This window comes from Euleptes europaea, chromosome 2 (assembly GCF_029931775.1).
Source record: "Euleptes europaea isolate rEulEur1 chromosome 2, rEulEur1.hap1, whole genome shotgun sequence".
In the NCBI taxonomy this organism is placed as follows: domain Eukaryota; kingdom Metazoa; phylum Chordata; class Lepidosauria; order Squamata; family Sphaerodactylidae; genus Euleptes; species Euleptes europaea.
In genome coordinates, this window is record NC_079313.1 from 8,468,471 (window position 1) to 8,610,499 (window position 142,029).

General features: G+C 49.2%; 3 protein-coding genes across 4 annotated transcripts; 2 read left to right on the forward strand and 1 right to left on the reverse strand.

Moving 5' to 3' along the window:
- Nucleotides 1–10,400: 10,400 nt before the first annotated feature.
- On the forward strand, nucleotides 10,401–72,300 carry CSNK1G2 (casein kinase 1 gamma 2). 2 transcript variants are annotated; one of them, XM_056844260.1, is made up of 12 exons: nucleotides 10,401–10,689; nucleotides 41,907–42,464; nucleotides 51,037–51,077; nucleotides 53,164–53,233; nucleotides 55,459–55,607; nucleotides 56,883–57,117; nucleotides 59,143–59,228; nucleotides 60,645–60,729; nucleotides 62,729–62,877; nucleotides 65,160–65,243; nucleotides 70,786–70,892; nucleotides 72,218–72,300. In XM_056844260.1, the coding sequence occupies exons 2-12, from the start codon at nucleotides 42,278–42,280 to the stop codon at nucleotides 72,270–72,272; spliced, it is 1,248 nt and encodes a 415-aa protein (XP_056700238.1). In that variant the 5' UTR covers nucleotides 10,401–10,689; nucleotides 41,907–42,277; the 3' UTR covers nucleotides 72,273–72,300. The 2 variants fall into 2 exon arrangements, with proteins under 2 accessions (XP_056700238.1, XP_056700239.1); XM_056844261.1 differs by having other exon boundaries at nucleotides 41,912–42,464.
- Nucleotides 72,301–80,745: 8,445 nt separating this feature from the next.
- Nucleotides 80,746–103,319, reverse strand: BTBD2 (BTB domain containing 2). Its single transcript, XM_056844142.1, has 9 exons — nucleotides 103,153–103,319; nucleotides 97,047–97,166; nucleotides 95,210–95,366; nucleotides 91,457–91,562; nucleotides 90,002–90,199; nucleotides 85,700–85,892; nucleotides 84,665–84,752; nucleotides 83,350–83,496; nucleotides 80,746–80,980 (listed from the first exon to the last, which is right to left on the reverse strand). Exons 2-9 carry the CDS (start codon nucleotides 97,127–97,129, stop codon nucleotides 80,819–80,821), a joined length of 1,134 nt encoding a protein of 377 aa, XP_056700120.1. The 5' UTR covers nucleotides 97,130–97,166; nucleotides 103,153–103,319; the 3' UTR covers nucleotides 80,746–80,818.
- A 17,871-nt stretch (nucleotides 103,320–121,190) lies between these two features.
- DOHH (deoxyhypusine hydroxylase) lies at nucleotides 121,191–129,791 on the forward strand. Its single transcript, XM_056845052.1, has 4 exons — nucleotides 121,191–121,466; nucleotides 124,419–124,495; nucleotides 126,841–127,078; nucleotides 129,475–129,791. The coding sequence occupies exons 1-4, from the start codon at nucleotides 121,193–121,195 to the stop codon at nucleotides 129,789–129,791; spliced, it is 906 nt and encodes a 301-aa protein (XP_056701030.1). The 5' UTR covers nucleotides 121,191–121,192.
- The last annotated feature ends 12,238 nt before the right edge of the window (nucleotides 129,792–142,029 follow it).

Sequence of the window (142,029 nt, forward strand, 5' to 3'; positions counted from 1 at the left end):
GTGGGGTTGGGGGGTTTAGTTTCTGGAAGGGGGGGTCTTTTCTGTCGGGTGCCGTGAGCACATGTAGCCAAAGCGAGCAGGCAGGGTGAGAAACGGTTGGCCAAAGAGTTGTGGTACGATTCCTCGGAGGTGTCTCTTCAACCCAGCTTCAAACCGGTTTGGACTCTTGTGACTTTGCGCTCTTCGCCCCCTTCCCCCCTGTGGAATTCTTGTTCACGGCCATAACGCCCCCCTCGTACCCCGTCACGCTCCGCTACTCCCAAGGTTGGGCCGATGGCTTCCCTTTTCAAGACGTTACCTCCTCAATCACTGCCTCAACCGTTGTCTTAACTGAGCGATGATTCTTCAAACCATGTCTCTGTTTACATTAGGACGTGAAGGCGCCAATACAATTTTTGGGAGGAATTAACGCGACTTGAGCTGTGTGTGCATGTGTGGGGTTTTTTTTTTTAATCTGCATCATGTTCTGGGTTTTTTTGCATTGTGGTGAGATCTCTTAATGCTCTCTCTCTTCTCTCCCCCCCCCCCTTGAAAATAAATCCAAGTTTGCCTACGGAAGGATGGCCGCCACCCTTGTTTATGTGTTTTTCTGTTAATAGCTCTGCCAAGAGTCCAGAGTCTTGCAACCCTACTGCTGGATCAGGCTCGGGGAGAGGGGTTCGCCAGCATCCTGGCCCACACCAGAAGTTCACAAGCAGAGCACGTAACCCACGGCCCCTGCTGTGTGGCCGGAGATACACTGCCTCTAGCCCTGGAAGCTCCACTGTGGTTAATGAGGTCCATGGAGGCCTTCCTAGTTGCGGCCTCCAGCGGCAGCCCGTTCCACAGGCTCAGTCATGACACAAAGCCGCGCAAAACCACACTTCATCCTTTTATGACAAACGCATTCAGATGAACACATGAAGCTGCCTTATACTGAATCAGACCCTTAGTCCATCCAAGTCGGTATTGTGTACTCAGACCGGCAGCGGTTCTCCAGGGTCTCAGGCAGGGGTCTTTCACATCACCTACCTGCCTGGTCCCTTTAACTGGAGATGTTGGGGGTTGAACCTGGGACCTTCTGCATGTCAAGCAGATGCTCTACCACTGAGCCACAGCCCCTCCCATGTTTTTTTTCTGGAGAACATTATGTTGCTTCACCCAAAAAGCAACTCAAGTTTGCTTTGGTGATTAAACAGTTTATGGAGCTGTGGACGTGGATTGGATGGCAGTATGTGGACTATGGGAAATGCTTTTTGGTTCTTGCCCGTTCTATTTTCCAGGGTTGCCTCCTACGTGTTACAGGTGGACCCAGGTCTCTTAAAAGCTGGGAAAGGTAGTCCCCTGTGCTAACATAGGGCCATTACTGACCCATGGAGTGATGTCGTATGACCACGTTTACTTTGCAGGCTATGTTTAACGGGGTGGTTTGCCATTGCCTTCCCCAGTCGTCGACACTTTACCCCCAGCAAGCTGGGTACTCATTTTACCGACCTTGGAAGGATGGGAGGCTGAGTTGACCTTGAGCCGGCTGCCTAAAACTGACTTCCATCGGGATCGAACTCAGGTTGTGAGCAGAGCTTGGACTGCAGTACTGCAGCTGACCACTCTGCACCAACTACATTAGAGACGAAGAAGAGTTGGGTTTTATATGCTGACTTTCTCTACCACTTAAGGAAGAATCAAACCAGTTTACAATCACCTTCCCTTTCCCTCCACACAACAGACACCCAGTTAGGTGTAGGGTTGCCAACCTCCAGGTAGTAGCTGGAGATCTGCTATTACAACTGATTTCCAGCCGATAGAGATCAGTTAACCTGGAGCAAATGGATGTTTTGGCAATTGGACTCTATGGCATTAAAGTCCTTCCCTCCCCAAACCCCACCCTCCATAGGCTCCGCCCCAAAAACCTCCTGCCAATGGCAAAGAGGGACCTGCTCTTTTCTGCACCTTTTCAAGCTCTGTAATATTCTTTTTTAGGGGTGGTTGACCAGAACTGTACACCATATTCCAAGTGTGGTCTCACCATAGATTTGTACAAGGGCAGTATGATATCAGCAGTTTTATTCTCTATTCCTTGTCTAATTATGGCCAGCGTGGAATTTGCCTTTTTCACAGCATGCGGCACACTGGGTTAACATTGTCATCAAGCAATCCACTACCACCCCAAGATCCCTTTCTTGGTCTGTCACTGCCAGCACAGATCCCATAATATATTATTTGGGTGTTTTTTTTTTTAAAATCAAAGTATTTAGGTCTGGGGGGGACATTCTATGGTTGCTTTAACATTTTTCCGAGTGTTTATGTTATTTGCAACATTTGGTTTTTAGGTAGAATTTTCTTTGGAAGCTGCCTCGCAGTGTCCAAAACCAGGGTATAAAAGGTTGCAAACATGAGATATATACTGCTGGACAGCTGTATGCTCACTTAGGGAGATGTTATAAGTTCTGATATTCCGTTCTTCCTGGATCCAGGCGAGCAGCTGTCTGATCTAGTGAAGGGGAGCTGGGGGGGGGGGTGAAGGATAGCACACTTTGTGTGTTATTTTTCCATTTTGCCCACTGACAGCTGTGTTTGGCACTTGGGTTGGTGCCAGGAAAGTGATGTCAGCGTTTGGCCCCTCTAAGACTGTCAGGAATACTGTGCTGAATGACCCCCCCCCCCTCTCCCCTTCTGCTGGCAAAGAAACCTGAATCCAGGGTCCAGAGTTTTACAAGTGAAGAACTTTTGCCCCCTTTCGTAATACTGGGTTTTAAAGGTGCCCTGCTAAAGTGGAATTGGCAAAATAGGGTGCAAACTTTTTCTTTTCTTTTTTTAAAATTATAATTTATATTTTGAAGTTTAAGCTGCTTTGAGAGTAAGATTGCTAGGTCCCTCTTCACCACTGGTGGGAGGTTTTGGGGACAGAACCTGAGGAGGACAGGGTTTGGGGAGGGACTTCAGTAGAGTATAATACCATAGAGTCCACCTTCCAAAGTGGTCATTTCCTCCAGGGGAACTGATCTCTATCGGCTTGAGATCAGTTGTAATAGCAGGAGATCTCCAGCTGCTACCTGGAGGTTGGCAACCCTACTTGAGAGCCAATAGTGTTTAGTGGTCAGAGTGTTGGACTAGGATCTGGGAGAACCGGGTTCGAATCCCCACTCTGCAAAGGAAGCTTGCTGAGTAATCTTGAGTCGCCCAGTCTCAACCGAACCTATATAATCTGTGGATATAACAGAGGAAAACGATGTAAGCTCCTTTCAGTCCCTGTTGGATAGAGAAACAGGACATAGTTTAAGTAAATACAGTGAATAATAAATTCTGGACCAAATTCTGGTAGAAAAAGTGTGTGGGGGGGAAGGGGTTAATTTGGTAAAGGAAAGTACTTGGTATGGCATATCTATGTGGAACTCACAGCTAGGTAGGGTTGCCAACCTCCAGGTACTGATATATAAATGAAAAACACCTCTGTACCTAAGGTAGTTGTACAAAAACAGTATAGGTTACGCAAAAAAATCTTTAAATATGAGTATCTATATTAGTCACAACAAAATAAATTCCTTCGAACAAAGCTCAGTAATAGAACTGAGCTTTGTTTGAAGGAATTTATTTTTGTTGTGACTATAATATATTCATATTTAAAGATATTTTGTGAAACCTATACTGTTTTGTACAACCTCCAGGTACTAACTGGAGATCTCCTGCTATTACAACCGATCTCCAGCCGACAGAGATCAGTTCCCCTGGAGAAAATGGCTGCTTTGGCCATTGGACTCTATGGCATGGAAGTCCCTCCCCTCCCCAAACCCCGCCTTCCTCAGGCTCCGCCCCAAAAACCTCCTGCCTGTGGCGAAGAGGGACCTGGCAACCCTATGGCTAGGAGAGGACTGGCCACATTTGTTTGCCTAGGAAGGGGGGGAGTTCATGGAGAACAGGGTATAGCAGTTGGCTATTGGAGCCTCCCTTTGTAGGTGCAGTCTACCTCTGAGTAGCACAGGCAGGGGGCTTTCCTTCCCCTCCCCCCCCCTTCTTTTGTGATTCCCTTGTCTGTTGTCCTCTCGGTCTCCATCCCATGTCAATTTGGGGTTTACGAATAATTTCTCCCAAAGATGAAATTGATGAATTACGTGCCATCTGTAGTACTATGTATCAGGACAGTTTTATGTTTATAACTACCAGTTCCAGTCACCTTTATTGGCATGATAACAGTAATAATAGGAACAGGAATACATAGAACTCCATGCTTGCTGAAAAGAGTCACACGAACAACAATATAGCCAAAACTTAACCATCAATTTAGAACTTTTTTTTTTTAATCATATTGATATATATTATGATGTTAGCTGCTCTGAGCCTGGGAGGGTAGGATAAAAATTAAATTTTAAATGCCTATCTGCCTGGCAAAGGAAATGCTGGAGTAAGATTTCCCTTCTCAATCCCAGCCATGAAAGAAAACTTTTAAAAGGGAGCAGGGGGGAAAATGACCGGGCACGAAAGGGTTAAGGGACCGCTGTGTCGCAAAACTCCCCCTTGCCTCCGCCCAGCCCGCTTCCCCGCCTCGCTCCGCCCACTCCAGGCCGCCGGATTCGCTGGCGCGCTTTACGTCACCTCTTCCGCCTTTCTCCCAAAGAGGCGAGCAGGAAAACCCCGAGTGGAAAGCCATGTGACTGTTACTTCCGGTCCCCATGCGGTTCCTACGTCCTTCCAACCACTCTTTTGTACCACGCAGAGAGGAGGGATAGTAGAACCTCCGTGAACAGATGCCGTCTACCTCTGAGTCTAGTAAAACAGTTTGTTTTTAAATGAGAGAGGCTGGATTATTTCAAAGCATTGCACATAAACGGAAATACTTTCCCCTGGCCTGTTTTGTTGTTTTAGGGTTAGTTTTAACCACTTTTGCGCCACACATAGCAGAAAGTCTTATGTTGGCGTAGTAATAAAAGGGGCAGAAGCTTTCTTTGGCTGCAGTACTTTGAAATAATCCAGCTTCTCACTAAAAAAGTGATAGCAATGAATGCAGGGGTAGACTGCTTCTGTACAAAAAGTCCTTATTGATCATAGCCATGAAGGTGAGCCAGCTTGTCTCTAGTGATGAGCAGGTGTGTGGAGTGGGGGCAGGCTGCTGTTAAACAAGACAAGAATATATTTAGGAAGCTGCCAAGTAGGAGGGTAGAATGTAAGGTAAGTGAAATTTTGGCATTTGCTGTAGGGAGTTAGTTGAATTTTTCATTTTTAACATACAACAATTAACCATTTTGCAGCCCCATTCCTCTGCATGTTTAGTCAAAACCATCAAGAATAACAAAAGTTGATTTTTATAACCCGCTTCTCTCTACCTTTAAGGTGTCTCAAAGCTGTTTACAATCACAATCCCTTCCTCGCACCACAACAGACACCTTGGGGGGTAGGTGGGCTGAGGAAGTTCGGAGAGAACTGTGACTTGCCCAAGGTCACCCAGCAGGCTGTATGTGGAGGAGCGGGGAATTGAACCCAGTTCTCCAGATTGGAGTGCACTGCTCTTAACCACTAAACCAAGGCCTTACACAAAGGGTTGCCAATGCTGATTTGGGAGATTCCTGGAGGTTTTGAAGTGCCTGTGTTATTGTATTAATTCCCAGTAACAATAACACAGTAGGAGGTTGAAAGATTAAACAATCTGTTTATTATATATTGTCGAAGGCTTTCACGGTCAGAGTTCATTGGTTCTCGTAGGTCAGTGATGGCGAACCTTTTAGAGACCGAGTGCCCAAACTGCAACCAAAAACCCACTTATTTATCGCCGAGTGCCAATTTGGCAATTTAACCTGAATACCACCCCCAGAGGGGGCCCAGAGGGAGAGGCTAGGGTTGCCAAGTTCCTCTTCGCCATGAGTGGGAGGTTTTTGGGGTGGCGCCTGAGGAGGGCGGGGTTTGGGGAAGGACTTCAGTGCCATAGAGTCCAATTGCCAAAGTGGCAATTTTTTCCAGGGGAACTGATCTCTATTGGTTGGAGATCACCTGTAATAGCAGATCTCCAACTAGTACCTGGAGATTGGCAACTAGTTCCTTAGTGTTTTCTCTCTACATATCAAGACAAATGGAAAGGTGTTTGGAGGATAGCTTGTGGGCACTTCAAAGGTGGAATAGGACTACACGCCCCTCCGCCCGCACAGACCCAGAGGGTGCCGGAGAAGCCGCTGGAGGGAAAGAAGGAAGGAAGGAAGGAAAGAAGGGAAGGGAGGGGGAAAGGGAAGGAAGGGAGGGAGAGAAAGAAAGAAAAAGAGAGAGAAAGGGAGAAAGAAATAGAGCAAGGGAGAGAAAGAAAAGGACAGAGGGAGACAGAAAAAGAAAGAGGCCATTTATGCATGGGAGGTTTTGCCTTGGATTTGCCACTCGGTGGGGCTCGGCGGCAGGCTTGTGAGAGGCGAGCAGGGTGGGGCAGAGGGCTCCTCCTTCGCACCCACCGACCAGCCATGTCCCTCCGCCCGCACAGGCCCAGAGGGCGCCGGAGAAGCCGCCGGCCATGCCGAGTGTGAGCGCTCGGCTTCTGTTCCCCGCTCTCCCACCCGCCTGGCTGGCCGCGCACGCTCCAGCGGTGGCAATGGCGGCAGCTTCTGTGGGAGAGTCCGGGGCCACCGCCAATGATGTCGGAGGTTCCCCACCCCTGGGCTACAGCCTCCCCCATCCGGGGTGGGGCAGAGCCGGAAAGGCCAGCGGCTTGGAGGAACAGTGCGTGCCGGCAGAAAGGGCTACGCGTGCCGGAAGTGGCACCCGTGCCATAGGTTCGCCAACACGGTCGTAGGTTATCCGGGCTGTGTAACCGTGGTCTTGGTATTTTCTTTCCTGACGTTTCGCCAGCAGCTGTGGCAGGCATCTTTAGAGGAGTAACACTGAATGACAGTGTCTCTCAGTTTCAAGTGTGTAGGAAGAGTAATATATAGTAAAAAAAAAAAAAACCTCCAGACTAACAAAGACTACAGTCAACAATAGCCATGCAGATTAGCTTTGGATTTCACACATTAACAGATCACTTCAGGATACAATGGTTCCATAATAACATACCACACCCTCATTAGCACATTATCTTGATACTTACAGGACAATGATTAGCACATTACCTTTGATACTTTTTGCAGGACAATGATTCAGCTCAAACCCAACCCCTTTCTGACTATATATTACTCTTCCTACACACTTGACACTGAGAGACACTGTCCTGCAGTGTTACTCCTCTGAAGATGCCGGCCACAGCTGCTGGCGAAACGTCAGGAAAGAAAATACCAAGACCACGGTTACACAGCCCGGATAACCTACGAGAACCAATCTGTTTATTGTGGCCAAAATAAGCAGTCGGGTGTAATTGCCCCAAAGTGCAGGACAATCCACACACCAGAACAAAGGATTGCAACAACATTTATAACCTCTGGTCAGGGGTGTTACAATATACGCAATATAGTGCATAGATGCACAAAGACCCAATGATGGACACCTTTGGATTAGCATAGGCCTATCAGTGTGGTTTGAGGCGGGGATTTAGGTGGCTACATGAAGAAACGAAACTTAACATTCCTTTCTGACACTTCTGGTGTCTAAAATAACTTGGTCTTAGGCCTTGTTAAGGAGCTTGGTTGTACCAGGCCTGCAGGATGAGATCACTGGCACCTGATAGCAATGGCTGCCAGCTTATGCTAATTCATATTCACACACTAGTGAATATGAACCAAAGATTAGTTCTCTTGCCCCTTATACATGGGGCATTGCCTTTACATATGTGTGCAGAATATATATGTGCCTGATGCTATGCTCTTATACTTGAGCATAGCACCTCATAAAGCTATGAGGGTACATACATGTGAAAGAATCTATGTTTTCCCATAAATGAAGTTTATAGGCACTTCAGTTTGGGGTTGGTGTTTGGGGAGGGTGAAGTTTGAGGGGCCTCGGCAGGGATGTGATGGTATAGAGTCTGCCATTGGAACTTGCCATTTTCTTCAGGGGAACTAATAGCTGCAGCCGGAAGATCAATTAAAATTCCAGGAGAAATTTGGGTTGCCAAACTCCAGGTGTGGCCTGGCATTCTCCCGGAATAACAACTGATCTCTTAACTACTGAAGTCCCTCCCTTTCGCAACCCCCCCTTCTCAGGCTCCACCCCCCCCAAATGTCCAGGTATTTCCCAGTCCGGAGCTGGGCGACCTATCTATTGGAGACCAACATGGCTACCCTCTGTTGTTTAAAGAGATTCTGGGAGATCTCCAGCCACCACCAGGAAGGTGGCAACAAGGGGGGGACCTGGGCACTGGCTGGAACCATCCCAGACATGAGCAGCTGTCCTTGCTACTATGCTGCCATAATGGGACAGAAGCAGAGAACTATATATGTTGGCGCACAGAGTAGGGGGCCCTGGAAAGATTAAAAAAAAAAAAAAGCTTGGTTCCCACCCCCAAAAACACGTTTTCCCCAAAGCGATCCATCAGAAGTGATCAGCTCGCTTAGCCTATATTGAACACACGAAGCTGCCTTCTACTGAATCAGACCCTTGGTCCATCAAAGTCAGTATTGTCTACTCAGACTGGCAGCAGCTCTCCAGGGTCTCAGGCAGAGGTCTTTCACATCACCTACCTGCCTAGTCCCTTTAACTGCATGCCAAGCAGATGCTCTACCACTGAGCTGCGTCTCCTCCCCTAGATATTAAAAAATCCCCTTAAAAATATTTAAAATAACAGTAAAGAAGCCATTCCATTGCTTGGATTGCAGAAAGCTCTTCAGGTGGAACAGAGCCGTTACTTCGCATCAGAAAATCCATATGATACGCTGAGAGCGATGTGATAGAAGCATACTCAATGGAAATCTAAAAGAAACTTTAATGAAAAGATTGAGACACAAGATGGCTTTACAGGGATCAAGTGACTGATGAAGCCACTGGCGCAAACAGCTTTCAATTGACTATCCAGAACGTCCGTCTCCCTTGATCTTCCTTGTTCATTGCCAGTTATCTACTGAAGAAAACAATCACTTGTCCACCTTTGGCGATTATTTCCTGCAGAAAATACTTTACCGCGGATTCTATAACGTACCTCTTGGACTTTTCTATTTACTTTACCTCTCTTGTGGGGTGGGGTTGACGCATCTGCGTTTATTCTGTATATTTATTATTGGTACGTTTGACCCTTATATTGTTACAATGAGATTTTTGTGAATATTGTTTAGTTTTCATAGCCTGGTGTTGTTTTGATTAGTTATGGAATGTGGAAAGAGCTTCAGGTTGAGTGCTCACTTTACTGCCCATCGGAAAATGCACACAGCGAAGACGCCAGAAAATGTGTAACGCTGTCGTAAGAGCTGGTACATCAGCAGTTGCTGAACAGCGAAGGACTCACTACATAAATGATTCGTTACGGAAGAGATGTTTCTACCTCTATTTTCTACCATTCAAGTGGAAGGGCCTGGCTGCCCTTTCCGAGTCAGCCAGCTCCTGCGTGCCAAATTTTGGGCGCCATCTGTTTTGAATATAACTGATTTTAACAGAATTGCCGGTTTTAAGCAAATAGTTTGAAATTGGATGTTTTTACTGTATATTATTATACTGGTGATGTGACCCGCCCTGAGCCTGACTTTGGATTGGATACAGGGTGGGATATAAATGCAATAAATAAAAGGAAAATAAAGCAGCGCTGCATTCATCTTAAATGGAAAGCACCTCTTTTATCTGGCTTTGACATTAATTTGTACACACATTAATTTAAATTTAATTTAAATTAAATCCATTAATTTGTACACACATAATTTGGGGCGGAGCTTGAGGAGGGCGGGGTTTGGGGAGGGGAGGGACTTCCATGCCATAGAGTCCAGTTGCCAAAGCGGCCGTTTTCTCCAGGGGAACTGATCACCATCAGCTGGAGATCAGTTGTAATAGCAGGAGATCTTCAGCTAGTACCTGGAGGTTGGCAACCCTACATATACAGCATGGATTAAGATATATATACACACACACATATATACATACATACATATATACATATATATACACATACACACACCTGGGGGAGGAGAAGGAGGGGGTGGGAGGTTCAATTGAGGAGGGGGTCTCGTTTTGGCTTGCTTTTCTTTTCTTGCGTCTTCCTTTAAATGTTGCATCCTAAATGTTGCATCCTATATGCAACATTTAGGATATATAGGATGCAACATATAAATAAATGAATAAATAAATATAAATAATGGATTAAAATATGCATATAATTGAGAGACACAGATTGATGTAAGGTGTTTTTAAGATGTTTGGAGCACGCATACATAAGAACACATCTTTGCCCCTCACATGGCTGTTCCCACAGCCGGCGATGGGAAACCGGAAGTGTTTCCCAACTCACCATCGCGCCCGCAACCCTCCGCGTGCCTCCCAGCCCGCCCTGCCTACCCCCTCCCTCGCTCCCACCCGCTGCGCGCATGCGCCAAAACCCCTTACGGGAGGGCCCCTCCGGAGGGCCAGACCGAGTCGCTTTAAAGCTTCGGAGTTCGCTATTCACCAACGCCGTCTGCGCTGCCGGCGTGACTCGCGCGCCATAGGGTGCTGCGGCGCCTTACGCCGGCGGAGTAGAGACGGTCCTCTTTTTTTTTTTTTTTGCCTGTGCGGGGAGAGAAAGAGGTTTAAAGAGACGAGAGGAGCCTGCTGCCCATGGACGGCCTGCTGGGGGGCAGGCCCCGGGGGGGCCCCCACCTCTGAAGCACCCGGGGGTGGGAGGGAAGGCAGGTGAGTCACCTGGGGGAGCAGGGGGTTCAATTGGGGAGGGGGGCCTCGTTTGGGCTTGCTTTTCTTTCCTTGCCTCTTCCTTTGAATGTTGCATCCTGTTTGGGGGGGAGGGGGCAGTTTTGGGGGGGGCGCAGGAAGAGATGGGGAGGGGGGGTTGCTCCAAATCTAGGAGGGGCTGGGGGGGCTTGCATGGAAGCCCCTTCCATATTGCACCCCCCAAAAAAAAATTCTATGGGGAATCCCCAGAACAAAATTTGGAAGGGGGAACAGGAGAAGGAAGTGATTTTTTGGGGAGGGTGGGGGCAAAGTTGTTAGGCTGGGAGCCTGGCCCTGTTGCTTCCACCCAATGTGCCCCTTTGGCGGTCTGGCCCCATTGAAATTAGCCTCCCTCTCCCCCTGATCACTCCCAATTCTGCCCCCCCCCAGCCTTCCCCATTTATCTCCTATTTTTTAATAACGTGGAGCCCTCTTTTTATTTTTTTTTGCATTGCCTCTTGGAGACAATGCGATCCTTCCCCTGCACATTATGCATCAGAGAGGTGCATTATGCATCGCGTAGGCCTCTCCCTTTGGAGAGATGGATTATCTATGCAACCGGTTTCTCTCGGGAGAAACGCAAGACATTAAAAGGCCTTTAATAATAATAATAATAAAAAGAAGCCCTCTTATGTTAAAAAAAAAGTACATTTCCAGTGTGGGAGGCGAAGCGGGTTGTTTTTCCTGTACGTTTCAGATCTGTTTGCTTCTTCCTGGTTTTGCAACAAAAAAAAAAAGAGGAGGAAGCTACTGTACCTTGTTACCTTGATGTATATTTAGAATTGGGGGGGTGTTTCCTTTGCACGAAAAGCATTTTATACTGCATTTGGGGGGAGGGAAAGATGCTGTGGGGTGGATGGAGTTGCTGGATGAGAGTTTCTTTTTTAAATGATGATACTGGTGGGGGGGATTGAAGCAAACTGGCCTCAGTGCTCGAAGCTTTATTAGAATGTTGCTTCTGTTTTTCCAGTGGATGCTGTCTCTCTCCCCCCACCCCCCAGGTTAGCAACTTCCATAATCTGGGTGTCTTTATGAAAAGGGGGGCCTGAGAGAGGAAGGAAAACCAGGAGACACAAAGCCTTGAAATAAGCCTTCCCTCCTTCCAATCCTTGCAGGCATTTTTTTTGGGGGGGGTGTTGCAATTGAGCATCCAGATGGGAAGCAAAGGAGCTAGAAACGTTGACCTGTTCAGCTTTTCCTTCTCTTTTTGCTTGAGCTGGATAGACATTCTGGGCCAGGCTGGAGGAGGCCTGTCTTTCCTAATTCTACCCTCTCCTGGTTGACCAGGAAAAAAAGAAAGTGAGAAAGAACCTTTTTAGCATTTGCCATGTGCTCTGATTTCTTCCTCCTCCCCCCAAACCCATTTTTAACCAACTGTTGCAACGTCGGTTTGTTTGTAATGTGTGTGTTTTTAATGTGTGTTTTTCTCCCTTCCCATTTTTTGTAGCTCTTTGTGTTGCTTTTTAAATAAGCCAGATTTTTTTTTTTAAAAAAAAGATCCATTCAGTTTCCAGGCCTCTTTCTCTCCCCTTCCCCCCCCCCCATTTGTTTTGTTTGGCCAGCTTTGCAAACTAGGGACTGTGTTTTCTGAGTAGCATCTGGGGGGAAGTAGACGGTTCCCTGAATCTGTTCAGGAAGGTGGGATGCCTAGTTGAATACCATTCCTCCCCCCTCCCTCCCATTAAAGCTAAATTTCCTTTTGTTTGAGGGAAAGGTCCTGCAAACCAAAAATGTCCTTTTGAGACTAGGCTGGGGTGGGTGGGTGGGACTGAAGGAGCAAAGACCACTGACTGATGGCGCAGGAGGCCACATATTGTAATACTGTGTGTTTTTGTACATATATTTCCCCCCAGAATTAACCTGTGGCCTATTTTCCAGCTTGCTGTGAAGCAGATCTTTTGGCAAGCTTCATGGAGCCCCTCCGGCGTGGCCCTGTCTGCTCGCTAAGCTGACTTGGGGGGGGGGGTCATCTCATTTGAAATCGAGCCATGGGGCTTTTCTGGAGCGGACGGCTGGCTTCAGCGTGTGAACATGAGCAACCAGGAAGTACATCTGATTCCCTCCCCTCTCCGCTCCTCCTTTCTTGCTGAGGATGCCAAAAATAGCCCTCAAAGAAAATTGTACTGGGGAGTTTGCAAAGCTGGTATTGTGGAGCGATAATCTTCCATAGGAGGGGATCTTAGGGGGAAAATACCTCGTGAGAATTCAAATTTGGACCCAAATAGATATTTAAGATGAGTGGGACCACCATCGTTCCGCCCTCTTTTAAAACCCCTCCTCGAAATTCATTTTGTATTCTGGCTGCGTTATATGTTGACTCTCGTTCTTTCTCCCTTTTGTTATCTGCTCCCTCCCCCCAGGGTGTGTGTCAAAATTTAGGTAGTGTGTTCTGTGAGGCAGAGAGCAACTTTTGCTTCGTTCCTCACAAGACCCCTGTGAGGTAGGTTGTGGTGAGAGAGGGAGACCACCCCCTCCCCAGGCTGTTGGGCGGGTGGGGTTTTGAACCTGCCCCTTCTTGGCACGAGCCCAGCGCCATTGTGATAGGTAGTAGACTGTATGCACAGTGTTGCGAACTGATCTTGGAATTTGAACTCGGGTCACACCCAGTTTGGTAATGACCTCCCTGGATCCTTGTGAGTTCCGTGTTTGGAACTGAGGTTAACCACATTGTCCGGCAGTCGCCCTGGGTCAGAGACGGTCCTGTGAAAAAATTCTCTTCCCCCTCCCGTTTACGCATGCATTTTTAATTTTTTTTGCCATCGAGTCACATCCGCCATAACGTTCAGAGGTGGTTTGCCATTGCCTGCTTCTGCTTCGCATCCCTGGACTTCCTTGGTGGTCGCCCATCCAAGTACTGACCAGGGCTGACCCTGCTTAGCTTCCGAGATCTGATAAGATCAAGCTAGCTGGGGCCATCCAGATCAGAACGCCTATCCGGAAAAAATTCACTGTATCCGGAAAAAAACTAGCGTACCCTTTTCACATGCATGTTATTCTTCATCCAACGTAAGTGGCGGTTTCCAAGCCAGAGAACCTTCAGGGGTCCCTCCAACAAGAGGATCAAGTGGATTTATTTTGTTATTTACCGATCAAGAGGGTTTTTTATCCCACCCTTCCTCTGAAGAACTCAAGGCGGAGTATGTGGCTGGTCGCTCCAAGGTGACGGGAGGAGGGGAGAGGGCTGAACCTGGGATTCCCCAGATGTACACAAGAACATAAGAAAGGCCATGCTGGATCAGACCGAGGTCCATCAAGTCCAGCAGTCTGTTCACACAGTGGCCAACCAGGTGCCTCCAGGAAGCCCACAAACAAGACAACTGCAGCAGCATTTATCCTGCCTGTGTTCCACAGCACCTCATATATTAGGCATGCGCCTCTGATCCTGGAGAGAAGAGGTATGCATCATGACTAGTATCCATTTTGTAGCCATGGATAGCCGTCTCCTCCATGAACATGTCCACTCCCCTTTTAAAGCCTTCCAAGTTAGCAGCCATCGCCACATCCTGGGACAGGGAGTTCCACAGTTTAACAGTTTGCAGTCCAGTGATTCAGCGCTGGCTCTTCCCACAAACTTGCTCTACCGCAACTCATCTTTCCTTGCAGAGGAAAGTGTGGGTTTGTCTTTTAGGGCATGCAAACTTGGTTCAAGTTGGGGGCCAATATTCTTAATCACTGGTTGATGATATACACATATGTACAACATTAGAAGCACATTACAAGACTTCTGTGTGAGCCAAATCAAATGGTGAAATGTCCATGATATACAGCCATAAATGACAATGGGCCACACAATATATAAGGTTATTGCTTCATAACACACCTTTTACATGTATTTCTTGCTGTGTCTCTATAATAGTTGTAATTGTATATATGACCACTGAAGAAGGCCATACAGGCCAAAAGGTGTCTGGTTTATTATTGGTCATTTATATTGGTTTTTATCATTAACAGTGTTAGAAAGTTAGTGGTGGTGTAGTGGTTAAGAGCGGTGGTTTGGAGCTGTCTGGAGAACCGGGTTTCATTCCCCATGCCTCCACATGAGCGGTGGAAGCTAATCTGGTGAACTGGGTTGGTTTCCCCACTCCTACGCATGAAGCCGGCTGGGTGACCTTGGGCTAGTCACAGCTCTCTCAGCCCCAACTACCTCACAGGGTGAGGGGAAGGGAAGGTGATTGTCAGCTGGTTTGATTCTTCCTTAAGTGGTAGAGAAAGTCAACATATAAAAACCAACTCTTTTTCTTATAGTCTTTTAGTTGATTAGCCTGTCTATAAGGCCCAGTGCTTTTTGGTTCTGTATATACTGTATAATAAAGATTATTATTTTGTTATAACCATCAGCTCAACTTTCAAGTTGGGGCAGCAGCAATCCACCCCCCAGAAACCTCTCCCCCAAGTGCTCTGTTGACGTTGAATCTGTTCTAAGACCCCATCGTTCCGGAGCAGACAAAAGGGATCCTTTCACAGTGGGCCACCGTTGAAAGAGCTCATACAAAACCTGAAAGTGATTATGGTCTCTAGCGCCTGGGTTGTGCCCATTTGGCTGTTTGCCTCCCTTTGCTCCTCGGGAGGGGTCAGATTCACAGCAAGTCCCCGTCACCTTGCTCCAGTTTCAGAGAGCAGTGGTTGCCTTCCCCCTTCATTTCTCTCTTCTACCTGCTTGCTTGAGGAAGTTGGCAGAGGGAAAGAATGGGTAACGTTGGCAGAGTGGGTAACGTGAGGGACCTAGAATCATACAATCATAGAGTTGGAGGGGGCATAAAGGCCATCTAGTCCAACCCCCTGCTCAATGCATGATCAGCCTAGAGCACCCCTAACAAGTGATTGTCCAGCCTCTGCTTAAAGACCACCAGTGAGGGGGAGCTCACCACCTCCCTTAGGTACCCGATCCCACTGTTGAACAACTCTTACTGTAAAAATGTTTTTCCTAATATCCAGCCAGTACCTTTCCTCCCGCAATTTAAACCCATTACTGCGAGTCCTCTCCTCTGCTGCCAACAGGAACAGCTCCCTGCCCTTCTCTAAGTGACGGCCCTTCAAATACTTAAAGAGAGTGATCCTGTCCCCCCTCAACCTCCTCTTCTCCAGACTGAACATTCCCAACTCCCTCAGCCTTTCCTCACAGGGCTTGGTCTCCAGGCCCCTCATCATCCTGGTTGCTCTCCTCTGCACCCGCTCCATTCTGTCCACATCCTTTTTGAAGAGGCTGGCATGTTGTTTTCTGTTGCTCCAGAAGATCGGACCGGAACCAACTGGTTGAAATTAAATCAAAACAGTTTCCGTCTAGACATCAGGAAGAACTTTTTAACAGTTCGAGCGGTTCCTCAGTGGAACAGGCTTCCTTGTGAGGTTGTGGTGAGGTCTCCTTCCCTGGAGGTTTTTAAGCAGAGGCTAGATGGCCATCTGTCAGTACTGCTGATTCTATGACCTTCGGCAGATCATGAGAGGGGAGCATCTTCTGGGCATGGAGTAGGGGTCACTGGGGGTGTGGGGGGGAGGTAGTTGTGAATTTCCTGCATTGTGCAGGGGGTTGGACTAGATGACCCTAGCGGTACCTTCCAACTCTATGATTCTGTGTTTCTCTGGTTTCCAAAACCGGCTGGAAATGAAGCGCTCAGAGCGAGAGGGGATGGCCAACGGACAGCGGTTTCTCCCCCAGTCCGTACATTGTTGTCGGTTTGCATTAATCTGTAAAATAATCATTGAGACCCGGGGGTTAGAAGCTGTGCTGCGGAGAGCCCGGGGGCTTCCTCAGAAGAAGGTTGTCTGAGGTTCCAGGGTCCTGGACTTTTTGTCCGATGCACATCTTTCGTTCACGTGGAGTAACCCTGGCCACGGCAGCTGGTTATCGTGGGGGAGAAAACCCACTTTTTGGACAGGGTTGAGTAATTTTGTTTCTCTAGTTTTGCTCTTGTTGTAAAAGAAAAAAATGCTCCCACCCTGGTTCTCATGCAACAGACAACTCTCCCTGTAACCCCACAACACCCCAAGTTTTCAAGCTGTTCTCCCCATATTTTATGAGTGACCCAGCTGTTCAGTGGAAGCCATAGGAGTTCTACGTTCTCTGCTCGGTTTGTAACCCTTTCGGTCTCTACAGAGCTAAATTGGTGGAGCGGCCGCGGGGGCCACTGCATGAGAATGTAGACTGCCTCTGAATCTGTGGAGGCTCTGCCTGAATACCCCCATCCATAGCCCTTGATGTGGGTGTCTTTTGTGTGAGCTTGTCGGCATCTTAACCTAAGGGATGTTGTTGTGGCTGCCTTCGGCAGGTTATCTGGAGAGGCGACATCTTAACATTTGCTGAGTAAATAATGTAGCGGTGAGCTTTGTGATGTGAAATTGAGGGGTGTGTTTTTTTCCTAGGGTCGGATCTGTGACCCAAGGTGTTGTGTGCTCGTGGGCCGCGAGAGAGCCTGGAGAACATGTTCTAGAAACGTCTGAAGGAGCTTACGCTAAGTGGGACTTTTTGCCTTTGCCTGGGTCCTTCAGGTCTTCCCCCTTACTGGTATGATCAGTCTAGTTAAATTTTGGAACTCTCTGCCCCAGGATGTGGTGATGGCTGCCAACTTGAAGGGCTTTAAGAGGGGAGCGGACATGTTCCTGGAGGAGAGGGTGATCCATGGCTTCTAGACAAAATGAATACTAGTCATGATGCATCCCTATTCTCTCCAGGATCAGAGGAGCATGTTTATTATATTAGGTGCTGTGGAACGCAGGCAGGATGGTGCTGCTGCAGTCTTCTTCTTTGTGGGCTTCCTAGAGGCACCTGGTTGGGCCACTGTGTGAACAGACTGTTGGACTTGATGGACCTTGGTCTGATTCAGCAGGGCCTTTCTTATGTACTTATGACCACACAGTGTGGCAGTTCCTGTCTGAAAATTCCTGACTGGGGAGGGGGGCTTCTTTCTTTTTCTCACCTCCACCCCTCGCCTTGGTTTCTGGATGTTGTGTCACTAGGTGGGGTGTTCAGAAGAGAGGCTGGGGAGCCTGTTGTGAGGTTAGACCTTTCAGGCATTATGTTCATGGCGTGGGGAATCCAGCTGCACGTACCAGGAATGCGTGGTGCCGTGATTGCTCCCAGTACTTGCATTTTGTCTAGAATATGCACCTTTCCCAGCTTTGGTATGTGCAGACACTTACCCTGAAAAATGCCAAGCCTTCTCTTGGCATGAAGCAAAGCCCGAAATTGCGTGCATTTCCCTGCTGAAAACAAAATGGCGACTGCACGAATCGGGAGCATCGCAGTAGTGGGCGGTCCCTCAACTGGTAGTAAAAAAAAAAAATCCTTGCTAGAGAAGAGTTGGTTTTTATCTGCCGATTTTCTCTGCCGCTTAAGGAAGAATCAAACCAGCTTACAATCACCTTCCCTTCCCCACAACAGACACCCTGTGAGGTAGGTGGGGCAGAGAGAGTTCTAAGAGAGCTGTGACTAGCCCAAGGTCACCCAGCTGGCTTCATGTGAAGGAGTGGGGAAACCAACCCTGTTCACCAGATTAGCCTCCGCCGCTCATGAGGAGTGGGGAATCAAACTCGGTTCTCCAGATCAGACTCCACTGCTCCAAACCACCGCTCTTAACCATTACACCACGCTGGCCATACCAGTCACACTTGTGACTTTTACAACAGCCCTCTAAGGTATGTTGCAGGTGGAAAAGAGGGGTCTGCGGGAGCGTAAGCCAGCTACTGGGTGTTGAGGGCCGATGTGATTTGATCTCCGAACCTTCTGGATCCTAGCTGAGGAAAACCCATCCAGGCCAGCTATACTGCAAGGGCAAGACTTGTTGATAAAATGACTCTGGGGTACAGTGTGTGATGCTCAGAGGAGAGCAGTGGGAAACCCCTGCGTGGATGTGACCTAATAACGCACATTGCATAGTCTAACTCTTTTCCTTTCTCTCCTTTTCTCCCCCACACACTCTTTAAAAATATATATCTTTTCAGGTTAGGCTGGCTTGCCTGATACGTTCTCTGCTGAATCACTGTGTGGGCTATCTCTGTCTTTCTTTTTTAAAGCAGGGAAGAGGAGAGGGTTTTTTGGGGGGGGCGGACAGAGAAATTTCATTCATGCAGAAATCGAAAGGAGGACATGCACAAGCCCCGTGGGCCGGCGCCGGGAGCTGCCTTCCAAGTGGAAGCCAGTGGCTAGATTCGGTGGAATCAAAAGGGGGCTGTTCCCAGAAGGCAGGATCAAGCTGAAACTGGGACCCAAATCCAGACTTAGATGCATTATTCATTGCTCGTCTGCTCATGCTTTTTCAAAAATCCCTGCACATAGAAAGTTAGCATGCCAGCGTTCTAGCCTTGCCACCTTGCTGTCCTAACCTCTACATGCGGGGATCTTTCAGTTTTCTCTGCAGGGTGGTGTAGTGGTTATAAGAGCTGCGGACTCTGATCTGGAAAACCGGGTTCGATCCCCCACTCCTCCACATGAGCGGCGGAGGCTAATCTGATGGACTGTTTGTTTCCCCGCTCCTACACAAGAAGCCAGCTGGGTGACCTTGGGCTAGTCACAGTTCTCCTAGAGCTCTCTCAGCCCCACCTACCTTACAGGGTGTCTGTTGTGGGGAGGGGAAGGGAAGGTGATTGTAAGCCGGTTTGATTCTTCCTTAAGTGGTAGAGAAAGTCGACATATAAAAACCAACTTCCTTCCTTCCTTCTCTGGTTCTTTCATTTGTTCTTTCTTCTATGATATATCTTTTCATCTGCCATCTGAAGTGACTCAGACATAATTAAAAAAAACAGACCAGGGGAGGGAACGTGGTCTTGGATCAGGGCTGCATAAGCTAATCCTATTGTCTTCCCCCCCAATTCCTACCACTAGCCACGCAAGAAAGATTTGCAGCTCATGATGGGGGGTAACCTTACCAGGAAATGATGTTGGGGCCGTATGTAGTTCACACCACACCCATCTGCCCCCCCTCCCCGGTGTCATGGCCCCAGTCCATTAATGATGAGCTGCAATACAATTTGAGATTCTGAGTTCAGGCTCCAGGTCCAGTTAGGGTTGTCAACCACCTGGAGGTTGGCAACCATCAAACAAGATATACATGTAAGCACATACAATTAACATGGAACACGAAGCGTTTAACATGTCAAAAAAGCAACGGCGCATTTAAAATGCAATGGGCTTCCAGTACATTTCCCATTTCATGAACAGCTTTGTCAAGCTTCAAATTCTTCCATGTGCTTGAGAAGTCATTTAGACAAAGATGTACTTTCCTAGTAACAGTGGAGGGCTGGCTGGAGGTTGGCAACCCTACTGGCATCCCTGTTGATTCCTATCTAGGCTTTTCGCACCATGTGTTTTTTCTTTCTTAGGGAGGCCTGGTCAGGTTTGGCTTTGCCGGCTTTTACATCCAGACTTATAACTGTGAAGTACCCAAAACGCTTGACCGCTTACAAGCAATTTCGTAGGTGTGCAAACTGGGTGGGGGCGGGTGTTGGAGAAGAACAGCAGAGATGTGAAATCGGCCACAGAGTCCAGCTTCCTGCAAACCTTGTTTTAAAAAAACAAAATGGAAATCATCCATTGCAGGCAAAAAGGAATTCAGTATTTCTCAGGTGGACCCCTGAATTCGACCACAAAATCCAGCTTCCTTAAAACCTTGTTTGTTTTTTTTAAAAAATGGAAATACTCCATTGCAGGCAAGAAGGAATTCAGTATTTCTCAGGTGGACCCCTCCCGTCTGGCTGGGAGACGGAACCAGCCGTAAATGACTTGCTTTCTTTAAAGGGTGGGGGTGCTCAAACATCTGCCTTCCCAGCAGTTGGAAATCTGAGCTCCTTTCTCCTTTGCTTTTGCTTTTTTTTTTTTTTTTTTTTTATAAAACCTCTCTCTCCCACCCCTTCCTGCCACATCCTGGCATGGTGCTTCTGGCCCCGTCTAGGCACGCAGCAGAGACGATAAAGTTGGCTGCTCGGCATTTCAGGTGAGCGTTTCAAGCTACTCCCTGCGAGTAGGAAATTTCTGTCTGATAAGCTGTGCTTGCTCCACCACCCCCTAGTCGCAGAGAACTATTTATATGGGACGTGGTACCATTTGGGATCTCTGTCTCTGTCTCTCTCTCTGTCTCTCTCTCTCTCTTGTTTTTTGCCTTCTGCCATCTGAAGTTGTACCCTAGAGCAGGGGTGTCAAACTCATTTATTACGGGGGCCGGATATGACACAAATGTCACTTGGCCGGGCCACATATACCATAAAATTTAATGCCAGGTAATGGAGATAACACCTTTTCGGAAGGCACAGGCAAAGCCAATTAATGATATTATTTTTTTACTTTATTTTTTTAACTTAAAATGCAGACATGCTTATCACAATAACGCTCGTACAGTATTTTCTTTTACTTAACAGTCTTCGCTCATTAACATAGGGTTGCCAACCTCCAGGTAAGCCACGGCTTACCTTCAGTCACACAGTGGAGATGTGGTGGCAGCTACTTAGGGTTGCCAGCCTCCAGGTACTAGCTGGAGATCTCCGGCTGTGATGACTGATCTCCAGCCGATAGAGATCAGTTCCCGTGGAGAAAATGGTCGCTTTGGCAATTGGACTCTATGGCAATTGGACCCTAACCCTCCCCAAACCCCACCCTCCGCAGGCTCTGCCCCAAAAACCTCCCTCTGGTGGTGAAGAGGGACCTGGCAACCCTACATTAACATCTGGGAACTGGGGTGGGGGGTGGTTGCCTCGGCTGGCTCCCGGGCCAGAGAAGAGCTCTCAAGGGGCCAGATCCGACCCCCGGGCCTTATGTTAGATACCCCTGCCCTAGAGTTTTCCAGGTGGCCCAGAGACAGGCTGGTAGCGTCTCCAAAGTCCAGGAAAGCTGCAACGTTTGGCCTTGTCCTGCAGCAGGGGTCCCCAACCTTTTTGAGCCTGCGGGCCCCTTTGGAATTATGACACGGCGTGGTGGGCGCAGACAAAACACGGCTGCCACGGAATGGTTGCAGCAGAAGGTGGAGCCAGCCCCAAAGTGGCAGCCACGGCTTACCTTCAGTCATGCAGTGGAGATGTGGTGGCAGCTACTTAGGGTTGCCAACCTCCAGGTACTAAGCAATCAAAAATCAACACCTCTGCACCATTACCTAAGGTTAGAAAATTAGTACAGAAACAGGCTGATAACAATATGTAATGACAAAAGTATATTGAATGTAACAATGTGCTACCAAGCCAATTGCATATATATAACAAAGTATTTCCCAGTTCTGGGTGTATAACAATGTGCTAACAAGCCAATTGTATATGTACAACAAAGTATTTCTCAGCCCTGGTACAGTAACAATCAATCCGAGGTCGATGTCTTCAAGTGAAGAAGGGTAGAAAGGGATACAAATTTACAGTTTCCACTTCCCAAATGGGATACAAGTTGTCTATGCAACCTTGTTTCAGTGGATATCCTGATGTTGGAATAGATACGTAAGCTAAAAAATACACATGGTTGCTATTTTGTCCCTAAAAGGGTGATGCTTAAAAGTCTATGAGAATTTTGAAGCTACAGATGCTTATATTGAAATTAGTACATTTTGAAAACAATATATAAACAGGACTGAGGAAGAACTGAAACGATCGTATCCCTTTCTTACCCTTCTTCATTTGAAGACATCGACCTCGGATTGATTGTTACTGTACCAGGACTGAGAAATACGTTGTTGTACATATACAATTGGCTTGTTAGCACATTGTTACATTCAATATACTTTTGTCATTACATATTGTTATCAGCCTGTTTCTGTACTAATTTTCTAACCTCCAGATACTAGCTGGAGATCTCCCACTATTACAACTGATCTCCAGCAGATAAAGATCAGTTCCCCTGGAGAAAATGATCGCTTTGGGCATTGGACTCTATGGCATTGATATCCCTCCCCATACCCTGCCCTCCTCCCCAGAAACCTCTTGCCTGTGGTGAAGAGGGTCCTGGCAGCCCTACTTACAACCTTCTTGCCTAGTCCCTTTAACTGGAGATGTCGGGGACCTTCTGCATGCCAACCAGAGGCTCTACCACTGAGCCACAGCCCCTCCCTATGAATCTACCCTATACTGAATCAGACCCTTGGTCCATCAAAGTCAGTATTGTCTACTCGGACCAGCGGTGGCTCTCCAGGGTCTCAGGCAGAGGTCTTTCACATCACCTACTTGCCTAGTCCCTTTAACCTGGAAATGCCGGGGATTGAACCTGCGACCTTCAGCATGCCAAACAGATGCTCTACCACTGAGCCACGGCCTTTCAGGTGCTCATCTTTTTTTCTTTTTAAATTCCACCCTCCTCCTCCTAGATACCGAATAAGAGGAGCTTTGCAAAGGCGTTTCATTGTGCGGAAGTGTTTGTAGGTCACGAAAATGTGGCCGTTCTCAGCACATAATGTTAAGATGTGTATAAATTAGTATGCCTTTGTGTTAGTAAGGAAAACACAGGCCTGCCTCTAAGCAGGCCTCTCTCTGAGTGACAGGTCAGGGTGTGCGAGAAACACCTTAATTCTCTTCGACTTTCCTTCTTGCCAAATTGTGGGCGTTGCATTCTCTGCGGCATGCTGGCTTTCATGTCCCATGACACGGGGCCTTTCATGGTAGCCGGCGCTGGCAGGCGGCAGACCAAAGCTTGAGTTCACTTTGTTTGAGATGTGGAGTTGTTTGCCAAAAAAAGCCCCCTCACCTTTTGCCTTTGGAGATAGGAGGGTGGGGGATCCCTGTGGTCAGAGCAAGCTGGTGAAGGTTAAGCAGGTTCAGAGGAGCATGCCCATTATATTAGGTACTGTGGAACACGGGCAGGATAATGCTACTGCCGTCGTCTTGTTTGTGGGGCTTCCTAGAGGCACCTGGTTGGCCCCTGTGTGAACAGGCTGCTGGACTTGATGCGCCTTGGTCTGATCCAGCAGGGCTTTTCGTATGTTCTTACGGAGGCAGAACTATCAATGGCTACTAGTCAAGATGGATACTAGCCATGGTGCATGCCTATTCTCTCCAGGATCAGAGGAGCAGGCCTATTGTATTAGGTGCACTAGCGGGATAATGCTGCTGCGGTCGTCTTGTTTGTGGGCTTCCTAGAGGTACCTGGTTGGCCACTGTGTGAACAGGATGCTGGACTTGATGGGCCTTGGTCTGATCCAGCAGGGCTTTTCTCCCTGCCCCAGGATGCCGTGATGGCCGCCAACTTGGAAGGGTTTAAGAGGGGAGTGGACATGTTCACGGAGGAGAGGGCTAACCATGGCTCCTAGTCAAAATGGATACCAGTCATGATGCGTACCTATTCTCTCCAGGATCAGAGGGGCATGCCTATTATATTAGGTGCTGTGGAACACAGGCAGGACAATTCTGCTGCAGCCATCTTGCTTGTGGGCTTCCCAAAGGCACCTGGTTGGCCATTGTGTGAACAGACTGCTCGATTTGGTGGGCCTTGGTCTGATCCAGCAGGGCCTTTCATGTGTTATTATGTTTCTTATGTAAGCATACTTAAGGGTTTTAGACCAATGACTTTTGCAGTTGTGACATCCTGTTGTTTCGATTTTGTGACGCATGCTCCAGAATGAATAAAGCTTGAAATTATGTGCTGCGCAAAGCATTTTTAACAGCCCTTCGTTCCAATCTGTGGTACTGCACTCGATTTACATACGCCGACTTAACATTTGCATAGGATAACATTCCAAGTACCCTTTCCCAGTTGCAGCCTGTTGTGATCCCCGAAATGTAGTTCCTGGGTGGAAATTCCTAGAGAGCTGCCCAGGAGTGACATCACTTCCTCCTGAAAATCCACCCTCCCCACAACCCCCCCCCCAAAAAAAATCTCCAAACATTTGCTGGCACAGGGCTAGGGGATCCTAGGCAGAGGAGACACCATAGTGATAGATGGAGGGGCCATGGCTCAGTGGTAGAGTATCTGCTTGGAATGCCGAAGGTTCCAGGTTCAATCCCCAACATCTCCAGTTAAAGGGACCAGGCAAGCAGGTGATGCGAAAGACCTCCGTCTGAGACCCTGGAAAGCCGCTGCCGGTCGGTGTAGACAGTACTGACTTTGATGGAACCAGGGTCTGATTCAGTATAAGGCAGCTTCATGTGCTACTCTGTTTTAGGCAGCTGGGTTTGTGTGTACAAATGTTCTAGGATTAAATTGGCCACTGGGGGAGAGGGCTCAGTGGTATATTGTGCAGTTTGCATGCTCTATGTGAAAAGGCTGAGGATTTGGGGGCTTTTTAGGTTAGAAAAAAGGCGAATGGGGTTGGGGGAACACGATAAAGGTTTTTTACAATTTCTGCATGGGATGAGGGAAGTGGGGGAGAGAACATTTTCTCCCTCTCTTACAGTACTAGACTTTGGGGACACCCAGTAAAATCGAGGGGAAGGAGTAGTAGTAGTTGGTTTTTATATGCCGACTTTCTCTACCACTTAAACTAACTTACAATCACCTTCCCTTCCCCTCCCCACTTACAATCACCTTCCCTTCCCCTCCCCACAACAGGACACCCTGTGAGGTAGGTGGGGCTGAGAGAGCTCTAAGAGAGCTGTGACTAGCCCAAGGTCACCCAGCTGGCTTTGTGTGGAGGAGTGGGGAAACCAACCCGGTTCAACTGATTAGCCCCCACCGCTCATGTGGAGGAGTGGGGAATCAAACCTGGTTCTCCAGTTCACAGTCCACTGCTCCTAACCAACGCACTTAACCACTACAACACGCTGAGGAGAGTGGAAATGCTTTGTCTGAAGGTCTTCCTAACTAGTAGAACTCGTTGCCTAGTGTAGTGATGGCCACCAATCGTAGTTGGCTTTCCAGGGGAATTAGACAAATTTCTAGAGAGTAGGCCAATCAATGGCTAGTAACCACGCTTTAGTAAGGTTCAAGGGGCAGAAGCCCTCCATGGACCAGAGCTGGCCCTTCCTGTACGCCTTCTGGGGCACTATGCGTGAGGTGGAGAAAGGTGACAAAGAGACCTTTTTCTCCCTCTCCCAAAATACTAGAACTTGAGGGCATCCGCTGAAGGTGATGGGCAGTCGATTCAGAACAGACAGACGTCTGGACGAGTGATTGAAATGTGGAGGTCGCTGCCAGAGGACGTAGTGATGGCCAGAGGCACAGACAGCTTAAAAAGGGGATTATACAAATTCATGGAGGATAGATCTATCAGTGACTAGTTGCCTAAGGGGATGACTAAGGGGAACATCCAGAGGCAGTAAACCTCTGAATAACAGGGCCAGAGGCAACCCCAGGGGAAGGCCTCGGCCTCTAAGCCATGTTGTTGGCCTCTGGAGGAACTGTTTGGACACTGTGTGAGACCGGATGCTGGACTAGATGGACCCCTGGTCTGATCCAGCAGGGATTTTTTTTATGTTCTTATGAAGGCCTTGGCCTCTAGGCCAGGGGTGGGGAGCCTTTTTTTCTGCCAAGGGCCATTTGGATATTTATAACATCATTCACGGGCCGTGCATTCTGGCCCTGCCCCCTTTAACCCCTCCATTGTCGCCACTTCTGCCCTTTTGTAGCACAGAGGAAATACATTTCACCACAGCCCGGGTGGGAAAGGGTTAACACAGTTTCTTGGACGGTCCTAGCAGCTCCCTAGCTAATGACTCTTCTCCAAGGGGCAAAGAAGGTTCTTTTCTCAGCAAAACAAACTCACATCCGCCTTGAATAGAGGCTATTCCTGTCTGTGGGAGGAGGTGGATCACCAGTCTTAGATCCTTCTGAGCTAGAGATCTGCCAGGACCCATGGCCAGACCAAATAATTCCGCGGGCCTTAAATGGCCCCCGGGCCTGACGTTCCCCACCCCTGCTCTAGGCCCTGTTCTTGGCCCTCCAGAGGAACTGGTTGGCCACTGTTTGAGACCAGATGCTGGACTAGATGGACCACTGGTATGATCCAGCAGCGCTCTTCTATGTTCAGTTTGTTTGGCCATTTGGTGAGACTGGCTAGGTCAGCCACAGGCCTGATCCAGTGTAGCTGCTCTTGTCTGCACCATCTGCAGATCAAGGCTCACAGGTGCTAGAAAAGGCCTGTCTTGGCCCGAGACCCTGGAGAACTCCTGCCGGGCAGAGTGGACGATACTGATCTAGCTGGACCCATGGTCTGACTCTGTATTAATCCAGCTTCACGTGTTAATGTATAAATGGTATCACATCTCTGTCTCTTTTCAAGCCACCAGGCCTTGTTTTTAAAGGCTGCGGTTTGCTGTTGGGAGGGGGAAACTTAAACCATTCCTTGAGATTTGGGGTGAGCGCATTGTGTGCCTGGCGGCAACCACATTCCCAATCCGCCAGCGCCGTTGGGTCTCCCGCACACCCCAAGCCTCTCCCCGCTGCTTGGCATCGCGATCCTTCTTGCTCTCCCCTTCTCAAATCCGTCTTATTTTTAGCAGGCACATATTTTATTTATTTTGAGGGCTGGCTTTTGTACATTTTGTGCGTTTTGTTTCTCTCCTTAAGGAAGTATTTTTAGCATTTCCCTGCATTTCGGTCCCCATGCCATTGCGTGATTAAAAACAAAAAACCAGTATTATTTTTTCCACTGTGACATGGCTAGTCCCTCTAGTATTGCTTGGGTGTAGTGTAGTATTTTCCATCCCAGGTACAACATGGCTTGAAAGGAGGAATTATGGAAGGCGGCATACCTCTTCTGCTTCTGTTTTAGTGCTGAGAGCACAAAAAACCCTTTCTTTCATGCTCTAACCCCCCCTCTCCTTGGGGCCGGAGAATTTTTAGATGTTGCTGTACAAACCTTTTTAGCATGCTTTTTTTTCTGGGGTGGGCATGTATATATTGGGGGGGGGGAGAACTGTGCAGACTGCGCGTTCTTTCTGGGGGGGTTTTACAAGCACAATTTATTTCTCTCCGTGTTCCTGCCCATTCGACGCAACATCTTAACTTTCCAAGTCGAGCCGTTCGGAGAGTTCCCTGTAAAATGTTCTCTTTTGGGGGCCAGAGAGAGTCGACTGCCGATTTATTTCTCTCCCCCCCCTTTCCCAAATTATGGCTTTCAGTAAAACGGGATGTAAAGACATTTGCTGGTTTGGTGGGTGGGGGGACAGAGGAAGGTATTCCTGCTTTAGACACAACAGCTGCAGAAGCAGGAAATTGGGCAGTGTCAACACACAGGCATTTGGAGCAGCGCTGAGGAAAAGATCAAGTACGCTGAAGACAACCCAGGCTTTGGACAATTTCGGGATTATTTTCCTGCGTGGCAGAGGACGGCGCGGATTTTATTTAATTTTTTTTCAAGCGACCCCTGGTATGATGCAGAGCCGGGCCGTTTGGGTGAGGGAAGGACTTTTGGAAAAAGATGGAGATGTTAGAAACACTGTCCCCTGTGACAAACAGGAGTGGCCTTTTGTGGTGGCGTTGACGTCAGGTCACGGCTGATTTATGGTCACCCCCATAGGGTTTTCAAAGCAAGAGACGTTCAGAGGTGGTTTGCCATTTGCCTGTCTCTGTGTCACTGTCCTGGTATTTTTTGGAAGCCCTTTAGGTGTATTTTATTCCAGCATAAGAACAAAATCCGGTTGGTTCTTAAGGTCCCAGTGGCCTCCTGTCCCATTTTCGTGGCAACAAACGTATACAGCTGTGGTTGTGGAAAGTGCCTTCAAGTCTCAGCTGACTTATGGCAACCCTGTAGGGTTTTCAAGGCAAGAGACAGAGGCGGTTTTCACTTGCCTGCCTCTGCGTTAGCCACCCTGGACTTCCTTGGCGTCTCCCATCCAAGTACTAACCATGCAGAGGGGCCGGGTTGGTTAGTAGGAGCACAGAAAATCCCCTAAGTATATGGGGGTGCCAAAGTGAAGAGGATTAGGGTGGAGCAGGTGAGGAGGGGGAGTCTGACAGGGAAGCTCGTGTGTACCTTGGCATACAGTGAAGAGATGTATTGTTTACTTTTTAAAGAAATCCCCCCTGTCTTCCTTGGTGGAACTCAAGGTGGCATATTAGTGGGGGGGTGGTCTCCCATTGGGGCAGAAGACCCAATCCTGCCAATTTCCACCAGGTAACCAAATCCTTAGCCCCTCTGCTTTGCTGCAGAACCTAAGAGATGCTATGGTCTTTAGTCTTTGATGGGTGAGTGGTAGCCAATCTTTAGTCTTTGATGGGTGAGGGATGAAAAAGCACGCCGTTTTCATTTTTTTTAAAATTCTGCATGTGGTTTTGGATTGGATTGTTTTCCATCGCTGAACATTCTTTTGGGTTTCTCTTCCTTTACCTGTTCGATGCCAAAATCACCTTCAGTGGGTTAATGTTCATGGGGGGAAACGGAGCGATGGATGCAGAGGAGAGCGACGAGAACAATCAGGGGCCTGGAGACCAAGCCCTGCGAGGAAAGGCCGAGGGAGTTGGGAATGTTCAGTCTGGAGAAGAGGAGGTTGAGGGGGAACAGGATTGCTCTGTTTAAGTATTTGAAGGGCTGTCATTTAGAGGAGGGCAAGGAGCTGTTCCTGTCGGCAGCAGAGGATAGGACTCGCAATAATGTGTTTAAATTGCAGGTGGAAAGGTACCAGCTGGATATTAGGGGAAATTTTTTTACAGTAAGAGTTGTTCGACAGTGGAATCTGCTGCCTAGGGAGGTGGTGAGCTCCCCCTCACTGGTGGTCTTTAAGCAGAGGCTGGACAAACACTTGTCAGGGATGCTCTAGACTGATCCTGCATTCAGCAGGGGGTCAGACTAGATGGCCTCTATGGACCCTTCCAACTCTATGATTCTATGATTCTGTGAAGAGCAGTGCAAAGAAAGGGAAGCAGATTTGGAAATAGACTCCGGGGTTTGCCTCCCACAAAACTAGACACGTAATCGAAAGACAGCATGTTCAGAGGGAATGTTCCCAGGCTTTCGAAATTCGGCTTTGTCCCGATTGGTGACCAGCTGATGCTGCACGGCTTGGCTGCGGGCCACCACTAGGGACGAGGCCGAACTTTGAAAGCTCGAAGACTTCCATCTGAACTTCCCCCATTCGGCAAACCTCCTCATTCTGGGGCTGTGGCATTTGCAGCTGTTGGAGTCATCTTCTAAGAGAAGGGGAAACGAGGAAGGGAATAGAGGAAAAGAGATGGTTGGTCCAACCTGTGAGGAGGAGGAACGGGGATGTGGGGACTGTGTTGGTGTTTGAAGGGGAGATCCTGAGCCTGAAGAAAATGTTACAGTCTTCTAAATGTTGGTGGAGGACCGGATTGGAGAGACACTTGAGATCATGAGCCAGCAGGGCAGAGGGGGCTTCGATTTGTATATGTAGGTGGCCATAAGAACATAAGAAAAGCCCTGCTGGGTCAGACCAAGGCCCATTAAGTCCAGCAGTGTTCACACAGTGGCCAACCAGGTGCCTCCAGGAAGCCCACAAGCAAGATGACTTCAGCAGCATTCTCCTGCCTGTGTTCCAAAGCACCTAATATAAAAGGCCTGCTCCTCTGATACTGGAGAGAATAGGTATGCATCATGACTAGTATCCATTTTGACTTAATAGCCATGGATATCTCTCTCCTCCATGAACATGTCCACTCCCCTCTTGAAGCCTTCCAATTTCGCAGCCATCACCACATCCTGGGGCAGGGAGTTCCACATATGAACTATGTGTTGTGTGAAGAAATACTTCCTTTTATCTGTTTTGAATCTCTCAGCCTCCAGCTTCAGCAGATGACCCCCTGCGTTCTGGCATCATGAGAATGTGGTGATCGACGTTTCTCTGCCAGAATCCCCTTCTCCTTCCCCTTGATGCGCCACTGCATGCTTTTCTGAGCACCTTTCCAGGGTTTGCAGGCCCTGCCCGGTGCTTTGTGTGTTCCTGCATTTATGATCTGGCTTCTTCTTCTTCTTCTTTTAAGCTGTCAACCCTCTTTCTCTTCTCTCCTCCCTCCCTCCCTTCCTCCTCCTCCTCCTTCGAACCGCGTCAGTTTCTGCCTGACGTATGCTCAGCCGATGGCTTGTCGGCAGCCCTGGTCTTCTATCAAAGTACTTAAGGGCGCTTCCTGTCGGGGCTGTCTCCGGCGGAGAAACAAGGAAATAGAGAAGCAGGAGGGGGGGAAGCGGACTCCGTTTCTCCAGGCTGTTCCGCAGATGTCAGCCGGCTGCTCCCCCCGGGAACTTGCCTGTGACCAAACAAGGTTTTCCTCCGACGAGTATATTTCAGTTTTCTCCGAGCAAGTCTCAAGGCAGGTATCCGAGAAGGGTAAGAAATCCTTAAAACATTAGCGGATTAAGCCCCAAGAAGTATTCTTCTTCTTTTTTCTGTTTTAAAAACTTCTTGGACCAGTCCTGATCTCCAGAGTAGATGAATCGGGTTTCCAGGTCCTTCTTTGCCACCGGCAGAAGGTTTTTAGGGCGGAGCCTGAGGAGGGCGGGGTTTGGGGAGGGGAGGGACTTCAATGCCATAGAGTCCAATTGCCAAAACAGCCCTTTTCTCCAGGTGAACTGATCTCTTATAGGCTGGAGATCAGTTGTAATAGCAAAAGATCTCCAGCTAGAACCTGGCGATTGGCAACCCTATAGATGAACCTAAAAATGTATTTAGTGGGATCGGGGGCCAGAGGTCCACCTCACCCCTCCCCAGGTTTTGGTGTGTCCCCCCCACACACACCCAGTGTCCAGAGGCAGCAGGACAAGGCCCCCTCTGCTGTTCATCCTGAAAGCACAAAGGAGCAGAGAACCTGGAGTTTTTGCCAAACAAGAGTTTCTTAATATTATCAGGATGCCCAGTTATGTTTCAACAAGCTTTTTTTTTGGGGGGGGGGCGCGCGTGTAAATATCAGGAGGCCAAAAAGCCAATCAGTTTGGCCCCAGATAAAAGAAATTTATCGGAGGTAGACTGCATAAGAATGTCGAGGTTTCTCGTTTTTGCGCTCTCTCCTCTGTGAACTTGTCTAATTTTAAAAAAATAAATCCTAATTTTGGTTTTAATTGAATCCAGTTCCGCCAGCTGCTGACCCCTGAGACCTTGTGAGATCAGTTCCCGTTTTACTTCGGCGTGGTGTTCTCGTCTCCTTCCTTTTGAAGTCCTGATATCTAAGTTAGCCAGAGAGGCTGGCCGGCTCTGGGTCGAGCAGGGTGCTTTGTGGCGGAGTGGGATTTGAACCTGGGTCTCCTTCATGCTGGCTGGCTCATAAACTGGATTGAGTGATACTTGTGTATGGTCTGGATTAGTGTGTGGCCGCCCCCACCCTAACTTGACCCTAAGATCCCCTTTTCTCCTCCTCCCCCTTTTCCTGGTTGTGTATATTTTTCCAGCCAAAGTACAACAAAAAGCCTTTATTACTCCCAGTAAGCCCTTCTCCTCCTCCTCCTCCTCCTCCTCCTCCTCCTCTTCTTTTTTCTTCTCCTCCTCTCCTTTTTTCTCCTCCTCCTCTTCCTCTCCTCCTTCTCTTCTTCTCCTTCTCCTCTTCTCCTTTTTTCTTCTCCTCCTCTTCTATTTTCTCCTCTTCCTCTCCTTCTCTTCTCCTCTTCCTCTCCTTCTCTTCTTCTCCTCCTCTTCTCCTTTTTTCTTCTCCTCCTCTTCTATTTTCTCCTCTCCTCCTCTTCTCCTCCTCTTCTCCTCCTCCCCATCTTCTCTTCTTCTTTTCTTCTTATGATTGTTATCATTGTCATTATGTTCATATCGTTCCCCACACCTTTTTATTGACCTTTTCCCTAATAATTTTTAAAAAGTTGTTCATCTAATTGCTGTCAAGCCTCTGCATGCGATGGGTGTGAACCAATTTGTAAAATACTCTTTTTAAACGTTTCACGCTGCCCTGTTCTTTTTTTTTTTAATGTGGAGTAGCTACTCTTTTAGAACACCAGCGTTAAAAATACAATTTTAATCCTTTCTTATCCCACCTTTTGTGCTGTAAGCAGTGACTCGCTCACACAAGATACTCCACTAAAATTATTTTAGCTGTGTTTAGGTTTCTAGGCAGGGCGGAATTCAAGAGGTCCTTAAAAAAAGGATGCCTATAAATTTTTGTGGTACACAAATATGTCTGTTTTAATTTTTTAATTTTTAGCATAATGTTTGCTCTGGTGCCCATTTTTGTTGGCCGTCTTTTTTATTTTTGTGCAAGGGTGTGTGTGTGTGTGTTGTTGTTTTGCAGTTAATACACAATTTCCCTCCCCCCACCAGTTAATACACAATTGCCACATGAATAGCATCAAAAGTTGTGGACATTTAACGGGGGGGGGGGATTACAAGTCGATTCTAGGTCAATTTTTACAACAGATAAGTATATTGAGGGGCAGTGGGGAGTCCGAGCGACTGGGGTTAGGGTTGCCAACCTCCCGGTGGCACTTGGAGATCTCCAGATGACCAAGATAAGTTCCCCTGGAGAAAATGGCTGATATGGAGGGTGGGATCAACGGCATTATACCCTGCAGAGATCCCTCCCTCCCCCAAACCCCACCATCTCTAGGCCTCACCCCCCAAACATCCAGATGTTTCCCCACGCAGAGCTGGCTTCCGTATTGGGTTTGCAAAATAAGGTAGCATCCCTAACAGAGAGGAGAAGGAACACCCTCATCGGGGCTGTGGGACTTGCGCTGCACACTGTTGGTTCTTTTCCTGAGGCTGCATCTCCCTTGCAAAGTTTGAACTGGTTTCACTGGGGGTGTGGGGGTGATGCTGGGTTGACTCTTGGGAAGAGCTTTGGGAATAGGCCAAGCAAAGTGTCAAGGAGAAGAAGAGTTGCGTTTTTATATGCCAACTTTCTCTACCACTTGAGGAAGAATCGCATTCCGCTGTAGGACATTCCTCTATGGAAACCATATAGTTTTTTTTTTTTTTTTAAGGAATGTGCTAGAGGGTAAACCTGGATGTGACGTTAATCCCCTCCCTTCAGCTGGCCTGCTTCCTCCCGTCGGCTGGCTGAGGGGCGACGGGCAGGCCCTTAATTGGCAGGCAATTACCCACCATTACCTGGTATCTGATGGCCCTAGTTAAATTGTGGATAGTTAAACTGTGGAACTCCCTGCCCCAGGATGTGGTGATGGCTGCCAACTTGGAAGGCTTTAAGAGGGGAGGACAGAACTATCAGTGGCTATTCGTCAAGGTGGATACTAGCCATGATGCACACCTATTCTTTCCAGGATCAGAGGAGCAGGCCTATTGTATTAGGTGCTGTGGAACACAGGCAGGATAAATGCTGCTGCAGTCGTCTTGCTTGTGGGCTTCCTAGAGGCACCTAGTTGGCCGCTGTGTGAACAGACTGCTGGACTTGATGGGCCTTGGTCTGATCCAGCAGGGCTTTTCTCTCTGCCCCAGGATGAGATGATGGCTCCCAACTTGGAAGGCTTTAAGAGGGGAGGACAGAACTATCAATGGCTACTAGCCATGATGCATACCTATTCTCTCCAAAACAGTGTTCTGGACCACCGATGATGCCCCTGACTCTTCCCCCGCATCTGTGTGTGTGGCTTTAAAAAAATGCTGCTGAAAGAAGCAATTTCAGGTTAAGGGGGTGGTCTCCCCCCCTTTTTTAAATCCACACATAGCAAGGCAGCCCCCACTGGTGTCTGGGGTCTTGACTGGAGCAGTTCTGCAGCAGCAGGCAGAGAAGGGAACGGCAGGCGGAGAAGAGATTTCTCTAGATTTCCTTACTTTGCTTCACTCCTCTCATGGGAGGCCCTCTCAATTCCTTATTGCTCACACTTATTGTTCTGCATCCCATGAGAAATTCTCGCACCCTGTTTCTGACAGCAGCCGGCAGGGAAGCCCACAAAGGCAGGGCCGGAAGGCAGCAGCCCTGCCTTGTGGATTTCCTGCATCAGCTTGTGCCTGCTGGTAGACTGCCTGTGAACGTGGAGGTTCTATCTTATTTGTATGGACTATGAAAACTGTCTTGGAGCTTGTGGTTTGTGTGTGTACTGGGAGAGGCCATGTAGAAGCTTTAAAATAAACACCAGCCTTTGATAGACCTACCTACCCTTTATGTGAGTAACTTATTAAAAAAACAAAAACGTCCGGCGCAGTTTTCCAGTTTTTTTTCTGTTCACTTGCTTTTATTTTTGCCCAGATATTTTAAAAGTATATTTTTATACCTATCTGAAGCTATAATGTAAACATCGGGGGTTTTATTTTATTTAAATACTTTTAACCTAGGGAATTGTCACTTGTATTCAAACTTGGCTGTCTCTACAGCATCTTGTGGCACTGAGTTCCATAAGTTAAGGAGGAATCAATTCATTAAAGGTCGGACCAGAACCAACAGGTTGAAATTAAATCAAAAGAGTTTTCGGCTAAACATTAGGAGGAACTTTCTGACAGTCAGAGCGGTTCCTCAGTGGAACAGGCTTCCTCTGGAGGTGGTGAGCTCTCCTTCCCTGGAGGTTTTTGAGCCGACGCTAGATGGCCATCTGTCAGCAATGCTGTTTCTATGACCTTAGGCAGATCACGAGAGGGAGGGCAGGAAGGGTTGTGCCAGTGTTTGACTTTCATGGCTCAGGGTAATGCCAATTGCCACTTTGGGGTCTGGAAGCAATTTCCCTCTAGGCCAGGGATCTTGGAGGGTCCCCCCCCCCCCACCACATTTTCTGGGCATGGAGTTGGGGTCACTGGGGGTGTGGAGGGGAGAGGTAGTTGTGAATTTCCTGCACTGTGCAGGGGGTTGGACAAGATGACCCAGGTGGTCCCTTCCAACTCTATGATTCTATTCTATGATTAGCTGCCCTGGACTAACTGCTAATCAATTGAATGAATCACACACAGACACACACAATGTTTTCTGGCATAGGTGAAGCAGGGCAAAACAAAAATCCTTCATACTTACAACAGCTATAACTTCATAAAACTATTTCCTTGTCCTCTTTCCCCTCACCCTACTCCAAAAAAAAAGGGGGGGAAGCCTCAAATGTTGTTATCTTTTCCTCATTGGGAAAGTGCTCCTATTAGCTTTTCCAGGTCCCTCTTCGCCACTGGCGGGAGGTTTTTGGGGTGGAGCCTGGGGAGGGCAGGGTGGGACTTCAATGCCATAGAGTCCAATGGCCAAAGCGGCCATTTTCTCCAGGGGAACCGATCTCTATCGGCTGGAGATCAGTTGTAATAGAAGGAGAACTCCAGCTAGTACCCAGAGGTTTTATGAATATACTGTAAATAAGAGTTATAGTATATTTGAACATCAGTTATATGAACTTTGGTTTATGGACACTTATATGTTATGGTCCATCTTATGCATTCAGTATTGTATGTCTTACTTTAATAATTCATCATACCTTGATATGTATAAAGTGTAATACAGCTTGAAAAAGAATATTTAGAGTGATTAGTGGTTGTGTACTGAAAAATAATTTTCCTGTATATGGATTTCCAGTACCCGGAGGTTGGCAACTCTAGCTCTTATTCATTGACTTTATTTGTGGCAGGCTGTATTTTCTTTTGTGAACTAAGCCCAGAGTGGGGAAGGGAGAGAAAATGTACTTGATTTACCCTAATGCATTGGTCCTTAATCCCCGTCCCCCCCCCATTGCACAGTAAGGTGGTGTACCTTCTCCTCTTCGCAGCGTAAGCAAACCTTGGACATGGCTGTGCTTAGATCTGAGAGTTTGTGTTGGGCAGAAATGTTTGTGTGTGTGTTTGTGCACATGCCTCTAACAGACAGCGGAGTGCTGTTTGCTTGCTGGAAAAAGTGTTATTTGCTTATACAATCATAGAGTTGGAAGGGACCACCAGGGTAATCTAATCCAACCCCCTGCACAATGGAGGGAATTCACCACTACCTCCCCCACACACACCCAGTGACCCCTACTCCATGCCCAGAAGATGCCCAAGATGCCCTCCCGCTCATCATCAGCTTAAAGTTACAGAATCAGCATGGCTGACAGACGGCCATCTAGCCTCTGCTTAAAAACCTCCAGGGAAGGAGACTTCACCACCTCCCGAGGAAGCCTGTTCCACTGAGGAACCGCTTGAACTGTTAGAAAATTCTTCCTAAGGTCTGGACAGAAACTGTTTTGATTTCATTTCAACCCATTGGTTCTGGTCCGACCTTCTGGGGCAACAGAAAACAACTCGGCACCATCCTCCATATGACAGCCCTTCAAGTACTTGAAGATGGTTATCATATCCCCTCTCAGTCTTCTCCTCTTCAGGCTAAACATACCCAGGTCCTTTAAGCAGAGGCGAGATGGCCATCTGTCGGGAGTGCTTTGATTGTGGGGTCCTGCATGGCGGGGGGAGGGTTGGGGTCACGGGATGTGGGGGGAGGTAGTTGTTAATTTCCTGCATTGTGCAGGGGGTTGGACTAGATGACCCTGGTGGTCCCTTCCAACTCTGTGATTCTATAATTCTAACCTTTCCTCACAGGACTTGGTCTCCAGACCCCTCAACGTCTTCGTTGCCCTCCTCTGGACATGTTCCAGCTTGTCTACATCTTTCTTAAACTGCAGTGCCCAAAACTGAACACAGTACTCTAGGTGAGGTCTAACCTGAGCGGAGCAAAGCGATACCATCACTTCGCGTGATCTGGACACTAAACTTCTGTTGATTTGGAAGTGGTAGGTTTTCAGATCTGCAAGGGGCAGAACGCCTCATGCGTGTGGAAAGCAGCCCCCCCCCCCGCAGCAAATCTCCACGCATGTTCTCCCTTTTGAAAGTTTGCAAACGTGTGCGTTTTAACCCACGTTTTAATCTTGCTGGTTGGGCTGGTATGCTTTTGTGTCGGTGCAACAGCCAGGTTGCCCTATTAGCTGCCTTGCATCCGAGGAGGTAAGGCAGGGTAGAAATGTTCTTTTATTGTATTTTTTATTTAAAAAATAAAATCTTGGCAAAAGAGGGAGAAAGTACAATCCTCTACTTTGCCGTGAAAAGGAGATTTTATTGTATGTACGTACAGGCAGTATTCAAGCTAGGGTTGCCAGCTCCAGGTCAGGAAATACCTGGAGATTTGAGGGATGGAACCTGAGGAGGGCGGGCTTTGGGGTTGGAGGGACTTCAATGGGGTATAATGCCTTAGAAATTTTATTTTATTGTATTTTTATTTAAAACATAAAATCTTGGCAAAGGAGTGGGGGAAGCGACAATCCTCCGTGAAAAGCTCATAATAAGGGGATTTTAGTGTATGTACGTACAGTAGGGTTGCCAGGTTCTTCTTGGCAACCAGAGGGAGGGGTTTGGGGAGGGGAGGGATTTTAATGCCATAGAGTCTTATCTGCTGGAGATCAGTTATAATAGCAGGAGATCTCCAGCTAGAAGCTGGAAGTTGGCAACCCTAATGTACGGGCAGTATTCAAGCTAGGGTTGCCACCTCCAGGCCAGGAAATACCTGGAGATTTTGGGGGTGGAACCTGAGGAGGGCGGAGTTTGGGGAGGGGAGGGACTTCAATGGGGCGTACTGGCATAGACTCCACCTTCCAGTTCAGCCATTTTTCTCCAAGGGAGCTGATCTCTGTCACCTGGGGGATCAGTTGTAATCCCAGGAGATCTCCAGCCACCACCTGGATCACCACCACCACCTGGCAACCTCAATTCAAGCACGTGTTTCCGTCCCAAGCATTTGAAGTGGTTCAGCCTTTGTCTGGGATTTGGGGCTGTTTTTCCAAACAGCTCCTTCTTAATCTTTCCCCTCTGCCCTCCCATTGTGCCATGTACACTTTTAATTCTTCCTCCCTACTCTTTAATTCAGAGAGATGAACCGGGATGTTCCTCCCACGCCTCGCCCGTAATCCCTTAGGAATGGACTGCCTTTCCCCCCTCGCTCTTCGAGGGAAGCAGCCTCTAATCCAGATTAATGGAAATGTGCGCCTTTTATTTAAACTGTTTTCTTTTGGAGAGGGGGGTCCTCTCTTGTAAATTATTCTCTCCCTTTTTTTAAAAAAAAGGCCCTGGTGCAGACGCTTAGATTACCGTAAATCCTGGAATTTGGGGATCTGCTTCTGTTCGGAAACAGATTAAGATGCTTGAAAACAAGACCTGATCTCTGAAGCTCGGCCTTGATCCGCTGCAGAGTGGAACCGTTTTTCTCTTCATGCGCACTAAAAATGGACTCCGTGTGGGCTCTGGGGTGGTGCCGGTGAAGGGGCAGAGCCGTGCGAAGGAGTTAAGCAGGCCGTTAGATGCCCGGGTTAGCCTCCCTAGGGTTGCCAACCTCCAGGTACTAGCCGGAGATCTCCTGGTATTACAACTGATCTCCAGCTGATAGAGATCAGTTCCCCTGGAGAAAATGGCCACTTTGGCAATTGGACTCTATGGCATCGAAGTCCTTCCCCTCCCCAAACCCCGCCCTCCTCAGGCTCCGCCCACAAAACCTCCCATTGGTGGCGAAGAGGGACCTGGCAGCCCTAGGTCTCCCCTCATAACCTGCATGCCCTTAATGCGACAGAGTCATTTGATCACATGCACCCCTCTCATATCCATAAAGCAGGAATGACTCCCCCCACCTCTGTTGTCCATGCAGGTTGGTGCCACTTGAAAACCTGTTTTGCACCCAGTACCCTCAACAAACCCGGTTTAGCCTTTGACACAACGCTGTTAAATGTCCAACTTCCTCTTTTTACACCGAACATCTGGCCCGATGTAGCATTCTGGGGAGTTTGGGAAGCCTGCACACTGTTTTGCGATAAGCTTGTGTTGGAATGGATATACGGTTGCCAAGTCTGGGTTGAGAAATTCCTGGAGATTTGGGAGATGGAGCCTGTTGGAGGGGAGGACTTGAGGAGAGGAGGGACCTCAGTGGGGTCTAATGCCGTAGAGCCCTCCCTCCAAAGCAGCCATTTTCTCCAGGGGAACTGATCTCTGTTGTCTGGAGATGACTTGTAATTCTGGGAGGTCTCCAGGCCCCACCTGGAGGTTGGCAAGCCTATCCAAATAAGGGGTGTTCCGCAACCTCTGTTTTGAGGGTCTGCCTGTAGACCAAAGCGGCTGCTCCTCCCAAAAACTCAACGGACAGGAACAGAGATGATGGGCACATTCTTTGTGGAGGGGCTTTAACTGAATCATAGTGCTTCCGCTTTGCATGCAGAAGGTCGCAGGTTCAGTCCCCGCCATGTGCAGTTTAAAAAGGGGATCTGGCAGTCGGTGATCTGAAAGATCTCTGGAGAGCCACTGCTGGTCAGAGGAGAGAAAGCTGACCTTGACAGACACAGCGGTTTTGGTGTTGAGGCCTCTTCATGTGCCTCGTTCCACGCTAGAAGACAGACCAGGAATGATCCTGACCTGTTATCTTTGTCCCAGTCTAGCACTCCCGTCTCCCCTCCAGCGTTGTCAGTGCGACGGTATTTCATCTGCTACAGTAAATTGTTTTTATCCCCCTTTTCTTCTCCCGAGGGGAGCCGTTTCTTTCGTCTGCTTTGTTGTGGCAGCCTGGAAGCATATTACTAGAAATAAGCTTCTAGTCTGCAATCTTTTTTAAAAAAATATATATTCTTTTCAATTTAAATCTCTCGCTTTTCCTCTCCCCCATCGTTTATGAAGGAAATGGCCAGATTTTGAAACAATGCTGTGTAAATTATTTTTTACCGTGTGCGGTGTACATCGTGCATGTAACCTTGTGTGCGTGTAGGGTTGCCAGGTCCCTCTTCGCCACCAGCGGGAGGTTTCTGGGGCGGAGCATGAGGAGGGCGGGGTTTGGGGAGGGGAGGGACTTGATGCCATAGAGTCCAATGGCCAAAGCGGCCATTTTCTACAGGGGAACTGATCTCTGTCGGCTGGAGATCGGTTGTAATAGCAGATCTCCAGCTAGTACCGGGAGGTTGTACAAAAACAGTATAGGTTGCACAAAAAAATCTTTAAATAGGAATATATTATAGTCACAACAAAAATAAATTCCTTCAAACAAAGCTCAGTTCTATTATAGAGGTTTCTGGGGCGGAGCCTGAGGAGGGCGGGGTTTGAGGAGGGGAGGGACTTCAATGCCATAAAGTCCAGTTGCCAAAGTGGCCATTTCCTCCAGGTGAACTGATCTCTATCGGCTGGCGATCAGTTGTAATAGCAGGAGACCTCCCGCTAGTACCTGGAGGTTGGCACCCCTATGTGCATGCGTCTCGAAAATTTTTGTAGAGTTTCATCAGGAAGGTGGCTGGAACTGCCTGGGACGTGTGGAAGGACCTGTGTTGTAAATCCTGCCCTGCCTTCTGACGTTACCCAGTTTGTGATAGTTACTCCCTACAAAATCATATTTTTTATCCCATTCTTCCGTCAAGGGCCTTGGGATGCAATACCCTAAAGCAGGGGTCCCCAGCCTTTGTGAGCCTGTGGGCACGTTTGGAAATGTGACATTTATCTGGCCCTTGTAACAAATGAGTTGGACACCCCTGGATTACAGTTTTTGTGAAAAGAATCAGTTTGATTCATCAGCAAGCCCTTTCTTGGCTGGCTTGCTTCTTGCGCTGGCTGGTATCTGACAAACGGGAAGCATACGCAACGGGGCCATCAAGTCGCTTCTGACTCATGGCGACCCTATGAATCAGTATCCTGCAAAACATCCCATCCTTAACAGCCTTTCAGGTCTTGCAAACTGAGGGCCGTGGCTTTCTTTATAGAGTCCATCCATCTCTTGTTGGGTCTTCCTCTTTTCCTGCTGCTTTCCACTTTTCCGAGCATGGCTGTGTTTTCCAGTGACTCTTGTCTTCTCAGGATGTGACCAAAGTACCACAGCCTCAATTGAGTCATTTTAGCTTCTAGGGTCAGTTCAGATGACATTACCTCCCCACTTTATAGCCAGTGTGGTGTAGTGGTTAAGAGCAGTGGTTTGGGGCGGTGGACTCTAGTCTAGAGAACCGGGTTTGATTCCCCCACGAGGCTAATCTGGGGAACCGGGTTGGTTTCCCCTCTCCTACATACGAAGCCAGCTGGGTGACCTTGGGAAAGTTACAGCTCTCTTAGAGCTCTCTCAGCCCCACGTACCTCACAGGGTGACTGTTGTGGGGAAGGGAAGGGAAGGTGGTTGTAAGCCAGTTTGAGTCTCCCTTAAGTGGTAGAGAAAGCCGGCATTTAAAAAACAACTCTTCTTCCTCTTCCTCTTAATCCATTACTACTACTTTTAATTTAACTTTAATTTCATTGCTTTTAATTTATATATGGAGCTGATTCTGTATTGAAATAAATATCGACCGACTGACTACATGCTGCTTTTCAGCTATCAGCAATTTTTGGTTGGCACCAAAAGGTTTTCCCGATCGACGTCAGTACTGCAGGGCTTCCCGCGCCTGTCATCCCATTGGGTTTTTTTGTGTCGTTTCGCTGTTTCCATTGTTTTGTTTCGCCCTTTAAGAAAATAAAATAAACCTTTTGTGTTTTTTGCTTTAACCTGAGCTCATTTCTGCTTTCTGCCCTGCCAGCTCAGAAGTGAAGGATCGCTGCTGGACAGTTCCGCCCCTCTTCCACCATGTCGTTGTCTTCTCCAAAGAGTGCCCCGTCGGAGGTGCCGGCCGGAGTCCCGGCAGGACCGGCGAGAGGACTGACGTCCCACTAGCACGGCGCATGCGGGTGGAGCGTCGCCCCCTGCCGCCCTCCCCTCCTCTTCCTCCTCCTCCTTTGCCACCCGTGATGGTGTATTAACCCAGAAGACGCCCGCTTCTGATCGGCTCCTCTCCTTCCCCCTCCATCTCCCTCCCCTCCCCCCGACCCGCAACCCCACCTCAAGTTTCGGCCGTGCTGGGATTTGTATGGGATCGACGTAATCGTGGAGAGGCCGGGGTATCACAAACTTATGGATTTTGATAAGAGAGGAGGGAAAGGGGAGAGCGAGGAAAGCAAAAGGATGTCTAAAACAGGCGGAGGCCGGGGCACTCACGGGAGCCGAACGGCAGGGACCAACTCCGGAGTCTTAATGGTGGGCCCCAACTTCCGGGTCGGAAAGAAGATCGGCTGCGGCAATTTTGGGGAGCTTCGGCTAGGTGAGTTAACTACATTTCGTGCGTGCATGGTGTAGAGATACTAGAACGCAAGGTCATCTGTTGACGCTGGAGGGTGACAGATTCAAAACAGATAAAAGGAAGTATTTTTTCACACAACGCATAGTTAAATTGTGGAACTCCCTGCCCCAGGATGTGATGGCTGCCAACTTGGAAGGCTTTAAGAGGGGAGTGGACATGTTCATGGAGAAGAGGGCTACTCATGGCTACTAGTTAAAATGGATACTAGTCATGCTGCATACCTATTCTCTCTAGTATCAGAGGAGCAGGCCTATTATATTAGGTGCTGTGGAACAAAGGCAGGATAAATGCTACTGCAGTCGTCATCTTTGTGGGCTTCCTGGAGGCACCTGGTTGGCCACTGTGTGAACAGACTGCTGGATGTGATGGGCCTTGGTCTGATCCAGCAAGGCCTTTCTTATGGTTTGGAGCGGTGGAGTCTGATCTGGAGAACTGGGTTTGATTCCCCACTCCTCCACATGATGAGCGGCGGAGGCTAATCTGGCGAACTGGATTTGTTTCCCCACTCCTGCAAACGAAGCCAGCTGGGTGACCTTGGGCTAGTCACAGTTCTCTCAGAGCTCTCTCAGCCCCACCTACCTCACAGGGTGTCTGTTGTGGGGAAGGGAAGGCGATTGTAAGCCAGTTTGATTCTACCTTAAGCGGTAGAGAAAGTCGGCATATAAAAACCAACTCTTCTTCTTCTTTTGGCTTTTAATAACACTGGGGCGTTACGGTTTTTCGTTCCTTGCTAGGATCTTGCGGAAATTAAAGGTAAAGGTAGCCAGCCATCCCCTTCAATCCTAGCATTAAAATCACCTTTTATGATAACATAAGCTGTTGGATTCGTCCTTATCAGATGCTGTATATAAGTTTCCAGTCCGGCCCAGACTGCCTCAATTTGAGTTTTAGTTTTAAGCGGAGGGCAATAGATATTAATGATTAGGCATGATGTCTGATTTTGACCCTGGTGGTCCCTTCCAACTCTATGATTCTATAATAGAAAACCATCGCCAGAGCCGATTGCATATAGGATGCTAATTCAACTATCTTAACATTCGGAGCTGTGGAGACTTAAAATTTCCAGGCCCCCTTTTGCTCTGATGTGAGGGAGATCTGGCTGTGACATCTGTCACCCCATTGATCACCAGGGTTGATTCGGCTGATCTGGCTGGCGAGGTGGGCTTCCCCTACCTCCCTCACCGTTCCACGTGCGTCCCTCCCGAAGCTGCGCGCTCGGTGGAAGAGGACGACCATCCCAGATAGAAGGAGTGTACCGTTCTTCAGTCAAGGGTAAAGGTAATCCCCCGTGCAAGCACCGGGTCATTCCTGACCCACGGGGTGACGTCACATCCCGACATTTACTAGGCAGACTACGTTTATGGGATGGTTTGCCCTTGCCTTCCCCAGTCGTCTATACTTTAACCCTCAGCAAGCTGGGTAACCATTTTACCAACCTTGGAAGAATGGAAGGCTGAGTCAACCTGAAACTGACTTTCGTCGGGATCAAACTCAGGTCGTGAGCAGAGCTTTTGACTGTGGTACTGCAGCTTGTCATTCTGCACCACGGGGCAGCCTTTTTTCTTCTTCTTCTGAAAAGCAAGTTTCTAGTCCTCCTTGTTGTGATGTGGTGCCACTTAGAAGCTGACATTCTAAGGAAGGACACGGTTCCTTGCCTCACCTTTTAACAAGAAGTGCATAAATTATGCCAGCAGGAGCACCTACCCAATGAGACTGTGCGGTGGGGTTGCCAGGTTCCCTCTGCCCACCGGCAAGGGGGGGGTAGGGTTGCCCTTTCCAGGTTGGGAAACTCCTGGAGATTTGGGGGTGGAGCCTGGGGAGGACAGGGACCTCTGTGTGTGTGTGTGTGTGTGTGCAGTGCTCCAGAATCCACCCTCCACAGCATGCATTTTCTACAGGGAAACTGATATCTGTCACCAAGAGATGAGCTGTAATTCCGGGGGATTCCCTGGTCCCACCTGGAGGCTGGCATCCCTACTGTGCAGGTTGCTGAATTCATGTTTGCTTGAGTTTACAAATGGGGTACACAGCCGTTGCATTCCTAAATGCGTTTACAGGAAAACGAGGTCTGTTTATTTCTGTATAAACGTCCTTCCAAGAAAGCTTTGCCCGTTTGGGGTGGCAGTCCCAGAGTCAACCTCCTCATTGCTCTTTTCAGGCAGCTGGGGGGACTTGACAGAGCTGGAAGACCTGTGATTTTGGAGGGGGGGGCGTGAATTCTAAATCCTGGCATGTGCCACCTCGGTGTTTTGCTGTGAGATGTAGACAAGCTGGAACGGGTCCAGAAGAGGGCAACGAAGATGGTGAGGGGTCTGGAGACCAAGTCCTATGAGAAAAGGTAGAAGGAGCTGGTTATGTTTAGCTTAAAGAGGAGAAGACTCAGAGGGGATACGATAACCATCTTCAAGTACGTGAAGGGCTATCATCTAGAGGAGGGTGCCGAGTAGTTTTCTGTCCCCCAGAAGGTCAGACCAGAACCAATGGGTTGAAATTAAATCAAAAGAGTTTCCATGTAGACTTTAGGAAGAATTTTCTAACAGTTCGAGCGGTTCCTCAGTGGAACAGGCTTCCTCGGGAGGTGGTGGCCTCTCCTTCCCTGGAGGTTTTTAAGCAGAGGCTAGATGGCCATCTGTCAGCAATGCTGATTCTATGACCTTAGGCAGATCATGAGATCTTGGCCATCTTCTGGGCATGGAGTAGGGGTCACTGTGTGTGTGTGTGGGGGGGAGGTAGTTGTGAATTTCCTGCATTGTGCAGGGGGCTGGACTAGATGATCCTGGTGGTCCCTTCCAACTCTATGATTCTATGATTCTAATTTGTTAATCCCTTTTGCATGCTTTTCCGCAGACTCCGTAATTGCTTCAGTGCTTAGGGGAGGAAGGCTGTCCCGTGAACGCTGCGTGGAGCTTATTGTATTTCATTGCTGACTGTAGTTTTGAGCGTAGAATTTTGTCATTGGGGGCCTGTTCGGGTGGAGACTCTCCTGTCCCAGAATTTTGCATTTGTGTTAATGTTTGGAGGTTGCAATTTGGGGAGGGGCCGTGGTTCAGTGGTAGAGCATCTGCTTGGCACGCAGAAGGTCCCAGGTTCAATCCCCGGCATCTCCAGTTAAAGGGACTAGGCAAGTAGGTGATGTGAATAGACCTCTGCTTGAGACCCTGGAGAGCCGCTGCCGGTCTGAGTAGACAAGACTGACTTTGATGGACCTTGATGGTCTGATTCAGTATCAGGCAGCTTCACATGTTCAGGTGGGAGGGGCCTTTGCCGCTGCTAATTCGATGCCAGAGGATTCCCCAAAGACAGGAAGTGTTCAAAACCCGGTGTGCATCTGGGGCCGCTGACGCAAGATGCTCAGAAAGGCCCGCGTCTCCTGGGAGAGAGGAGTGTTTTCCGCGGCCTTTGAACATACGCTGCGGAGTTCCCAGCCCCCGGTAGCATCTGGCCATTTCCTGGGAGCGAGCGTGGGCTTTGTGCTTCCGCAGCCGGCAGCAGCTGGAAACTTGGCTTGCTCAGTCGCTCCCTGTTAAGAGTCTCTCCGCTTTGTCCCTGGATCCTTGGCAAACAGGAAGGGTTATCTCTTCCCTCCGGCTGGACCCTCCCGCCCCGCCGGTCTCTAGCTTTCAGGCACAGATGCATGCGAGAACGGAGAGACCCCACTGGCTGAGGACTGGTAGCTTGTTCGGATGTATGTTTGGTGTTCTTTTGCGTTCCGTCTATTTAACTGTGCGTTTCGTCACACTACGCATAGTTAAATTGTGGAACTCCCTGCCCCAGGATGTGTTGATGGCTGCCAACTTAGAAGGCTTTAAGAGGGACATGTTCATGGAGGAGAGGGCTATCCATGGCTACTAGTCAAAATGGATGCTAGTCATGATGTATACCTCTTCTCTCCAGGATCAAAGGAGCAGGCCTATTATATTAGGTGCTGTGGAACGCAGGCAGGACAATGCTGCTGCAGTCGTCTTGTTTGGAGGCTTCCTGGAGGCACCTGGTTGGCCACTGTGTGAACAGACTGCTGGACTTGATGGACCTTGGTCTGATCCAGCAGGGCCTTTCTTATGTACTTACGTTCTGTCATCCCCGAATAAGACAAACCTCTCTGAGGCATGTTGTCAAGGAGGCATACAACACAAGCCCTGGGAATCGTTATTGGATGCGTAATTCAGCATCTTGAGAAGTTTCTAGCCCTCCTTGATAGCAAGTGATATCTGGCGGAATTTGGTATGATCGCAGAGAAGGCTAATTTCTAGGTGTTGAGGCGTCACCCTTCCACGTGACCAGCAGAAGCAAAATTAAACCCAGGAGCAAAATTAAACCCCGGGGGTTTAAATAATGCCAAACGGGCTTTGACTGGTACCCAGCAGGCATTTGTGCCTGAGGAGTCATCCAGATGTCACAATAGGCAGGGGTTAGCTTCAACGGTGGTTTGTTCTATAAGACATAAGGAACAAATCTCAGTTTGTCTGCCATAGTTGTAGAAGTAGAAGAGTTGGTTTTTATATGCCGACTTTCTCTACCACTTAAGGGAGAATCAAACCGGCTTACAATCACCTTCCCTCCCCCTCCCCACAACAGATACCCTGTGAGGTAGGCAGGGCTGAGAGAGCTGTGACTTGCCCAAGGTCACCCAGCTGGCTTCATGTGTAGGAGTGGGGAAGCAAATCCAGGTCACCAGATTAGCTTTCGCTGCTCATGTGGAGGAGTGGGGAATCGAACCCCCTGTGGCTGTGGTTTTGTGGGTTCGTATAGCTCTGTAAGCCATGAGCGGCTTAAACTGTGACTCTCAAATCAGCAAGAAGCCTTACTTTCGGCATCCCTTTGTGGTATCCGATAGACCCTGGTTTGCTAAACCATCCAAATTCAGACGTCGCGACTTAAAATGGGGTTTGATCAAACCCCTGGTATCATGATGTCTGACTGCGGGCCTTTTTGTCTGGGTGGAAACACACGTATTCTCTCAGATCTTCTTGATCTTTGTTCCAGAGGGGTGACTGTGGTGTAGTGGTTAAGAGCGGTGGACTCTAATCTGGAGAATCGGATTTGATTCCCTACTCCTCCACATGAAGTCTGCTGAGTGACCTTGGGCTAGTCACAGTTCTCTCCGAACTCTCTCAGCCCCACCTACCTCACAAGCCGTCTCTTTTGGGAGAGGAAGGGAAGGAGATTGTAAGTGCTTCCCTTGGCAAACCTTCTTCTGGAAAGGGACACTGGAAGTCGTTCGCTAGGAGGCGGAAGGGCGGGAAGGGTCTCCTCTCAAGGGCGGCCGAACCAAGTGCGTGTCAGAGCTGGAAATAGACTCTTTGCCGGCCCGTTGTGCTCACCAGCTCCAATCGCTTTTCCTTTTTGGAAAAATTAAATACTTGACGGGGTTGGCGATAAAAGGTCAGGGGGAAGGCAGCGTGATGGGCTGAGGCAGGTGTCCCGTGCCGCTTTAAGACCTTCCAAGCCAGCCGCAAGGGCAAATTTTTTAAGGGTTAAAGCTGGAGGGGTTGGCAGGTGAAGAACGGTGCCCCCCCCAGTGACCTTCTATATTTGTTTTGCATTTGGGACAGTATTTTGCAATCTGCATGCTGCGGAAAAGAGAAGCTCAGGGCGAGAGACTTTGGCGACCCTAAAGTAACCGGCCTCAGAGGAGGCTGACCGTTGCATCTGTGAATGAGTTGCTGCTCTGATCTTTCCAGTTGAGCTCTGGCGGGGTGTGTTTTGTGTGCATGGTGACAGGTGGGGCGTGGGAGGTGGGTGGGGGGCTCACCAGCAGCATACTGAGGCCTCGGCCTCTGTCGCTGGCCACGTCACTTCCAGCGTGTGCCGGAAGTGATGTCATCACGTCGCCGGCGACCGAGGTATTTGGTCTGGTGTTTGGGCAAAAACTCTAAGGTAGAAGCCATTTTTACCATAGAGTTTTTCCTCATAGAATCACAGAGTTGGAAGGGACCACCAGGGTCATCTAGCCCAACCCCCTTCACAATGCAGGAAATTCACAACTACCTCCCCCACACACACCCAGTGACCCCTACTCCACGCTCAGAAGATGGCCAAGGTACCGGCCCTCTCCTGATCTGCCCAAGGTCATAGAATCAGCACTGCTGACAGATGGACATCTAGCCTCTGCTTAAAAACCTCCAGGGAAGGAGAGCTCACCACCTCCCGAGGAAGCCAGTTCTACTGAGGAACTGCTCTAACTGTTGGAAAATTCTTCCTATCTAGACAGAAACTTTTGATTTAATTTCAACCTGGTTCTGGTCCGACCTTCTGGGCCAACAGAAAACAACTGTGCACCCTCCTCTATATGACAGCCCTTCAAGTACTTGAAGATGGTTATCATATCCCCTCTCAGTCTTCTCCTTTCCAGGCTGAACATACCCAGCTCCTTCAACCTTTCCTCATAGGACTTGGTCTCCAGACCCCTCGCCATCTTTGTTGCCCTCCTCTGGACATGTTCCAGCTGGTCTACGTCTTTCTTAAATTGAGGTGCCCAGAACTGAACTCAATATACTCAAATACCAGAATACATCCCCATGTCACCAGCAATGTAATGACGCCACTTCCGGTGCATGCTGGAAGTGATGTCACCGCGTCACCGGCAACAGAAGCCTAGTTCTCAGTTTGCTGCCAGTAAGTTCCCCCACTGGCCAAGTTATTGGAGACGGGGGGGTGGCCAGAGCAGGGGATCCCTTGTCCCCAGCGAGGATCTGGGAACCCTAGCATTTGATTATTTATAGCCTGCCTTTCTCACCGAGACACAAGTCACATTACAAAATACATATTTTTAAAAAAATTGGTCGGACAGTGGGAGACATTCTATAAACAAAGCCACAGGGCTAGGATTCTCACATTTGAAAACAGTGCAAACAACAATAACCAAATAACCTGTCTTAAGGTGTGAATCCAGTAGCACTTTAGAGACCAGCAAGTTTTCCGGGGTATGATCTTTCAAGAGGCAGCGCTCTCCTTTCGTCAGGTACAAGGAGGAATGGAGATCCCCAACTCCTTATATCCCAGTCTGAAGGTGGAAAGGGTGTTGCAAAGAAAGGCATCGGGATGCAGAGGTACAATGCAAAATGCAATCAACTTGATTAGGGCAGAGGAGAAATGTATTGGAAAACTAAGCCAGGCGTATTGAGAACCAGCGTGGTGTAGTGGTTAAGAGAGGTGGTTTGGAGCGGTGGACTCAGATCTGGAGAACCGGGTTAGATTATCCCCTCCTCCACATGAGTGGTGGACTCTAATCTGGTGACCCAGGTTGGTTTCCCCACTCCTATACATGAAGCCTGCTGGGTGACCTTGGGCTAGTCACAGCTCTCTTAGAGCTCTCTCAGCCCCACCTACCTCACAGGGTGTCTGTTGTGTGGAGGGGAAGGGAAGGTTATTGTAAGCCGGTTTGATTCTCCCTTAAGTGGTAGAGAAAGTTGGCATATAAAAACCAACTCTTCTTCTTAAGGGGAGGGGCCTTGGCTCAGTGGTAGAGCATCTGCTTGGAGTGCAGAAGGTCCCAGGTTCAATCCCCGGCATCTCCAGTTAAAGGGACTAGGCAAGTAGGTGATGTGAAAGACCCCTGCCTGAGACCCTGGAGAGCAGCTGCCGGTCTGAGTAGACAATACTGACTTTGATGGACCTTGATGGTCTGATTCAGTATAAGGCAGCTTCATGTGTTCTTCTTCTTCGTGGGAAAGTAACATGGGCTGGGTGGAAAGGGCTGTACCGGCAAAGATAAGCTCAAAACTGGAATAGACTGGTCAGAAGCAACCTGGAATGATCTGATTGCTCCTGATGCTGAGACTCGAGCAAAAATTACCCAGTCGCAACAGAGGCGGTCTGTTGCATCCCTACCCGAGTCTGGCCTTGTTCTGGCCTTGTTTCCTTCCTACCAGAATCTACAAGGGTCGGGAAATTCCTCCTCCTCTTTGCCTTGAGTACGCTTTGATCATCCCTGGCATAGAGACGGAGCGAGGGTTACTGAGGCCGCATCGTGGGTTGTGAGTCCTCCGCTCTTGCCTTCCTTCCGATCAGCTCGGAACAGGTATTCATACAGAACGCCTGTCTCCGCCTCTTCTTAAAAACCTCCAGGGAAGGAGCGCTTAACACCTCCCGAGGAAGCCTGTTCCACTGAGGAACCGCTCTAAATGTTAGAAAGTTCTTCCTGATGTCTAGACGGAAACTCTTTTGATTTAATTTCAACCTGTTGGTTGTGGTCCGACCTTCCGGGGCAACAGAAAACATTTCGGTGCCATCCTCTATATGACAGCCCTTCAAGTACTTGAAGACGGCAATCATATTACCTCTCAGTCTTCTCCTCTCCAGGCTAAACTTCCCCAGCTCCTTTAACCTTTCCTCATAGGACTTGGTCTTCAGACCCCTCACCATCTTTGTTGCCCTCGTCTGGACACATTCCAGCTTATCTACATCTTTCTTGTCTGTTAACTGGAGTTTGCTGCCCAAACTGAGGCTTGCTGAAGTGCTGCGATTCTGAAATGGGGAAGCAATTCTGATATTTCATCTTCTAAACATGCCTTTATTTTTTTTCCTCCTGCAGGAAAGAACCTCTACACGAACGAATACGTAGCGATCAAGCTGGTAAGTCTCTTCTATCGGTTTAAACACCTCCCTCCTCCCATTGGCTACCACTGGGCCGCACTGTTTTTAAAAGAGGGGATTATGGTTTTTAACATGTTCCCAGGTTTTTATTATCATACTATGCGCGTCCATCGCGGGAATATCCCCAAACCTGACAAAAACATCAAGCGTCAGATGTCAGCCTAGCCAGCGTGGTATAGTGGTTAAGAGCGGCGGATTCCAATCTGGAGAACCAGGCTTGATTCCCCACTCCTCCGCATGAAACCTGCTGGGTGACCTTGGGCTGATCACAGTTCTCCAAGAACTCTCTCAGCCCCATCTTCCTCACCAGGTGTCTGTTGTGGGAAGGAGATTGTAAACCGCTTTGAGACACCTTAAAGGTAGAGAAAAGCGGGGTATAAAAAACAACTCTCCTTCTAATAAACAATAAGCAGGGTTGTGGACAGCTCTAAGGACTTTTAAAATATTTTTAAGCTAAATACTTCCTATTGGGTATTATTCCACCTCAAATCTCATCTAATCAAAGAGAGTTGTATCAATATGCTACAACAGCGGCGAGATTGTTATTGACGCAACAATGGAAAGATAAAGAGATACCAGATTTAAACAAGTGGATTACAAAAATGCATCAATATGCGATGATGTCAAAACTCTCTACCTTGCTACATTAGGAAATGTATGAGGAGCACAAACAGAAATGGCAACCCTTCTATGACCAATATGACAGTTCATAAAGTATATGTTTCAGATGATATTGTTATGACATTAGTGATTGTTTTTCATAATAGATTGAAAGGTAATACCAGAGACATTAAACATAATATTAGAGAATTGCTACATGAATATTATAATAGTAATAGAAGAGAAAGGAGCCTCGTGGCACAGAATGTTAAGCTGCAGTACTACTGTCAAAAGCTCTGCTCACGACCTGAGTTTGATCCCGACGGAAATTGGTTTCAGGTAGCCGGCTCAAGGTTGACTCAGCCTTCCATCCTTCCGAGGTCGGTGAAATGAGTACCCAGCTTGCTGGGGGTAAAGGGAAGATGACTGGGGAAGTCACTGGCAAACCACCCCGCAAACAAAGTCTGACTTGGAAACGTCAGGATGTGACGTCACCCCATGGGTCAGGAATGACCCGGTGCTTGCACAGGGGACCTTTACCTTTAATAGAAGAGAAAGGAAGATTATGATAGAGATAGTGACCTAGAATGTCCGTACACCGGTGCATTCGAAATGTAACATGAACAAGATTGGTTCTCATAGGTTATCCGGGCTGTGTAACCGTGGTCTTGGTATTTTCTTTCCTGACGTTTCGCCAGCAGCTGTGGCCGGCATCTTCAGAGGAGTAACACTGAAGGACACTGTCCTTCAGTGTTACTCCTCTGAAGATGCCGGCCACAGCTGCTGGCGAAACGTCAGGAAAGAAAATACCAAGACCACGGTTACACAGCCCGGATAACCTACGAGAACCAATGAACTCTGACGGTGAAAGCCTTCGACAATATTATGAACAAGATTGATTATCCCTTTCCCTGTTTCCCTTTTCCCATATCTTGTAATAAAAACAATAAAAAAATCAAAAAATATTTTTTAAAATTTAGATCCAGTGTGAGAGCCAGCGTGGTGTAGTGGTTAAGTGCGGCGGACTCTAATCTGGAGAACGGGGTTCAATTCTCCACTCCTCCACAGGAAGCCTGCTGGGTGACCTTGGGCCAGTCCCGGTTCTCTCCGAACTCTCTGAGCCCACGCGGAGGCAGGCAGTGGCAAACCACCTCCCGACATCTCTTGCCTTGAAAACCCTACAGGGTCGCCATAAGTCAGCACACACACTCACAGTGCACAGAAAGCAAAGTCATAAAAACTGTGCAGTGGGTCTAGTCAAAGCCGTGCTGTCAGCGGAAGCCTCGCGATTGAGCAAAGTGTCTTTCTAAAAATGTAAACGCAAAGGACAGAATGGCGTGCGTGAATGGCAGCAGCAGTTGTGGTCGCAGAAGCCGCCGGCTTAACCGCAGCTTTACGGATCTCGGTGTAACTTTGCAGAGAATGCAAACGGGGTTTTGCAATTGCTCTCCCTCTGTCTCCCAAGGAACCGATCAAGTCCAGAGCGCCTCAGCTGCACTTGGAGTACCGGTTCTACAAACAGCTTGGCAATGCAGGTGGGTGCGTGACCTGAGAATTGTTTCAAAGGCTGTTAAGTCCTCTAGAGAGCCAGCGTGGTGTTGTGGTTAAGAGCGGCGGACTGTAGTCTGGAGAACCGGGTTCGATTCCTCGCTCCTCCCCAGGAAGCCTGCTGGGTGACCTTGGGCCAGTCACAGTTCTCTCCGAACTCCCTCAGCCCCACCTACTTCACAAGGTGCCTGTTTCGGGGAGAGGGAGGGAAGGTGATTGTAAGCCGCTTTGAGACTCCTTAAAGGTAGAGAAAAGTAGGGTATAAAAACCTACTGTTCTTCATTTAGCATCTAGCATCACATTAAATATAAGAATGTAAGAAGACCCCTTGCTGGATTACACCAATGGTCCATCCGGCCCCTTGAGAGCTCTTATCCAGAGAGCCAGCGTGGTGTAGTGGTTAAGAGCGGTGGTTTGGAGCAGTGGAGTCTGCTCTGGAGAACTGGGTTTGATTCCCCACTCCTCCACATGAGCGGCAGAGGCTAAACTGGTGAACTGGATTTGATTCCCCACTCTTCCGCATGAAGCCTGCTGGGTGACCCTGGGCCGGTCACAGTTCTCTCAGAACTCTCTCAGCCCACTCAGAGGCAAGCAATGGCAAACCACCTCCCAGCGTCTCTGGCCTTGAAAACCCTACGGGGTTACCATAAATAAGCTGTGACTTGACAGCGCTTTTCACCACCACACCCACTCTCTCCTCCCTCACCCTTCCTGTGTCCCAGAAATACCTCCTGGCTTCCTGTTCAGACTGGTGTAGTGGTTAAGAGCGGTGGACTCTAATCTGGAGAACCGGGTCCGATTCCCCGCTCCTCCACACAAAGCCTGTTGGGCGACCTTGGGCCAGTCACAGTTCCCTCAGAACTCTCTTAGCCCAACGTTAACATTAGCCTTAGTTGGGTTCAGTTTAAGAACAGCGGTGGGAAGCTTGTTCAAAGCACTTCCTCTGCAGTATTACGATTACTAAATTACATAGAATCACGGAGTTGGAAGGGGCCATAGAGGCTATCTAGTCCAACCCCCTGCTCAATGCAGGATCAGCCTTGAGCATCCCCGACAAGTATGTCACTTTATTTATTTTATTTATTTTTATTAACAAAATTTTTACTCTGCCTTTCTGCCTTTACAAGGGCCATCATGATAATGATGCTAAGTATTTTCATTTCCCTGCCCTCTCCTGTCAACGGTCTTAGCTTGGTCCCACGCCCCATTCCAGTTGTGACTCGAATCTCTGAGTAATGGTCTCGGGGAATCCCTCGCAGGCCTACAGTTCCCAGAGTGCCTCTCTTTCTTGCCCCTCTCCCGTTGACGGTTTTGAGTGAGAGCAAACAAAAGAAAAGAGGGCCGCACCAAACCAACCAAAGATGAAAAACAGCAACAGCGAGGTATGGAGAGAGTGGACAGGGAGAAGCTCTTCTCCCCATCTCTCATAATACTAGGACATGGGGTCATCTGCTGGAGGGTGAGATATTCAAAAAAGATAAAAGGAAGCATTTTTTCACACAACGCATCGTTAAATTGTGGAACTCCCTGCCCCAGGATGTGGTGATGGCTGCCAACTTGGAAGGCTTTAAGAGGGGAGTGGACATGTTCATGGAGGAGAGGGCTATTCATGGCTACTAGTCAAAATAGATGCTAGTCATGATGCATCCCTATTCTCTCCAGGATCAGAGGAGCATGCCCATTATGTTAGGTGCCGAGGAACACAGGCAGGATGGTGCTGCTGCAGTTATCTTGTTTGCGGGCTTCCTGGAGGCATCTGGTTGGCCACTGTGTGAACAGACTGCTGGACTTGAGGGGCCTTGGTCTGATCCAGCATGGCCTTTCTTATGTTCTTATTAACAAGGGGAAAGTATTTAGTGTTTAAATTGCCCCTACGCATTTTGCATATGCTTCCTCAGGGGGATCTTTCTTAACTCAAACATCCCAAGCAAGCAAAGAAATCCATTAATTGTTTCTTTGCTTGCTTGGGACGTTTCAGTTAAGAACGATCCCCCTGAGGAAGCGTATGCAAAATGAGTAGGGGCAATTTAAACATTAAATATTTTCCCTTGCACCAATTGCTGTTTTTCGTCTTGGTTTTGAGCGAGAGCCAGGACGGGGTTAGGGTTTAGATCAACCCTTGGGAGGAGGGGGGGCTTTTGCAGGGGGGGGCCTCTCACGGCGGGCGTGACGCTCACCCCTTTTCTTTCCCTGCTTTCTCGACCCCTTCCAGAAGGAATCCCTCAGGTTTACTACTTTGGCCCGTGCGGGAAGTACAACGCCATGGTCTTGGAGCTGCTGGGACCTAGCCTGGAAGATCTCTTCGACCTCTGCGACAGGACGTTCACGCTCAAGACGGTCCTCATGATCGCCATCCAATTGGTGAGCAGCCTTCGACGGGCTCTGCCCACTGGATCACTCCCTTTCTTCAGGGTGTGTGTGTGAGGAGACAAGCTTCTTGCCTCCGTGTCTATGGTCAGGTCTATTTCTATATTGATTACTGCGTTTAAAAAAAGGATGAAAATCCCATGTCGTGGCAATCCAGATCCTGCAAGCTGAATTCTGAAACTATAGTTAAGCAATTTGGCAAGATTTTATCCTGGCTTTTGTGGCATTCGGTGTGGTTTTGTTCCGGCTTGGGCCGTTGAATTTGCTGCACCCACCTCCGTTGCAAAAGTTACTGGTTTAAGTATTTGTCGTACCAGTTCTTGTCTTTTTTTGGGACGCCAGCAGGGTTTGCTTATTCCCTGCAGGGGCTCGAAACATCTTTAAACTGTAAAAACAAAGACCAGTAAGTTGGACTCTGGATATAGCACCCAGTGGCACGTTTTTTGTTACGTGTAATCTCCTGCAGAATTATGTCCTATATTCATGCCCCCCTCTTGTGCGTGTTCCACAGTCATTGCCAGGAACCCCTTATATGTATATATATTTATACACACACCCAACAGAGCTTTCTGTGCTAAAAAATACAGCTCTCTTTAAGAGTTCTGGGGAGCCTGAAAAGCTCACACATTGCGATGCAATGATTTGGTAGTGTGTCTTTGTGTGCATTTTGCTGAACAACGCCACAGGCTGGACTTCTTGCTGTTCACACCGCAAGAAGTGTTCCACCGCTCATAATTCTCCAACACCCCCCCCCAAATGTCCCTAGTATAACTTCATGCACCTGATGCTACCACCACGATAAAACTTTTAAGGTGATCCTAGGTTGTGTTTTCTGTTGTTGTTTTGCTTCTGTTTTTGCAAGCGGCAGTTCCATGGGAATGCCCCCCCCCCACCATGATACTGGGGACATAAATCTGGCTTCTTGAGAATCTTGCTATATATTTGAAAAACAAGTTTCTAGACCTTATATTGGCAGAAGATAATTTTGGAAGGTGGCTAATCTGGTGAACTGGATTTGTTTCCCCACTCCTCCACATGAAGCCAGCTGGGTGATGGGCTAGTCACACTCTCTCAGCCCCACCTACCTCACAGGGTGTCTGTTGTGGGGAGGGGAAGGGAAGGTGATTGTAAGCTGGTTTGATTCTTCCTTAAGTGGTAGAGAAAGTCGGCAATTAAAAACAACTTTTCTCCTCCTTCTCTTTCTTATCCTCCTTCTTCTCCACCTCCTCCTTCCCCTCCCCCTCCCCCTAACCCCTCTCCCCGCCCCAGATCACCCGGATGGAGTACGTTCACACCAAAAGCCTGATCTACAGGGACGTCAAGCCGGAGAACTTCTTAGTGGGCCGCCCGGGCAGCAAACGACAACACACCATCCACATCATCGACTTCGGCCTGGCCAAAGAGTACATTGACCCTGAGACCAAAAAACACATCCCCTACCGAGAGCACAAGAGCCTGACGGGTACGGCCCGATACATGAGCATCAACACTCACCTCGGGAAAGGTAAGCCTGGCGGGCGCAACTTGGAGAGGACTCCTCGGGGAACCTCATGAACTGTGCTCTTTGCCGGGTCAGAAGACAGCAACAGAGGGCCGGAGTTAGGGTGGTCAGCTCTGGATTGGATCTGGGAGTCTCAAATCCCCACCCTGCTGTGGAAGCTCGCCGGGTGACCTTGGTCCAGCCTCATGCTCTCAGCCCGACCTACCTCACAGGGTTGTTGTGAGGATACAGTGGAGGCCAGGGGGACGATGTGCTCCACTTTTGGGTCCCCGTTGAGAAGAATAGCGGGATATGAGTGAAGCCAGATCAGATCAGGTTTTTTAATACTGCATACGCCAATAAAACAACAGCGCACAGATTTAAAATAAAAGCAATAGACACTTAACTATATCAGAATTAAAACAGTTGTATTTATATCGGCAGGCCCTGCTGTTTTTTGCACAAGCCTCTGTTTTGCTACTGTCTGGTATAACCTCCAGGGACTAGCTGGAGGTCTCCTGGTATTACAACTGATCTCCAGCCGATAGAGATCAGTTCACCTGGAGAAAATGGCCGCTTTGGCAATTGGACTCTATGGAACCGAACTCCCTCCCCCTCCCCAAACCCCGCCCTCCTCTGGCTCCGCCCCAAAAACCTCCCACTGGTGGCGAAGAGGGGACCTGGTTACCCTAGTAGAGCTGCTGCACCCTGGGTTGATTCATTATCATGGGGGTATAATGTAATTTTTGCTTTGGGGTGTGATTGTTTTATAACGATGATTGAAAAAAACTTTGCAAGAGCAATTTGGTATTTTTTTTAGCCTACCGTTAGACCCAGAGCAGCTCCGAGTGGTGAGATTAGGAACACAGTGTCTTGTAAAGCTGAATGGAAGCAAATAGTTTATAAAAACGGCAGCCCTTAAAAGCTTCAAGTGCTGCAGAGAGAGAAAACAATGAAAGGTAGCTAGATAGTTTCAAGGCGGTGTGGACTTTTTAAAAGTAGGGGGGGTTGATGAGGCTTGCTAACCTCCAGGTGGTAGCTGGAGATCTGCTATTACAACTGATCTCTAGCAGATGGTAATCAGGTACTACACTTAGCCAAAAGGCCGAGATTTGTGAGGTTCCTCCTGAGGTGCCACCTCCAAAATCTGCAGATATTTCCCAACCCAGAGCTGGCAACCCTACCAACAAAGCTCCCGTTTAGCCACCAAAAGGGTGCTGTTGGAAACTGTAGAGGAGATAGCGTTGCCAGGTCCCTCTTCGCCACTGGCAGGAGATTTTTTGGGATGGAGCCTGAGGAGGGTGGGGTTTGAAGAGGGGAGGAACTTCAGTGCCAAAGATTCCAATTGCCATTTTCTCCAGGTGAACTGGAGGTTGGCAACCCTACGCATCAGGCGCCTCAAAGAAGCAAGCCAATTGGAAAACGAGAGCTCCCAAAAGACGAGGGGGGAAAGAAATGTTTACAGACTGAAGTGGAAATAGGGTTGCCAACCTCCAAATACTAGCTGGAGATCTCCTGCTATTACAACTGATCTCCAGCCGACAGAGGTCAGTTCACCTGGAGAAAATGGCCGCTTTGGCCATTGGACTCTATGGCAATGAAGTCTCTCCCTTCCCCAAACCCCGCCCTCCTCAGGCTCTGCCCTAAAAACCTCTCACTGGTGGCGAAGAGGGACCTGGGAACCCTAGGGTTAACGGGCTTTTAAATGCTAAAAGAACAAATTGGGCAAGTTTTGTGTGTGTGTGAGGGGTTGTTCTTGATTTATGACTCTTTTCTGTGCCTGGTTTAATGCCAAGGAAAATCGGCACAGCTAGGAGCAAAATTGTGAAAGCCCCGTATTGTTTTCGGTTTTTTTTGCAGAAACAAAACTTCCGCGTGCAAAGCTATGATTTATATGAACTTCTCTCCTAATCGCTGGATGTGCAAGAATGTTTCAGGCACACACAACACACACCCAAAAAAGGGGTGCTTAACCAAAATTAAAGATGGTGGTTCAGAGAACCCAGAGGGTGGTCCTGTATCCGTAACTCTCCATTTCTTCCCATGCAGAACAAAGCCGCCGAGATGACCTGGAAGCACTAGGCCACATGTTCATGTATTTCCTGCGTGGGAGCCTACCCTGGCAAGGCCTCAAGGTGAGGGGCCGACCCCCTAGAATCCCTTCGGCCCGTTTGCTGCATGCAAATACGCTTATGTATTGTCTCTGTTTGCATAATTTTATCGTTTTCCGTGGTTGTAGGAAGGGGTGCTAGAGCCCCACTCTTGGAAATCCCACCCACACACACACAGAGGACGTTGGCCAAGTGCACTGTAATGACAACCTCTCTGGGGCTGGAAACTTGGATTGCTTTTTATTTTAACGAGACAGCCGTGATTTTTCTGGGTGCCGATTTTGGATATTTTGTAAGCATGATAGAAATAACTTGTAAGGAAAGAGAGAATTTTAAAGATTTCCAGCCTGCCTTTTGACCCCAATCATGTCTTGATAGCCGCCGCCCCCCCCGTCCCTCCTGACTGGGGTGTGGATAGGGTTGCCAACCTCCAGGTACTAGCTGGAGATCTCCCGCTATTACAACTGATCTCCAGCCGATAGAGGTCAGTTCACCTGGAGAAAGTGGCCGCTTTGGCAATTGGACTCTATGGCATTGAAGTCCCTCCCCTCCCCAAATCCCGCCATCCTCAGACTCCTCCCCAAAAACCTCCTGCCAGTGGCGAAGAGGGACCTAGCAACCCTAGCCTTGGGGGCAACAGCTAGGAAATCAAGAGTTGAGCCCATTTCTTTGCCGTCCCCAGATCAGCTTACTTCTATATAGACAAGGAAAGATCCATCGATGACTGTTAGCCGTGATGGGTAAATGGAGCCCCCATGTTCAGAGGCATGGCACCTGCAGCCAGGGGCCTACAGCAGGGGAGGGCTGCGGCCTCTGTGACCTGCTAGTAGACCCCCCAGGGGCATCTAGCTGGTGGCAACTGCGCTGGGCTAGATAGGATATTGGTCTAGGGTTGCCAACCTCCAGGCACTAGCTGAAGATCTTCTGCTATTACAACTGATCTCCAGCCGACAGAGCGCAGTTCCCCTGGAGAAAATGACCGATTTGGCAATTGGACTCTATGGCATTGAAGTCCCTCCCCAAATCTCACTGTCCTCAGACTCCGTCCCAAAAACCTCCCGCAGGTGGTGAAGAGGGACCTGGCAACCCTAAGTGTGGAAGGCGTTTTTGTACATGAGAACCAGTTGGCGTGCCAGGAGGCGAAATCGTTCATGCCTCTGTGCTGCCTAACCTCGGCATCCTAACCTCGGCATCCCGCAGGCCGACGCTGCCATGATGCCTGCAGAACTTCTGCGATGGCTCCTTCCCCTTCAGGTGTTGGGGAACATTCTGTGATGTCACAGCAGCTGGTCGAGTGGCTGCACAGGATCTTTCACACATTTCAGAACGTCAGACAGGAAAGCTATGCCCTTCTTAGTCGTTTGCTCCTTGCCATGTTCCGGGGCGGAAATGTCCCACACTCCTTCAGGCTGACCTGCTCTTGTCCCGTCCTCGTTCTAGGCGGACACACTGAAGGAACGGTATCAGAAGATCGGCGACACCAAAAGAGCCACGCCCGTCGAAGTGCTGTGCGAAAACTTCCCTGGTAAGGATGACTGGGGGGTGGGGAAGGGGGAGACAGCCAGCATTTGCGTCAGTCGGGCTTGCTTGGTGGCATGTTGGCCATGTTAGAGAGCCAGCGTGGTGTAGTGGTTAAGAGCGGTGGTTTGGAGCGGTGGACTCTGAGCTGGAGAACCGGGTTTGATTCCCCACTCCTCCACATGGGCGGCGGAGGCTAATCTGGTGAACTGGATTTGTTTCCCCACTCACACACACGAAGCCAGCTGGGTGATCTTGGGCTAGTCACAGCTCTCTTAGAGCTCTCTCACCGGGTGTCTTTTGTGGGGAGGGGGAGCGAAGGTGATTGTAAGCCGGTTTGATTGTCCCTTAAATGGTAGAGAAAGTCAGCATATAAAAACCAACTCTTCTCCTCCTCCTCCTCCTCCTCCTATAACACAGTCTATTCTGTCTATCTTGCCGTTCTTCCATGGAGCTCAGGGTAGCATTTATAGTTTCCCCTTTTTAATCCTCACAACAGCCCTGTGAAGCAGGTCAGGCTCAGAGCACATGGCTGGATGAAGGTCACCAGATTGAGCTTCATGGTGGAGTGGCCCATTTGAAGTTGGTTCCTTCCCAGTCCTTGCCCAGCATTCTAACCACTGCAGGCTACTGCCATTTATTCAGGAGCCTCTGCTTACGCAAACTCCTGCCCCGGCCCTAGGGAAGTAATTGAGGATTTAAGAGACTATGGGGGGCGGGGGTACAGAGGGGAGGGTGGGATTGAGTGAGCTGGTTGGTGTGGGGGGGCATGGAGACTGAGCTGTGATGTGGGAGGGTACCGGGTTCAAATCTCATCCACATCACAAACGCCCCATGTGGTCTTTGGGTAAGTCATTCTTTCTCACATTTTCCACTCCCTCTCATGGGAATAACACTGGCCTCCCTCTTACCAGAGTGGTGTAGTGGTTAAGGTTTGAAGTGGTGGACTCGGATCTGGAGATCCCCACTCCTCCACATGAGTGGCAAAGGCTAATCTGGTGAACAGAATTGGTTTCCCCGCCCCTATACACCAAGCCAGCTGGGTGACCTTGGGCTAGTCACAGTTCTCTCTGAACCCTCTCAGCCCCACCTACCTCACAGGGTGTCTGTTGTGGGGAGGGGAAGGGAAGGTGATTGTAAGCCGGTCTGAGTCTCCCCTAAGTGGTAGAGAAAATCAGTATATAAAAACCAAACAAAACAAAAGGAAGCCCTTCTTCACTCAATGAGTAATAAAACTGCGGAAATCACTGTCAGTGGACGTCATGAGGGGGTGAAAAAGAGCTAGCCTGATTCGCGGAGGAGTGGTCCATCAGTGGCTACTCGCCCTAGTGACTAAAGGGAACCTCCATGTTCAGATGCAGTCAACCTCTGAATCCCAGTGCCAAGAAGCAACATCGGGGGAAGGCCTCGTCTTCTGTGCCCTGTTATTGGCCCTCTAGAGCAACCGGTTAGCTATTGTGTGAGACAGGGTGCTGGCCTAGGTGGACCATTGGTCTGATTACATTCTTATATTTAATGTGATGCTAGATGCTAAACGAAGGAGAAAGTGTAGGTTTTTATACCCCGCTTTTCTCTACATTTAAGGAGTTTCAAGGTGGCTTACAATCACCTTCCCTTCCCCTCCCCACAACAGTCACCTTGTGAGGTAGGTGGGGTTGAGAGAGTTCGGAGAGAACTGTGACTAGCCCAAGGTCACCCAACTGGCTTCATGTGGAGGACTGGGGAAACCAACCCAGTTCTCCAGATTAGAGTCCACCGCTCTTAACCGCTACACAACGCTGGCTCTCAATGCTTAGGACCCCAAACTCTGTTAATACCAATAGTAATGGCAGCAGCCAGCATTTGCACTATTTATTAGGATGATATTGCCTAATAAAGAAAATAAAACATTTCTGCAGAATTTCTGTCCAGAGCCCTCTTTCTCTCTCTCCCTGCTTTTGTCTCATGCCAAGGCTGTTTTGATCACAGGGACTCTTCCCCCTCCCCCTTTTCCCCCCCTTTTGCAGAGGAAATGGCCACGTACCTCCGCTACGTTCGGCGTCTGGATTTCTTCGAGAAGCCAGACTACGACTACCTGCGGAAGCTCTTTACCGACCTGTTTGATCGGAATGGCTTCGTCTTCGATTACGAATATGACTGGGCGGGTAAAGCCTTAGTAAGTAGTGGCGGGGAAGGCTGGATCCCATGTCTGATTTTCTCTGTATTTTTTGCTCAGTGGTGAACATGACACATGAACACATGAAGCTGCCTTCTACTGAACCAGACCCTTGGTCCATCAAAGTCCGTCTTGTCTACTCAGACCGGCAGGGGCTCTCCAGGGTCTCAGGCACAGGTCTTGCACATTGCCTAGTCCCTTTAAAGGAGATTCTGGGGATTGAACCTGGGACCTTCTTCATGCCAATCAGATGTTCTACCACTGAGCCACGGCCCCTCCCCAATTGGGGATCCTGCGTGAAGCACCAGCATAGACACAAAATGCCACCCTGAATTTTAAGATGATTTATTGGGGGGGGGGAATCAGTTGTTTTTGTGGAGTATTTCCAAGAGAGATGAGCAGGGCTTTAGTGGGGTGGCGAGCCAGTGTGGTGTGGTGGTTAAGAGCGATGGACTCTAATCTGGAGAGCCGGGTTTGATTCCCCTCCACGTGAGCGGTGGATGCTAATCTGGCGAACTGGGTTGGTTTCCCAACTCCTCCACATGAAGCCTGCTGGGTGACCTTGGGCTAGTCACAGCTCTCTTAGAGCTCTCTCAGCCCCACCTGCCTCACAAGGTGTCTGTTGTGGGGAGGGGGAGGTGATTGTAAGCTGGCTCTACCCTCCATAAAGGGTAGAGAAAATCGGTATATAAAAACGAACTGTTCTTCTTCTAGTTGTAAGAGCAGCAGAAATGCTGGGGCTGAAGTCTGTATGGGAGTTCCCCTGTTGCCCCTCTGCGCCTTCATTTTAGGTGGCTGTGGACTGGAAAGTAGAAAGGCACTCTGGCTCTTTCGGGCGGGGGGATGGATATTGCTAAATGGCTTGTCACAAGGTGGACCGGGAGTCTATCATGAGCTTGTATAACTAGTAATCCTATTTTCTTCCTCCTGGGATGTAAAGAGAAGATTTTGGGGTGCAGCTTGAACACATGAAGGCGCCTTATACTGAATCAGACTCTTAGTTCATCAAGCTCAGGCTGGCAGCGGCTCTCCAGGGTCTCGAGCCGAGGTCTGTCATACCTCCTCAAGAGCCAACGTGGCGTAGTGGTTTAAGAGTGGTGGTTTGGAGCAGTGGACTCTGATCTGGAGAACCGGGTTTAATTCCCCACTCCTCCACATGAGCAGTGGAGGCTAATCTGGAGAACTGGATTTGTTTCCCACTCCTTCACATGAAGCCAGCTGGGTGAGCTTGGGCAATTCACTCTCTCAGCTCCACCTTACCTCACAGGGTGTCAGTTGTGGGGAGGGGAAGAGAAGGTGCTTGTAAGCCGGTTTGATTCTTCCTTAAGTGGCAGAGAAAGTCAGCATATAAAAACCAATTCTTTTTCTACTACATGACCCTTTTAACTGGAGATGCCTAACCTACCTTGCAGGGTTGTTGTGAGGATAAAATAGGAAGCATAGGGAAGAAGAAGAAAAAGAAGAGCTGATTTTTATATGCCAACTTTTTCTACCACTTAAGGAAGAATCAAATTGGCTTACAATCACCTTCCTTTCCCCTCCCCACAACAGACACCCGGTGAGGTAGGTGGGGCTGAGAGAGCTCTAAGAGAGCTGTGACTAGCCCAAGGTCATCCAGCTGGCTTCATGTATAGGAGTGGGGAAACCAACCCGGTTCTCCAGATCAGACTCCACCTCTCCAAACTACCGCTCTTAGCCACTACGCCATGCTGGTACCTTCCCTTCTGTAGCGGTAAGATATTTGTTATTACCGCTTATTTATATATAGACTTTTTTTTTAAAATCATATAATTAAAGAGGGGAGGTGAACACATACATGATGCTGCCTTCTACTGAATCAGACCCTTGCTCCTTCAAAGTCAGTATCGTCTACTCAGACCGGCAGCGGTTCTCCAGGGTCTCAGGCAGAGGTCTTTCACATCACCTACCTGCCTGGTCCCTTTAACTGAAGATGCCGGGGATTGAACCTGGGGCCTTCTGCACGCCAAGCAGATGCTCTGCCACTGAGCCATGGCCCTCACCATGGCTCTCAGGCAGATGTCTTTCCCATCACCTGCTTGCCCAGTCCCTTTAACTGGAGATGCCAGGGATTGAACCTGGGACCTTCTGCATGCTGAGCAGATACTCTACCTCTGTCCCCTAATGCGTTTCTTGGGACGTAGCGTTTGGAGTTTTAAAATATCTGCACACCTGAGCTACAGAGGCAGGGAATCTCTCTCTCTTCTCTTCCCGTGCCCAGTCCACGGCCTTCAAGCCCCCTTCTCTTGTTTGTTTTTTTGCAGCCAACCCCCATCGGCACAATCCAGAGTGACGTACAAGTCCAGCCTCCAAACAGAGAGAAAGCACAGCAGTTCATCAAGCAGCAGGTAGGGGACGCACCGAAACGTTCCGGCGGGGGGCGAGAGGGGGGGGGGCGAGAGGTTTGGAGCCAAACTGGGAATGAACCAAAGTGCCAAGAGATTCGAAATGGGGAGGGGTGCCACTAGATTGGGAATGACTAGCTGCTTCTTCCTGGCCAAAGGGACTAGCTCAGCAGCCCAAAAGTGGCTGGAGTCCGCATGGGCTGTGTGTGACCTGGGTGCGAATCGGGTTTGACAGTCCTCCGTCTAGCCTGGTTCTGCTTGTGTCGATTGGCTGCGGCTCTCCGCAGTCTCCGTCTCAGGTCCTTCCCAGGCCTGCTGGGGGTGGGGGGCCCGCTGGAGAACGAACCCGGGACCTCCTACGCGTGCTTATGTCTCACCACTGAGCTCTCCCCCCCACATGGGCTTTTCAGGGGGTTCTTGTGGCACTAGCCCCCTCCTTAAGGGGTGGGTGCTTAAGAAAGGAGGGTCACCCGTTCTTTGTGCCTTTGTTAAAAAAGCATTTAGGGGGCCGATAAGCACGTCCCTTCAGGCTGTTCAGGCTTGTGAATCTGAGGCTGGGGGCCCTCGTTTTCAGATCCTCTCTACAAGAAACAAAGTGTGTGTGAACATAAGAAAGGCCCTGCTGGATCAGACCAAGTCCAGCAGTCTGTTCACACAGTGGCCGACCAGGTGCCTCTAGGAAGCCCACAAACAAGACGGCTGCAGCAGCATTGTCCTGGCTGTTCTCCACAGCACCTAATATAATAGGCCTGCTCCTCTGATCCTGGAGAGAATAGGGATGCATCATGACTAGCATCCATTTTGACTAGTAGCCGTGGATAGCCCTCTCCTCCATGAACATGCCCACTCCCCTCTTCAAGCCTTCCAAGTTGGCAGCCATCACCGCATCCTGGGACAGGGAGTTCCACAATTTAACTGTGTGTGTGCTTGCAAACTTTGCATTGACCCGGGGGAACGGAACTGTTCTCCCAGCGTTGGTGCTTCTCCCCTGGGAACGGGGGTGGGGGTGGGGTGCCCAGATTACATTCTGGCCTCCTCATATTTTTTATTTTTTTTGCTTTTGCATGTCTCTGTCTCTCTCTCTCTCTGTCACTTCCTCTGCTCCTGCAACTTCCCTTCCCTTTCCATTTTCTCTCTCTCTCTCTCTCTCTCTTTTTCTTTCTCTTTCCCTCCCCCCGCCTGCCTCCGACATCAGCAGTCACCAGAGGGGACCGAGTTATGGGATCCCCCGGCTGAGCGGCCGCCTGCTGAGGAGGCCTTAGGAACTCTTCTGGCAGCCAGCAGGCTTGGGGGCTCCGTGCAGGTACATGACAGGGCTGGGGGGGGAAGAGGTGGGGCCGGGGTGACCGGGGCCGGGACCCGCAAACCGCTGTTCGACTCCCCCCACCTGTCACTGGAGCGTCAAACCCCGCATTTCCTGTGCACACAAACCCTCAAGCCGTTTGTTCGTTCCAGCCTGGTCTCTAGGGTTCCCAACTGTAGGTACTAGCTGGAGATCTCCCGCTATTACAACAGATCTCCGGCCAATAGAATCATAAGAGTTTGAAGGGACCACCTGGGTCATCTAGTCCAACCCCCTGCACAATGCAGGAAATTCACAAGATCAGATAGAGATCAGTTCCCCTGGAGAAAATGGCCGCTTTGGCCATTGGACTCTATGGTGTTTAAGTCCCTCCCCTCCCCAGACCCCACCCTCCTCAGGCTCCGCCCCAAAAACCTCCAGGTATTTCCCAACCGAGAGCTGACAACCATATCTACAAATCAGTGGGTATCTCTGAGAGGGGCCAAATCCTGGAGTCTTGTCTTCCTTGAGTCCTTTACCAAGATTTGGGGGAAGTACAGGGGTGATTAGGGTTGCCAACCTCCAGGTACTGGTAAAACAAGTAATCAGCCTGCTGTAATGTTGGTTATACTCTATAAAGACAGCAGTATTAGACCAAAGTAACGTTGCAAAAAGGTGCTATATAATATTTACAGTGAACACTCTAACATAAGCAATTCTTATATTCAGCTTTGGAATGTATGCACTCTTCAACACGAAATTGAACTCTTTACAACTGTGATTGGAACATATATGGAAAATGCTTCTAAAAGTTTGAAGTTTTTTTGTTTGTTTAAATAAGCAAAGCTGAATATAAGAATTGCTTATGTTAGAGTGTTCACTGTAAATATAATATAGCACCTGTTTGCAACGTTACTTTGGTCTAATACTGCTTTCTTTATAGAGTATAACCTCCAGGTACTAGCTGGAGATCTCCTGCTATTACAACTGATCACCAGCCGATAGAAGTCAGTTCCCCTGGAGAAAATGGCCGTTTTGGCAATTGGACTCGATGGCATTCAAGTCCCTCCCCAAACCCCGCCCTCCTCAGGATCTGCCCCCAAAACCTCCCGCCGGTGGCGAAGAGACACCTGGCAACACTACTGGTCTCTCCGGAATGGCCTGTGTGTTTCGGCCGGGTTGAATTTGGACCTTCCTTCCCAGCGTCAATGTGGGTTGAGGTCTCCGCCGGCGGAAACAGGCCCCGCTCGCCAATTCGCGCACTGAAAAGAGGCAGCCTAGGGGTGGTTCTCAAGCGGCCCCAAGAATGGGCCCAGAGAGGCTGGTTGGTGGGGCCCCAAATCTCCCTCACCTGGGAGCACTTCCTGCCGCCATTCCTGGAGTTCTGCCAATGGAACAATTTCTGGGTTATCACGAGCGGTCCAGTTTTTGCGTTCCATTATCCCGGAAACGGTCAAGACGTGGGAGGGGCGGTGGTCTAGCCCTGTGAACCGGCCCAGAGTTTGAAAAGAAGGTGCGCTTCCGTTCTCTTCCAGTATGGGTCCTCCAACATATGGGGACCTGGTTCCACTCTTGAATTCCAAGCCATTCCTGTCAAACGTCAGTAGAGAACCAGCGTGGTGTAGTGGTTAAGAGTGGCAGGCTCTCATCTGGAGCACCGGGTTCGATTCCCCCCTCCTCCCCATGAGCGGTGGACTCTAATCTGGAGAACCCAGGTTTGATTCCCCACTTCTCCACATGAGCGTTGGACTCTAATCTGGAGAACCGGGCTTGATTCCCCCCTCCTCCTCATGAGCGGTGGATTCTAATCTGGAGAACGAGGTTCGATTCCCCACTCCTCTACATGATCGATGAACTCTAATCTGGAAAACTGGGTTCGATTCTCCTCTACTTGAGCAGTGGACTCTCAATTGGTGAAACGGGTTTGATGCCCCACTCCTCCACATGATCTGCGGACTCTAAATTGGTGAACTGGGTTTGATTCCACACCCCTACACGTGCAGCCTACTTGGGCCAGTCCCAGTTCTCTCTGAGCTCTCTCAGCCCCACCTACCTCACAGGGTGTCTGTTGTGGGGAGAGGAAGGGAAGGCAGTTGTAAGCCGGTTTGATTCTCCTTAAAAGGTAGAGAAAATCGGCATATAAAAACCAACTTCTTCGTCTTCAGTGAGGGAGGTATTCCTTCCTGGCAACTGGAAGAGATTGGTCAATTGCTTATTCTTCCCCTGCCCCCACTCCCCCGGCCTGAACCCTCCGTGAGTACGCCGCCACCATGCTGCTTCTCCTAGCCTTGTGGTACCTGTGGGGAAGGGAGCATTTGGCTCAACTCCTGGTGGGCTTTGAGCCGTGTCTTGGGCTTAGGTGGTTCCAGTGTCCTTGTGTGTGTGTGTGTGTGTGTGTGTGTGTGTGTGTGAGTGTCTGTTCACACGCGCTTTTGTGATGTGGGTGCCTCTTAGGCTCTCCTGTAGTACCCGCTGTATCTGGCCCATTTCCCATCGAGACTTGGCATCTGTTCTGTCCTGCCCCTTGTCTGTGGTCCTCGTGCTTGAAGCCAGGCTGTGTTTTCTGGACCGAAAAGCGCCGCGTCTCGGCTTCCTCACCAGAGCAGGCCCAATTTCTGTGGCCTTTGTTGTCACTGTGAAATTAAAGCACATTTCCCTGGTTTGCATTTTAACACAAAGCTATATGCCAAGAAACATGCAGATTTGCTCTGGAAGAGCCAGGGAGCTCCTGATTTTTTTTTTTAAATTGCAGCTTGCGCAGTGTCAACAAATGTTTTTGTGTCAAGCTGGCGTATCCCAATTCCCCCTCCCCCCCCAAAAAAAGTGTTAGAGCGGGGGGGTCTAGCAAGAGACATTTTTAAAGCAAACCCACAACTTGTTCCATCTTTTTTTTTTTAACTTATCTTTCTGCTCTGGCTGTCTTGGGCAGGAGGGGCTGCGAGAGCTGACCATCAGCAACCCTTGGCTTAAGAATCTTCCGTTATTTCTTTTGGGGGTTTGCTCTGAAGACCCCTTTCCCTGGAACTTGGGTGTATCGCTTCTGAAAGCTTTTGCCGCCTTCTGGCGTCCTTATCTGCGAACGAAATCAAGACCAGTTCTGCTCCCTCTGGATGCAAGAAATTGATAAGAAATTATCATGCCCAGGCCTATCTAAGGATACCTTCTTAAGTATGGGAAAAAGAGAATATTAATCATCAAGAATTATATGTAAAAACTAGATTATCCCAGTTCTATAATGTGTGCTCGGAGAGTATGCTCTACCCAATTTTGGGGTATGCTCTACCCAATTTTCCATCTCTGTGAGCCCCAGCTTATTTTAGCAACCTAACAGTCCCTTGTTACCGCAGAGCTTTTGCGCTCGCTCGTTGGAACGCCGCTCCTTCGGCGGTGTTAAATGGAAGATATGATAACTTACCTTATTCAGATAGACTTTGTCCATGTGATCTGAAGAGAGTTGACACACGATTTCATATGATGCTGGAATGTCCCCAATACAATTCTTATCACGATCAATGGATTTACCCATTTTAATTAAATTACCTTCCACTGTAACAAAAGATAAAATAGTCCCCTTTTTGCTGGTGGATAGAGATCCAGGAACAACATTGGTGGTGGCCAAGTATTACTCCACCATATTTTCCTTAAAGAAATAAAGGCTCCCCATTTACTGCTCAAGACTTTTCATAGAATCATAGAATTGGAAGGGACCACCAGAGTCATCTAGTCCATCCCCCTGCACAATGCAGGAAATTCACAACTACCACACACACACACACACACACACAGTGACCCCTACTCTATGCCCAGAAGATGGCCAAGATGCCCTCCCTCTCATCATCTGCTTAAGGTCAAAGAATCAGCATTGCTGACAGATGGCCATCTAGCTTCTGCTTAAAAACCTCCAAGGAAGGACAGTTTACCACCTCCCAAGGAAGCCTGTTCCACTGAGGAACCACTCTACCAGGTAGGAAATTCTTCCTGATGTCTAGACGGAAACTCTTTTGATTTAATTTCAACCCTTTGGGAGCTTCAACCATGGGAGCTTGAAAAAGGAAAGGAAAGGACCGCTGTCTGATGCCCTTGTATCTCGTTGGACATGACCATCCTGTATCTGTCTTTGCAGTTGTTTTGGGGTTTTCAGACTCAGCATGAATTCTGTGACGCTAGCCTTTTCCCTCCGGCCAGGCGGCTCCCCACCTCCCTCTGCCCCCGTCCAGTTTTCCCCCGGGTTGCTGACCCCGCCCATCTCTCGTTTCCTCGTAGGTAATGAGCTCAACCAATGGGGAGTTGAACACGGACGATCCGACCGCTGGCCACTCCAACGCCCCCATCACCGCCCCCGCCGAGGTCGAGGTGGCCGACGACACAAAGTGAGTAGCTGCCTCCTCGGTTGCGCTGGCTCCCGGGGGCTTTGCTATTCGGTGGGACTCGGGCCAAGAGCTGAGAATCATAGGGTTGGAAGGGACCACCAGGGTCATCATCCAACCCCCTGCACAATGCAGGAAATTCACAGCTACCCCCTCCCACACTCCCAGTGACCCCTACTCCATGCCCAGAAGATGGCCAAGATGCCCTCCCTCTCGTCATCTGCCTAAGGTCATAGAATCAGCATTGCTGACAGATGGACATCTAGCCTCTGCTTAAAAACCTCCAGGGAAGGAAAGCTCACCACCTCCCGAGGAAGCCTATTCCACTGAGGAACCACTCTAACTGTTAGAAAATTCTTCCTAATGTCTAGACAGAAACTCTTTTGATTTAATTTCAACCCGTTGGTTCTGGTCCGACCTTCTGGGGCAACAGAAAACAACTCGGCACCATCCTCTATGTGACAGCCCTTCAGGTCCTTGAAGATGGTTATCATATCCCCTCTCAGTCTTTTCTTCAGGCTAAACATACCCAGCTCCTTCAACCTTTCCTCATAGGACTTGGTCTCCAGACCCCTCACCATCTTCGTTGCCCTCCTCTGGACACGTTCCAGCTGGTCTACATCTTTCTTAAATTGCGGTGCCAAAACTGAACACAGTACTCTAGGTGAGGTCTAACCAGGGCAGAGTAAAGCGGTACCATAACTTCGCGTGATCTGGACACTACTGGGCATGCCATCAAACTGTGGAACTAACGAAAAGGGAAGAAAAAAAAGAACAAACTTTAACAAGACAAAGAACCTAAAAGTTGAGTTGAAAATTATTACAAAATACTGATATTATTTATTATACAGTGTACACCAAATTAAAAACACTAAGCCTTAAATATACAGGCTGATCAATTAAAAGAATATATAAAAATAGTTGTGTTGGAACATTAGCAACTATTTTTATATATTTTAATTGATCAGCCAGTACATTTAAGGCCTAGTGTTTTTAATTTGGTGTACACTGTATAATAAGTAATATCAGTATTTTGTAATAATTTTCAGCTCAGCTTTTAGGTTCTATGCTTGGACTAGTCACAGCTCTGTTAGAAATCTCCCAGCTCCAGGTACCTCACAGGGGGAGGGGGAGGGAATGTGAATGTAAGACGGTTTGAGTCTTCCTTAAGTGGTAGAGAAAGTCGGCATATAAAAAAAACTCTTTTTCTTCCCTACCGCAAGGACGGGAAGTCTCAGGACGCCCGTCTGTGATTTTTGCAAACTGAATTGGAGTCGTTTTAAAAAACATTTAAATGGTGACACCAATTCCTTTTATTCCTCCTTCAGGTGCTGCTGTTTCTTCAAGAGAAGAAAGAGGAAAACCATCCAGCGCCACAAGTGACGCTTCTGCCGGAAGAGACCAGGATCCTTTTTGGGACTACGTTTCGTTTGACTTCCTGGACACCTCCCCCCCTTTGGCTAATGGATCGAGAATCCTTGGTTGGATGGGGAACAGGCTTCGTCTCTCCGCCCCCCTGCTCTGGTTTTGCTCGGGGTGCGGGCAGGAGCCACTGTGACTCTGTTGATGGGCTAGCCTGGGAATGGGGTGGGGGACAGCCTTCCCCAGTTCGTGACTTTTTCTTTTCTTCCCGAGAAACACAGAATTTGGGGGGGTTGGGAGGGGGCCGTTCACTGAAGAAAAGCAGGTCAGACTTTTGCTCTCAAGTGCCCAGGGTTTTTTTTCCTCCTCTGTCTGGTCTGCAGAAAAGCATTAACTATTTAAGCTTCAATCTGCACTTCTGTTGGTTCTTCTCTCCCCCTTCCCGTCTCGCCATTGGTTTCATTGAATCGTTTTTTGGAAAGAAAACAAAAGACGGATGGGTGGGGGGAAAACAATTCTACACGTTTCTTTAGAAGAAGCAAAGTGACAGCGAGCCAGCCGCAAAGAATCGTTCCCTCTCCCCTTCTGCATCAAGAGTTTAATTTAAAATGCATTTTTGGTCTCCGGTGCTTGAGAGGATTGGGGCCTGCGCTCCCCTCTCCTTTTTGTAGATCTTACCTGTCTGCTTGTGTTTTGTCAATACTTTTTTTTTTTAAGAGTTTCCTTTTGGTTTTCCTCTCCACTTGTTGCTTCGGCCTCTTCTGGTTCCCCCAGATTTATTCACCGTTGGGCCCCTCTCCAAAGCAGGGGTGCGGGAGTGTGGCTGGCTCGTTTACACATTTGGGGGAGGGATTTCATTTCATTTCTCAATGCACTTTTCTTTTTTGGGGGTAGCAATACAAGCGACATCTTGGTCACAAAGTTTAGCGATCTTTTTTTGTTTGAAGACAAACCGCCCCCCAGCCCAGGGTGGGAAATGAAAAAGGGGGCAGTGAGACCCAAGGCATGGCTGGGGGAAACCAGAAGTGCTGTGCTCCGGGTTTCCCTTGCTTCTGGTGAACAATTTGGGGGGGAAGGGGAGGGGCAGAGAAGGCAGCTGCAATGGCCTAAGGGAAATCCAGTTGGATAGCAGCGAGCCATGAGGTTGTTCCACATCTTGCGAGGAGAGATCCCTGCCCCGCCACCTCTGGTTTTCTTACTGCGAAGTTTGCAAAGTCTCCTTTCTGGGAAGTTGTTGACACACACATGCGCGTACCCCTTTGCAAAAGGTGGGGGCTTCTGTTGAATATGTCAATGTACGGAAAGTCTACCCCCATTGCTTTATGCAGTGTCTTTTTAAAAAAAAAAATACACTTTTTTTCCCTCTTCCCACCCTCCCCACCCCCAGCCTCGGTTGGGCGTGAAATCCGAAGCTGCTTTGGAGATGTGAGCAACTTGAAAACGCCTCTCTCGGAGTGGAGAGAAATGAAAGATTTTTTAATATGACGCTGGATTTCCGAAACAGTGTATAATTTTGCTGCGGGGGGAAGAGAAAGGTTGGGTCTTTGCTTCGGCGCCGCAGTTGAAAATTCGGGGACATCCAAGAAACTATGTCGGGCATAGGGGCTTGTTGAAGGGTGTCTGTGGGGGGGGGCCTGTGCGTTCATCCCATACACTTTGGCAGGCCCGTGCCCCAGACAACGGAGGGGGAGGCCATGGTGCATTGTCTACCCAATGCCCACCTTTGTGGGCATCCTCATTCCCCCTTGCCCCTCAAGGGCCAGGGCACCTCCCCATCCCATGGGTGTCGACTGCCCACAAATCACAACGACGAGGAAGCATCGTCGCTTCTTTATAGATAAATATATTTTTATACAAAGGAATTGGGGGTGGGGGGTGGCCCTGTGCACTTAGAGTGGCATGATTTTGTCCCCCCCCCCGTTCACATTATAATTGTGTCACATGCCTGGGGGGGGTGGGATGTTTGCAGGGGGAGCACTTTGGTTTTCTGCTGAACGAAACAGCACTGCCTTGCAGGGAGGGAGTGCGGCTGCCACAGACTTAAGGAATTTGCCACCCCCCAGTGCTAAACCTCTTGGGTCTCCGTGGAGCCTGTCATGTTCATGGGACAACCTCCCCACCTTCACTTAACTGTCCTCCATGTTCTAGTTAGATTCGCACCTGGGGCTTTTCCGCTGCCTGTTCGCGTTCCCGGTCTTGTATTCGTGTGGCGGCAGGGGCCCCCGTTTTATTTTTGCAGTACCAGTGAACGGAGCTTGTGTGGGGTGCGAGCCCCCCCCACATAGTAAAACCTCCGCCGATTGTTCCAGATCCTTGTGCTTGAAACGACTTTCCAGATGGCTGTGCCCTCTTCTACTCTCCCCAGCCCCCCGAATTTTCTGTGCCCATTTCAGGACTTAAGAGGTGTCAGCTCAGTAGGATGGTTTTTTAGTGGATACTTTTTCTTTTTTTTAACAACAGTGCCTCGGCTGTACTCAAAGAAACCGAGATTTGGGGGGTGGAGGTAGATAAGGGGAGGGTCCGCGGACAACCCTTGGTTCTTGGCAGCAGCTTTTGCTCAAATAGGATTGCTTTGGTATGTGCAGTGTTTTGTAGTCCGTCTGTCCCCCCAACGGTGCAAAACGAAGAAAAAAGAAGCCTTAAACGTTGTGCTGGGCAGAATGAAAAATTAATGTTCCGCGCCCGGAAAGGTGTGTAAAAAAAGAGAGAAATTTAAAATGTCTGTGAGGGTGCATGACTGTCTGGGGAACAAACCCTGCGGTGTTGGGGTGTTCTCTTTTTCAACTCCAGATGTAGTTGGAAAGCTTGAGAGAAATGCAAGCGAGGACGCATCAGGTGTGTGTGTGTGTGGGACACCTCTTAGCCAACTCCTGCCCCCCCCCCAATTCGGCTCCCCCTGAACTGCATTGAAATTTGAAGTGTCTCTGACACAAGATAAAAGTTGTGCGTCTTATTCTTTCTCGTCAAACAAAACAGGTAACTTGAGGCTGAACAAGAAAAACGAGGATTTGTACATTTTCCTAGCTTCAAAGCAGAAAGCGCCAGGGTTGTTGGCATTGCGAGTTTTTTTTTTAGTGACCGCTTTAAAACAGACACAAAAGAAGTACACACAGGTAAATTGGCATATAGTTTCTCTGAAGCTTCCTTAAAGCCATAGAAGTTAGGGGATTTCTAAAAAGGTTGGGAGGGGAAAAACCCTGGAAAAACCAAAAATTTAAAGAAAAAAACCTTTAAAATAATTCTACTATGATGTTTCTGCGTGCTTGGGTCAACACACTGAAGCGTGCTTCGGGACTAGGAGGAAAGTTTAGAAGCTGGAATGGCAGAATAATCTCTACAGGGATGCTCTAAAATCCTCCAAGCTTAAATTTAATAGAGGTACAGCCACAGAGGGAGGGGGTGTCACTTGTTCCAGAGCAACAGCTATCGTTGGGGGAGGGATGACGGCAGTGCATAATCCGCGTGTCTTGAGTAAATGCAGAAGTGGGCATACAGACTGAATTGATCCCAGCCCCCTCCTCCCCCCAAAAAAGTTCAGGATCTGGATCGATTCACTATATTTTCGCAGGTTGAGGATTGTGCATAGATGTCTCCTTCCTACCACCCCAAAAAAATTGTTTCTTTAAAAAAAAAATTGTTCGGATTGGGATTAAAGGTGTTTTAGATTAATACATTTGGTCTCCAGTGCTTTGAATAAGAGAGAGATTTCTGGGGATAGCGTATTAGTCTTCGTGTACAGGTATACCCCCACCCCCAAGCTGGGGGTATTTGGTGACTGTGCCCTTCTCTTGGGCGTGTGTGTGGAATTGTCCTTGTTACGTTTCAGGCGGATGGGAGGAAAAGGCCCCGTTTTATAGGCGATTCAAACTCTTACCCGATGGTAACTCTGGTACGTTTGCCCTTTCTGGCCAAGGCTCTGTCCTTTCTGCCTTGCTCTCCCACTGTTGCTCATTTGTAATTCCCCCCAAAAAGTTTCCTTGCCTTGAAGTTACATAACAGCCTCTGGGCTTGCAGTGACCCCTGGCCCTAATCCTGAGCCTTCAGGAAGGCTCTGCCAGAAGAACAGCCACCCACACCCTGAAAGCCAGCGTGAAAGCCAGCTTGGTGTAGTGGTTAAGAGCGCTGGGTCTGGAGCGGCAGACTCTGATCTGGAGAACCAGGTTTGATTCCCCACTCCTCCACATGAGCGGCAATGCTAATCTGGAGAACTGCATTTGATTCCCTGCTTCTACACACGAAGTCACAGCTCTCTCAGCCCCACCTACCACACAGGGTGTCTGTTGTGGTGAAGGGAAGGTGATTGTAAGCCGGTTTGATTGTTCCTTAAGTGGTAGAGAAAGTTGGCATATAAAAAACCAACTCTTCTTCTTGAAGTGCCGCTTGAAAGTTTCAAAGGCAGCCCGATCTAGAAGCGCATGGAGTCCATCTCCACTTCCCCCCCTCCTGTCACAAAATACATTCACTTAAAGACAACCAAGCTGCCTTTATTGGTTTTCTATGTACAGAGAGATTGGCAAAGACCAACTATAGCATAGGAATACTTTTATTTAGTCTGTTATGTAGCACAAGTAGCGTCTATGACCTTTGAAATCTGTCGGGAAACTTTTGCCGTTTAGTGGAGGACTTTTTCTTGGGACCGGATGAGCAGGTGCACACGATGCCTGTGTGTGGGAGGTGCTGTTTTAATAAATTAAAAAAAGGCTTCCCCGCAGAACAAGGTAGGATTTCAAACCAGCTATGCAGAGTGGTCCGGCCAGCTGTACAGAGCCGGAGATCCAAAGGAAGCCCCAAACTTGCAGAGTGGTGGAGATTTTTTTTCTTATAGCCGACAGACTTTTAACTGTCACTTATATACAGGTGGAAAGGAGCTATGTACACAACGAAGGGGGAGGGAACGGAAGTGAGGAGGCTTGCGTGGGCTGGTGGGCCACAGAGCTGCCCAATTGAGAAGGCTGGACCCATAACTTATACTGGCCACCATATAACACAACAAATGAAATCAACATGGATAGCCAACATTAAATTACCAACTATTATATACTAACATGTGAGCATCTAATAGTCTGAAATTGACAAATGTACAATAACACAACCAGTACCAGGTAAGTAAAAGGTAAAGGTCCCCTGCGCAAGCACCGGGTCATTCCTGACCCGTGGGGTGATGTCACATCCCGATGTTTATATACTAACATGTGAGCATCTAATAGTCTGAAATTGACAAATGTACAATAACACAACCAGTACCAGGTAAGTAAAAGGTAAAGGTCCCCTGTGCAAGCACCGGGTCATTCCTGACCCGTGGGGTATGTCACATCCCGACGTTTACTAGGCAGACTTGGTTTGCGGGGTGGTTTGCCAGTGCCTTCCCCAGTCATCTTCCCTTTACCCACAGCAAGCTGGGTGCTCATTTTACCGACCTTGGAAGGATGGAAGGCTGAGTCAACTTTGAGCCAGATACCTGAAACCGACTTCCGTCGGGATCGAACGCAGGTTGTGAGAGGAGCTTGTACTGCAGCTTACCACTTTGCGCCATGGGGCTCTTCACCAGGGTAATAAACCCACAATGGGGTTATATACAGCAGGTAAGTGTAGTGTCAAGTCCATTAAATTCCAAAGCTGCTATTAAGTTCCAAAGCGATATCCACAAAACTATATTAGAAAAGCACTCCAAACTGGACTGCTGAGGCGAAGACAGTCTTCTAGAAAATTTGTTCCGTTTCGTCTGATGACTTCTTCATCCCTTGCTGTACAAGGGGAGAATCCAGATTAGAACTTGCAAGATGTATAACTGTAACAGAATGTTGCATCATTATATTGTGTCCTGTTTTGAGACAAGAAGGCATACATATATGTAAGAAGAAATTAAAGGAACTGAAGAAGTCATCAGAAGAAACGGAGCTCATTTTCTAGAAGACCGTCTTCGCCTGAGCAGTCCAGTTTGGAGTGCTTTTCTAATATAGTTTGCTGGATATCACTTTGGAACTTTACAATAGCTTTGGAATTTAATGGACTTGACATTACACTTAGCTGCTGTACACAATCCCCTTGTGGGTTTATTACCCTGGGTAAAGAAAAAGGTAAAGGTCTTTTGTCATAGACGCTACCTATGCAAGCACTGGGTCATTCCTGACCCATGGGGTGACGTCACATCCCGACGTTTACTAGGTAGACTTTTTTTTACGGGGGGTTTGCCACTGCCTTCCCCAGTCATCGTCCCTTTACCCCCAGCAAGCTGGGTACTCATTTGACCGACCTCGGAAGAATGGAAGGCTGAGTCAACCTTGAGCTGGCTACCTGAAACCAACTTCCGTTGGGATCGAACTCAGGTCATGAGCAGAGCTTGGACTGCAGTACTGCAGCTTACCACTCTGCACCATGGGGCTCTGTATTACCCTGGGTACTTACCTAGTATTGGTTGTCATATTGTATATTTGTCAATTCCAGACTATTAGATGCTCGCGTGTTAATATGTAACAGCTGGTAATTTAAGGTTGGCCATCTATGTTGATTTCATTTGTTGTGTTATATTTCACATAGTGCTATTTAGTTTGTATTATACATCATATAACGACAACAACCCAGCCCACCCCACTCTCTTAAGCCCCGAAGCAGGCGCACGCACACAGTGTGGGGAGCTGAGCGAAAGGCGGAAGGGGCTGGAGAGAGACTTTCTAGGTGGAAAGCCATTTGGGCTAGAGGTCACAGGTCACATTCACACCACAAGAGCGGTAAGGGTTTTTGTTTTGCAAAGGATGGGGGATTCTCGGTTGCAGAATTTTCTCAGGCTGGCTTAAAACCGGGGCAGGGGGCGTCTAAAAGCCGAAGTGGAGGACCTGACTTTGGAATTCCAAGTAGTCGTAGGCAGGCTGACTCTGTGCTCAGTTGCTGGTGGAAAGCGCAGTCAAGGCGGTGGCTAACTTAACGGCAACCCCAAAGAAGTTTTCAAGGTGACAGACATTTCAGAGGCGGTTTGCCGTTGCCTGCCTCCACGTAACAACCCCAGCCTTCCTGCTTAGCTTTTGAGATCTGATGAGATCGAGCTACCCCGTCTATGTGCATCAGGGCAAGCGCTTAGCTATCTGGAGGAAATCCCAGCGCCTGGGAATCTACCTTACCTGCCCCCGCTGGCCGGCCTCGCAGAGATTCATCGTTCTACGCCCATCTGGAGAGGGGCCCCTTCTTGACAGCTTCACCCACCTGAAGACGTTGTGCGCAAGAGCCACCTAACCCCCAACCCTCTTCCTCATCCCCATGAGGGGAGATTCGATGCACCAGCTGCGGGTTTGGAATGGGAAGTAGTCAAATAATAAACCCCCACGACCACTGTGCCAGGCTGTCTGCAGCAAGATGACTTAAGGGAGGGAAACTACACGCAGAGCTGCTTGTACTGTTTGACTAGTTGGCCCTGGTGGTCCCTTCCGACTCTGATTCTTCTGCTGGGACAGTCGTGCTCCTCCCCTCCACCATCTCTCCACCCAAGAGAATTCTGCCCCCTTTCACAGCTTTGGGAAAAAACTTTTTTGAGCTATCGAGTTACTGCACGCTCGCCTCCATTTTGCAGCCGAGCTCTTTGTCACTTTATCCCCGAGCTCCTTGCTGGTTCACGCAAAGGGGGGGGGGGGGGAACCGCCGCCGAGGTGGTTTGCTAGGGTGGCGCAGAAAAGGAGACTGGAGAAACAGCTGGAGAGTAGAATGCATTGTTAAGTTGCACTGGATTAACAGCGGAAACATTCAGACGCTTCTTACCACAAGATGGAAGCGGATGACGGTAGCCGGCTCGTGGGTTGCCTGTCGACCGAGGCTCCTGAGGAGGAACCCACGCTCCTCTCTGCACGTTAAGCAAACCCATTCGTGGGGGGGAGGAGGGAAGGAGAGAAGCAAGGCAGCAAAAGCGGACTGTTGAAGCCAATTTACCCGCTTTGCCTTCAGCTTCATCCAGGAAAGCGAGACGGGTTTTGTACCATCGGTTCAGCATCCAGGATTGTCTCAAAACGCAGCTTCCGTCACCCGGGGCGTTCACTCTCCGCGCAAGGTAGCATACATAACGTTTCCAGGAGGAAGCGACCTGTCCCAACCCTACCGCCCACAGGTGCATTGTGGGAAAACCCTGTCAGGCCACGCACCAAACCCTTTCTCCCGCCGCCCCACCAGGTAGCATGCAGAGGCGATCCCTCCGAGTACGGACGGTCTCCTCGCTAAGAACCCTGCCGCTGTCGCGAGCGTGGCTGGATGTGAAAAGCTGCTACATTCATTACAGTGAAAGAATCGTCAAGTCAGGGTACCAGGGGGAAAAACAGAAGGAGTTGCTAGCCTTGGCCGACCTTGCAGGCAAGACCAGTCAACACGTCCCTGGCGAGCAAGGCCGCCCGTCACCCACCCCCAGGCAGTGCGGCCGGCCGTGTCCATCCGCTAAGTCCCTAACTCGGGCTGGCGTACTTCCAGTTGGCAGAGCGGAACGCGAGCTGGCGGTTTGGTTTTCTTTTTTCGTTTCAGCTTGGAAGGACACGGGAAGGGCGGCGGGAGGAGAGCAGCGCCTGGTCCGTCGCTTGACTCTGCTGGCGGCGGCGCTATGTGTAGAAGATGATCTCTGGGATCTGTCCGTCCTCCACAGAGGTGCCATTGTTGTTCCCGGCAGCGTAACAGAAGGTGAAGCAGGTCTTGGCGCCCGTCGTGGGCGACTCGTGGATCACTTTACGCAGCCCTTTGGTTCCGTAGTGGGAATCTGGGCCCTGTGGTTGGGGTCACACACAGAGAGTGGATTGTCACAAGTTGTTGCTTCCCCCCCAACAATTAGGGCCGAACCTTCACTCCCTACAAAGAGCCAAAGGCGGCACATGCTGATACCACCCCTCCACCATTTTATTCTCACAACAACGCTGGGAGATACATTCAGCTCGGGTGCCCCATGGTGGAATACACAGGGAAAAGGCCTCAGTGGAACAGGCTTCGTCAGGAGGTGGTAAGCTCTCCTTGCCTGGAGATTTTTAAGGCTAGACGGCTATCTGTCAGCAATGCTGATTCTATGACCTTAGGCAGTTCATGAGAGGGAGGGCATCTTGGCCATCTTCTGGGCATGGAGTAGGGGTCACTAGGGGTGTGGGGGGGAGGTAGTTTGGAATTTCCTGCACTGTGCAGGGGGTTGGACTAGATGACCCTGTTGGTCCCTTCCAAATCTGGTCATTTATGCATGGTCGCTCTGTTTTTTGTTCTTAACATGCTTTTTTATGCGGCAGTTGGGTTTGGGGGGAAGGAAATCTCTTGTAAGGTAAGCCAATTACAGAGCAGCATTTAAAGGGGTGGGACTTGATTTGAACTTGGGAGACTGCTTTTCTGTATTCATGCCTCCATTAGCACACAGGTTTTGTCCCTGATCATTCCAGCCAATGCATACAGTTTCCCCCAACCCGGGTTACTTTGATCCTGGATGAAACAGGGAATAAAGGAAATTAAAGCGACCATGCATAAATGACCTATGAGTCTATTATTCTACTTGAACCCAGGGCTCCACTGCCCTGGCTGGGCATGCTGCCCACCACACTCCACTCACTGGCTCTTGCGAAAGGAGGAGTTGGTTTTTCTATGCCGACCTTCTCTGCCACTTAAGGGAGACTCAAACCGGCTTACGATCGCCTTCCCTTCCCCACAACAGACACCCTGTGAGGTAGGTGGGGCTGAGAGTTTCCAAGAGAGCTGTGACTAGCCCAAGGTCACCCAGCTGGCTTCATGTGTAGGAGTGGGGAAACCAACCCGGTCTACCAGATTAGCCTCCGCCGCTCATGTGGAGAAGTGGGGAATCAAACCCGGTTCTCCAGATTAGAGTCCACCACTCTTAACCACTACACCACGCTGGCGCTCTGTGGAGGGGCTGTGGAGACTTGCAACCTCTTGCCCAGGATCTTGACTGAGACTGGTCCGGATTGGAACAGCTGCCACAGATCCAACCTGCCTTTAGCAACGGGCTCTAGGCCAGACCTGCACAGTACATAACCTCCATCAGACACATATGGTGGCCCGCTGCGGTCTGTGTGTGTGTGTGTGATAAAACATGTCATTGAAGAACAGTTGGTTTTTATATGCCGACTTTCTCTACCACTTAAGGAAGAATCAAATCGGCTTACAATCGCCTTCCCTTCCCCACAACAGTTACCCTGAGAGGTGGGTGGGGCTGAGAGTGTGTGACTGGCCCAAGGTTACCCTGCTGGCTTCGTGTGTAGGAGTGGGGAAACAAATCCAGTTCACCAATTACCCTCCGCTGCTCATGTGGGGGAGTGGGGAATCAAAACTGGTTCTCCAGATCAGAATCCACCGCTCTTAACCACTACACCACGCAGGCTTTATACGCTGACTTTCTCTACTAAAGGGAGAATCAAATCGGCTTACAAACACCTTCCCTTCTCCTTCCCACAACAGACACCCTGTGAGGTAGGTGAGGCTGAGGGAGCTGTGACTAGCCCAAGATCACCCAGCTGGCTTCACGTGGAGGAGTGGGGAATCAAACCCGGCTCTCCAGATTGGAGTCCACCGCTCCAAACCACCACTCTTAATCACTACACCATGATAGCTCTCCTTGAAACTGCTTATAAGACTGGGGGGAGGGATACCCTCCAGGACGCTGTGGGCTGCATTAGCCAGGCCTTCCCTCCTTCCTCAGCCAATACACCTCCAAAAGTCCAAAGAGGGGCTTGAAAAAGGGCTCCCCCTGCATCCTGTTCCTAAAGGGGCAGGAAAAGGCCTCCTCCCCCTTCCCCAAGAGCACATAAGAACATAAGAAAAGCCCTGCTTGATCAGACCCAGGCCAATCAAGTCCAGCAGTCTGCTCACACAGCGGCCAACCAGGTGCCTCCAGGAAGCCCCCAAACAAGATGACGGCAGCAGCATTATCCTGCCTGCATTCCACGGCCCCCAATATAATAGACATGCTCCTCTGATCCTGGAGAGAATAGGGATGCATCATGACTAGTATCCATTTTTACTAGTAGCCATGAATACTCTCCTCCATGAACATGTCCACTGCCCTCTTAAAGCCTTCCAAGTTGGCAGCCATCACCACATTTTGGGGCAGGGAGTTCCACAATTTAACTATGCGTTGTGTGAGCACCTTCAGTGTTGCGCAGGCTGTGTAGCTGACGGTGGGCAGAATCTCCACCGGCTCCTTGAACATAACCCGGAAGGTGTTGGAGGACCCGTCGCAGCTGAATCCGGTGTCGTTCTGGCCCAGTATCGTGTTGCTGTCGGTGTGGATGATCTGAAAGGGGAAGACGAGCAAGCACACAGTGATGCACATTGGGGCAAAAAAAAAATCCCAACTTCACCTATACACTGGTGGGATCTGTGCTGGCAGCGACAGACCAAGAAAAGGGATCTTGGGGGGTGGATAGCTTGATGAAGATGTCAACTCAGGGTGCGGCATGCTGTGAAAAAGGCAAATCCTATGCTGGCCATAATCAGATGAGGAACAGAGAATAAAACTGCTGCTATCATACCCCAGAGAGGTTTTCAAGGTGGGAGACATTCAGAAGAAGAAGAGTTGGTTTTTATATGCCGACTTTCTCTACCACTTAAGAAAGAATCAAACCTGCTTACCGTCGCCTTCCCTTCCCCTCCACACAACAGACACCCTGTGAGGTAGGTGGGGCTGAGGGAGGGTGACTAGCCCAAGGTCACCCAGCTGGCTTCGTGTGTAGGAGTGAGGAAACAAATCCAGTTCACCAGATTAGCCTCCACCGCTCATGTGAAGGAGTGGGGAATCAAACCCGGCTCTCCAGATCAGACTCCACAGCTCCAAACCACCGTTCTTAACCACTACGCCATGGCCTGCCTCCACGTAGCAACCCTGGTCTTCCTGCTTAGCTTCCGAGATCTGATGAGATCGAGCTATCCACATCAGGGCAAGTGCTTAATTAGCCTGAAGGGAAGCCGCAACAATTTGAGACAGATGAGTAGCCCATGTCTCTCCGCCTTCACAAAGCTAGGGGAGGGGCCATGGCTCAGTGGTAGAGCATCTGCTTGGCATGCAGAAGGCCCCAGGTTCAATCCCCAGCAGGGACTAGGCAAGTAGGTGATGGGAAAGACGTCTGCCTGAGACCCTGGAGAGCCGCTGCCGGTCTGAGTAGACAATACTGACTTTGATGGACCAAGGGTCTGGTTCAGTATAAGGCAGCTTCATGTGTTCAAAGCTATCCCAGCTTTCATGGTTTAAACACCGTTTGCAACCTCTTCCCTCACGGCCACGTTAAGTTTTCCCAATAACATAAGTGCTCCACATTGCATGTGAAACCACAAGAGCGGGGGGCTTCTATGTTACCATCTCCCCTTCTGCAACCTGCCCACGTTATTCCCCCAACCCCCCAAAGAATTGCATGCCTTATTGAGGAACAGCCCCTGCATGCGCAAAGCCAAGGAAGGTGTCCTACCTGTATGTTCACTTGATAATCCGTCGGTCCGTGTATCGATCCGTAGAGCCCGAACCCGACTATAAATATCCTCTTGTTCACAGAGAACCTGGTGAGTTTTGAGAGACAGGAAAGGAGTGGAGTCAACACAAGGGGGTGGAGCCTGAGGAGGGCGGGGTTTGGGGGGGGGGACTTCAATGCCATAGAGTCCAATTGCCAAAGCAGCCATTTCCTCCAGGGGAACTGATCTCTGTCAGCTGGTGATCAGGTGTAGTGGCAGGAGGTCTCCAGCTAGTACCTGAAGGTTGGCAAACCTAAAGTGCCGCCAAGTCGCAGCCAACATATGGCGACCCCTTGGGGTTTTCAAGGCAAGAGACTAACAGAGGTGGCTTGTCATTGCCTGCCTCTGCATAGCAACCCCAGACTTCCTTGGTCTCCCATCCAAGTATTCTGATGAGATCGGGCTAGCCTGGGCCATCCAGGTCAGGGGCAGCCAAAGTCTACAGTGATCCAAATTCTATCTGAACGGGCAACTTCCCATTCTCTTCTAAAGTTCTGAATGATCGGGGCTCCCTTTGGCAAATACTAGCAAAGCTTTCTATGATGTAGTGCTTAAGCCAGGGGTGTCAAACATAAGGCCCGTGGGCCAGATCCGGCCCCTTGAGAGCTCTTATCCAGCCTGTGAGGCAGCCCACCCCCACTCTCGATCCCGACCAAGTGACATTTATGTCCTTTCCGGCCCTTGTAACAACTCAGTTCGACACCCCTGGCTTAGGTTGTTGTGCTTAAACTGTTGGACTAGGATCCAGGTTCGAATCCCCACTCATGCCATGAAAGCTCACTGGAGGACCCTCAGCCAGTCACACACTTTCAGCCTAGCCTACCTCACAGGGTTGTGGTGAGGATAAAATAGAGAAGAATGGCGTAAGCCGCTTTGGGTCCCCACTGGGGAGAAAGGCGGGACTTAAATAAGGTAAACCAATAAATAACAAAATTAAATGAGAGACTCGGCAACCAGGCTCGGTGCCAGAAGGGAGCCCGCTCTGAAAAGCCCACCTGATCCGGTCGCTGGTCCCGCTGTACCCCCAGCGGCTCTCCACCTGCTGGAAGCGGCTGATGCTGCACTCCTTCCCCCTCAGGCAGCAGCGGGGCCTGTCAATGAACTCCACCCGCGGCTTGGGATTGACGGTGAAGTGGAGGAAGAGGCTGACCACTTCACGGTCTGTGAGGATTCCTGACTGGGCCGGCCCTGGAGGAAGGAGGACCGCTTTTTACTGAGCGCGCTCTCAGTGAGAACATAAGCAAAGCCCTGCTGGATCAGACCCAGGCCCATCACATCCAGCAGTCTGTTCACACAGTGCCCAACCAGGTGCCTCTAGGAAGACCACAAACATAACAACTACAGTAGCATTAACCTGCCTGTGTTCCAAAGCACCTCATATAATAGGCATGCTCCTCTGATACGGGAGAGAATAGGTATGACTAATATCCATTTTAACTAGTAACCATTGATAAGAACATCGGTAAGAACAGAAGGAAATCCCTGCTGGATCAGACCAAGGCCCATCAAGTCCAGCAGTCTGTTCACACAGTGGCCAACTCCAGGAAGCCCACAAACAAGTCGACTGCAACAGCATTATCCTGCTTGTCTTCCACAGCACCTAATACAGGCATGCATCATGACTACTATTCATTTTGCCTAGCAGCCATGGCTAGCCCTCTCCTTCATGAACATGTCCACTCCCTTCTTAAAGCCTTCCAAGTTGGCAGCCATCACCACATCCTGGGGCAGGGAGTTCCACCATTTAAATATGCGAACTTCAACTATGAACTGGTTGTGGGTCTCTCTTAAGGATCTTGCCCTTTTTTAAAAAACCAAGGGACTACAGGCCGGTTCAGAAGTTTGTTGTTCTGGATTTACTACAAGTGTGCTGAACCAAACCACCACAACGTTGCGCCAACAGAAAAGACAAACCACACACATAGCAATGGAGGCAAAATGGCTTTTGTCTCAAAGTTACAGGCCAGGCCATCCAAAAGCTCCCCTTTTGTTAGCGTGAAGGTAGCAGATGGACAGTCAGCAAGAGGATCTGCAGAGATGTCATCAGGACTCCCGAAAGTGGAAACTCAAAATGGCACCCACTTTCTGCCAGGGGTGTGTGTGTGCTTTTCTCCCTGGTCGGAACCCTCCGCATCTCATTTAACGGTGCCCATAATCCACCAGTTGAGAGAGCCAGCACGCAACAGGCCTGTCTGTGGGTTCTCCTGACTGCAGAAAAGATAGGAGGCTGCCACGGAGCACAGAACTCAGCTATTCAAGCCCCGCCCTGGAATATTTGCCCCAAGAATGACAGCTGAGAGAGAGAAACGAAGCAGGTATCGACAAGAGATCTGGTCAGCGGCACAAGGAAGCCTGTGTTCACGGCCCAGCTAGGTCACTCTCGTTCTGCTTGCGTGTGACAAAAGACCAAACCAATTCCTTTGTTTAAGTGAATGCATTTTTAAAAAGGGGGAGGGGAGGAAGAATAAACCACAGAGTGGCACCAAATATTGAGTGCGTGGGAAGAAGAGAGGGGGAACGGCAAGCATTTCATTTTCATCCATTAAAACGTCCCCAAATATCTGAAAGGTCCTCAAAGCCTCTGAGTAAGGAGTTTGGTTGTTGTTTTTCCAAATGAAACCGCTCTGGCCCATGATGGGTAGCCGTGGATCTGAAGAAGTGACCTGCGGCTTGCAGAAACTCATACCCTGCCAGAAATTTTGTTAGTCTTTCAGATGCTACTGGACCCTTGCTCTTTTCTACATTCTGGCCCAGAAACTAACTTTGCATGAAAGGAATATAATCTCTCAGTTTTACAAACTGGGTCCAGTCCACATGCAGGACAACAAGAGAACAGAATGGACTGTAAGCTGCAGCTCCCAGCTTTAAGTGTTCATGTTAATAAAGAAGAAGAGTTGGTTTTTATATGCAGACTTTCTCTGCCACTTAAGGAAGAATCAAGCCGGCTTACAGTCACCTTCCCTTCCCCACGACAGACACCTTGTGAGGTAGGTGGGGCTGAGAGAGCTCTAAGAGAACTGTGACTAGCCCAAGATCACCCAGCTGACTTCATGTGGAGGAGTGAGGAATCAAACCCAGATCTCCAGATTAGAGTCCACTGCTCCAACCCACTACACTACGCTGGCTCTCAAGAAATCCTGTTATGTAGAAAGCTGGCACCGCAGGGGGAAAAGATTCTATCCTCTCCCACAGATCACTGCACCGCTAGGTTTCTCACGTCGGGGATCCCCTGCCGGCAGGGCACTCGACCGCCTCATTCCACTGCCTACATGACCCTGCCTTTGAAGGCAGGCTTCCCTGCCCTCACCTCTTTTTGATTCAATCCCACCTCTAGACCCCTCGCTCCCAATGGACAAAAACCTCCCTGGCCTGGTGGTCTGAAGGAACTTGCAGCGGGCCCTGAGGGGGCAGCTATTTACAAAGCCTGGAACGTGTTAAACGATGCTGAAATTAAGCCTCTCCCAAGGTTTGGAAAAGACAAAACTTAATTGCTGGGAGCTTCTTTCCAAAACCCAGATGGGAGCTGCCAACAATAAACAGGGCAGTGTTTCAACACCAACAAACCATAACCACGTGCTCTGCCTCTTGCTCCAGAAAAAGCCCTCGGACGCAATCAGAACCGCTCTTGGGTCAACAGATCCAAGCCCCATCTAGCTAATCTGTTAGGTTTTTGCTTGTGGGGAAAAGGGGTGGGGTGGCGGTGGTGGAATGTGCCCTATGGCAACCCCCACGTGAAGCTGCCTTCTACTGAACAAGACCCTTGGTCCATCAAAGTCAGTACTGTCTACTCAGACCCGCAACGGCTCTCCAGGGTCTCAGGTCATATCACCTACCGGTACTTGCCTAGTCCCTTTCAACTGGAGATGCTGGGGATTGAACCCGGGACCTTCTGCATGCCAAGAAGATGCTCTACCACTGAACGACGGCCCCCCCAATAGGCTTTTCAAGGCAAGAGACCTTCAGAGGTGGTTGACCATTGTTTGCCTCTGTGTAGCGACAATGGAATTCCTTGGTGGTCTCCCAAGTACTAACTGGGGTCAACCCTGCTTAGCTTCCAAGATCTGATGAGATCAGACAAGCCTGGGCCATCCAGGTCAGGGGTGGGACACATTTGTTAAAACTAACTTACAAAACAGCAAGGAAAATTATATTGCTCAATTTCGACCCTCTGCACTGCACGGAGTTCATTTCTGCAATTGTCCTTGTACACATGGGATTGCTTATGGAAGCCTCTTTTATGCCCATGCAAACTCTGAACATGTAAAGATTTCCGACATGCTCATAACATGCAGGTTGACCATAGCTTGGGGGCGGGATGCACCAAGAAAAATAAATCCATCCCTCTGGAATGTCATAATGAAAAGACACCTTCAACGCCCAACACAAGCTTATTCCAGAACGTTTGATTAGAGGGGTATGAGTCCAGCGTTAATGCAAAACACAGTTTTTGTTTGTTCCATTTTTTTGGCGACCCAGGCTCAAAGAGCAGGGGCAGTGCTATTAATGGATCTTCAGGGGACCAGTCACATACCCAGTTACCAGACACAATACTGTTAACATCAGATAACTGGATTCCCAAAACCCATGACTAGCATTTATCCACTGACTGCTTAAGCATACAGTTTGGCCAATACAATACTAGCTTTCCCCCTCTCATCCATTATGTTGTTGTTTTTTTAATCCCTGCCCTCTTGCTTGGAGGAAATGTCTTTTTGCACAGCTCATGTTCACCCCTGCTCTAAGAAACACGAGGGAGAGACACCCCAGGCATTTTATTTTTATTTGTTGGATTCTTAGGCCACCCTTTCCCGGCCAGGTCAGGCTCAGAGTAGCTCACAAACCATTTAAAATCAATTTAAAATGAACCCACAAATTACAGTTAGGACATAATAAAATCCAGGCGCCTTCAAACCACAGCAGCAACAAATACAGTAATAATAGAGTAACAGAAGGAGGAAGGGAAGGGAAAAAGCAGGAAGAGAAGGGAAGGCCAGGCAGATGGAAGCCACCACTGTCCTCAACGATACGCCTGGCAGAGCAGCTCAGTTTTACAGGCCCCGCAGAACTGCTTCGAGTCCCGCAGGGACCAAATATCACTGGGCATAGTGTTCTACTTGGCTGGGGCCAGAGCTGAAAAGGCCCTGGTCGAGGACAGCTGGATGCTTTTCGGGCCAGGGATTCTGCAAGTCACATAGGTTTGCCGCAGGCTGCCCAGCAGAATTCCTTGCCCTGCTAGGGCCACGGACACATAACCCTCAGCAGCCAGTTCAATTAACGTAAAACCCTGCTCCAGTTACCTGCAGCAAACTCCTCGATCGTCATCAAGGGGAAGCGGATGAGCGAGAGGGCTTTGCCCAAGGCTTTGCGCTTGTTCTCCGGAATCACCTGCAGCTGCTGGCGGTGGCACTCTGCCTCGGACCACCGGACCACTGCGTTGAAGAGGCGCACCTCCCGGATGCCCAAGGTGTCCCGCTCCAGAACGGCGACCAGCGTGTCTGCCAGAAGAAGACAGTGGTGTTAGCCATGGAGTCTGAGAATGTTCTTGTGGGTAAGGCAACCTGGGGAAAGGGGGCGCATCCTCCACAGAGGCGAAGTGGGGCAGCAAAACAAAAGCACTGATTTACTGGCTCTGGGAGGCTGATCCGCTACTTTCCCTTTGAACACATGAAGCTGCCTTATACTGAATCAGAGACCCTTAGTACATCAAAGTCAGTATTGTCTACTCCAGTGGTTCCCAAAGTGGGCAGTACCACCCCCTGGGGGGGGATTACCTAGGGGGGCACTAGGAGGCAAGGGGGCAGCAGGGGGTGCTAGAGGTGAGCCTTTTCAACTGTATTGTTGGATAGGGGGTGCTGGGGTGGAGTTTGTGGAACAAAGGGGGTGGTGGCCCAATACGTTTGGGAACCACTGGTCTACTCAGACTGGCAGTGGCTCTCCAGGGTCTCAGGCCGGGGTCTTTCACATCACCTATTTACCTGGTTCCTTTCACTGGAGATGCCGGGGATTGAACCAGGGACCTTCTGCACACCAAGCATAGGCTCTACCACTGAGCCACGGCCCCTTCCCTTCCTCTCCCCACAACAGACACCCTATGAGGTAGGTGGGGCTGACTGGCCTAAGGTCACCCAGCTGGATTCCTGTGGAGGAGCGGTGAATCAAACCAGGTTCTCCAGATTAGAGTCCACCGCTCATGTGGAGGAGAGGGGAATCAAACCCAATTCTCCAGATTAGAATCCACTGCTCATGGGGAGGAGAGGGGAATTAAAGCCAGGTCTCCAGATTAGAGTCCACTGCTCTCAACCACTACACCACACTGGCACGCAGCAAATGAGTCCTGTGGGCCTAATTCCGACCAACGGAGGACAGAAGCGAAAAATTATCTGGGTTGTTCTCACTCACCGAGGGCTTGTGTCACTGAGGGCTTTCTGGCGTACAAAATAAGCACATCACTGCAAACCAGCATGCCAGAGAGAGGCTCTCCAAGCTTACCTTCTTCCATACAAGCTTATTTTGCATGTGCAGGTTCCGGGGGTGGGGAGTTGTGTACAAGAGCTTTTAATCCCGTGAACCTCCCCCTTACAGTCTCAAACTGAAGCGGAAACCAAGGTTCCTCGGAAGCTGAATTTGCACTCGATTCTGCGTTCCCTGTGCTCTTGCGGAACTGTGGCGCCTTGCTGAATTCCAGCATGTGGGCAGCAGAAAAGCGGCAGATGAGACAGCACCGGCCAAGCTGAAAATAAGACGAGACCTACCCAGGTCGATATCGGTGAACCCTTCAGCGTTTATGGCATCAGAGGTGTTCTTATCGATGTTCTCCAGGCATAGGCTTGCCAACTGAGGCTCGTCAAAGAGTCTGGCCTAAAAATCGGACAAGTAAAATAAAAGGGCACTTGTGTGATACTGGGGATGGCTCCCTGTCTTTCCTTGCGGTTCACGTGTACTTTGTGTTCTCCCCTTCCTTCCCCGAGGAGGAGAATTCTATTAAAATAAATCGCACAGGGAGATTAAGGAATGTCTCCTCCTGTGCTATCCAGTCCCCTACTAAAGACAGTACTTGAAGGGCTGTCATATAGAGGATGGTGCCGAGTTGTTTTCTGTTGCTCCAGAAAGTCGGACCAGAACCAATGGGTTGAAATTAAATCAAAAGAGTTTCTGTCTAGACATTAGGAAGAACTTTCTAACAGTCAGAACAGTACCTCAGTGGAACAGGCTTCCTCAGGAGGTGGTAAACTCTCCTTCCCTGGAGGTTTTGAAGCAGAGTGTGAGGGTCTCTGTTTATGTGTCTCTGCTTCCCATCACCTGCTATCAGTGAACTCGTAAAAGCAGTTCACACCTTCTGGTCTCAGGCGCCAGGCCTGATTGCCCCGAGTACCCCCCCCCCCCGCTGTTCTTCCTGTCAGTACTCCCTCAGGCCGATGCGGCCTTGGAAGTGTGATAGCTTCACCAGACTTCCTGGGACTCGTCTGATGTTTTGTATTATGCCAAGCTTGTAACTTCCCATAACAATAAGTGTGAACCCCAGTGCCCCAGTGCCCTGGAGTCAATATATTCTGTAAACCCGATTAGCCCCTCACTTGCAACTTGCTACCTGTGCCTGTCTCATCTCCTGATGTCTTCAATAAATCCTTTGTTTCTTTATCAAAGTCTGAACATTTGATTTGGAGAAGTAAACTCAGAGAGAGGGGATCTCTCACATTAAGTTGCAAGTCTTTGCCTCTCGAACTGCTGCTGTACCTTTTGGGACAGAATGTCAGGCGACGAGGAAAATACCCCTACTACCCCTGACGCACCGGACGGACCGGTGGTACCGGAGAAACCGGACCCCAAGGAGGAGGGTGCCAAGCCAAAGAAGCCTAGGGATCCCATCCCCGACCAAGGCCGGGACGGACGTCCCCGAGGACTTTTTAACAATTGGCTGGACTCCCCCAAGGGTTGGTCTCTCTCCCGAACCGCGGCGAAGGATCGCCGTTTGGCCTTTCCTAGCACGGGACTTGAGGGGGACCCGGCGCGCAAGGAGGCCCTGATGGAAGAGGAACGCAGGCAGTGGCTGGAGGATCGCCAAGCCATGCAGGAGCAGATGGAGTCCATGCGGCTTGTGATGGGTGAGATGGCAGCGGCCCTGGACGCGCTGAAAGTGCAACCGCCTGCCGGCAACCCCCCGGACGGAACACCGGCAGCCCCTCCCGCGCCTCCTAGCCTCCCGTCCCGTCGGGACCTGAAGGTCACGTATGACGGTTCAGGGGACCAGTTAACCTTTTTCATGGTCCAAGTGGACATCTTTATGCGAGAACAAGGCCGAACCTTCACTTCCGAGGAGTCCCGGGTGCAGTACGTGGCTTCCTTACTGCAAGGGGAGGCGGCCGCCTGGATGGTGTTGCAGTATGAGCTCCGCTCGCCGGTGCTGCGAACCCTGGACGAGTTTATGGTGGCACTCCGAAACCGCTTTGAGGACCCAACTCTGGGTGAGCGGGCTAAAGCCTCCCTGATGCAACTGCGCCAAGGGACCAAGTCGGTGGCGCAGTATGCAAGTGAGTTCCAGTCACTGGCCAGCCGAATCCTGGACTGGAGTGAGGCCACTCTGGTACAGTGTTTCAGGGAGGGCCTCAACCCGGACCTCCAACATTGGGCTTTTATGCAAGGGAACCCCCCGGACGTGGAAGGTTGGGTTCGCCATGCTGCCGACATCGAGAATCGCAAACAACTCCTGACCTTGTCCAAACAACGCGTTGGACGAGACCCGAGACCCCGGAGTGATCGGGGCCGAGACTTCCGACCGGGAGGGAGCGGGGGTCCCTCGGCCGCTGAACGCCGCAAGCGTTTTGAGACCGGTGTCTGCCTGACCTGCGGGGGAAAGGGACACTTTGCGTCGCAATGCCCCTCTCGTTCCGGTCGTCCCAATCCCCCTCGCCAAGCCCCGACCGAACCGCAGAAGGCGGCCGCTGAGGACCAGCCCCGCCGCAGGAGCGGACCACCGGGCCGGCGTTCCGGCGCACCCTCCGCTCTCCATGCGCGTCCCCAGGATGTGATCTCCACCTCTACAGGCCCAACGGGGTCCCGGATTACAAATACTACTTTTGATTCGGATGGATCCCCGAACGCCACCACTCCGTCCCCCTCTTCCAGCGAGGAGGAAGAGTGGGAACAGCCGGCAAAAAACGCCGTCGGTCTGCTGTAGAGGGGGCTCCGCAGCAGACCGCCCCTGTCGTTGTGCAAGGAGCTCCACCGATGGTAAGCGCCCAAGAGGACAATGTGTATGTGCGTGTTCACCTGTCCCTACCCAAAGGGGGTCCCAGTTTAGAATTCCCCGCCTTGGTTGATTCGGGGTGTGCCCGCACCATGATTAGTGAGGAAGCTGCCAAGAAACTGGGAGTCCGGCGCAAGCGGCTTCCGGGACCCCTCCGCTTTTCCCAGATGGACGGGAGCGATTTTAAACGGGGCCCACCTTATGTGGCCGCTCCCCAGTTCCACCCCCCTCCCGACCATGAGATTCCTACTGTGGTAGGAGGGGATACCCATCTGGAAATATCCAAGGTCTTAGATTCCAAATGGAAGAAGGGAAAACTGTTTTACTTTGTTCGTTGGAAAAACCTTGGGTCCGCTCACGACGAGTGGGTGGCCGCACCCCACATGGCGGCCCCTCGCTTGGTCCGAGAATTCCACCTCGCTTATCCCGATAAGCCTCGCCCTCTCGAGGACCCCGGTGGGGGGCCTTAAGGGGGGCAGAATGTGAGGGTCTCTGTTTATGTGTCTCTGCTTCCCATCACCTGCTATCAGTGAACTCGTAAAAGCAGTTCACACCTTCTGGTCTCAGGCGCCAGGCCTGATTGCCCCGAGTACCCCCCCCGCTGTTCTTCCTGTCAGTACTCCCTCAGGCCGATGCGGCCTTGGAAGTGTGATAGCTTCACCAGACTTCCTGGGACTCGTCTGATGTTTTGTATTATGCCAAGCTTGTAACTTCCCATAACAATAAGTGTGAACCCCAGTGCCCCAGTGCCCTGGAGTCAATATATTCTGTAAACCCGATTAGCCCCTCACTTGCAACTTGCTACCTGTGCCTGTCTCATCTCCTGATGTCTTCAATAAATCCTTTGTTTCTTTATCAAAGTCTGAACATTTGATTTGGAGAAGTAAACTCAGAGAGAGGGGATCTCTCACACAGAGGCTAGATGGCCATCTGTCAGCAATGCTGATTCTATGTCCTTAAGCAGATCATGAGAGAGGGCATCTTGGCCATCTTCTGGGCATGGAGTAGGGGTCACTGGGGGTGTGAGGGGGGAGGTAGTTGTAAATTTCCTGCATTGTGCAGGGGGTTGGACTAGATGACCCTGGTGGTCCCTTCCAACTCTATGATTCTCTGATCTGCCTCTCGAGACATGTTCTCTGGGCCCTTGCCCTCAGAGGTGAGGCGTGTGCTGACGAGGGACAGGGCATTTCCTGTGGTGTTACCCTGACTGGGACACTCTCCCCCTCGAGGCTTGCCAACAGGCGAAAGGCTGCAAAAATACCTGTGTCAAAAGCATGAACGCGTTGTCCGCACGGAGGTTCTTCTTCAGGAATTCCACGCAGTGCGCCTCGAGGGCAGGGACCGCGTACTTTTTCGCGGTGTAGAGAGTTGTCATCACCGTCTCTGGCCCGATCAGAACTTCATCCGAATAAAGAAACCTGGAAATGAAAAGAGGCGGAAGAAAGCAGGGCTGTGATACAGCAGGATTTTAACCCTAGGACCTCCAGTGCTGGCGTGGAATTAATTCTCTCTCGTGGACAAAGACCATTCTATGCCCACTACACAGACATCCATTCTCCATTTCGTGTTTGACTCGGTGGCTGCTTCCCCTCACCAAAACCCATCATGAGAGGAGGGGCGCTTTTGTTTGTAAGAAAACCCGGTGTGGTGGTTAAAGTTTTAGACTGGGAGACCAAGATTCAAATACCCCCTCAGCCACGACGCTCACTGGATGGCCTTGCTCCAGTCAAACAAGCTCAGCCTACCTCACAAGGCTGTTGCAAGGGTCACCCTGGACTCCTTGGAGGAAGGGCAAGATCAAAATTCAACATTTAGCTAAAGGCAATGTCTAAGCCAGGTGCAAGCTTCCTCCTTCTCTGGCCGCCTGTAATTTCTAGCAGTTCTCCGCTTTTTAGAACGTTTTTAGAACGCTGAGGACAGAACCTCTCAGGGTGAGCCCCTCCATGCTTGGCACGTGAGATTCGCCCACCACCACCACATTCCTAGAGAGCTTTTGAAAGTAGGGTCCCCGCTTGATTAGGCCTGACTTGAAACAAGCCAGAAAAATTTCCCAGCCTGCCTTTCCGACAACACTCAGAGCAGCTTAGATCTTAAGAGGACAAGTTTTTTTTAAAAAGGCACTCAATGTAAAACACAGAATGTTTCCCCAATCCGGGGACTACCCTTAATTTAAGCAAACTGCTCAGGGTAGAAGAAGAGTTGGTTTTTATATGCCAACTTTCTTTACTACTTAAGGGAGAATCAAACCAGCTTACAATCCCCTTCCCGTCCCCTCCCCACAATAGACACCCCTGTGAGGTAGGCGGGGCTGAGAGCTCTAAGAGAACTGTGACTAGCCCAAGGTCACCAAGCTGGCTTCATGTGTAGGAGTGGGGAAACCAATCCAGTTCACTAGATTAGCCTCCGCCGCTCATGTGGAGGAGAGGGGAATCGAACCCGGTTCTCCAGATCAGAGTCCGCCGCTCCAAACCACCGCTTTTAACCACTACACCACGCTGGATAGGTGACTGGTACCCTGAAGTTCCATTTACAGCACTGCCCCTGTTGTTTGGGCACGGGGTCACCAGTACAAGTCACCAGCTCATGTGGAGGAGTGGGGGATCAAACCCGGTTCTCCCGATCAGAGTCCATCGCTTCAAATCAATGCTCTTAACCACTACACCATGCTGGCTCCTGCACTGCACTACCTGTGTGTGGGTGTGGGGGGGTCACTGGCTTTCATTCACAGCTCTTACGACTCTCAACCCACCTCCACACCCCCGTTGCCTCCCTCCTTGGTACCAAGTCCCTCTCGCCACCACCTGCAACTACAGATCTAATGCAGGCCACAAGTCCTGATCTTTCAAAACTGTCCAAGACCTCAGCAACACTCCTCATGCTTTGGGGACGGCCCTTCTCTGGCAAACAAAACTTTCGGCACCCCCTGCCCTCCTTCTACGCCACGAGCATTCACAGATGCGGAGCCCAGCTCTGGTCTCTCTCCAAGCTGCTTGGCATAGATGGTACTCATCACAAAGGACAGAAAGGATGAGAAAGAGGGAAGTGCCTAAACATTAGACAGCAGAAAATGGGCTCTGAAAATGCAAAAGGGGGCTTACTTCAGCAAGGCTAAGAAGGCAGCTGGTTCCACGTCCGGCAGCTCTATCTCCGTAGACGTCGTCGCCATGCCTCCATTGAACATGGCATCGAAGACGGCACTGCCCACGGCCAGCACAAACCTGGCATTTGGAAACAAAATGCAATGAGTGTCCCGGCCTTCACTTTACCCCGCTTTAGGGCCACCGTCATCTGTTCCCACCTGGATTGCTTCCTCCCCTCCCAATACAAGGATTGCAATAACTGTTCTTCACAGGGCAATACTCTGACAGATGTTGCCATAACCTTTCAGCCTCCGCCACACTGGCTCTACCCCTCGGTCGAGACAGACTGCAGCATCAGATAATGATAATTCTCATGTATGCTGTCAATATATACGACACATTTTCAAAGACGTATTAATTGCTTAAATTGGACTAATTTTGCTACTATATACATTATAATGTGAATGACAATACCCTGCTGAGGAGTTCACTGTTCTCAGTGTCGATATTCAAATATAGAATCATAGTGTTGCAAGGGACCACTAGGGTCATCTAGTCCAACCCCCTGCACAATGCAGGAAATTCACAACTACCTCCCCCCCACACCCCCAGTGACCCTTACTCGGTGCCCAGAAGATGGCCAAGATGCCCTCCCTCTCATCATCTGCCTGAGGTCATAGAGTCAGCATTGCTGATAGATGGCTGACTAGCCTCTTCTTAAAAACCTCCAGGGAAGGAGAGCTCACCACCTCCCAAATAAGCCTGTTGCACTGTGGAACCGCTCTGTCAGGAAGTTCTTCCTAATGTCTAGACGGAAACTCTTTAGATTTAATTTCGACCCGTTGGTTCTGGTCCGACCTTCTGGGGCAACAGAAAACAACTCAGCATCCTCCTCTATATGGCAGCCCTTGTGCTACGATGGCAGCTGCTGCCAAAGCAACACTTTTAAACATCTCCAGAGCCAATTAAAAGCCTTGCTGGGTAAAAGACTCGCCTGGCTCCACCCACTTTCTAAAAGCACTTGGTGGGCGCCAGAAAAAGTGTAAGTGGGCGCCATGGTGCCCATAGGCTGTTTAGCTTGGAAAAAAAGCGGTTAAGGGGAGACATGATGGAGGTCTATAAAATTATGCATGGTTTGGAAAAGTGGAAGCTTTTCTCCCTCTCTTATAACACCAGAACGCGGGGTAATCTGCTGAAGCTGGAGGGTGAGAGATTCAAAACAGAGAAACGGAAGTATTTCTTCACACAACGCATAGTTAAATTGTGGAACTCCCTGCCCCAGGATGTGGTGATGGCTGCCAACTTGGAAGGCTTGAAGAGGGGAGTGGGCATGTTCATGGAGAAGAGGGGTATTCATGGCTACTAGTTAAAACGGATACTAGTCATGAAGCATCCCTATTCTCTCCAGGATCAGAGGAGCAGGCCTATTATGTGAGGTGCTGCGTAACACAGGCAGGGCAATGCTGCTGCAGTCGTCTTGTTTGTGGCTTCCTAGAGGCACCTGGTTGGCCATTGTGTGAACAGACTGCTGGACTTGACGGGCCTTGGTCTGATCCAGCATGGCTTTCCTTATGTTCTCATGTTGGGGACCCCGGCTATAGGTCCTTTATAAAAGAAGGGTGGAATTTGGCTTCCCCAGGGGGCATTTCAACCCAAACGGAAGCAAACCTAACTCACACAAATGCATATCTAGTACATATATTTCTTCCTTGTCTGAGTTTCTCACCTACACAAAACCGGGTAGATAATTTTTTTACAATTTTTATACTAAAAAAAAGACATTTATTTAAAATCAGACTTCTAGAAAATTCAAGTTGTTAAAACCTACACTTTTAACTCTCTTAAAACCAAACCTATGGTCTTCCAGCTGGCAAAGCATGAAAGCTTTTTTAAAAAAAAATAACTTGGAGGAAAAATGTGCGTGCTTTTCAAGCATTATAAATTACTGCCTTTATTATTGTGCAAGTTATGACTGTTGAGAATCTGTCAACCAAACTGTTAAGGGTATTTACTTTCCCATTTATGGAGAAGCAATGTTTTGGTACAATAACTACCAGTTCTGTCCTGTAAAGGTACTTGCAGCACCATCCAACGCATATTAACACATAAGTAAATTTCACTGGGTCCAGTAGGTACTTATAATTCATGTTGAACACATGAAGCTGCCTTCTACTGAACCAGACCCTTGGTTCATCAAAGTCAGTATTGTCTACTCAGACCAGCAGCAGCTCTCCAGGGTCTCAGGCAGAGGTCTTTCACATCATCTACCTGCCTAGTCCCTTGAACTGGAGATGCTGGGGATTGAACCAGGGACCTTCTGAATGCCAAGCAGATGCTCTACCACTGAGCCACAGCCCCTCCCCAAGAAGAACACATGAACACAAGAAGCTGCTTGATACTGAATCAGACCCTCGGTCCATCAGAGTCAGTATTGTCTACTCGAACTGGCAGCGGCTCTCCAAGGTCTCAGACAGAGGTCTTTCACATCACCTACTTGCCTAGTCCCTTGAACTGCAGATGCTGGGGATTGAACCGGGGACCTTCTGCATGCCAAGCAGTTGCTCTACCACTGAGCCACAGCCCCTCTCCATGGCTCTCCAGGGTCTCAGGCAGAGATCTTTCACATCACCTACTTTCCTGGTCCCTTTAACTGGAAATGCTGGGGATTGAACTGGGGACCTTCTGCATGCCAAGCAGATGCTCTACCACTGAGCCACAGCCCCTCCCTGTTGGGAGGTCTTCCTACCAAGTACCAGGTTTAGGATTGAAGCCTAATTCTTCAAGTAAGTGATCTTGCCAAACAGCCAAATCAAAACCCGTAATTTCCAAAGCTGGAGAAACCAGCAAGACCCTTAATTTCACCATTGCTCCCCTACACTCATTCTATAGCTCGATTCGAGTCCAGTAGCACCTTAGACACCTTCAAGATTTTTGGGGTATGAGCTTAATACCCAGGGATACCAAGTTCATATCCCAAAAATCTTGGTCCCCAAAAGGTCAGGAATCAACATGAAATTATGGGCTAATATTGATACAAGTGATTATGTGAATAATATATAATGAATTTAATACAAACACAAAATTAATATAAACAACTTGTAGGTAGCCCTGTTCAACCCTTTATGTATCTATGTTAAACATGCCAAATAAACATAAAAACCCAAAATTACAACAGTGTGACAACATACCCAAGCAATATCACAGCTCAGACCGTTCCCGTTTCGGCTGTGAAGCCTTCTTCAGTGGCCCGAATAATATAATTCTGTGCCATTTTGAAAGTGCGTGAATGTATAAGAAAATTGCAATCCTTAGACTGAGTAAGCTGACATTTGAAAATGGTAAATTCTAAAATTTGTTTATGTATATTTCATCCAGAGTTGCCTTTATAATCTTAGGCTCCTATAAAAGTATTCCTTTCATAGTCTCTAAGGTGCTACTAGGAGCCCCATGGCGCAGAGTGGTAAGCTGCAGTACTGCAGTCCAAGCTCTGCTCATGACCTGAGTTCGATCCCGACGGAAGTCGGTTTCAAGTAGCCAGCTCAAGGTCGACTCAGCCTTCCATCCTTCCGAGGTCGGTCAAATGAGTCCCCAGCTTGCTGGGGGTACAGGGAAGATGTCTGGGGAAGGCACTGTCAAACCACCCCGCAAACAAAGTCTGCCTAGGAAATGTCGGGATGTGACGACACCCCATGGGTCAGGAATGACCTGGTGCTTGCACAGGGGACCTTTACCTTTAAGGTGCTACTGGACCCGAATTTAGCTGTTCTACTGCAGACCAGCACAGCTACCCTCTGAAGGCAATACTCATTCTATAGGGCAGCTCCAGCTACATAGCCAGAGATTCTGAGTTAAGCAAACTCTTTAACTGCAAACCAAAATGGTTTGATTTGCTACAGCAACCAATCAGGGTGACTTTCGTTCAGGAAATATACAGAATGAGATGCAGAAATCAGTCCACGCTAGTCACAAAGTCAGCCTAATGGACAATCTCTATCCTGACCATTTAAGAAGAAGAAGAGTTGGTTTTTATACGCCAACTTTCTCTACCACTTAAGGGAGACTCAAACCAGCTTACAATCACCTTCCCTTCCCCTCCCCACAGCAGGCACCCTGTGAGGTAGGTGGAGCTGAGAGTTTGGCGAGAACTGTGACTAGCCCAAGGTCACCCAGCTGGCTTCATGTGTAAGAGTGGGGAAACCAACCCAGTTCACCAGATTAGCCTCTGCCGCTCATGTGGAGGAGTGGGGAATCAAACCCGGTTCAACGGATCAGAGCCCGCCGCTCCAAATTACCGCTCTTAACCACTACACCACACTGGCTCTCCTTTATAGCCTCTCTTTCTCACTTTCCTTTTTTAAAAATTTTATTTCCTTTATAGCCTGTCTTCCTCGCTAAGAATCAAGGCAGATTACAAAATATAGAAAACAATTGAACGGCAGAAGATACCCAGTAAACCAGGGGTCCCCAACCAGGGTGCCTACCAACACCTCACCCAGTGCCCACCAAGTGTGTCTAGAAAGTGGGTGGGGCCAGGCGGAGCTCTTGCCCAGCAGGGCTTCTGACTGCCTCCTGGAGATCTGATTGACGGCACAGATCCAATAACTTTGTTCAGTGGAAACTGCCAGTGTTGGTTTACAACCCATTCCTGACTTCTGAGGACAAAAGTCCTCAGGAGGCCAAGAAGGGGATGCGCTGGCGTTGGGGGGCCCCGTGCGGGTGCCCGGGCTACTTATGCTGTTGCGAGTGGCCCGGACGCTGGCTGGAAGGTCCAGAGGCCGGTCTCCCAGTGCTGCCCTGGCAGCACCGCCCCGAGACGCCGTCTGGGCCTTCTGCCAGTGTCCCACTGGTGTAAAGGCCCGCGCCAGCGTTCTGGGGGGCATTCCAGGGGCATTCCGGGGGAGCTGCCTGTAGGCAGCCTCCTGTCCCCTTTTGCCCCGGGTACTCCACCAGGATGAACAGTGAGGCAGCCTCGCTGTTTTCAATGGGGGGGAAAACCCCATTATAAAACAGAATGCCTTTAAGGGGCTTTTTTTTTTTAGCTTTCAGCCGCGGACAGCTCAGGAATGGGCTGCAATTCTCTCACTGCTCTTTCCCAGTGTATTTTAAGAATTACTCTTCCTGCCCTTGGGCTTCCTCTGAGTGGTTGTGCCCCACCTTCTGCGTTAGCCATTTTATGGTTGCGTCCACCACCCTGTGTCAGAATTATAAAGGTGCCCACAAGCTGAAAAAGGGAGGGACACCTGAGATAAACAATGCAACAGGATTTGAACTGGTCACCCACCACGCAGCCAACCCCAACCCCAAAGTCCAGAATTTCCACTCACTCAGCTCCACACAGACTGAACAGTGCCGTTCGGAGATCTCGGTCAGAGAAAATACATCCGAGCAAGGCAAATAACGCAACCGAGGAAGCCAAATTTAGCTCAGGAAGGTCTACCCCGTGACCTGGCGGCAACTCTCCTGGGATATCCTGCTTATGCCCAGGACCACCTCCCCACCCCCAATCAGGCATCCCTCCAGCCCCTCTCTGTTCTAACCACCCCCTCCATCATGGCCTCCCCCCATCTCCCCACGACACCCAGGAACCCCCAGCCTCCCATCAGGCATCCCTGCAGCCCCTCTTTTCGCTAACCACCCCCTCCATCATGGCCTTCCCCCCCATCTCTCCACAACACCCAGGACCCCTCCCCAGCCCCTATCAGGCATTCCTCCATCCTCCCTCTTTGCTAAACACCCCCTCCATCCTCCTCCTTTTCCATCATGACCCCCCTATCTCCCAGGACCCTCCAGCTCTCAATCAGGTATCCCTTGCCGCCCCTCCACCCCTCTTTTTGCTAACCACCCCCTCCATCATGGCCTTCCCCCCCATCTCCCCAAAACACCCTGGACCCCCCTCCCCACACAGCCCCCAATCAGGCATCTCTCCAGCCCCTCTCTTCGCTAACCACCCCCTCCATCATCAGCATCCTCCTCCTCCATCATGGCTTCCCCCCACCTCCCCGCAACAACTAGGAACCCCCCCCCCAGCCCCCTATCAGGCATCCCTCCAGCCCCTCTCCATCCTCATCTTCCTGCCCCCCTTCTCCCAAATAACCAGCGCTGCCCCCCCCCGTCAGCCCCTCACCGGTGGGCGGGGATGCGCTGGGCGCCGGCGCGGCCTTTGCCCACCAAGAAATGGACGTCGCTGAGCACCTCGTTGTTGAAGAGGAAGGCGAAGCGCTCCTGCACCGTGGGCTTGGTGGCCTGCCAGTTGTACACCGGCTCGCGGCCCGGCAGCGACGAGGAGCCCGCCGAGGCGGCGGCCGAGGCCGAGGCGGCGGCGGCGGCGGCGGCGGCCGAGGCGGGGAGGAGGGCCGGGCCTGCCGCGCCGGAGGGGGCCGAGGCCGGGTTGGCTGACACCCCCGACGCCGACTGCGGGTTCCCTCCGCCGCCGCCGCTGCCGTGGTTGTGCGTGGGCCCCGGCGAGGCCTGCGGGAGAAGCGGCGGCGGCGGCGGCCCGCTGTTGGAGCAGGCGGCAGGAGGCGGCGGCGGCGGCGGCCCGTTGCTGGGCGGCGGCGGCGGCGAGGAGGCCAGGCCGCTGCCGCCGACGGGCCCGGCTCCGGCCGCCATCTTGAGCGCCGCCTCCTCCTCCGCCTCCTCCTCAGGAGGGGCGGCCGGCTGCGGAGGGGGGCGGCGGCGGCGGCGGGCGGCGGGGCCTAGCGGCGGCGGCAGCAACAGCAGCAGCAGCGCCGGGCGAGGCGGCGGCGGCGGCTGAGGGGCGGCCGGGCGGCAGCAGCGGCCGCGGCCCATGAGGCGGGGAGAGGCGAGGCGAGGCGAAGCCGCGGGGCGGCCTCCTCCGCGCCCTTCTCGTCAGGGGCGGCAAGGGGGCCTCGCCCGGCGCCGGCACGAGAGCGCCGGGATATCGGGGGGGGGGGGAGAGAGGCGGCTGGCAAAATAGCGATTATCACTGTGAGGAGGAGGCTTTCTTAATAGGAAAGACACGTTTAGGAGCTTCTATGTTGTTGTTGTTGTTATCACTATGAGGAGGCTTTCTTAAGAACATAAGAAAGGCCCTGCTGGATCAGACCCAGGCCCATCAAGTCCAGCAGGCTGTTCACCCAGCGGCCAACCTGGTGCCTCTAGGAAGCCCACAAGCAAGACCATTGCAGCAGCACCATCCTGCCTGTGCTCCACAGCACCTAATATAATGGGCATGCTCCTCTGTTACTAGAGAGAATAGGTATGCAGCATGACTACTATCCATTCTAACTAATAGCCATGAATACCCCTTTCCTCCATGAATATATCCCCTCTTCAAGCCTTCCAAGTTGGCAGCCATCACCACATCCTGGGGCAGGGAGTTCCCCAATTTAACTATGCGTTGTGTGAAGAAATACTTCCTTTCCTCTGTTTTGAATCTCTCACCTTCCAGCTTCAGCAGAAGACCCCGCGTTCCGGTATTACGAGAGAGGGAGAAAAACTTCTCCCTGTCCACTCTCTCCAAACCATTTTATAGATCTCTTATCATGTCTCCCCTCAGCCACCTTCTTTCCAAGCTAAACAGCCCTAAGCGTCCTAACCGCTCCCCATAGGACAGTTGCTCTAGTCCCCTAATCATTTTGGTTGCTCTTTTCTGCACCTTCTCAAGCTCTGTAATATCCTTTTTTAGGCGCGGTGACCAGAACTGCACACAGTATTCCAAGTGTGGTCTCACCATAGATTTGTACAAGGGCAGTATGATATCAGCAGTTTTATTCTCTATTCCTCGTCTAATTATGGCCAGCATGGAATTTGCCTTTTTTACAGCAGCCACACACTGGGTTGACATCTTCATTGAGCTATCCACTACCACCCCAAGATCCCTTTCTTGGTCTGTCGCTGCCAGCACAGATCCCACCAGTGTATATGTGAAGTTGGGATTTTTTGCCCCAATATGCATCACTTTACATTTACTCACATTGAATCTCATTTGCCATTTTAATGCCCATTCTTCCAGTATGCAGAAATCCTTCTGGAGCTCTTCACAGTCTGATTTTGTTTTAACCACCCTAAATAATTTGGTGTCATCTGCAAATTTGGCTACTTCACTGTTTAACCCCAACTCCAGGTCATTGATGAACAGGTTGAAAAGCACCGGTCCCAACACAGATCCCTGAGGCACCCCACTGCTCACATCCCGCCATTGTGAGAACTGACCATTGATTCCTACTCTCTGCTTCCTATTTTTCAGCCAGCTCTCCATCCATAAGAGGACTTGTCCTCTTATCCCGTGACTATGAAGTTTGCTTAGCAGTCTTTGGTGGGGGACTTTGTCAAAAGCTTTTTGGAAATCCAAATACACAATATCCACAGGCTCATTCCTGTCCACATGCTTATTGACGCTTTCAAAAAACTCTAATAGGTTAGTTAGTGAGACAGGACCTACCCTTACAGAAGCCATGTTGGGTTTTGTCCAGCAGACCTTGCCCTTCTATATGCTTGACAATTCTATCTTTAATAATGCTTTCCACTAATTTACCCGGAACAGACGTTAAGCTAACTGGCCTGTAATTTCCTGGGTCCCCCCTGGAACCTTTTTTATAATATTTTCTTAATAAGAAAGACACGTTTAGGAGGTTTTGTATTATTATTATTATTATTATTACTATGAGGAGGAGGCTTTCTTAATAGGAAAGACACATTTAGGAGCTTTTGTATTATTATTATTATCATCATTATGAGGAGGAGGCTTTCTTAATAGGAAAGACACATTTAGGAGCTTTTGTATTATTATTATCACTATGAGGAGGAGGCTTTCTTAATAGGAAAGACATTTAGGAGCTTTTGTATTACTATTATTATTACTATTATTATCATCATCACTATTAGGAGAAGGCTTTCTTAATAGGAAAGACATTTAGGAGCTTTTGCATTATTATTATTACTAAGAGGAGGAGGCTTTCTTAATAGGAAAGGCACATTTAGGAGCTTTTGCATTATTATTATTATTACTGCTATTATTACTATGAGGAGGAGGCTTTCTTAATAGGAAAGACACATTTAGGAGCTTGTATTATCATCATCATCATCATAACTATGAGGAGGAGGCTTTCTTAATAGGAAAGACACATTTAGGATATTTTGTATTATTATTATTATCATCATCACTATGAGGAGGAGGCTTTCTTAATAGGAAAGACACATTTAGGAGCTTTTATATTATCATTATCACTATGAGGAGGAGGCTTTCTTAATAGGAAAGACATTTAGGAGCTTTTGTATTATCACTATGAGGAGGAGGCTTTCTTAATAGAAAAGACACATTTAGGAGCTTTTGTATGATTATTATTATTTTAAAGACACGTTTGGGGACTGCCTCGTTCGTGTGAACAGGGTTGACACTGCGCGAGGTAGAGACAAACCCGAAAAGGAAGACATTTATAAGGGCGCTTTCACACATCCTGAATAATGCGCTTTCAGCGCACTTTGCAGCTGCACACACGGGAGGTTTTGCCTTGGATTTGCCCTTCTAGATGCACATTTCCCCACTCTGCATGGGGGCTTATTGTTGAGTTTTGAGAATCTGGATGGGGAGAATGTGCATCTAGACGGGCAAATTCAAGGCAAAACCTCCCGTGCGTATGTGGGCAGAAACTCATGGGGAGGTTTTGCCTTGGATTTGTCCCTGTCTAGATGCACATTTTCCCCATCCGAATTCTTAAAACTCAACAATAAGCCCCCATGCAGAGTTCTGAGAATTCGGATAGGGAAAATGTGCATCTAGACGGGCAAATCCAAGGCAAAACCTCCCATGCGTAAATGGCCTTGATTTTACTGTGGGCAAAAACACATGGGGAGGTTTTGACTTGGATTTGCCGCTCTCTATATGCACATTTCCCCCATCTGAATCCTCAAAACTCTGCATGGGGGCTTATTCTTGAGTTCTGAGAATTTGGCTTGGAGAAATCCAAGGCAAAACCTCCCATGCGTTTTCGCCCATTGTGAAATGGCAAGCTCCACTTGCAAATGATAGTTAAAGTGCATTGAAAGTGCATTATTCAGGATGTGTGAAATGGCTCTTTTTAAATAGACCACGACAGGTAATGCCCTGTTAGTCTGCAGCAGTAGAAAAGCGCAAGAGTCCAGTAGTGCCTTAAAGACTGACAAAATTTATGGCAGGGTATGAGCTTTCATGAGTCAGGTATCTGAAGAAGTGAGCTGTAACTCACAAAAGCTCATTATGTATAATATATGTTATATATTATAATATATTATTATATATAAGGGAATATTAGATGAAAAGGGCAAGAGTCCAGTAGCACCTGAAAGGCTAACAAAGTTTCTGGCAGTGTATGAGTTTTCATGACCCATGGCACACTTATTTATTTTATTTTATTCAATTTATACCGCGCCTTTTCCCAACCAAGCTAGAATGTATCTAGCTGTATCTGAAGGAGTGAGCTGTGACTTATGAAAGGTCATTATGTGTAATATATGTTATATATTATAATATATTATTATATGTAATATTAGATGAAAAGGGCAGACTAACAAAATTTCTGGAAGGTATGAAATTTCGTGAATCACAGTTATCTGAAGAAGTGAGCTGTGACTCACGAAAGCTCATTATGTATAATATATGTTGTATATTATAATATATTATTATGTATAATATAGTATTAGATGAAAAGGGCAAGAGTCCAGTAGAGAACAGGTAGCAACTCTTTAATTACACTTATATTCGATACAAATGAAAACAGAAGTATCCCTTTTTCTGTTTGTAGTTCTATATTTTTTTTTCCGCTTTACTGTAATTTTGTTTCTAATAAATTTAATAAAATTCTAAATTAATTTTTAAAAAGGAAAACATGACCGAAGAAGGCTGAAAATCACACTATACTGGGCAGGTTGTTACCTAGTGACTTGTACAGACAAATGCCTCAGTATGAGTCTTCTTACCAAGGTGTAACAAAAAATACTTAGCATTTGTACAGCATTTTTGAGCATTCAGAGTCCTTCATACTCATTATCTTGTAATTCTTCCAACAGCCCTGTAAGATAGGTGAGTACTGTTACCCACTGTAGCAAATCGAGGGGCTGCGTCCGATAGAGGAGAGCTTACCTGAAGTGACCAAATGAATTTGTGGCAGAGGTTGGATTCAGACCAGTGACCTGCTGTTTTGCAATTTAGTCTGAGCTGCTATGCAGCACTAGCTCTCTGTGGATATACTATCATTAAAGCATATTTATTGATTAACATGTGTCCATAGCAAAGCATAGCATTCAGCAATCACCACTCCCCGAGCTACCACAATACGTAGCCACCCAAGCTGCTTCTGTCCATGTTTCCTAATTTGTGCATAAGATAGAAACCTGAGCAGGTGTTGCAAGCCAAAACCAGGAGGGCAGTCTTGGGCACCGAACATCCTGTCAAGATAGCCACTTCCATTGTAAGGGCTTGGGACAGCTTGCTTCCAGGAGGCAGAGTGCAAAGCCGTATTGAAGAGGAAAAGTTGTTTTTTATATCTCACCTTTTCTCTGCCTTGTAAGGAACCTCAAATTGGCTTACAGTCACCTTCCCCTCCCCACAACAGACACCTTGTGAGGTAGGTGGGGCTAAGAGAGTTCAGAGAGAACTGTGACTAGCCCGAGGTTCCCCCAGCAGGCTTCATGTAAAGGAGTAGGGAATCAAACCTGGTTCTCCAGATTAGAGCCCGCCACTCATGTGGAGGAGTGGGGAATCAAACCCGGTTCTCCAGATTAGAGTTGCTCATGTGGAGTGGGGAATCAAACCCAGTTCTCCAGATTAGAGTCCACTGTTCATGTGGAAGAATGGGGAATCAAACCCGGTTCTTCACATTAGAGTCCGCCGCTCTTAACCACCACACCCATGTGTTTTACAAACATAATTTCCCAGTTATCCGGGCTGTGTAACCGTGGTCTTGGAATTTTCTTTCCTGACGTTTCGCCAGCAACTGTGGCAGGCATCTTCAGAGTAGTAACACTGAAGGACAGTGTCCTTCAGTGTTACTACTCTGAAGATGCCTGCCACAGTTGCTGGCGAAACGTCAGGAAAGAAAATTCCAAGACCACGGTTACACAGCCCGGATAACCTACAAGAACCAATAAACTCTGACCGTGAAAGCCTTCGACAATATAATTTCCCAGATTTGCAAAATTATGGTAAACATTGGACCAGTCCTCCTTTATCCACCCTTCCCCTTAACATGCGTAATGGCTGAGAAAGTGTTTTGGCTTTGCCACCCCTATTACTAGTGGCCAGGATTGCAAATCCAGCACGATATCTAACCTCTTGATACTAATGGGTTTAGACAGGAATGTCTCTGCCAAGGATCGCACTGTTAATTGGAGGCGTTCTGTAATCTAGGTGAATGCACTGTATGTTCAGATGTGGCAGTTAAGGTTGAGATGTAGATAAATGATCTGCAAACATTTGGTCAGCAAAAATAGCTCACATTCCTCTTCCTCCGTGTGCGTGCTTCAGGCCAACATCCCTAGAACGGTAAAAAATGGATTCTGAATCCCACTGTACTGATGACTTTGTGTGTTGCGATGTACAGTCTTGTTGACAGCCTTGCTCAGATCTTGCAAATTGAGGGCTGTGGCTTCCTTTCTTGAGTCCATCCATCTCCTGTTGGGTCTTCCTCTTTTCCTGCTGCCCTCAACTTTTCATAGCATGATTGTCTTTTCCAGTGACTCTTGTCTTCTCATAATGTGACCAAAATACGAAAGCCTCAGTTTAGTCATTTTAGCTTCTAGGAAAAGTTGAAGGCAGCAGGAAAAGAGGAAGACCCAACAAGAGATGGAGGGACTCAATAAAGGAAACCACAGCCCTCAATCTGCAAGATCTGAGCAAGGCTGTCAAAGATAGGACATTTTGGAGGACTTTAATTCATGGGGTTGCCATGAGTCGGAACCGACTTGACGGCACTTAAAACACATACACACAAACATTAAGACAAAACCATTCAAAGATGTATAAACAAAAACTCCAAAGACAAAACCATTCAAATATGTATAAACAAAAACTCCAATCCACAAACCCCACCAAAACTCAATACCCATAAGAACATTTCCCTCTCCAAATAAATGGCAGGTTACAACCAGCTATCTGCAGTGTTGGCCAGTTCCAGTAGCCAGAGCTATAGCTAGCTGATTCCTGTTAGTGACACTAGTTAGTGTATTTATTTAAGAAATTTCCACCCTGCCCTTCTGCTATAATGGCAGCCAGGGCAGCTTGCCAAATTAAGAGTATTAAAAAAATAAGTATTTTAACAGCTGCAGCAACAAAATGCAGCCATTATAAAAGCAGCTCAGAAATGTAAAAGCCAAACAAGCGTGAATAAAAACCATTTTAAAAGTGAACAGCTGTAAAGCCCCATGAAATAAAAGATGAAATACCTGACAATTATAAGTAAATCCATCTAGACGTAAAACAGTATATGAGGAAGGACAAAGTCAAGCATTAAAGCACAAAGTGGTTTGTTTCAATCTACCTTTGCAACCAGCATGCAATTAAGGCAATATAAACTTGGGGTAAATGTTAAATCTTTATGGGCCGTGTAAATATTTCTCTCCCACCCCATGTAAGGATCCCTGCAAGTTAAACAGAAGTAGTATTATGGCAAAGGGAGAAAAGTTTTGATGAGGTATGTTTGGGAGAGGGGTTTATTGTAATGGTTTTATCATGTGTTTTTCCACATGTGTTTTAAACTGTTAGCTACCTTGGCGGCCCTTGTAAGAGCAGAAAGATGGGATAATTTTTTTGTAAATAAAATAAGTAAACAACATCTCTTCCAGCCCCTCTGCCATCGCATTGAGAGGCTACAAGCCTCACTATCCGGAACACATGTTCTGTGAACAATGACAACGTCATGGGACTGTCCAAATTGAAAAAGCTCATGCGAAATAGGATACCATACCGGAAACCTATCTTTTCGGCACCCCTGGACTTTCTTGAACCAAATGGTTTTCTTGATATTGACCTTCATTCAGTCTTGAAGTTGTATATGTACTTTTTATCACCATTACATATGTTTTTGTGCTCACATTATATGGACTACAGTGAGAGGCTACAAGCCTCACTATCCGGAACACATGTTCTGTGAACAATGACAACGTCATGGGACTGTCCAAATTGAAAAAGCTCATGCGAAATAGGATACCATACCGGAAACCTATCTTTTCGGCACCCCTGGACTTTCTTGAACCAAATGGTTTTCTTGATATTGACCTTCATTCAGTCTTGAAGTTGTATATGTACTTTTTATCACCATTACATATGTTTTTGTGCTCACATTATATGGACTACTTGTTTAAGCCATAACAGTTTCGTGCTGGTTTTGCCATAAGTGCCTGCTCTTTGTTGTCTCTCACTTTAGGGCACTAGACTAATACCATATATGCTCGCGTATAAGCCGAGTTTTTCAGCCCAAAAAAAGGGCTGAAAAACCGAACTCGGCTTATATGCGGGTCAATACGGTAGAGGAGGGAGGGGGGAACTTATCGCCGCCGGGCCCGCGCGCCTTTCCCCGGCCGGAAGCGGCCTGCAGGGGCCTCCTGCAGGCCCAGGAAAGCCGCGCCACCGCCGCCGATTCGCCGCCTCTCCCGGTGAGTAGGGGGTTCAGGGGCTCTTCCCCCTCCCCCCCTTGGATGGCACTGGGGTCGGGGTGGGTCGGGAGGGCCTGGGAGGCCGGCGGGAGGGCGACCTGGGGCAGGGGCGAGATCATCCCTGCGCTCTAAAATGGCGGCCGCCATTTTACAGCGCAGCATTACTAGTAAAGGGAATTTCTTATTGACCCTCGGCTTATACGCGGGTCAATAAGAAATTCCCTTTTCTGGCCTCAAATTTGGGGGGTCAGCTTATACTCGGGTCGGCTTATACCCGAGTATATATGGGTAGTTTGATTTCCAAACCTCCAGGTAATAGCAGAAGATCTCCTGCTATTACAACTGATCTCCAGCCGATAGAGCAGGGGTGGGGAACGTCAGGCCCGGGGGCCATTTAAGGCCCGCGAAATCATTTGGTCTGGCCCTTCGTTGGTCCTGGCAGATCTCTAGCTCAGAAGGATCTAAGACTGGTGATCTGCCCCCTCCAGTGGTCAGGAATAGCCTCTATTCAAGGTGGATGTGAGTTTGTTTTGCCGAGAAAAGGAACCTTTCCCCCCCTTGCAGAAGAGTCGTTAGCTATGGAGCTGCTAGGACCGCCCAAAAAACTGTTAACCCTTTCCCACCCAGGCCGTGGAGAAACGTATTCCCTCTGTACTACAAGAGGGCTGTGGGCAGAAGTGGCAACAATGGAGGGGTTAAAGGGGGCAGGGCCAGAATGCGCAGGGGGGGGTGAGTTCCTAGCCAGTGTGTCCTCATTTCATCCCTGCAGGTGGAGGTAGCAGGAGCCGACTTTAGAATCCGGCCCTGACCATGCAGAGCAGGAGCAACTCCGGCATGTGGCTGGATGGTTACGCCTGGTTGGTGCAACAGACCATCCTGTGCCACCTGGTCGGCGAGTGTGCCACCGGTTGGATGCCTGCCTGCTTGCCTGCACGGGTGTGGGGGTGTCATCTGGGGCAGCTGCCTGCTTGGGGCTTGGTCGGCTTAATTTTTAAGCTGATAATTTTGTATGGCCCGCGAATGATGTTTTAAATATCCAAATGGCCCTTGGTGGAAAAAAGGTTCCCCACCCCTGCGATAGAGATCAGTTCACCTGGAGAAAATGGCCACTTTGGCCATTGGACTCGATGGCATTTAAGTCCCTCCCCTCCCAAGCCTTGCCTTCCTCAGGCTCCGCCCCAAAAATGTCCCGCCGATAGCAAAGAGGGACCTGGCAACCCTACAGCTGGGTGACCTTGCGCCAGTCACAGTTCTTTCTGAACTCAGCCCCACCTGCCTCACAAGGTGTCTGTTGTGGGGAGAGGAAAGGAAGGCAATTGTAAGCCAGTTTGATTCTCCTTGAAAGGTAGAGAAAGTCGGCATATAAAAACCACCTCTTCTTCTTCAACTTTGCTGTAACTCTTAACACTATGCACTCCTTTGCATCTGATGATGTCATGAAAGCTTATGGCTGGAATAAGTTGTGTTTTTCTTTAAGGTGCCGCTGGCACCTTTTGTTTTGCTGCATCAGGCTAACGCGATCACCACCAGGATCACTGCACTTTGCAATGGTTTGCACTGGCTCTCGCCGCTCTTTGTTCGGATGATTTTGCCCATTCTGTTTATAAAATAACATCTCTGGCTTCTCCAAACACCCCCCAAATTGCCAAGGGTTCTGGCTCCTGCTCACAGAGAGTTTCCAAAAATAAAGGGTTTGTTTTGTTTATTTGTACTGCGCATCCACCCTTACAGAAAGTTCTAGATCAGGGGTGTTGAACTCATTTGTTACAAGGGACGGATATGACATAAATGTCGCTTTGTCGGGCCGGGCCATGCCTTGCCAGCCCAGATCGGGACAGTGGGGGGGGTGGCTGCCTTGGCTTGCTTGCGGGCCGGATAAGTAGGGTTGCCAACCACCAGGTAGTAGCTGGAGATCTCCTGCTAATACAACTGATCTCCAGCCGATAGAGATCAGTTCACCTGGAGAAAATGACCACTTTGGCAATTGGACTCTATGGCATTGAAGTTCCTCCCCAAACCCCATCCTCCACAGGCTCCGCCCCAAAAAAGGTCCCATCGGTGGCAAAGAGGGACCTTGCAACCCTACGGATAAGAGCTCTCAAGGGGCTGAGATCCAGCCCCTTGGCTGTATGTTTGATACCCCTGTACTAGATGCCTTGAAAGCTTATCTAGCCTTGTGTAATATTTTGGGTCGTCCTAACACATTTTGATTTGGAAATTTAACTCCCCTCTCCTTTCTTTTAATTGGTTGCAATTCTTTCCTGGGAATGTGATTTTCTACTGAGATTATATTTTTCCGTGTTCCTGTATCAGTCGTATTATAATAATTTGTACTCTCTTGATTCGCCTAGGGTCGCCATGAGTCGAAAGCGACTTGACAGCACTTAACACACACACACACTCCCTTGATTAATAGGGTTGCCAACTTTCAGGTACTTAAGAACCAGATGTCTTACCCAGCCGTCCATACATACTAGGAAGGTACACTCCTTTAACTTCTGAATGAAGCTACAAGCACAAGGAAGAATTTACAGCTTGTAAAAGTATCTATGAAATGGGAATTTACCGGAAGCCCATTGCGCTATATTCTTGTTCCGTTGTTTATTGTTCCATGTATGGACTTTTATGATCTGTGAGCGTTTTAACGCCTTTGTATTTTCTAACGCTTTGCGTTCTTTATTTATTGTACTTTCGGGACCTTGTCCCTTTTTCTTATCAACTGCGGTTGTCCTTTTGAGGTCCTTGCCTCAGAATATATTTTCTATCAGCATAATCCAGTTGTGATATTTAATTGCCTTATTTTGGTGTGCTTTTACTTGTGCTTTGCGTTTTGAATCCAAACTTTCAGGTACTAGCTGGAGATCTCCTGCTAATTCAACTGAGCTCCAGCCGATAGAGATCAGTTCACCTGGAGAAAATGTCCGCTTTGGCAATTGGACTGTACGGCATTGAAGTCCCTCCCCTCCCCAAACCCTGCCCTCCTCAGGTTCCGCCCCCAAACCCCCCTGCCGGTGACAAAGAGGAACCTGGCAACCCTATTGATAAAACTGTATTTTGATTGTGTGCTAATTTTTTGTAAACTGCCTTTAGCATCTTTGAAGGAGGTGGATGATTCTTTTATTTATTTGATTGTTTGGGGAGTTTATGGGCAGCCTCTTCAAGGGGGTGCCGCAGTGGTAGTAGCAGTACAGGAGGAAGTCTAGAGGCCCGAGAAGCTATGAATTTGAATGGTGGAAGGGGCTTCTGAGACCAAATCAGCCTGGGTCATCGTTCCTCCTGAACTCTGCGTAATCTAAGACTTTCCCTGCCATTCTGCCAGTACAATGAGCCCTCTGTTTAATCCAGAGGTCGAGTCTCAAATCCTTCATGTAGCTCTTGCTGGGCTTAAGTGAAATCTCAGCAGCCCAAGTAAATTCTCAATACAAATTGTTGGCTCTGCTGTACCCAATACGTTGTCTTATTTGGCCTGCTGAGACACATTTGATGAACTACTGGGCAGGATTGTGACCCTCAAACAAATCAAATTACATGCAGCACTAGGGTTGCCGACCTCCAGGTGGTGGCTGGAGATCTCCTGGGATTACAACTAATCTCCAGGCAACAGAGATCAGTTCCCCTGGAGAAAATAGCTGCTTGGGAAGGTGGACTCTACGGCATTACACCCCATTGAAGTTCCTCCCCGTCCCTCCCCAGGCTCCACCCCCAAATTCTCCAGGTATTTCTTAATCTGGAGTTGGCAACCTTACGCAGCACCCACGTTGCCGTCCTGAATCCACGGATCTGCTTCCAGCAAAAAAGTCTCACTTTTAACAGGCTGTTGATGTGGTTTTCCATAGCTGCTATGTAGACGTGTTGTGTGGCAAAGGAAAAATGCAGCAACTGTTTGAAATACTCAGGATGAAGTTGAAGGGTTTGCTCCTAGAGACCCCAGCCACTGAGTCTGTGCAGCACATCTTGGAGCGGTGTTGAGGAGCATTAGAGGGAGTGGTTTTATTAGATATTAGGGATGAGGAAGGTGTTTATTATTTATTAGGGCATTGTGTCGACTGATTGGGTCTTCCTGTATGGGTCATATTTTAATCATTTGTATTCCCTTGATAAATAGGGGTGCCAGCCTTCAGATACTAGCTGGAGATCTCCTGCTATTACAACTGATCTCCAGCTGATAGAGATTAGTTCACCAGGGGAAAATGGCCGCTTTGGCAATTGGACTCTATGGCATTGAAGTCCCTCCCCTCCCCAAACCTCGCCCTCCTCAGGCTCCACCCCAAAACCTTCTGCTGGTGGAAAAGAGGGACATGGCAACCCTAATTATAGACTGTACACTTAAAACATCAATGAAGAGGCGTGTGTGTTCTTTTTTTAATGGGGAGGGGAATTATTGTGTGTGTGTGTTTAATTTAAAAGGTGCTGAAAGACCCTGCTATTTATAAATGAATTTCTCCGTCACTGTGCTACACTCAAGAGGAAGCTATCGGTGTGAAGGAGAATATTAATACAGTTAGAGGGGAATTATATTGTGGGCTGTGGCTCAGTGGTAGAGCCTCTGATTGGCATGCAGAAGGTCCCAGGTTCAATCCCCGGTATCTCCAGTTAAAGGGACTAGGCGAGCAGGTGATGGGAAAGACCTCTGCCTGAGGCCCTGGAGAGCCGCTGCTGGTCTGAGTAGACAATACTGACTTTGATGGACCAAGGGTCTGATTCGGTATAAGGCAGCTTCATGTGTGTTCATGTGTATGTGTAATTTAAAAAGACGAGTTTAGGTTGGCTGTATTTTGGGATCAAGAAAGGGGCTTTTTTCACTCATAAATAAAGCAACACTCTTCCAGTTTTACGAACTGAAAAAAAAGAAATCTGTCCAGCAGATTTCTGCTGACTTGACTTGCCATTGTAGGAGTCACCAAACAGGAGAGGCCACAAACAGACACTAGAGGCTGCTAAAGCCTAGGCTTTGAATAAGAACCATAAGCATCTAAGAAAAGCCCTGCTGGATTAGACCAAGGCCCATCAAGTCCGGCAGTCTGTTCACGCAGCGGCCAACCAGGTGCCTCTAGGAAGCCCACAAACAAGACGACTGCAGCAGCATTGTCCTGCCTGTGTTCCACAACACCTAATATCACAAGCATGCTCCTCTGATCCTGGAGAGAATAGGGATACATGATTAGGGATTAGGTTTGCACAAATCTTAAACAGTTTAGTTCTCAGGTGTGTCAGTCTTCAGTGTTCCACTGTTCTTTCTTCCTTCCTTCCTTCCTTCCTTCCTTCCTTCCTTCCTTCCTTCCTTCCTTCCTTCCTTCCTTTCTTTCTTTCTTTCTTTCTTTCTTTCTTTCTTTCTTTCTTTCTTTCTTTCTTTCTTTCTTTCTTTCTTTCTTTCTTTCTTTCTTTCTTTCTTTCTTTCTGCATTTGGGCTGATTTTTTTTTACAGAAGAGAGCAGAAGGAGATGAGGAACATTATTTTCCTTCTTCCCATTGTATCTGAGGAAGTGAGCTCTGACTAGGACAGCTCATATTGGAATAAACGTGAGTGTCCCTGGACTTCTCTCAGGCAAACCCAGTTCCTGGGATTCTACGGCGGTTAGTAGCCTGGATAGAAAGAACTACAATTCCCAGGAAGCCATAGGTGGTGGTAGGTGCCATGACATCATATCCCAAGGCATACAATTCCCAAGTTTCCATGGGGGGGGGCATAACTTGCATAGGACAACCCTTTCCCCGACTAGTACGCTTGCGCGCTGGCTGTCATTTCTTCCGCTCCTTTTCACTGGACGCAACCATTAGTAATAGCGTAGGGGGGGGGAGAAGAAGACAAAGTCACCCTTATTAATTGCCGATATCCAAAGAGTTTCATCCCTTTTTTTTTAATGGAGAAGAAGAATCAAGAGACGCATATAGGCGGGGAAGAGGCGGCCTGCAGATCCAGACTCTATACCTGCCCCCCGCCTCGGGTTAGTTTTGGTCCAGTCCGCCCAATAGTCGAGCAGCGTCCTGCCGGCAACTGCGCAGGCGCAGAAGGGGCCAAGGAACGCGTGAGGGTTCAGGTGAGTGGGGGAGGCAGGAAGCAGGGCGACTCGGTCCTGTTGCCATGGGGACGGGATGGGAGAGGGTAGGTGAGCTTTCTAGGGGCTGCTGCTGATTTGCATGGATGTCAGTTGTTCGTTTGTAGGGTTTATAATTTGCTAAATAGAGGAAGGGTGGGGGGGTTGGAAGAGTATCAGGTGACCTCCCGCTTTTCCTTTTTCTAAAAAGGGCAACGCGGGAGGAAAACCAGGTGGTACTAATTTGAATGTAATTGCTCACATGGTTGTCCTAGGGTTGCCAACTCCAGGTCGGGAAATTCCTGGAGAGGTGTGACCTCAGTAGGGTATAATGCCATAGAGACCGCCTTCCAAACCAGCCATTTCCTCCAGGGGAATTGATCTTTGTGATCTGGAGATCAGTTGTGATTCTGGGAGATCTCCAGCCCCCACCTGGAGGTTGGCAACCCTATTTGTCTAGTGACTCACATTTCCCACTCTAAAGTGCTGGAAACCCCTCCGAAAGAACCCTACTATAAAAACCACCTGAAAAAATTGTAAAAAAATAACTTGGAATATATTTATTGTTTGTTTGTTTATTATTTATTTATATCCCGTCTTTCTCCCCAATGGGGACCCAGAGCGACTTTCATTGTTTTGCTCTCCTCCGTTTTATCCTCACAGCAACCCTGTGAGGTAGGTTTGGCTGGGAGTGTGTGACTAGCCCCAGGTCACCCAGCAAGCTTCCGTGGCAGAGTGGGGACAAACCTGGGTTTCTCTGATCCTAGTCTAACCCGTTAACACAGTTGATATACAATCAATGTAAATGACCAATGATAGACCAGATGCGGTTCATCCTGAATAGGCCTTCCTCAGTGGTCATAAATAAAGTTATAAAAAACACACATCTGGAAATAAACCATATGAGATATTTTTTATCTAATCTTTTGGGTGACTTGATGTAAACTCTTAACCCAAACCGCGGGTCTTGTCACATGGACAGCTGGTCACTCAATCTGATGCAGAATTAACAATGCTTCCAGATGCGTGTACGTCAACCCGTGTTAAACTAACTGGCCAGTTGCACTCCGCAGACAGAAATATCTGGTGGATCGGAGCCTCTGTCTTCCAAACGGACCGTGATCCTCCACATGAGCAGTGGATGCTCATCTGGTGAACTGGATTTGCTTCCCCACTCCTCCACATGAAGCCAGCTTGGGTGACGTTGGGCTAGTCACAGCTCTCTCAGCCCAGCCTACCTCACAGGGTGTCTGTTGTGGGGAGGGGAAGGGAAGGTGATTGTAAGCCGGATTGATTCTTCCTTAAGTGGTAGAGAAAGTCGGCATATAAAAACCAACTCTTCTACTTCTTCTCAAAGTGTCAAGCTGCAAGAGAGGTCGGAAGAGAACTCATCTTCCCTTAACAATTTTTTTTTAATATACTTGATTGAATCAGGGTGTAGCTCCCAACTCTTTTCAAGCTGGTTGAGATGTGGGTGTGAGAGAGCTATAATTGTTACCTTCCAGAGCAGAGGAGTCATGGTTTAAATGGGCTTTTTCTTACAACACACTTTTCTTTCGTGAAGCCACCTTGGAGCAAATTGTTATGGGAGAATCACTCCCACTGAGCTTTTAAAAGCTGTAGTTTTAGCAAGCCACGGTTGCATCGGAGTGGCTGGGAGCAGAAGCTTTACAAACATTGCTTTCCTCCCTGCCCACAGACACATTCCCTCTCTCTTGGGGAGGGGCTGTGGCTTAGTGGTAGAGCATCTGCTTGGCATGTAGGTCTCAGGTTCAGTCCCCCAGCATCTCCAATTATAAGAACCAGGCAAGTAGGTGATGTGAAGGACCTCTGCCTGAGACCCTGGAGAGCCGCTGCCGGTCTGAGTAGACAATACTGGCCTTGATGGACTGATGGTCTGATTCAGTATAAGGCAGCTTCATGTGCTCTCTCCTTCGAGACCAGGGGTGTCAAACTCATTTGTTACGAGGACCAGATATGACATAAATGTCACTTGGTCGGGCCATGCCTCGCCAGCCCAGATCGGGAGGGTGGGGGGATGGCTCGGCTGGCTCGTGGGCCAGTTAAGGGCTCTCAAGGGGCCGGATCCAGCCCATAGGCCTTATGTTTGACACCCCTGTTCTAGACCATGAATCACTTGGCTTATGTTAGTGGTGGTAGGTGGGCTAAAGAAACCTTTCTGTGAGCCCACAGACATGTTGTTGACATCCATTGGCTTTAAAAAAAAGCCCTGCCTTTCTTGAAAACTCAAGGTGGCTCACAGGTCAGACACCAACTTGAAATTTCTGTGCTTTTTGAAAAGGACCGGCAACAATGTCACATAATCATAGTAAAGTTTTAAAATAAGTTTATTTATTTACTTCATTTGTATCCCACTTTCTCCTCTCTGGGGATACCCTTCTCTCTTCCATATCACCCTCACAACAGCCTGCAAGGTAGGTTAGGCCAAGAGAGTATGACTGGCCCAAGGTCGCCCATGCGAGCTTCGGTGTCACGAGTGGGGATTCGAACCCAGGTCTCCCAGATACTAGTCCAACATTCTTAACCACCATACCACACCGGCTCTCCATTTGTATGCATTTTAAGTATATATTTACAAGCTTGGAAATCTACTGGTGGGGTGGGATATGACTTGGAAATTCCACATGTGGACTCTCAATTCTCTCCTTCCGGGGCTCTATAAGGTCTTGGGTTTGCACAGCCTACCCCCCCCTTTACTGACTTCCACCTGCCCTCAGTATTTCATGCCCTCATACTGCCCTCAGTATTTCACTTGGTCCTCATCTGGACATATTAATTCCTCCCCTTTTTTGTTTAATTTACCAAGTCGGCTTTTTCTGCATACTGGCAGCAATCCCCCCAACTACATAGAAACCCTTGTCTGGGGCCCTGATTTTGCTGTTTTTATGTCTGACTCAAGCTACCCAGTTTACTGTGACATATGGTGACGGTTTCTAAGGTACAATGGCCCATATCCCACAGGTACAATTAATGTCCGAGTTTAATACCCCCAAAAAAGAAGAAGACGAAGAGTTGGTTTTTATATGCCAACTTTCTCCACCACTTAAGGAAGAATCAAACCGGCTTACAATCACCTTCCCCTCCCCACAAGAGACACCCTGGGAGGTAGGTGGGGCTGAGAGAGTGTGACTAGCCCAAGGTCACCAAGCTGGCTTCATGTGTAGGAGCGGGGAAACAAATCCAGTTCACCAGATTACCATCCGCCGCTCATGTGGAGGAGTGGGGAATCAAACCTGGTTCTCCAGGTCAGAGTCCACTGCTCCAAACCACCGCTCTTAACCATTATACCATGTGGGCTGCCAAATACTAGTCCAAAAGATCTCCTGGACGCCTGGTTAAATGAGGAAAAAGTCATCTTTCCTTGCGATCTTCAGAAATAATAAAATTGCAAAATCGGATTCTGGAGGGAGGGGATTCTCATGGAACCCTTTCTTTGGTTCTTGTTTAGGCGTCCGTCGAGTTTTGGCGTAGGTGTGCCTGCCTCCTGAGGGCACCTGGACCTGCCCTGCCAGACACAGCATGGTGTCGGAGAAGGAAATTGAGCAGATTGGCCAGACCCTAGTGGACTCCGGCCAGCCCCTGAAGGGCCGCTTCCGGGCACTCTTCACCCTGCGCAATCTGGGGGGGCCGGCCGCCATTGAGTGGATCAGCCGGGCCTTTGGGGACGACTCTGCCCTCCTCAAGCATGAGCTGGCCTACTGCCTGGGGCAGATGCAGGATGAGCGAGCCATCCCTGTCCTCCTGCGGGTGCTGCAGGACACGTCTCAGGAGGCCATGGTCCGACACGAAGCAGGTGAGGAAGAACGGGGGTGGCGAGTGGGGGGGGGGTGAACGCTTTCAGGTAGACTCTTCTTATAAAGAACTCTTACAAAGAACTCATAAAATCATAGAGTTGGAAGGGGCCACCAGGGTCAAGTCCAACCCCCTGCACAATGCAGGAAATTCACAACTACCTCCCCCTGCACACACCCCTAGTGACCAGAAGATGGCCAAGATGCCCTCCCTCTCATCGTTTGCCTAAGGTCATAGAATCAGCATTGCTGACAGATGGCCATCCAACCTCTGCTTAAAAACCTCCATGGAAGGAGAGCTCACCACTTCCTGAGGAAGCCCATTCCACTGAGGAACCACTCTAACTGTTAGAAAATTCTTCCTAATGTCTAGACGGAAACTCTTTTGATTTAATTTCAACCCGTTGGTTCTGGTCCGACCTTCTTGGGCAACAGAAAACAACTCGGCACCCTCCTCTATATGACAGCCCCTCAAGTACTTGAACATGGTTATCATATCCCCTCTCAGTCTTCTCCTCTTCAGGCTAAACATACCCAGCTCCTTCAACCTTTCCTCCTAGGACTTGGTCTCCAGACCCCTCACCATCTTTGTTGCCCTCCTCTGGACACGTTCCAGCTTGTCTACATCTTTCTTAAATTGTGGTGCCCAAAACTGATCATAGTACTCTTCTTTATAAACAAGTTACTAATCCTTATGACATTCAGAGCATACCATGTCTTGGCAAGAACTCTCCCAGGGCATGTTTGTTGCACAGGCAGATGTTTGGGATACAAAAGATTAAGAAAAGTAGTGGGATGGGGGCCGGAATAATGTGTTTGCACACAATAGGCGAGGGGCTATGACTCAGTGGAAGAGCCTCTGCTTGGCATGCAGAAGATCCCAGGTTCAATCCCCGGCACCTCCAGTTAAAGAGTCTGGCAGTAAGTGATGTGAAAGACCCTTCTCTGCCTGAGACCCTGGAGAGCTGCTGCTGGTCTGAGTAGATTATACTGACTTTGATGGACTAAGGGTCTGATTCAGTATAAGGCAGCTTCATGTGTTCTTATGCCCTAGAGAGACAGATGGATAATTCCTTTTATTTAGGAATCTGTCACTCAACTGGATAATCTGAGGGTTCTTTTAGCAGGGGTGGATTTTAGTACTGCATTGGCAGTCGCCAAATTTCTTTCACAGTCAATTAAGATTAAAAAATACTAATTTCCTTAAGGGTTATTTAGATAGTTCCTTTTTTTCCTTTTTATTTTGGTCTCAGTGTGATATTGTTCAGGGCCAAATTGGCCATATGAACAGTATCATTAAAGTAAATCTTTTGCCCCAGAACCCTTTCAGGATCAGCCAGATCGTTCTGGGGCATTAGTCCCTCAACAACCATGGCAGTCTATCTGGAATTAGAAGAAGAAGAACAGTCGGTATTTATATTCCGCTTTCCTCTACCTTTTAAGAAGAATTAAACCGGCTTCCAATTGCCTTCCCTTCCTCTCCTGACAACAGACACCTTGTGAGGTAGGTAAGGCTGAGAGAGCTCTGAGAGAACTGTGGCTAGCCCAAGGTCACCCAGCAGGCTTCATGTGGAGGAGTGGGGGAAACCAACCCGGTTCTCCAGACTAGAGTCCACTGCAATTTTTTTTTAATTTAAATTTTTATTAAATTTTATAACAGAAAACAAATATAAACATAAAACAAACAAAACAATAAGTAAAATAATACAAAAAATACAAAAAACAGAAGGGTATCTATATATCTTAGTTAATACATTCTAAATTATCCAATATTCAAAAAATGATACCCCTTCCCCCTCCACCCACCTAAAAAACAGTGACCCTTCACCTGACTTCCAAAGAAGTGTCTAACCAGTTTATACTATTTGTAGATACCAAGATATAAAATTTCTCTAGTTTCTATAACTCGTTAATTATAACCGTAAAATCCGTTTTTGCCAACTTATCCCAATATGAGGCGGCCTTTAACCATGTTTGTTTAAACACTTCCATGTCTTTCCCATGTAGGAATTCTGTTAGTTTGGCCATCCTCATATACATCCATAATTTCTCTCTCCAGATGTTAATTGAAGGTTTATTCGCTTGCTTCCAAACTTTAGCTATCACAATTCTTGCAGCAGCAAAACTATATTGACAAATAATCCTATCATTATCATTCATATTGCTTGGTGGTATACCCAATAAACTATAAGCTATTAACCACTACACTGCGCTGGCTCTCATAGAATAGAATTTTAGAGTTGGAAGGGGCAATAGAGGCTATCTAGTCCAACCCCCTGCTTAATGCAGGATCAGGCTAGACCAACCCTGACAAGTGCTTGGCAAGCCTCTGCTTGAAGTCTGCCAGTGAGGGGAGCTCACCACCTCCCTAGGAAGCTGATTCTACTGCTGAACGTCTCTGACTGTAAACAACTTTTTTGCTAATATCCAGCCAGTTCCTTTCCGCCCGCAATTTACACCCATTATTGTGAGTCCTCTCCTCTGCTGCCAACAGGGATAGCTCCCTGCCCTCCTCTAAGTGACGGCACTTCAAATACTTCAAGAGAGCAATCCTGTCCCCCTCAACCTCCTCTTCTCCAGACTAAACATTCCCAAGTCCCTCAGCCTTTCCTCGTAGGGCTTGGTGTCACTGTGTTTTAATCCCACCCTTCCTCTGTGGTTTCCCTTTCTCTGTTTTTATCCTCACAACAGCCCTGCGGGGCAGGCTTAGGCTAAGTAACCAGCCCAAAAGCCATCCAGCGAGTGTTGTGGCAGAGAGGGGATTTGAACCTAGTCACAGTCCGACAGTTCTGCCCCTCTACATCACGCTCAGTCCCTTCCATCCCCTTCCTGGATTGTTCCCCACCAAAAAGGCCCCCTCTCTGGTGTTTGCCTAGCTTGGACAAACCATCAAAAGTTACCCTCCCCCCCCCGGTTACTAACAATTGTCATCATTTCTCTCTGTTTCCTTACAGGTGAAGCTTTGGGAGCTATTGGGAATCCCAAAGTGTTGGACGTCTTGAGACTCTACTCCGAGGACCCCGTTATTGAGGTAAATCGGACGATGAGGCTTTGGAGACAGCCTTGCCCTGCCAAAGCTCCCAGAGGGGCCGTGGCTAAGTGATAGGGCATCTACTTGGCACGCGGAAGGCCCCAGGTTCAATCCCCGGCATCTCTTGTTAAAGATCAGGTTGCTGATAAAGTTAATATCCCGTACCTAAAAGAAGAAGAAGAACAGTTGGTTTTATATGCCGACTTTCCCAACCACTTAAGGAACAATCAAACGGGCTTACAGTCGCCTTCCCCTCCCCACAACAGACACCCTGTGAGGTAAGTGGGGCTGAGAGAGCTGTGACTAGCCCAAGGTCACCCAGCTGGCTTCACGTGGAGGAATGGGGGAAACAAATCCAGTTCACCAGATTAGCCTCCGCCGCTCATGTGGAGGAGTGGGGAATCGAACCCGGTTCTCTGGATCAGACTCTACCGCTCCAAACCACCGCTCTTAATCACTACACCATGCTGGCTCTCCTGGAGAACAACTGCCAGTTGGAGTAGACAATATTAACCTTGATCGACCAAGGCAGTACAGGTTGAGTATCCCTTATCCAGACATCCAGAATCTGGACTGACCCGAAAACCAGACTTTTTGATCCAATGTGCAGGCATTATTCACAGGCCCTCAGCAGCATGCCAGTTTGCTTTCTGATGGTTCAACGTACACAAAATTATTTAAAATATTGTTTTAAATTACATTCAGGCTCTGTGCATAAAGTGTATATAAAACATACATAAAACATAAATGAATTTGGTGTTGAGACCTGGGTCCCATCCCCAGGGGAGGGGGCCATGGCTTAGTGGTAGAGCATCTGCTTGGCAAGCAGAAGGTCCCAAGTTCAAGGCAGTAGGGTGAGGTGAAAGACCTCTGCCTGAGACCCTGGAGAGCCGCTGCCGGTCTGAGTAGACAATACTGACCTTGATGGACCATTGGTCTGATTCAGTAGAAGGCAGCTTCATATGTTCATTATGTATATGCAAATATTCCAAAATACAGAAAGATTCAAAATACGGACCACTTCTGGTCCCAAGCAGTCCGGATAAGGGATTCTGAACCTGAATAAGACAGCTTAATGCGTATTCTTGTGTGATAACACAGCTGTAGTCTGGGGTTGACCGTTCCACCAAAGCATTTTTTTGGAAAATCCAACACTGAATTTTGAGACTGAGGGCTTTGTTTTTAGGATATGAAAATTCCTGGTTTCAACAAAGCGTCTTCAGCGGGGGCGGGGATAGCTTCTCAGTCTCCTCTAGAGTAAGGGCACATTCACAAGGCAAGAGATGGGCATGGCTGGAGAGCCATGTGTTAAAAAGGAGGTCGAAAACGGAGGGGTTCTGCGCTGCCCCTTGATCCTGCAGAAGTAAGAGGAATTGGGTGGGAACAATTCCTTTCTGAGCCCTGACCTGGATGGCCCAGGCTAGCCTGATGTCGTCAGATCTCAGAAGCTAAGCAGGGTCAGCCCTGGTTAGTATTTGGATGGGAGACCACCAAAGGAATACCGGGATTGCTGTGCAGAGGAAGGCACTGGCAAACCACCTCTGTTAGTCTCTTGCCAGGAAAACCCCAAAGGGGTCGCCATAAGTCGGCTGCGACTTGAAGGCACTTTACACACACACACAATTCCTTTCTGCTTATCTTGTGTGGGAGTTCTACCCAAACTGTGCTGCAAAGGAAGGAGGATTTTTATTGGATGCCAAGTAAACATATTTGCATAATTTATTCTGGTTTTGTCGGTCAGATAAGGGGGTGGCGGACAGTAGGTTGTAGCCATAATCTCCTTTCTCTTAACCCCCACCCACCCCGAAAAAATCTTTTCCAACTCTGTCTGCGGCTTGTGAGATTTGGGCCATATCTCTGAAGCCATGGGGACTAGAATCTTGTGTGGCTTAGTGGTTAAGAGTGGTGGGTTGGAGTGGTGGACTCTGATCTGGAGAACCGGGTTTGATCCCCCACTCTTCCACATGACCAGCGGGCACTAATCTGGTGAACCAGGTTGATTTCTCCACTCCTACATATAAGGCCAGCTGGGCGACCTTGCGCTAGTCACAGCTCTCTCAGCCCCACCTACCTCACAGGGTGTTTGTTGTGGGGAGGGAAAGGGAAGGTGATTGTAAGCTGGTTCTCCCTTAAGTGGTAGAGAAAGTCGGTATATAAAAACCAACTCTTCTTCTCCTGTTAAAGTGAGAGCGCTAAGGTGCTCCTGTTCGACGGCCAGCGCCGCATTTTCACACTGCAGCTCGAAATACGCATAGCCCTGGACAACGGGCCTATCCTCAGTCCGGTCTTTAACGGGCGAAAAGGGAGTCGAGAGACAATCGTCATTTGTCTTCAATCTCGCGCAGGTAGCGGAAACATGCCAGCTGGCCGTGAAGAGGCTGGAGTGGCTTCAGATGCGCAAAGCGGAACCCTCGACCGGCCCCTACAGTTCCGTGGACCCGGCGCCCCCTGCCCCGGAGGAGGACGTGGGGAAGCTGAGGGAGGCGCTGCTGGACGAATCGCGGCCCCTCTTTGAGCGCTATCGGGCCATGTTCGCCCTGCGGAACCTCGGAGGAGAGCCCGCTGTCCTGGCCCTCGCTGATGGTGAGATCTCATGGTGCCGCTCCCCAAGCAGGGAGCTGGTGTGGGGTTAAAGTCATGGAATCATAGAGTTGGAAGGGACCGCAAGGGTCATCTAGTCCAACCCCCTGCACAATGAAGGAAATTCATAACTACCTCCCCTCCATGCCCCCAGTGACCCCTACTCCATGCCCAGAAGATGGCCAAGGTGCCCTCCCTCTTATCATCTGCCTAAGGTCATAGAATCAGCATTGCTGACAGATGGCCATCTAGCCTCTGCTTCAAAAGCTCCAGGGAAGGAGACCTCACCACCTCCTGAGGAAGCCTGTTCCACTGAGGAACCGCTCTAACTGTTAGAAAGTTCTTCCCAATGTCTAGAGGGGAACTCTTTTGATTTAATTTCAACCCGTTGGTTCTGGTCCGACCTTCTTGGGCAACAGGAAACAACTTGGCACCCTCCTCTCTATGACAGCCCTTCAAGTACTTGAAGATGGTTATCGTATCCCTTCTCAGTCTTCTCTCCAGGCTAATCATACCCAGCTCCTTCAACCTTTCCTCATAGGACCTGGTCTCCAGACCATCTTTGTTGCCCTCCCCTGGTCACATTAGGGCTAAGCGGCGGCCATTGGGCAAGTCCTGGGTTCAAAGGTTGCTGCAGGTGCCCTCGAGCCGCTGTTCCCCTACAACCTCCACTGCAAGATGGAAGTTAAGCAAGCAGTCTGTGGGGGTGGTATTTTATGGAGCAGTCACACCCTGGCTCTCAACCGGGACTCAAACTTCGGATTTTGTGCCCCGCAGCCCTTTTTGAGAGGCAGGCGCCAGCCGGGAAGTCATCTCGACCTCCCAGCGAGGTCCCGCAAGCCCGGCAGCCCTTTCTTCCCTCCCTGGCTCATACCTAGGGCAACAGGGCAGACATGAGTCCCTGACCCCGTCTCACTGCCCTCCCAGTCAGTTGGCTTCTTAGTTGGCCCCCGTATCTGTTGCTTCCCTCTGTGCTGCTAACTGTGAGCTGCAAAGGAACAGCAGTGCACGAGGAACACGTTTAAACCAGGCCCGAGGGGCAATCCTCCCCAAGGAGTCTGCCTGCTGCATCTCTAAATGGTCCTAGCTGTGGCCAGGGGTGAGGACTCCCGTCTTGGTTCTTCACTGGGGCATTTACAATTAATTGCCTGCCCTTAGAGGAGGTGGTTCGTTGCATCTCTGCATGAATCACCACTGTTGAGATTAATTTCTCACATTCTGAAGCTGCTACCCAGATCACAGACTTATGCAGAAACACCAGAGGTAGATTCCACTGCATGCAGTGTGGTGTAGTGGTTAAGAGTGGTGGTTTGGAACGGTGGACTCTGCTCTGGAGAACCAGGTTCGATTCCCCACTCCTCCACATGGGCGGCTGACGTTAATCTGGTGAACGGGGTTGGTTTCCCCATTCCGACGCACGAAACAAGCTGGGTGCCATTGGGCTAGTCACACTTTTCAGCCCCACCTACCTCACAGGGTGTCTGTTGTGGGGAGGGGAAGGGAAGGTGATCGTAAGCTGGTTTGATTCTTCCTTAAGTGGTAAAGAAAGTCGGCATATAAAAACCAATTCTTCTTCTTCTTATACTTATGTGCTCTGAAAGTGCACTTTTGGGGGAATACAGCAGTGTTGGAAAATGATCACCCCTCAGAAATTTGGGCCATGCTGCTCAAGAAGTTGACCTGCGGCAGGATAAAGCCAATATGTGCTTGCATTCTGGCCCCATTCCAGTGTTGCTGGGATTTGCCCCTTCCAGCACCTGTGGGTGGCAGTGGTTGCATGCGTGCTGAGCCAGCGTGGTGTAGTGATTAAGAGCGGTGGACTCTAATCTTGAGAACCGGGTTTGATTCTCCACTCCTCCACATGAGCAGCAGACTCTAATCTGGTGAACCGGGTTGCTTTCCCCACTCCTCCACGTGAAGCCTGCTGGGCGACCTTGGGTTAGTCACAGTTCTCTCTGAACTCTCTTGGCCCCACCTACCTGGGGAGGGGCCGTGGCTCAGCGGTAGAGCATCTGTTTGGCATGCAGAAGGTCCCAGGTTCAATCCCCGGCATCTCCAGTTAAAGGGACTAGGCGAGTAGGTGATGTGAAAGACCCCTGCCTGAGACCCTGGAGAGCTACTGCCGGTCTGAGTAGACAATGCTGACTTCGATGGACCAAGTCCGTATAAGGCAGCTTCATGTGTTTATGTGTACCTCACAAGGTGTCGGTTGTGGGAAGAGGATGGAGACTGTAAGCCAGTTTGATTCTTCCTTAAGTGGTAGAGAAAGTTGGCATATTAAAACCAACCCTCCTCCTCCTTTTTCTTGTTTTTCTTCTTGTTTTCCTTTATGTTTTTCTTCTTGCTTTTCTTCTTGTTGTCTCACAACCTCAACGAACCTCCCAAACCCTCTCTTCCAGGCCTGAAGTCCAGTGGCGCCCTCTTTCGCCACGAGATCGCGTACGTCCTGGGCCAGATGCAGCACGAGGCCTCTGTCCCGCAGCTGACGGCCTGCCTGAAGGATGCGGCTGAGAGCCCCATGGTGCGCCATGAGTGCGCCGAGGCCCTGGGCTCCATCGCCAAGGCCTCCTGCCTGGCCACCCTGCAGACCTACGCCCAGGACGAGGAGCGGGTAGTCCGGGAGAGCTGCGAGGTGGCCCTGGACATGTACGATTACGAGAATGGGGTGGATTTCCAGTACGCTAACGGGCTGAGCAAGCTGCAGGCCTCGGACTGAAGGCGTGGTTGGGGGGGGCTGCTTGTCGCTGTTCCCCCTCCCCCAGCTGCCCCCTTTGGCCGCCGCCTGTAATTCCACCATCATTTGGCTTTCCTCGGTCCCAATCATGAAGCAGGAGGCCAGCCAAAGAAACTTTGCCTCGGTCATTAAATTATTTCTGCTTTTCCTTTCTTGTTTTCTCTCTCAGCTGGATTGGGGGCACGGCACAGGTTCCAGCAGGAGCTTTCTGATGGGCTACAAATTTTCAGTGGTTCTTCTGGGTGGTTCCAAAGAGGGTGCCTTTCCCCGCTCCTGTTTGTTGCTCAAAGGTTTCTCCTTCAGTGCTAATTTCCACTACATCAGCCCTTGCTGTAAATTTTGGCTTACTTGGAAATGACCTCTCAAGAGCGCCAGCATGGTTAGTGGTTAAGAATGTCGGACTATGATTCTGGAGATCCAGGTTCGAATCCCCACTCATGCCATGGGAGCTCGCTGGGCAACCTTGGGCCAGTCACAAACTTTCAGCCTAACCTACCTCGCAGGGTTGTTGTGAGGATAAAATGGAGGAGAGGAGAAGTACGTAAGCCGCTTTGGATCCCCCGTTGGGGGATATTTCCCTTCTCCTGTGGGACCATCAAGAGCTGATGGCCAAGGTGCCCTCCCTCTCATGATCTGCCTAAGGTCGTAGAATCAGCATTGCTGACAGATGGCCATGTAGCCTCTGCTTAAAAACCTCCAGGGAAGGAGAGCTCACCACCTCCCGAGGAAGCCCGTTCCACTGAGGGACCGCTCTAACTGTTAGAAAGTTCTTCCTAATGTCTAGACGGAAACTAACCCAAGGTCACCCAGCTGGCTTCATGTGGAGAAGTGGGGAAACCAACCTGGTTCTCCAGATTAGAGTCCACCGCTCTTAACCGCCACACCACACTGGCTCTGGGGAAGAGAGAATTATGGGTCTCACCCTGAGCTCCACGGAAGAGAAGAAAAAGGCAGACTAGAAATTGTGGTTGGCTGTCTGGGCAGAGGATAGACTCGAACCCAGGCCGTTCAGCTTGCCAAATCCTTCCCTTCTCGTTGGGTCTGTGGGGAGCCTCTGGCTCTCACAGATGATTCTAGTCTATGGTTTAGGCTGCCAGTGAGGTATTTCGAGCAATGCCCTGGGCAGGGTTGCCAACCTCCAGGTAGTGGCAGGAGAGCTCCTGCTATTACAACTGATCTCCAGCTGATAGAGATCAGTTCCCCTGGAGAAAATGGCCGCTTTGGCCATTAGACTCTGGCATTGAAGTCCCTCCCCTCCCCCAAACTCCGCCCTCCTCAGGCCCCACCCCAAAACCTCCCGCCGGTGGCGAAGAGGGACCTGGCAACCCTAGCCCTGGGCCGCAATTTGAAAAAGTTTTTGGAGACCAAGTCCTATGAGGAAAGGTTGAAGGAGCTGGGGATGTTGAGCCTGAAGAGCAGACGACTGAGAAGGGATATGATAACCATGTTCAAGTACTTGAGGGGCTGTCATAGAGAGGATGGGGCCAATTTGTTTTCTGTTGCCCCAGAAGGTCGGACCAGAACCAACGGGTTGAAATTAAATCAAAAGAGTTTCCATCTAGACATTAGGAAGAACTTTCTAACAGAGCGGTTCCTCAGTGGAACGGGCTTCCTCGGGAGGTGGTGAGCTCTCCTTCCCTGGAGGTTTTTAAGAAGAGGTTAGATGGTCAGCTGTGATTCTGTGACCTTAAGCAGGTCATAGATTCTATTCTAAAGGGATTCTATGACCTTAAGCAGATGATGAGAGGGAGGGCACCTTGGCCATCTTCTGGGCATGGAGTGGGGGTCACTGGGGCTGTGGGGAGAAGGTAATTGTAAATTTCCTGCATTGTGCAGGGGGTTGGACTAGATGACCCTTGCGGTCCCTTCCAACTCTATGATTCTAACCAGAAGCATCAATCCTGCGGGCTCTTCCCTCCCCTCCTCCATGCACTTGGGTTGTTCCTCATCGGTTGTTTTATTTCGACCTGGTTATCCTGGGCCAAATCCTGTCTGGCCCCGCCCACCCCGTGCTGGACGGAGCCTGGGACTTCAGCGCTCTTGCGTGACCCGGCAAAAGCCTTTTCCCGGCCTGATCTTTCGGTGTCAGTTTTGGCCAGAGAAATATTTTCCCCTCCCGTTTGCGCCTGCCAAAGCGCTTGTAGACCCCCACTCTCCCACAATCCTCTTACTGTGTTTTAAGGTTTTTTACTAAACCGGTTAATCGGCTTTTTGCTCCGTTGCTGCCTGGGGTTGGGGGGCTGGAGAGATCTCTTTTGCTGCCTGCACTGAGGATATGGATTTGATCCTTTTCCAGAGATTAACAAAATGGCCGCTCTCCGCGCTGATCTGCTCTTCTCGATATTTGCTGTGTGAGCAGTGGAACGCTTGCTGTGGTTCTCATGCCTGCTTTCTAGCCACACACACAAACACATTTTTATTTTATTCAATTTATACCTTGCTAGGGTTGCCAGCCTCCAGGTAGTAGCGGGAGATCTCCGGGGATTGCAACTGACCTCCCGCTGAATTACAACTAGTAATGAAGCTGAAGACCATGTATTCTCCAGGACTTAATAGAGATCTGGGATTCCTGTCTCAGGACCAATGCTGATTTCTCCACACCTACTACCCCTCTGCATATCACACTTCATCCAGTCACACCTGCTAATGTCATTTGCTTGCTTTTGACATTTACATTGCCGTGGTGTGTCTAGGTCACTCATCTCTGCTTAAAGATAGATGGACTCACATTCTACTTGTATCTGAAGAAGTGAGCTGTATCTCACGAAAGCTCATGCCCTGCCAGAAATTTTGTTAGTCTTTACGGTGCTACTGGGCTCCTACTCTTTTCTACTGCTAGTGACAGACTAACACGGCTACCCATCGTGACCGATAGAGATCAGATCACCTGGAGAAAATGGCCGCTTTGGAAGGGGGAATCTATGGCATTGTGCCCTGCTGAGGTCCCTCCCCTCCCTAAACCCCGCCCTTCTAAGACTCCGCCCTGAAAACCTCCAGGTATTTCTCAACCCGGAGCTGGCGGCTCTGTACCCTGCCCTTGCCCAACCAAGACGGGTTCAGGGCGGATGCTGACATATCTCCCCCACCCCAGTTAAGACAAGCCCCACTGGATCCGACCACTTTAGACTGCCATCTTGCTTTCTACAGATGTCCCCAGAATACTCAAGGGCATAGAATCTAAAGCAGTCAAAGGTACACTGCCTCTGCACATGGAGGGTCTATTTAGCCAACAAAGCTCATAGCTATTGCTGGCTCTGTCTTCCTATGAATTAGTCTAATCCCCTTTTAAAGACCTTTCAGTGCCGCTTCCAGTGGCAGTGAAGTCCACGAGACATGCAATGTGTGAATATAGTTTTGGTGCCCACTTATTTCTGTACTGTTTTTTTTTTTTTATTTCCTTGTATGGATCAATACTGTGATTTCTCCTTACGCTTTTCCCCCACAGCCAATCCTCCCTGTGCTGCAAATGTTTTTTCGCGTTAAGCCATGTAAATGGTATAAGTTGTATGCATGAACAGTGTTTTAAATCACAGTTTAAAAACTGTGTTTACATGATGCAAATGCATGCATAAACCCAAATGGAAAAGGAGGGGGGGAATGAAATGAAGAAAAAATAACCATGTATTAAAAGATAGACTTTAGGAAGAATTTTCTAACAGAATGGTTCCTCAGTGGAACAGGCTTCCTCGGGAGGTGGTGAGCTCTCCTTCCTTGGAGGTTTTTAAGAAGAGGTTAGATGGCCATCTATCAGCAATGCTGATTCTATGACCTTAGATAGATCACAAGAGGGAGGGCATCCTGGCCATCTTCTGGGCATGGAGTAGGGGTCACTGGGGGTATGAGGGGGAGGTAGTTGTGAATTTCCTGCATTGTGCAGGGGGTTGGACTAGATTACCCTGGCGGTCCCTTCCAACGCTATGAATATTCTGTGAACAGGGAACATTGGTTCATCCCTACATGTTTCCTGCCATTGGCTGTGCTGCTCTGACGTCACAGAGATGCTATCCTCAAAAAGGGAAGCAGGCCAAGATAAAATGCAAATATAATGAGAAATGAAAAGGGGGAAATCTCATTCTTTCCTTACAACCCTCATGTGTCTGAGGCTGCAGCTAGCTGCCTTACAGAAAAGTTCAATATGTGTTTGGGCTGTACCACTTCAAGTGGGGGGGCTTCCATGATGGATTGCCTCTCCATGCTCCAACCCCACCCCTCGCGCATAGAAAGCTAGCATATCTGGGTGAAAGGTGCTTTCCTTTCTCCCTGATTTTCTATGTGCAGTGAAAGGCGGTTGTAAAGGAGAACCCATTCACTCACAACAGCTCCGCTCCTGCGGTTTGAAGCGGTACGGCCCAGACGTGGGTTAACTGCCTCCATGAGGACTAGGCTGTCAAATAAAGGCCTTCAGGAGGTTGCTGAAATTTATGCTTTTGGAGAAAATGCCAGCAGAAATGCGACGCTTGTCTGGCAAGTGGACAACTGGCAGGATTTGCCCTCAAAGCCGGCAGCTGCTGGCCACAGTTGTTAGTAGATACTTAAATATCTGGTGCTGATTAATGGAGGCCAAGGCCAGGAGCCAAATAATCTATCCCCCCCCCCCCAAAAAAAAACCTCTCCATGAATTTTCTCAAAGGCAAATCTAAACAAAAAAGAACCTTTGGTTATGATTCAGCATATGACTCCCTATTGGACTGCCTCTCCTGCTTTGGCTCCTCCACCACCCACAGGAGGTGACTCCCCTAGGAGATCGAAAAAAACGTAAGGGGAATCCTGATGGTTCGGGTGCCGTTTAAAAGTTTTTGAGTATTAAGTATAGGGTTGCCAGCTCCAGATTGGGAAATACCTGGAGATTGTGGGGGTGGAGCTTGAGGAGGGCAGCATTTGGGGAGGGGAGGGAACTTCAGTGGGGTAGAAGACCATAGAGTCCACCTTCCAAAGCAGCCATTTTCTCCAGGTGAACTGATCTCCGTCGTCTGGAGATCAGTTGTAATAGCGGGAGATCTCCAGCCACCACCTGGAGATTGGCTACCCTGATTAAGTAGCTCCTTTTAATTTATACTGATATGTGTTAGTTTTTAAGGTTTTATATATATACATGTGGATTACATTGCTGTTCGCCGCCCTGAGTGTAACTTTGTTGGAAAAGAGCAGGATATAAATTGAATGAATGGTGGAGTGGTTAAGAGCGGTGGTTTGGAGCGGTGGACTCTGATCTGGAGAACCGGGTTTGATTCCCCACTCTTCCACGTGAGCGGCGGATGCTAATCTGGTGAACCGGGTTGGTTTCCCGCTCCTACACACGGAGCCAGCTGGGTGACCTTGGGCTAGTCACAGTTCTCCTAGAGCTCTCTCAGCCCCACCTACCTCACATGGTGTCTGTTGTGGGGAGGGGAAGGGAAGGTGATTGTCAGCCGGTTTGAGTCTCCCTTAAGTGGTAGAGAAAGTCGGCATATAAAAACCAACTCTTCTTCTTCTTCTAAATCATGCCGGCTCTCCTACTTTCATCTGAGAAACGAAATGTCACCAAGATTTTGGCAGTTTAGCTGGTCCGATCTGCAGGGTTTGCGTTCTGCCAGGGGGTGTCCTAGGGGAAAAAGGCAAATGCCTCAGCCCAGGAAAAGAATATGTCTGCACTATTGTTTACACACACACCCTTTGAGCAAGTGATGGACAGAAACATCAGAAAAAACCCCAAGCCCAAAATAGCCTGGTGACGGTCTCCTTCTCTCCTCCTGTTCAAGATCTGCGCAAATCTCCCTCCCCTGCCGTGGATTCCGCACCATCTGTGTGCCCGATTTAGAGATCAGAGCAGGAGAGGGTTTTTTGTCCTTGCCGGGTCAGCGAGCTAAGTCGAGGACGGCTGATTCTTTGCAAAGGTGCCCTGATTCCTGAGCTACGGATTGGGCCTTGGGGGGATCTCCAGAAAAGTACCAGAGGGCACAGTCTGGTTGTGTAGCTGGGTGAGCCACGGGCCGCTAGCGTCTTCTGCCTCTTCCAGGGCATAGTCGGTTGGCATTGCAATCCGGTTCTTCCTCCATGCGGCTTCTCAGGTAAGGTTTCCCATTCTAGTTCCAGAGATACATCCAGGTGGGGGCTCTTCCACCCTAATGAGAGCCAGCGTGGTGAAGTGGTTAAGAGCGGTGGTTTGGAGTGGTAGACTGATCTGGAGAGCCAGGTTTAATTCCCCACTCCTCCGCATGAGCGGCAGATGCTAATCTGGTGAACCGGGTTTTGATTTCCCCACTCCTCCACATGAGCAGCGCAGGCTAATCTGGTGAACCAGGTTGGTTTCCCCACTCCTACACGTGAAACCAGCTGGGTGATCTTGGGCTAGTCACAACTCTCTCAGCCCCACCTTCCTCACAGAGTGTCTGTTGTGGGGAGGGGAAGGGAAGGTGATTGTAAGCCGGTTTGATTCTTCCTTAAGCGGTAGAGAAAGTCGGCATATAAAAACCAACTCTTCTTCTTCAGAGATGGCAGAAATGGGGCTCGGCTACCCGTGGTGAGCACACGCTTGCTTCATCACTGTTCCCGGCCAAACAGGTCCTACCGTTTGCGTGGTTTTCAAAACCTGTGAGTGACACAGCAGTAGGCACCAAGGAAAGGACTGTGCGTACTACAGGGAACGGGGCCACACTTAGTGAAACCAACAAACCCAGTATCTGTCCAGCCTGCGTTTTGATGCCAAACAGGGCCGGTGGCTCCCAAAAATGCAACTTGCCATCCTCCAGGTGGGACCTGGAGATCTTCTAGAATCAAACTGATCTCCAGACTACAGAGATTATTTCCCCTGGAGAAAATGGCTGCTTTGGATTGGTAGACTCTATGGCAATAAGCCCTGCTGAGGTCCTTCCACTCCCCAAACCCCGCCCTCCTCAGGCTCCAACCCCAAATCTCCAGGAATTTCCCAACCCGGAGTTGACAGCCCTACAAATGGCTGTGCTTTGAGTCTCTGAGCATGTGCATCATGTCCTTTGTTGCTGATTGAGGAGGCAAGGGGCAATATTAGGTTTCTAAGACGTGTAGGAAGTACTTTCTACATACTGGTACTTCCAGGCCAGTTTTCCTGGGACCATAGTACAGTTTGATGCCTCTTTTCCCCACCTCTGTAGTGGTTAAGAGTGGTGGTTTGGAGAGGCAGACTCTAATCTGGAGAGCTGGATTTGATTCCCCGCTTCTCCACGTGAGCGGCGATGGCTAATCTAGTGAACTGGATTTGTTTCCCCGCTCCTGCACATGAAGCCTGCTGGGTGACCTTGGGCTAGTCACAGCTCTCTTAGAGCTCTCTCAGCCCTACCTATCCCATGGGGTGTCTGTAGTGGGGAGGGGAAGGAAAAGGTGATTGTAAGCCGGTTTGATTCTCCCTTAAGTGGTAGAAAAAGAATGTAAAAATCAACTCTTCTTCTACTTCTTCTGCTGCTGCTGCTTCCGCTTCTTCTGCTTCTGCTTCTTTTGCTTCTTCTTCCGCTTCTTCTGCTTCTGCTTCTTTTGCTTCTTCTTCTGCTTCTTCTGCTTCTTTTTCTTAGCCTCCAGGATAGCCCAGCTTTGCCTGAGCTTGTCAAAGCTGGAAATCTAACCAGCATCGACCATCGTGAAGTACTTGGGTGGGAGACCACCAATAAGGGTGACCATCAGCATAACCTAAGGTAGAGCAACTGCCAGGGCTCTGGTGTTCCGGTGGGGCCCACCACCGTGGTCCCCTAACCACGCACCTCTCTTCCATGGAGCCTGGAGCAGCATACATGCCTCTCTCTTTCGCGTTGCCCTCACAACCACCCTGAGAGGCAGGTTACACTGGGAGAGAATGACTGGCCCAACAGGCTTCATAGTGGGGATTTGAACCCGGTGTCCTAGTCCTGCTTTGTAACACCACGCCAGCTCCAAACATGTCTCCCATGTGAGGTTGCCAGGTCCCTCTTCACCGGCGGGAGGTTTTTGGGGGGGAGCCTGAGGAGGGTGGGGTTTGGGGGAGGGGAGGGACTTCAATGTCATAGAGTCCAATAGCCAAAGCGGCCATTTTCTCCAGGGGAACTGCTCTCTCTCGGCTGGAGATCAGTTGTTATAGCGGGAGATCTCCAGCTAGTACCTGGAGGCTCTGACAAAATACAGACACTATGGGGAACTGACATGCCATTAGTCAGACAGACACGGATACAAGCATTTGGAAGGTCCACAATAAGAATAAGAATTATGCAGTAGACATGCAAGTCAGAAAAAAAGACATATATTTATAGGTCTATGATGAAGAAAATAAATGGCCGTCTTCTTCCTCTTCTACCTAAGGATGAAAAGGCTCATTTTTGATCCCTTCTTCCTCTTCTACTCAAGGATAATTAGCCTCCTTTATGTTTCCTGACCCTAGAAGCTAAAATGACTAAACTGAGGCTACCGTATTTTGGTCACGTCATGAGACGACAAGAGTCACTGGAAAAGACAGTCATGTAGGAAAAGTTGAGGGCAGCAGGAAAAAAGGAAGACCCAACAAGAGATGGATGGACTCTATAAAGGAAGCCACAGCCTTCATTTTGCAAGATCTGAGCAAGGCTGTCACACATGCTTCCTGTTAAATAGAAAGAAGGAAAGATCATTCACATTGTATTTATTGTGATTGCTGGCAAATTCTTGTGTGCAACTGTATTGTTGATACTGTTTTGTATTAGGGAACTTGTGCATACTTATTCAATTTGTTGTTAGAATATACTTCACATTACTTTACAATATAATTTTTCTGGTTGCCTTTCTGAGTACCTGGAGGCTGGCATCCCTACTCCCATGAGTTTAAAGAAAGGAACTTGTTTTCCTTCCCAGAATCCACCCTACCATCGAGAAGAGTCCAGCCAGCCACCGGGAACAAGACAGCACCCTTCCTTTCCGTGGCCACTTCTTCAAAGGTTTCGTTTTGGAAGTTGTTGAGACAGCCTGCCTGTGGCCGTGGCCTCCTTTTCTCATCGGGGGTGCTGGATGCAGTCGCCGGAGGAGCAGGCGGAAGGGGTCCCCTTTACGGACTACCAGCCTCCGTTCCTGGATGCCATCCGAGTGCCCCGCTACGTCCTGTACTTGGTGATGGCAGCCATCATTGTGGTGGTGGCCGCCTACGCCATCGTGGGCCACCTGATCGATGACCTGGCGCATGATTTTGCTGGTGAGTGGGGGAGGGGAAAAGCCAGGGTTGGGCCGGGCCGCATGATGTGGGGGTAGGGGGGTCATTGAACTGCATCTCTTTCTAGAGAATCCCAGGTTCCTTTTTTTTTTTTTTAAGGAAGTTATTTTATGCACGGCTGTTTCCCTCACCGTCACCCCTCCGACGGCTTTGGGTCTTTGTGTTGATCGTGCATGCTGTTTCCGACCGACAGAAGTCGCCTCGCTCTCCCTCTGCCTTTCCCCGCGTTTTGGAGATAAAACAGTTGAACACATGAAGCTGCCTTATACTGAATCAGACCCTCGGTCCATCAAAGTCAGTATTGTCCGCTCATACCGGCAGCGGCTCTCCAGGGTCTCAGGCAGAGAAGACTCAGAGGGGATATGATAACCATCTTCAAGTACTTGAAGGGCTGTCATATAGAGGATGGTGCCGAGTTGATTTCTGTTGCCCCAGAAGGTCGGACCAGAACCAGCGGGTTGAAATCAAATCAAAAGAGTTTCCTTCTAGACATTAGGAGGAATTTTCTAACAGAGCGGTTCCTCAGTGGAACAGGCTTCCTCGGGAGGTGGTGGGTTCTCCTTCACTGGAGGTTTTGAAGTAGAGGCTAGATGGCCATCTGTCAGCAATGCTGATTCTATGACCTTAGGCAGATCATGAGAGGGAGGGCATCTTGGCCATCTTCTGGGCATGGAGTAGGGGTCGCTGGGTGTGTGTGTGTGGGCGGTTGTTGTGAAATTCCTGCATTGTGCAGGGGGTTGGACTAGATGACCCTGGTGGTACCTTCCAATTCTATGATCACCTACTTGCCTAGTCCTTTTAACTGGAGATTGAACCTGCAACCTTCTACATGCCAAGCAGATGCTCTACCACTGAGCCACGGCCCTTCCCCTATCAAGGCCTACTTCACACAATGCAGCCCAACACAATTCTCCCAATACAGGATACGTTCTGCAGTGGCGTTCTGGGGGTTTGGGTGCTAAAGTGGCCACAGTGATGCAGCACTTCCGGTAGTAAACCCAGAAGCGACATGAACGCGTGGCCCTGCGCACATGCGATCCCCGTTCTTGAGCAGCTGGGTGGATTGGCCGGCAATTGCCCGGCGAAACCACCCACCTGGCAACCCCATCCATCTCCAAATCTCCAGGAGTTTCCCATCCTGGATCTGGCAACCACCCCCATTCTCTGCTGGTGGCCGGGGGGCGGGGAACAGGACCTGGCAACCCTAGGAAGTGCTGTGTTCAGACGTGATCGATTGATTCATTTTAAATGTTGTGTTTCTTTGAAGACTGGGCTTTTGGCCTGAAAGTAGAGGAGAAGAACATTCTGGACGAGGACTCTGAAGAGTGTGGCCTTGGGACTGTGGAGATCGCCCTTGAGTGGCAGGAAGGCAAATTCTCTCCGGTGGTGGAACGTCAGGATTGGCATGTCCCCCAAGTCCTGCCTGGGATGGAAGTGAGCACAGCACCACCTCCGGCCACTCAGCACCCCTTTGGTCTCCATCCAGGACTCTGTTGACGAGAGAGATCTGGCTGAAGTTGTCCTGAGACCTGCTGGGTCTTGGCATAAGGGGTGGGGGAACCTAGGGTTGCCAGGTCTCTCTTTGCCACTGGCGAGAGGTTTTGGAGGGGAGCCTGGGGAGGGCGGGGTTTGGGGAGGGGAGGGACTTATACGCCATAGAATCCAATTGCCAAAGTGGCCATTTCCTCCAGGTGAACTGATCTTTATCAGCTGGAGATCAGTTGTAATAGCGGGAGATCTCCAGCTAGTACCTGGAGGCTGGCAACCCTAGGGAAACCACAGAACATGTCCATATGCCCATATTATAAGGAAGTCCGCATAAGGTGCATTTTTCAAATGGTTGAAAAGTTCCCTGGTCGATCTGATTTATTGCTGGCCAAGTTGTTATCAATAGATGAAAAAACTCAGCTTTCTCTCCGGACCTCTAAATCCTGTACCTCAGCTAGGGTTGCCAACCTCTGTACTGACTAAACAACTACAGCACTAATGACTAAATCAGGGGTGGGGAACGTCAGGCCCGGGGGCCGTTTAAGGCCCGCAAAATCATTTGGTCTGGCCCTTCGTGGGTCCTAGCAGATCTCTAGCTCAGAAGGATCTAAGACTGGCGATCCGCCCCCTCCTGCAGACAGGAGTAGCCTCTATTCAAGGCAGATGTGAGTTTGTTTTGCCGAGAAAATGAACCTTTTTCCCCCTTGCAGAAGAGTCATTAGCTATGGAGCTGCTAGGACCGCCCAAGAAACTCTGATAACCTTTTCCCACCCCAGCCATGGAGAAACGTATTGCCTCTGTACTACAAGAGGGATGGGGACGGAAGTGGTGAAAATGGAGGGGTTAAAGGGGGCAGGGGCAGAATGTGCCGGGGGGGGGGGGAGTTCTTAGCCAGTGTGTCCTCACTTCATCCCTGCAGGCGGAGGTAGCAGGAGCCAGCTGTAGAATCCGGCCCCGACCATGTGGAGCAGGAGCAACTCCGGCGTGCTGCTGAACAGTTACGCCCGACCGGTGCAACAGACCATCCTGTGCCACCAGGTGGGTGAGTGCACCACCAGTTGGATGCCCGCCTTCCTGCCATGTGGGGAGGTGTCATCTGGGGCAGCTGCCTGCTTGGGGCTTGGTCGGTTAATTTTTAAGTTGATAATTTTGTATGGCCCGCGAATGATGTTATAAATATCCAAACGGCCCTTGGCGGAAAAAAGGGTTCCCCACCCCTGACTAAATAGACACAAATATGCACAGTATCTAGACAAGCTAGTATGCAGTCCGTCTGAAGGTGACTAATGTGTAGCCTCGACCAATTAATGGGAATTCACGTTATTGTATGGCCAGGTTGATTGTGGAAACTGCTGCAAAGCGCTCACTTCGCGTTACTCTTTGAACGGAGGAAAATGCGACTGAAGAAGTTTTAATGAAACGGGATTTTACTGGAAGCTCCTTTTCAGCCACTTGCTCTGGTTTCCACTGTGCTTTCATGAACTGTTGTAAATAAAATGTATATGTACTATTATTATTATTGTATTTGTTATGGTATTACAAGATACTGTGCATATTTGTGTCTATTTAATCGTT

Coding starts and splice junctions, on each gene's coding strand:
- CSNK1G2 (XM_056844260.1), top strand. CDS start 42,278: ATGGATTTTGATAAGAGAGGAGGGAAAGGGGAGAGCGAGGAAAGCAAA. Junction 57,118..59,142: donor CAACACTCACCTCGGGAAAG/GTAAGCCTGGCG, acceptor CTTCCCATGCAG/AACAAAGCCGCCGAGATGAC. Junction 70,893..72,217: donor GAGGTGGCCGACGACACAAA/GTGAGTAGCTGC, acceptor TTCCTCCTTCAG/GTGCTGCTGTTTCTTCAAGA.
- DOHH (XM_056845052.1), top strand. CDS start 121,193: ATGGTGTCGGAGAAGGAAATTGAGCAGATTGGCCAGACCCTAGTGGAC. Junction 121,467..124,418: donor CATGGTCCGACACGAAGCAG/GTGAGGAAGAAC, acceptor GTTTCCTTACAG/GTGAAGCTTTGGGAGCTATT. Junction 124,496..126,840: donor CCGAGGACCCCGTTATTGAG/GTAAATCGGACG, acceptor AATCTCGCGCAG/GTAGCGGAAACATGCCAGCT.
- BTBD2 (XM_056844142.1), bottom strand. CDS start 97,129: ATGTTCAATGGAGGCATGGCGACGACGTCTACGGAGATAGAGCTGCCG. Junction 95,367..97,046: donor GCCTTCTTAGCCTTGCTGAA/GTAAGCCCCCTT, acceptor TTTCATTTCCAG/GTTTCTTTATTCGGATGAAG. Junction 85,893..90,001: donor GATCGAGGAGTTTGCTGCAG/GTAACTGGAGCA, acceptor TCCTTCCTCCAG/GGCCGGCCCAGTCAGGAATC.